This window comes from Phycodurus eques, chromosome 10, assembly GCF_024500275.1.
Source record: "Phycodurus eques isolate BA_2022a chromosome 10, UOR_Pequ_1.1, whole genome shotgun sequence".
In the NCBI taxonomy this organism is placed as follows: domain Eukaryota; kingdom Metazoa; phylum Chordata; class Actinopteri; order Syngnathiformes; family Syngnathidae; genus Phycodurus; species Phycodurus eques.
This window is the reverse complement of record NC_084534.1, coordinates 16116987-16219204: the sequence shown is the minus strand read 5'-3', so window position 1 is coordinate 16219204 and position 102218 is coordinate 16116987. Positions and strand designations below refer to the sequence as shown.

The 102218-nt window shown below is 40.7% G+C and overlaps 7 protein-coding genes and 2 long non-coding RNA genes across 18 annotated transcripts; 4 read left to right on the top strand and 5 right to left on the bottom strand.

Annotated features, from left to right (window-relative positions):
• Positions 1 to 3172: 3172 nt before the first annotated feature.
• On the bottom strand, positions 3173 to 21480 carry os9 (OS9 endoplasmic reticulum lectin). Of its 4 annotated transcripts, XM_061687863.1 has the most exons (16): positions 21244 to 21323; positions 20990 to 21047; positions 19731 to 19913; positions 17000 to 17063; positions 16851 to 16927; positions 16668 to 16766; positions 15605 to 15806; positions 12865 to 13020; positions 12645 to 12760; positions 10456 to 10519; positions 10257 to 10339; positions 9976 to 10173; positions 7777 to 7975; positions 5682 to 5849; positions 4469 to 4578; positions 3173 to 4277 (listed from the first exon to the last, which is right to left on the bottom strand). In XM_061687863.1, the coding sequence occupies exons 2-16, from the start codon at positions 21029 to 21031 to the stop codon at positions 4143 to 4145; spliced, it is 1896 nt and encodes a 631-aa protein (XP_061543847.1). In that variant the 5' UTR covers positions 21032 to 21047; positions 21244 to 21323; the 3' UTR covers positions 3173 to 4142. The 4 variants fall into 4 exon arrangements, with proteins under 4 accessions (XP_061543847.1, XP_061543849.1, XP_061543850.1 ...); XM_061687865.1 differs by lacking the exon at positions 20990 to 21047 and having other exon boundaries at positions 21244 to 21480; XM_061687866.1 differs by lacking the exon at positions 20990 to 21047 and having other exon boundaries at positions 10456 to 10516; positions 21244 to 21479.
• A 772-nt stretch (positions 21481 to 22252) lies between these two features.
• b4galnt1b (beta-1,4-N-acetyl-galactosaminyl transferase 1b) lies at positions 22253 to 34807 on the top strand. Of its 3 annotated transcripts, none has more exons than XM_061688720.1 (11): positions 22253 to 22399; positions 25430 to 25652; positions 25726 to 25896; positions 26518 to 26624; positions 27178 to 27215; positions 27295 to 27475; positions 28890 to 28982; positions 29081 to 29268; positions 30237 to 30377; positions 30752 to 30989; positions 33694 to 34807. In XM_061688720.1, exons 2-11 carry the CDS (start codon positions 25438 to 25440, stop codon positions 33912 to 33914), a joined length of 1593 nt encoding a protein of 530 aa, XP_061544704.1. In that variant the 5' UTR covers positions 22253 to 22399; positions 25430 to 25437; the 3' UTR covers positions 33915 to 34807. The 3 variants fall into 3 exon arrangements, with proteins under 3 accessions (XP_061544704.1, XP_061544706.1, XP_061544707.1); XM_061688722.1 differs by having other exon boundaries at positions 25422 to 25652; XM_061688723.1 differs by lacking the exon at positions 22253 to 22399 and adding an exon at positions 22953 to 23985.
• A 180-nt stretch (positions 34808 to 34987) lies between these two features.
• Positions 34988 to 57416, bottom strand: arhgef25b (Rho guanine nucleotide exchange factor (GEF) 25b). 3 transcript variants are annotated; one of them, XM_061688770.1, is made up of 16 exons: positions 57076 to 57416; positions 49175 to 49488; positions 48992 to 49096; positions 43777 to 43907; positions 42450 to 42516; positions 41225 to 41328; positions 41048 to 41117; positions 40694 to 40783; positions 40518 to 40610; positions 40364 to 40414; positions 40197 to 40274; positions 39924 to 40115; positions 38748 to 38928; positions 38477 to 38670; positions 38253 to 38393; positions 34988 to 36398 (listed from the first exon to the last, which is right to left on the bottom strand). In XM_061688770.1, the coding sequence occupies exons 1-16, from the start codon at positions 57173 to 57175 to the stop codon at positions 36348 to 36350; spliced, it is 1962 nt and encodes a 653-aa protein (XP_061544754.1). In that variant the 5' UTR covers positions 57176 to 57416; the 3' UTR covers positions 34988 to 36347. The 3 variants fall into 3 exon arrangements, with proteins under 3 accessions (XP_061544754.1, XP_061544757.1, XP_061544755.1); XM_061688773.1 differs by lacking the exons at positions 48992 to 49096; positions 49175 to 49488 and adding an exon at positions 54658 to 54875 and having other exon boundaries at positions 57076 to 57118; XM_061688771.1 differs by lacking the exons at positions 42450 to 42516; positions 43777 to 43907.
• Positions 57417 to 69141: 11725 nt separating this feature from the next.
• On the top strand, positions 69142 to 74554 carry ankrd33ab (ankyrin repeat domain 33Ab). Its single transcript, XM_061688761.1, is given in 5 exon segments — positions 69142 to 69567; positions 70466 to 70595; positions 70739 to 70879; positions 72284 to 72453; positions 72455 to 74554. Coding segments are annotated over 5 exon segments (1317 nt in total). The 5' UTR covers positions 69142 to 69312; the 3' UTR covers positions 73076 to 74554.
• A 373-nt stretch (positions 74555 to 74927) lies between these two features.
• On the top strand, positions 74928 to 85124 carry LOC133409145 (activin receptor type-1B-like). Of its 2 annotated transcripts, XM_061688759.1 has the most exons (9): positions 74928 to 75199; positions 78498 to 78743; positions 79211 to 79477; positions 79569 to 79799; positions 80589 to 80756; positions 81511 to 81667; positions 81743 to 81867; positions 81955 to 82085; positions 84013 to 85122. In XM_061688759.1, exons 1-9 carry the CDS (start codon positions 75136 to 75138, stop codon positions 84136 to 84138), a joined length of 1515 nt encoding a protein of 504 aa, XP_061544743.1. In that variant the 5' UTR covers positions 74928 to 75135; the 3' UTR covers positions 84139 to 85122. The 2 variants fall into 2 exon arrangements, with proteins under 2 accessions (XP_061544743.1, XP_061544742.1); XM_061688758.1 differs by having other exon boundaries at positions 81743 to 82085; positions 84013 to 85124.
• Positions 78390 to 83203, bottom strand: LOC133409149 (uncharacterized). The gene is made up of 3 exons (XR_009769370.1): positions 83111 to 83203; positions 81930 to 82010; positions 78390 to 78740 (listed from the first exon to the last, which is right to left on the bottom strand). It is a non-coding gene; the product is annotated as an uncharacterized LOC133409149 (long non-coding RNA).
• A 290-nt stretch (positions 85125 to 85414) lies between the features above and the next one.
• On the bottom strand, positions 85415 to 88065 carry LOC133409148 (uncharacterized). Its single transcript, XR_009769369.1, has 2 exons — positions 86853 to 88065; positions 85415 to 86748 (listed from the first exon to the last, which is right to left on the bottom strand). It is a non-coding gene; the product is annotated as an uncharacterized LOC133409148 (long non-coding RNA).
• A 1522-nt stretch (positions 88066 to 89587) lies between these two features.
• On the bottom strand, positions 89588 to 99884 carry prkag1 (protein kinase, AMP-activated, gamma 1 non-catalytic subunit). 2 transcript variants are annotated; one of them, XM_061688762.1, is made up of 13 exons: positions 99727 to 99879; positions 98534 to 98585; positions 98364 to 98464; positions 98158 to 98239; positions 98012 to 98070; positions 97885 to 97930; positions 97751 to 97805; positions 96682 to 96808; positions 96107 to 96272; positions 95711 to 95748; positions 91008 to 91154; positions 90741 to 90840; positions 89588 to 90668 (listed from the first exon to the last, which is right to left on the bottom strand). In XM_061688762.1, exons 1-13 carry the CDS (start codon positions 99733 to 99735, stop codon positions 90658 to 90660), a joined length of 993 nt encoding a protein of 330 aa, XP_061544746.1. In that variant the 5' UTR covers positions 99736 to 99879; the 3' UTR covers positions 89588 to 90657. The 2 variants fall into 2 exon arrangements, with proteins under 2 accessions (XP_061544746.1, XP_061544747.1); XM_061688763.1 differs by lacking the exons at positions 89588 to 90668; positions 95711 to 95748 and having other exon boundaries at positions 90751 to 90840; positions 99727 to 99884.
• A 743-nt stretch (positions 99885 to 100627) lies between these two features.
• LOC133408478 (tumor necrosis factor ligand superfamily member 6-like) lies at positions 100628 to 101587 on the top strand. Its single transcript, XM_061687466.1, is given in 3 exon segments — positions 100628 to 100793; positions 100877 to 100948; positions 101157 to 101587. Coding segments are annotated over 3 exon segments (669 nt in total).
• The last annotated feature ends 631 nt before the right edge of the window (positions 101588 to 102218 follow it).

Here is a 102218-nt window from a genome sequence, read left to right as displayed (position 1 = left end):
TATATTGTGTTGTCTTGTGTAAATGTTTAATATGCATGTTTTTGGAATGCGGGAGGAGCACGCATCCAAAACCTCCGAACTGAGACAGACGTGCTAACCTCTCGTTCACCATGCTGCCTTAGCTTCATAACGAAAGATTTTAAAACCTGCCCCACATGACTCAAAGTGTGGTTTAAACCGAGTGAAATGGAAAAAGAGGACTACATTTATGAAGGCAACCTTTGCAGTTAGGAGGAACTTCACCCTCCCCTCACTGACACGCACGCGCGCGCACACACCACTTTATGACACGATGATGCGCTGCTAACGTTTAAAATTGTAATCCTGCAAAATAATCCCAATATTTATTATTTTGTCATGAATAAGTTTTCTTTAATGGAATAGTTACTTTTTTGGGGGGGGGGGGTAAAATGACATGAATACGAAATATATACCTGAGACTTTGGTCTTTCATCTGGTACACTATTTATTTATATATGATGTTGATTCCAAGAAAAAGATGAGTAAAAAGCCCCGGCCTCCCCTATTGTTTCTATTGACAACAGTTTTGCTGTTGTTGTTGTTGTGAAAGCTACTTGACAGCTACTGTGAATAGTGTGGTGATGACTTTTTTCTTCAGGCTTTTGTTATGGTAAAATGACAAAATATAGTTATGTCAAACTCCGTTTTCATTTCACTGATGAGTGCACTTCCCTTCTCTCATCCTGTCTTCAACCTCCCTTTTCTCTCAAGATAACTGTGTGAATAGATCCGTCTTCCTTCTTTCCTCATCTTCCTCCCATTTTTTTCTTTGGTTTAATAAGGCATTGTTTTTCCATTATGTCTCAGACGGCCAGAGCCGCGAAGCAACTTGTGACCTCGCTTGACTGTCTCTCTCTTTGCAAAGATATTAGTAAAACTACAAAAGACAAGATTGTTTCCTGATTTAATTTCCAGAACACTCATATAGAAATGAATAAATACAATGAAGTTGTCTATTTTGTATACCTGTCTTTAAATTCTGTCTCTATCTTTCTATGACAAATGTCAGTAAACAGCTGATCAAGGCTTTGAACTTACAAATTTCATTTGTTCAAAACGTGGAGTCTACGCTTTGTACATAGATCTTTTTTGTTTTACTTCGAATAAAAAGGCAAGTGTTTTCAGCGGGCGTGACACACTACAGTGAGAAGTCAGGCCAGTTTACAGCGGCATTGCAGTTAGTATTTCACCAAACTATCAGGGATTGGACAAACACTATCTTTTAAAAACACCTAGTCTGACTGAACAGGAATCAACACACACCTTATGTATAATCAACAGGCTGGGGGAGTCTCACTCAATGTTACACGTAAAGAAACGTATCCCCATGTACTTCGCAAATGAAATATCTACTGGCACATTTAGCACGAGCAAAAAGCACTTTTCTCCTCTAGTGACGGCAGGTGCTTGAGCACATCTAGGGGTCTCTCAGTGCATGTCAGTCTACTTATGTTGACATATGAAACAATAGATGTTTAAATTACACCGAAGCAAATTTAGCCACCACTCATACATATCCCACCACATTAAAGGGTGTTTTGTCACTTCTAACACAGACAGCAATAATTAAACATAAAATTGTTGAGTGAAGTCGACAGGACTTCAAAGGTACTTTTATTTGAAGACTTTCATACAAAGCAGTTCAGGTGGACCTAAGTTGTTTTTTTCTTCTGGCCTCTGAAGCCAAAAGGTGCAATACAGGGCAATGAATGCTACCAAAATATACACACCTTTCCGGCCTTCTCTTAGGTGGTCTATTATTTACTCCTATTGTATGACACTGAGTTGCATACAAGATTGCACTCATTAGTCAGGTTGAAGCAACTGCTAGGATTTGTGCTAACACACAACAAAAACAAAATTAGAACAACAAAATTACTCAAACTACACTATATTGCCCAAAGTATTTGGTCACCCATTCAAATAATCAGGTGTTACAATCACTTCCATGGCCCTAGGTGTATAATCTTAAGCACCTAGGCATGAATGGGTTGCTCTCAGGAGCTCAATGTATTCCAGCGTGGAACTGTGATAGGATGCCACCTGTGCAACAAGTCCAACCGTGAAATTTTCTCGCTCCTAAATATTCCACAGTCGATTGTCGGCTGTATTATAAGAACGTGTAAGCGTTTGGGAACGACAGCGACTCAGCCATGAAGCGGTAGGCCACATAAACTGACGGAGCGAGGTCAGTGGATGCTGAGGCGCATAGTGCGAAGAGGTCGCCAAGCTTCTGCCGAGTCAATTGCTACAGACCTCCAAATTTAATGTGGCCTTCAGATTAGCTCGAGAACAGCGCGCAGAGAGCTTCATGGAATGAATGGGTTTCCACGAATGAACAGCTGCATCCAAGCCATGCTTCGAGTACAATGCAAAGCGTCAGATGCAGTGGTATAAAGCACACCGACACTAGACTCCAGAACAGTGGAGAGCTATTCCCCTGGAGTGACAAATGACACTTCGCCATCTGGCAATCAGATGGATGAGTCTGGATTTGGCAGTTGCCAGGAGAACAGTACTTGTCTGACTACATGTGTAAAATTTGGTGGGGGGGATTATGGTATCGGGTTGTTTTTCAGGAGCTGGGCTTGGCCCCTTAATTCCAGTGAAAGGAACTCTAAATGCTTCAGCATATCAAGAGATTTTGGACAATTCCATGCTCCCAACTTTGTGGTACCAATCTGGAGCTTGGCCCTTCCTCTTCCAAAACGACTGTGCACCAGTGCACAAAGAAAGGTCCATTAAGACATGGATGACAGACTGGTGTGGATGAACTTGACTGGCCTGCTCAGTCATGACCTCAACCCGATAGAACACCTTTGGGATAAATTAGAGCGGAGACTGAGATCCAGGCCTTCTTGTCCAACATCAGTGTGTGACCTCACAAATACACTTCTGGAAGAATGGTTAAAAAAAATTCCCATAAACACACTCCTAAACATTGTGGACAGCCTTCCCAGAAGAGTTGAAGCTGTTATGGCTGAAAAGGATGGACCAATGACATATTAAACTTTATGGATTTGGAATGGGATGTCACTTACATTCATGTGAGTCAAGGTAGGTGAGTGAATACTTTTGGCAATATAGTGTATATACAGGCGGAGCCATAATTATTCACAAGTCCACAAATTCAACCCTTCAAATCCACCTCTGAAAGATCAGTAGACATTTTTATTCTTAAGGACTCCACAATAGTTTTGTTGGAAGACGTTTCCACTTATTGAAAAGGCTTCTTCAGTTCTAAATCTTAGGTCCCCTAAGTCCCTTGGGGGTGGTCACATGAGGGTTTTTGTTGCAAACTGTGCCTGGTGTATGACGTGTAGCTGTCATCTCATCAATAGGGGAACTCTACACCTTAGATTTTGAACTTAAATGCAAAACATTCTCTACAACCAAGAAGAGTCAAGTTGCTTTGATTAAACTTTTGCAGATTACCATGACCAGTCATGGTGACTACAACCTACTTTTCTTCTTCATTGTATCTTTCCTTGCTTTCAATTACTAAAGTAATACAATTTAAATAACTTTATTGACAGAACAAAGAAACCACAACACTGAATATTTACCATTCAGTTTCTCATATATGCCAACCCAAAGGGAAGATGGCGTTTGTCTAAAAATCCTAAAGTGCCACATCTTGTGTAATGTACACTTGTGTTTACTGACAGTTTCATCCCTTGTATCATCATTATACAGTCAAAGGTAAATGACCTGTGCAAGAACTGAGGTTGCACACAGTTGGGGACCTGCAAATAGCAACATAAGTGACCACGATGGAAAATAGGCAGCACGACTGATTTAAATATTCATAAAATGTTGGCATTGTCCATTTCCTGATTATTTTTTTTTTTCAGCCATCGAGAAAAAGGGGGAAAAATGCATAACTCATTCAAGTAGAGCTGACAGTGATTCTGTCGTACCACATAAATCTTTAAAGACGTATTGCAGACTCCGGACAAGCTTCAGGAAGGTGTAAACATGAGGTCATGTCACCATCTGGCTTTAATAGCAATAAATGAATCACTTCGTCAATTGGGGGCTGCGCTTCAGAGTCTCCCCGCCTCGCTGATCACCACCGGCGTACACCTTCACAATGGCGGCACTGAGCGTGTTGAATGGGCTCACAGATCTACGTCGTCCGAGTCATTGCTGGAAGACTGGGACTCCTCTTGGCCGTCACCCCACACAAATCTGTAGTTGTTCTCCAACTCTTGCTGTCGCTTTTGCTCTTTGTGAACTTCCTCTGTGCCTCCAGTCTTGGAAACCAAAAGAACAAAGCGTCACTGCTTCATCCTAATCAATGAGCGTATATTTACTCAAGAGCTAATGTTGGGTATAAAAACACACAAGCACAGCTGCGTTCAGGGTCACTCGGGTCAGAAGAAGAAAAACAAATAAATAAAAAAATAAAAATAAAAAATAAAGTGAAGCCTATAAAATATTTTACCAGCAGGTTTATGAGGAGCTCTCGGAATGACTTAGTGTCTTCTTCGGTCAACCACTGATCACCTGCCTCATCTGCATTCTTTCGTGTCAAGATCTTCACCTCAATTTTACCTAGAGAAGAAAACAGGAGGGGTGTGGGGTGCTTTTCTATTAAATTTGAGCAAGCCATCAACAAAATAAAGGGCATGCAAAGCAAAACGTATGTACAATGAATGGATGACAGCCAGAGCACACACGTGGATGAGTTTCATTTCAAGCCTCTGTAGAGAAGGCTTCCTCGTTTGAAGTCCAACTAATGCGATAACTTTTAGGTCTTAGTCTGATCGCCCATTTCACCAACTATCTTCCCAATACATGAGAGAAACATATGAGTCATATCACTGCTTATCTTTCATGATGGCCAAAGTACAACCCCAATTCCAATGAAGTTGAGACGTTGTGTTAAACATAAATAAAAACAGAATGCAATGATTTGCAAATCATGTTCAACCTATATTTAATTGAATACACTACAAAGACAAGATATTTAATGTTCAAACTGATAAACTTGACTGTTTTTAGCAAATAATCATTAACTTAGAATTTTATGGCTGCAACCCAAAAAAGCTGGGATAGGGTTATGTTTACCACTGTGTTACATCACCTTTTAACAACATTCAATAAACGTTTGGGAACTGAGGACACAAATTGTTGAAGTTTTGTAGGTGGAATTCTTTCCCATTCTTGCTTGATGTACAGCTTCAGCTGTTCAACAGTCCAGGGTCTCCATTGTCGTATTTTACGCTTCATAATGCGCCACACTTTTTCAATGGGAGACCGGTCTGGACTGAGGCAGGCCAGTCTAGTACCCGCACTCTTTTCTACGAAGCCATACTGTTGTAACACGTGCAGAATGCGGTTTGGCATTGCCTTGCTGAAATAAGCAGGGGCGTCCATGAAAAAGTCGTTGCTTGGATGGCAGCATGGTTAATGATTATTTGCTAAAAACTAAGGTTTATCAGTTTGAACATTAAATATCTTGTCTTTGTAGTGTCTTAAATTAAATATAGGTTGAACATGATTTGCAAATCATTGTATTCTGTTTTTATTTATGTTTAACACAACGTCCCAACTTCATTGGAATTGAGGTTGTTGGTTAAAGCAGCACAATGATTAGAGACAAGAGGGGGGGGGGAAACAGCCATAAAGTTTACGTTAACACTCCCCATTCATACCTTCAGCCTTCAGTCCTGCTTTCTCTAGCTGTTCTTTAACCACGTCCTTTATGTGCTGCCACTGGGGATCTCCTTTGCCCAACTCCTGTATTTTGAACTCCCCATCGGAGCTGCTGCCTGTCTTATACTTAGTTATTTTGATCTTAATATGGTCATCAGCATCTTGGTCTGGGGTGACGAGACAAAAGAGGGACAAACAACTGGCTGTCAGAGACATGAATCCTCACGTAGACGAGAGCACGAGAGGACAGTCGAAAGCAGTGTTAACATATCGATGATCGGGCCGGTTAAAGTCAGTAAAGGACATTGTCGGATGTCTCTAAAAGTTTATCATGGTGGTGTGGGGTGTGTTAAGACTGATTTTATTCCTGTTCAATCAGCTCAGACAATGGTTGCGCTTAAACTGTTCAATATTGAAGCAAACCCTTGTGTGTGGTCAACTGCGTTCTTTCAAGCCACAGCCAAGCCTCAGCTATTGTGACACGAGACAGATTGATAGCCAATCGGGAAGCGACCCGAGGCTCGCGCTGATGCCGGACACAAACAGAGGAGCAAAACTTATCCCACAAGTCAGTCACGACAATAAAAATGACAGAGGAGTTCCATCCACAATGTAGTTACCAGATAGGCACTAAAGGTTTACCTCGCAGCTTTATTTTATTCTTCTACTATTTTATGGATTTTTCAGCAGTCTGGCTGCCCTGTGACACCATGCTGTCCTCACACAGGTCAGTCCTGCTACTACGACAGAAATCCATTTTAGGGGAAGAGATTTATGATTGTCGATGGAGTTCAATTTCATCCCTGCTGACTGCCAGAATGCGGTGCTGAAAGCACTGAATATTCCCTTCGCGCATGCGCAGTTCGAGTACGCATACCCAAAAAGTCCCCCTGGTGACCTGTAATGGGTATAACTTTCAGTGCCACACAGGGCTCAGTTCCTCTTTTCTTCTTGCGTACCTTTTCGCATTATGCTGGATACAGCAACTGGAGAAAAATAGAAATTGTCTATCGGACATAATTTCCCTGTCGCTGGTAGTCTTGTGACTGTTAAGTCGGAGCTGCGACGCTTCCCCCTCCAAAGGCTGCGACGATGATTTGGTTTGTATTGAGAAATTGTTTGGCCACAGTGGTGTCTTCTTTCTTTGAGACCCGGTGTGGTAGAATGACTCTCTAACCTCTCCCAATGAAACTAAGGAAAGGTTGTTGACGCTATTTGTTGTGCGGCAAAAATATCTGTTGTCCGATTTAGCCTGGTGTTGGCGCCCAGGCTACTCTGCTCTGCTTCGTATTTTGTTCTTTAACCTCCTTTTCTCTGGAAAAGGCGGCATTCGCATCCCCTATCCCAGCTTATGGCGTTGCGATTTCTTGAACCGAGGGGGTCCCAGCTGTGCTGGGTTTATAACTTTGAACGGTGACCTTTGCTGGTGACTAGCGTTCATGCCCCCACTCCCAGCATTGGTCGTTGCGGCTTCTCATTGTGAGCCGGTTGTAGTACATAGTTGCCACGTGTGGCGCAACGTAACTGTTGTTTGCCGTGACGTAACTGTTGCATCCAAGCTGCTCGACTCTGACTGGTTTTGTTAGTCCCGCCTCCACTCGTTTTGTGTTGGTCATCTCAAGTGCACTACATAATGTCACTGTGTACATTTGTTCTCTCTTTGTGGAGAACATTGTAAAAATGTATTATTTAATATTTGTAATTAAAAAAAAACATCCTTTGCATTACAAATATTGGAAGTCTATTGAAGATGTTATTTGTTAATATTCCAATTGTATTCCAAAAGAAAAAAAAAATTGTCAAAAGAAAAAAAAATGCATTTTCACTAAGCACACACTTGTCGATTTTTACATTGTCATATGTGTAGTCTTTCCTATTAAATAAAATTTAAAAAAAGGTTAATATGTCCAATCGGTGTGTGTAACCCACGTAACATTAGCTTTATGTGGCTTCATTCATTCTCTGCATCAAATCCATGTGTGTGCCGATTCTGGGATGGAATATTACAACCACATTTGACGTGCACATGGGAGGAAGGTGACAAAGATGGACACAGGGAAAAAGAGTGGCGTCAGAATAGGACAGTCAGGTTACCGGGCTGCTTTGGAGCCAAGCTGGGGCTTCCCCTGGTCGGGTCGTTGGCTCTTTGAGCTCCTGTTTGCTGCTCGGGGGCCAGCTCGTCTTTCTCCTCCAAATGGTCAAGAAGCTTGTCAAGTGTCGTCTCCAGTGCCTGCGTAGCCTGCGTGCGATCAAACTCTCCTTTCAGCCCTTCTGTCTCCAATTCTTGCTGCGCCTATACAACCAAAAGCAAAAACGTTAGTCCTCTTGGTGGTGACCTGCGCTTTATCAACTTCACAACCATGGAATTGAAACGTTTCAAGGTCACAAAACTTGATATTTGACTAATATTTTCGGTAAAAATGAATTAAGTATCAGTGTTCAAAACACCGGCATGCATGAGATTGTACAAGAAAACAAAAAGCAAATTGCTGGCATGGATCCAGTTTTTCTTTTTTCAGCACAGCAAATAATATACAGTGGAAGTTATGTGACGTAAACACTCGAACTCATATTTAAAAAAGTCTTCCATTTGTTAATAATAATAAACTTTATTATTAACAGTGGTTAACTTGTTTTTACAGTTGAGAACCAAGTAAGAATGTAAAAAAAAATGAGATGGGTGAAATCACCTTTGCATTACACCATCATTAAAGGGGAGTTGGTATGTTTTTTTTTTTTTTTTTTTTTTTTTTTTTTTTTTTTTTTTTTTTAAAAAGAAACTGCTGCGCCCAAGAAAGAACAACCTATTCGAGACAGATGAGATGTCAATCATTTGCAGTGCACTAACGGGCTGACTCGCAGCCGGACACCAGCACGTCTCCACAGCCTCACGCTGACCTGTTAGCTTGGCCTTCAGGAGCCATGCTGAAACTATTTTGGAATATCCACCTTAAAAAAAAAATCCCATCCTTTGTTTGCTAACAACTGGACAAGACTATCAAACAGAGCCAAGAGACTTCACGCAGCTGAGAAGATTTAGAAGTGGCATGGAATCATCAACATTTCTGCTCGAGCAATATCTTTATTACCTCTTTTTGTGTTTTAATTGATAGGTCATTCCCAAAAAATAAAACTTCAAACCGATAAATATATTGTTACAGTAAGACTATTATGAATTATCAGACATGCTACCAATGTAGTAGTTTGGATAACACTGGCTTGTTTACAATGCTAATGCTAGCTTACTACTGATAGCACTAAAGTGGAACCAAGATAAAACAGACCCCGATATAACGGATATTGGATAAAACGGACTGTCGGGACTGACCAATATGTCCAAAACTAATTTCCATTTGTCACTTAAACTGTAGTTGACAAAGTCTTTTAGTTCCAGAATTGGGCACTGTTGTTTACTGGCGTTGTGGCGCAATGCAGGCAGAAAATGGGACTGACTTATTTCTGGGTCACAGATTTAGAATATGACTAGATCAAATTCCAAAAGATATGCCTCCCGTGCCTACGTGGTGGCCATGTCTAATGTGGGGCACTGACGTGGCGGCCATGTAATGCTGGTTATATCTATTGTCTATTGTGCATAAAACGCTGTGCAGAGAGAGAGCGGCATGGTGGCAGTGTTAACTCTGAGGGATACAACACCCCAGTCTCTGGAGTCTGGAACATGCTATTTTTGGTACAGTAACACTTTTTTGTCAAGTCGTTCACCACTGGCAACAGATTTGGGACTAGGAAGCACACTAATTCCTCACGGCTCATGAAAGCGACTCGCCTATGATGAGTACTGTACGTCAACGTCACCATGAGCAAACACGCCGGCGTGGTAAGTTTGGATAAAATGTGAAACTCAAACATTTTCAAGCTTTTTTTCTTTTTATATTTAGTCATCACAACTTTGTACTGTATTGGGTGTTTTAGGCCACGGAAAAACAAATTGTACTGTATAGAAATATGGGGGCATATGGCCTCAAAAAAAAAAGTGCTTCAATGTAACAGACAAACGGCTATATCGGACGACCCCCCCGACCCCGCTCCTATTAGTACGTTATATCGAGGTTCCACTGTATTTTGTTGAAGCTGGACAGCATTCCCTGTGACATTCCCTGTTACAGTTAAGGTTTAGTCAACAGTTTGACACTTGAACGCGATATTTCCATTTCCATTGTTTCGTATGGAATTTTTTTTTTTTAATTTAAACAAATTAGAACACCTAAGCAAGACTGTGTACGTCCATAGAGTTTCCAGTTTATTTGTGTTTTTAATTTAATTTTGACTCACCTCATTTATGATGTTGTCAAACTCTTTTTGCATCGTTTCCTTTATCTTCTCAGTCTTATCAGCCGGCACAGAGACGTCTGCCATCTCATCCTCAAACTCCTGAAGCAGCCGTTCATCTTCATCATCCTCTCTGTCGTCTTTGCTGTGCTTCACGGATCCCCTTTTACCCGCTTGTTCCTTTGCTCGGTTTTGTGCTTTCTGCATAGGAACAAATGCACTGAAATGGAATACAAAGGCACTGCAAAGACGGATGCTGTGTTGATGTGTAAGAAAGCACCAACCTTTTTATTACTCTCCTTGAGATGCTGTACAAATTTCATCAGGTCTGATGGGTCAGTGATGATTTTAAAGTTGAAATTTTCAACTGAAACATTAAAAAAAATATTATTTGTATACTTTTCTAACCAGTGCAGATTTTCCAAAGACGTCAATACAATAAACAGCTGCAAGATTGTATCAGTAGTGAAATGTAAAATTTACCTTCATTTCCATCATCAATGATTTCATTGTCTGTGATTGAGTTGAAGCCATCATCAACTGCCTGCTGAGAGAACAATCTGGTCAGAGGAGTATAGTTAAGTTACACCCTTTAGTGGTGTATCAACATTCATTCATTCATTCATTTTGAATAGTGCTTGTCCTCATTGGGGCAAAGGTACACCCTGAAGTGGGCACAAGCCAATCGCAGGGTAAACATTCACGCTCACATCCACACCTGAAGACAATTTAGAGTCTTCAATGAAGTTAGCATGCATGTTTTTTGGAATGTTGGAGGAAGCTTGAGTACCTGGAGAAAACCCATGCATTCAAACTCCACTCAGGAAAGCCAAAGCCAAGATTAGAATTCAGGGGCCTCATCTACAAAAGGATGCATACGCACAAAAACGTGGCGTATGTTCTTTTTCACGCCAAAGTTCAGATGCATCAAGAGTGAAATAACTGTGGAAATGTGCGGTGCCTCACGCCGACTTCATGGCTGACGTACAAATGTTTCTACAGCTGTTGGTCCTTTGGCGACACTTAGAGGTGATGCTGGGGAACTGTTATAATAAATAAGTCTATTCCCCCGCACATGTAGCATGTGGCTGCGACTGAGTGTCCTCTCCTGTGTATTAAAATAATTGAGTACGGTAATCAAACATGAGTCAGTTTTTGATATTCTCTTTGATATGCTGACATACTTCTATTTGAATTTAAAATATTTATTACAAACTAAATACCATACATACAACATTTATGAATGACCCTTTATCTCATAGGGCTGAGTGAAGGTTGTTTGTTGTGAGTTATGAAAATACATTGTATTTACGATGGGGGTAATCAGAGTCACCCACGTCCTCCCACCACCCCTGAGAGAGCAGCATCAACCATGATTGCAGCGACTCTCTCCTCAAATGGGGTGAGGCCCTGCGTGCCGGTTCCTCTGCCTGTTTTGGCCACACTTTGCTGTCTTCCGCATCCCATCCACCTTTATGTCTGACCACTGCTTTTTTAGTTCAGCGTTTGTGCGCTATTCTGACCCCACAGCATTGCGAGCCACACACACGCAGTCCTTTGTTTTGTTGGCAGTGTGTATTGAGTCGTCTTGTTGCATGATGAAGCTTCTCCGATGAGTTTGGATGCATTTGTTTTCTAAATTGCCAGATAAAATGGTTTTGTAGACTTCAGAATTCATTCTTCTGCTCCCATCATGAGTTACATCATCAATAAAGACTAGTGAGCCTGTTACAGAAGCATCCATGCAAGGCCAAGCCACGACATTAACTCAACCATGCTTCACAGATGAACTCATGTTTTGAACCATAAGCAGATCGTGTCTTTCTCCATACTTTGGGCTTTCCATAACTTTGTCTTTGTCTCATCATTCCATTAAACTTTTTTCCAAAACGTTTGTGGGTCATCTCTTTCCTTCTTTGGAAAATCCAATCTGGCCTTCCAATTCTTTTTGCCGATGAGTGTTTTATATCTTGTGGTATGGCCTGTATGTTTCTTATCTCAAAGTCAAACAGTGGCTTGTGATACCTTCACCCCTGCCCTGAGGAGGTTGGCAGTGATGTCACTGGCTGTTGACTTTTGGTGTTTCTTCACAGCTCTCACAATGTTTCTGTTATCAACTGCTGTTGATACCCTTGCCCGACCTGTTCAATGTCTGTTGCTCAGTACACTAATAGTTTCTCTCTTTTTCAGGACATTCCAAATTGTTTTAATTGGCTATGCCCAATATCTCTGATCAAGGTTCCCTCTTCTCTCAGCTTCAAAATGGTTTGCTTTTCTCCCATAGACAAGTCTCTGGTTTTCATCTTTGCTTAACAGTAAATGCAGTTTTCACAGGTGAAATCCAAAGCCAAAAACAAGCACTAGCTAATGTTTAAGTAATCAATCTAAGAGGCAACACCTGAGCAACTGGAAACAATCCATCAGTCACATGTTCCAATACTTTTGCTCACTTTAAAAGTGGGTGGCTTCAAACAAAAAGGTGCGATGTCCTGAAACAATAAAAGCTGGAATTCTGAACTTTTGTCTCATATTCATCTTTTGATCTGAAACCCAAATGTCTTCAGTATACAACAAAAACAAAGGAATTGAGCTTGCCGTTCCAATACTTTTGGAGGGGACTGTATATATTTATTATATAAATAATGTGAAATTGTACAAAAGAAAATGTGTACCTCACTCTTCTCATGAGAAGAGCTTGTTTTTGAACTTCCTGGTTTTGTAATTCCCTCCCAAAACTGAGAATCCTCTGGGTCTTCTGACTCTGCATCCTCAGACATGTCAGCAGAAACTGTTAAAAAACACATTCATACCAGACAAGAAACAAATTAAAGAGATTAAAAAAAAAAAACAATACAATATCAGTAATTTGCTCTTTGAAGGATCGATATGCACCTTTTCGGTCAGACTGGTCCTGGGCATCGCTGGGTTCTGGTGATGCTTCTTCTGCCCTTACAGCCACCGGTGACTCCGCCTCCTCGTTACTGGCCAACATCTCATCAAGACTCCTCAGCTCCTCAGAGATTTGTTCCACTTTACGCTTTGTGTCGACTGGGAATTAAAAAAAAAAAAGAGGAGCAAATCACAGAGCCTTCTCAAACAGAATACAAATAATTTCAGAAAATATGCCACATAGCTACCCATAAATAAAACAAGCATTTTTTATTTTTTTTATAGTCACTTCAACTGAGCATCAAACAGGGATGAAGAAGTGATGGATAAGTTCTGCATCCAGGAAAGGAACTTGGAGGGACAGACTGGTAGACTTTGCAAAAAGGATGGAAATGGCTGTCGTGAACAATTTCTTCCAGAAGAGGCAGGAACATTGGATGACCTACAAGAGCGGAGGGAGAAGCACGCAGGTGGATTACATTTTGTGTAGACGATGTAATCTGAAGGGGGTTACTGACTGTAAGGTTGTGGTAGGGGAGAGTGTGGCTCAACAGCATAGGACGGTGGAGTGTAAAATGACTCTGGTGGTGGGTAGGAAGATTACGAACACAAAGGCAGAGCAGAGAACCATGTGGTGAAACCTGAGAAAGGAAGAGTGTTGCACGGCTTTTCGTGACGAGGTGGACAGGAGGAGCTTCCAGAAGACTGGATCACTACAGCCAAGGTGATCAGAGAGACAGGCAGGAGAGAACTTGGTGTAGCTTCTGGCAGGAAAAGGAGACTTCGTGGTGGGACAGGAAATCATACATGGGAGAAGTGGGACAGAGAGGACTAAGGAGAGGAGAAAAGAATACATGGAGATGCAACGTAGGGTGAAGGTAGATGCGGCAAAGGCCAAACGAGGCATACGATGACATGTATGCCAGGATGGACACTAAAGAAAGAGAAAAAGATCTATACAGGTTGGCCAGACAAGAGGGATAGCGATGGAAAGGATGTGGAGCAGGTTAGGGTGATTAAGGATAGAGATGGAAATGTGTTGACTGGTGAAAGTTGTCTGCTGGATAGATGGAAAAAATACTTTGAGAAGTTGATGAATGAGGAAAATGAGAGAGAAAGAAGAGTAGAAAAGGCAAGTGTGGTGGACCAGGAAGTAGCAATGATTAGCAAGGGGGAAGCTAGAAAGGCATTAAAGAGGATGAAAAATGGAAAGGCAGTTGGTCCTGATGACATACCAGTGGGGGTATGGAAGCATCTCGGAGAGGTGGCTGGGTGAGAAGATGTCTGAGGAATGGAGGAAAAGTGTGCTGGTGCCCATTTTTAAGAACAATGGTGATGTGCAGAGCTGTGGGAACGGAGGAATAAAGTTGATGAGCCACACAATGAAGTTATGGGAAAGAGTAGTGGAGGCTAGACTCATGAGAGAAGTAAGTATTTGCGAGCAACAGTATGGTTTCATGCCTAGAAAGAGTACCATAGATGCATTATTTGCCTTGAGGATGTTGATGGAAAAGTACAGAGAAGGTCAAAAGGAGCTACATTGTGCCTTTGTAGATCTAGAGAAAGCCTATGACAGAATACCCAGAGAGGAACTGTGTTACTGCATGCGGAAGTCTGGAGTGGAACAATAGTTTGGCTTCATGCCGAGAATGAGTATCACAGATGCATTATTTTCCTTGACGGTATTGATGGAAAAGTACAGAGAAGTACATTGTGTCTTTGTAGATCTAGAGAAAGCCTATCACAGAGAACCTAAAGAGGAACTGTGGTACTGCATGCGGATGTCTGGAGGGGCAGAGAAGTATGTTAGAATAGTGCAGGACATGTATGAGGGCAGCAGAACGGCGGTGAGGTGTGCTGTAGGTGTTTCAGAGGAGTTTAAGGTGGAGGTGGGACTGCATCAGTTTCAGCCCTGAGCCCCTTCCTGTTTGCAATGGTGATGGATAGACTGACACATGAGGTTAGACAGGAATCTCCAGAGGATGTTCGCAGATGACATTGTGATCTGCAGTGAATGCAGGGAGCAGGTGGAGGAACAGAAAGGTGAAGCCATGTACTGGAAAGGAGGGGAATGACGATTATCTGAAGTAAGTCAGAATACTTGGGGTCAACAATCCATTGCAATGGTGAGTGTGGTAAGGAAGTGAAGAAACAGGTCCAAGCAGGCTGGAACGACTTTAAAACTTTATAAGACAGTGGTGAGGCCAGCCATGATTTAGGGATTAGAGACAGTGCCACTGAAGAGACAACAGAAAGCAAAGCTGAAGGTGCCAGAAATGAAGATGCTGAGGTTCTCTCTAGGAGTCACCAGGTTGGATAGGATTAAAAATGAGCTCATCAGAGGGGCGACGAAGGTTAGATGACAAAGTTAGAGACGGCAGATTTCGATGGTTTGGACACGTCCGGACAAGAGACAGTGAGTATATTGGGAGAAGGATGATGAGGATGAACTACCAGGCAAGAGAGCTCGAGAAAGACCAAAGACAAGTTTGATAGCGGTAGCGAGAGAAGACATGAGGGCAGTTTGTGTTAGAGAAGAGGATGCAGGAGATAGGCTTACATAGAAAAGGATGACACGTTGTGGCGACCCCTAACGGGACAAGCCGAAAAGAAAAGAAGACTTCAACTGAGCATCATCTTGGATTTTAGTAATACACCAGGCCCCCCACTGCTTCAGTGAGAAATTAAGCAAGATGCTCTCTCAGTGCTGCATCACTGTGACTTAAGAGGTTTGGTAACTCACAGACTTGAGCTTTGACATAGTCCATGTACTGTTGTGCGCTTAGTGCCGGCTGGCATGTGATCCCCTGGGGCTTGGCAGTGGACGGAGGCCGCAGTAATGGATGCTGGCATGTACGACTGGTATGAATGGTCAGCACGTAGCGGCATGACTGCGGCTCGTCCACTCGGGCGATGTAGTCACCCGAACCGTCTTCACACACAAACTGAGGGGGAGAAAAAATATTCACTCATTGTCGTTATCATTAGGTACATTGTACTGTCAATCCATCCATCTTGTAAAGCACTTGTTCTCATTAGGACCATCCCAGCTGAATGGGTGAGAGGCGGGGTACACCTTGAATTGGTGGCCAGCCACAAATCGACAAACAACCACACACACACCAATGGATAATTCAGTCAACAATATCTAATTATGAATGTTTTTGTTTGTTTTTTTGCCTTTCATTTCCTGTCTTGTCTTATTTAATGTACCACACACTATATCAGACCCTCTTTGATGAGAAATAGATTTTAGAGTTTAAAATCTTCCAAAAAGGCCTGGTGTAGGACACAGACAAGAAGTTCACACGTATCTACTGCAAGCGGCAAGCTGCATTTACCCCCATCCCTAAAATTTACTTAGCAATTTTCCTGCTTCAAAGGTCATATCAGAACTGAACCGTAACAGAGGCTGAATGCATTCTGTGTTTAAAAGCGTTCCATAAAAAACAGGGTGTGAGACTCAATTCTCCCCTTCCCACCTGGCACTGGTGTTGTCACGCATCTAATAATCTGATTGTGTAGCTGTGTGAAAGAAAAACAGTTACAGCAATATCCTGCTTTGCTGTGTTCTGCGTAAAAGGCATAGGTGAATAAATGTCAGATCTATTGTTTTGGCTTTACGTGGCAATTCTGTGGGATCTCTGTGTGAAAGAGCTCTACAGTCTACATGAGGGTAGTTCCAAACCAATGCAAAATACAAACATCATATAAACATACTGTTTGTTTTGGATCTCATTAGATTGTGCAGTTAAGATTGTGCTGCTCCTAATGAATTCTCTGCTGAAAGTTTATTCAAGTCTCACCCGGACTTCAGCCTCCCTGTGATTCCCGTTGATGTCACACTTAGAGCCGTTCACATACGTCTGACTGTGAAAGCGTTTCAGTCTGTGCTGTTTGGAGGCCTGTAACAACACATTATAATACATGATTTTAAAAGTAACTGCTCTGTATTTTCATCAGTCAGGAAGAGAAATCTAAGGAATTACCTTTGCACTTTCATTTCTCCAGTCAAATTCAGACTCAAAGTAGCCCAGGAAGAGAATGTCCCCTTTGATTTCTGAGTCTGAGAAGTGAAAAAAACCTGCCTAAGAAACAGCCTTGACAAAAAAATGCCTAAAGCAAAGATAGCTCTTACCTTCAAGATGGTACTGTCTGATATGCTGACCATGGCAGAACTCGTATGTCCACCAGTCTTTTGTCTGAGGGAATAATAAAGAGCAAATGTTTTAAGATAAACAAACAACATTCATTGTTATATTGTACTTGTTTAATAACTTCCATTTTTTTAAATCAGTAAATGTCAAATTATAAGCCAATGTACTGCATTAGAACTGCTTCTCTGGAGCAATGCATTGAAAGTGAATGAACCACACGTTTGTTTGATCAAAGAGAACCATGACACTGTGGATTTGGTCTTTTTTTTTTTTTTTAAATGATTGCATGACAGGACAAAGTCCACAAGGGCCTGCATAGACTACTGTATTACTTTGCCTACATTCACATTAGAGACAAACACATGCAAAACACTGGCTAATTAGAAAAATAGCAGCAAAATCTGTGAGTAACAAAAATATCATCCCAACGAGGAGTATAATATTTATATATATAGAGAGGAGGCATTGTATTCACTAGTGAGCAGTAGTGATACAGGGTAGATGATGGGATGAAACAGTTAATATGAAGTACAAACACTGCAACATGATCAGTCAATATTGTTGACATTCAGTACAATACTACGCTTTCAAGCTTTGTTGCATTAATGACCTTTTCCAAAGATTTGTGACAGTAAAACAGTTACTAATTTAGTAGAAGAGAGCTTCCTCCCACTTTCCCAAAAACATATCCATTTATCCATCCAACCATTTTAAGAGCATTTGTCCTCATTAGGGTCACTGGCCAGCTGGAGTCTATCCCAACTGACTTTGTGCAAGAGGCAGTGTACGCCCCCAGGACTGGTCACCAACCGACCGCAGGGCTCATATAAAGATAATTATTAGCACACATTCACAAGTACAGTGGATATAAAATGCCTACTCAAATGCCAGGTTTTTGCAATATATAAAAATTAGACCGAAAACAAATTTTATAACTTGTTCGACCATTAATGTGACCTATAACATGCTAAACTCAATTTAAATCTTTTAGTGATGGCAAGTTCAACCAAACGAGATAATGTGGTTGCACAAGTGTGCACACACTCATAACTAGCGATGTGGCTGTGTTAAGAATTAACCAATCACATTCAAACTCGTGTTAAACAGGAGTCAGCGCGCACTTACCACCATTTAAAGTGCCTCTGATTAACCCCAAATAAAGTTCAAATTCTAACAGGCTTTTCCTGACATTTTTGCAGTCACATCTTACAGCACAAACCATGGCCCGCAGAGTACTTCCAGAGCAACAGAGGTTATAGGTATAGGTATAGGTGTTTATAGGTAGCAGTAAGGAAAAGGGTACAAAAATTATTTCCAAGGCATTAAATAGGCTATACAATGGAACACAGTGAAGACAGTCTTCATCCGGGGGAGAAAATATGGCACAATGGTGACATGACCAAGCATCCTGAGCATCCCTCCAAAATTTATAAAGACGAGAAGAAAACTGGTCAGGGAGGCTGCCAAGAGGTGACAGCAACACTGAAGGAACTGGAGGAATTTCTGGCCAGTACTGTCTGTTTAGTACATGACAACAATCTCCCGTCATCTTCATATGTCTCGGAAATGCGGTAGGGTAGCCAGATGGAAGCCTTATCTTTCAAAGGAAAACATCCAAGCCCGGCTACATTTTGAGAAAATACACTTGAAATCACCCAAACACGTGAGAAAATGTGTTATAGTCTGAGGATGAACCTTTTGGGCATAATTCTAAAAGGTATGTTTGGCACAAACACAAACTGCTCATCACCAAAAGAGCACCTTACCACAGTGAAGCATGGTGATGGCAGTTGGGAATGCTTTCGGGCTGTTTTCCTTCAGCAAGAACTGGGGCTTAAATCAAGGTAGAGGGAATTATGAGCAGTTCCAATTCAAATACAAAATCAGTGTTAGCACAAAACCTTCAGGATTCTGCTTGAAACCAAAACAATGTCAGGAAAAGACGACTAGAACATCCGAATACGTCATCACTGCGCCTCACTTGCCAGGCATGACTAATCGATTTACGCTTAATCCAACTGTTAAACAAGTCAAGCATATGCTACTGGCAGGAGCAACCAGGTAGCCTCCAGGCCCGCGGGAGTGTGAGCAGGTGGGCGAGCGCGTCGGCGGCGGCGGTGGACGTGACTCAGTGAGTCCCATGGAGGCCCGGGATCCTCGGCTGCGGCTTTGTGACTGGAGTGTGGCTGGCTTGGCCGAAGCACAGTAGAGCAGAGCGAGAGACGGGGTGAGATAAAACACGGTGGTTACCGGATGGCCCCACTGCCATAAATTGCAGGTTTCATCATCCATTTTGCAGAGCAGAAAATGGATGGATGGATGGATGGTTTCTACATACCTTTGTCAAGGGGAGAGAACATGGGCCAAGGAAGGTCCCATAAAAAGATGAGTCACCACTTGAATCAACCCAAAATAATTATAATGGCACGACCAATCTGTTCACCACCCTGCATGAACCAGGAACTAGCCTGCTAACAAACAGCTGCACAAACAATTGTTTTGTTTATATTTTAGCCTTGGTGGAGGTCCGTTCTCTACCGAATCACATTTGGTTACATACGGTCAATAAAACAAGTCTCATGTTGGCCTTGAGATTTTGCACAGTATTGCATATTTCTGGGTGAGCAAAATTTTATTTTAAGATGCTGTTGTCCTTCATATCAATATACTTTTAGATCGATTTCTGAGCATTATAAGACAATGTGCACCAACCAACACTAGACAGGGGGGCTCCCGCATGGGGCTGAGTAGATCAGGGATGTCCGGCCCTGTGTACCCTTGTGAGTCAGGATCTGACACCGGGTCCTGATGAAAGCGGACCGCCTGAGCTGGAAGGCGACACTCATACAGCTGTTTGAACTTGCTGGACACCATCATGACCTCATCTGTCTTGGTCTAGGGGGAAACACAGTGATACAACTTAACATTGATCCATGAGACATTTAATTTATAGGGACACTGCAGTGCTTAGTGTTTATAATGTGACGTTTACAATTGTACTGATTTTAGGAATGTGTAACTCCATCTCTGACTGAGCGTCGGAAGTGGTCGCTCAACGAGCTACACGCTTGTGCGCGTAATTTGAGAAGCAATGTAACTGCTGTTTTACATGTTTCACTCATTTGCGTTATTCACCTTACCACTATACACAATGACGTAGAACATGTGTCCTAGTTGTAATCACGACTTCGGAATTTCGCCAAATAAAGTACACGCGGTTGGATGGACAACATTTCACAGATGTATAATTAACAAACCCCCTTCAAAAACTTCTAGGTAAGATCTTTTTTATAATCCACAATCGCATTTTTATTATATATTTTTTCATGCTTCTGCCAAATGTGATGTCAACTGGTCGAGCCGTGCACACATTTTTTGGGACCCATCACTGGCCAGGTCCCTTGTGATGTTCTTCAGACCCGCAACGATGGGTCAGATTTTTCGTCGCTTCCAAAGCCATGAATTCTATCAATTACAAATTTATATCCATGTGCTATTTATATCCCTTTCTATGTATTTGAACAACTTAAGGAGTGTTTGTTCATTCTAAACTCTTAATTTTTTTTCTCTCTGCATGTTTGAGTGCCAAATTAAACCTCATATCACCTGACTGCCATCTCCAAAAGCTGCCTATTATTTTGTAAACTTTGGCTTTCTATAATTATTTAAAGTTCATCGGTTCATCATTATTATTTCTGTTTCTGTGTTTGGCAACCTTTCCAATGACACAAACCTTTTTGAAAAAAAAGATACAAATTAAGAATGTTATTTAAGTTGGATGCTTAAAATCTCGACCCCTATTGACATTGTATTAAGATGTTCATCAGAGAATGGTGCATTTTCAGAAAGTCACAATCAGTATTGTCAGACGAAAATGATATGCCACTGCAATCATCTTTAAAAGACCCGTCTAGCAATGCGGGTTTTCATGTAAATCGATTAATCTGTGATAGCTTTACACACATACGTACCATAACAAGTTTAATGGAAATGAGGATGTTTTGTTGTGACATCTGTCAATTGCAGCTGCTGCGTGGGAAAGTTTTAAAGCACGTCATGCAAAAACAAGTATTTGCACAACACACAAATAGAGGCACAGCAAAGGAAATAAGTCTAAGCAAGCGTAGCTCAAGCTTCTGTTTTCTATAGGCCATGTTAGTGGAAGCAACAGTCGTTATGAAAGGTACAAGCTAACTATTAGCTCCATTTAAATCCCCTCACTCACCTGCCCCATAATGACAGGATCGGGAAGAATCTGAATCTCATATTTCATCTCGTTCAGTTCTTCCAAGTTTAAAAACGCCGAGACACAAATGGGGCATAACAATAAGAAAAGGTGTAATCTATTTCGCCTCCGTACTATGTGAGCAGCCATGATTGACTCGCGCCGTCCTCCACCCCTTTCTTCCTCTTCCAGTTCTTCCACCGTCTCTTCTTCTTCGTCGCCCTGTTCTTCTTCTACGCAACTAATGCGACAGTTTGGTTGAAACGAATTCAGGCGGTTATTAGTGTTTTACTGTCAGCCGGATATGTAAAAATGATTTTAACTACATGTCTCAAACGGGTCAAATGTGTACACAGACAAAAATTGTGTTTAGATGGCATAAATTATGTAGGATGTCTTCAACGCTATGTGGATGAGTTGGAATCGTGGGTTTGGCTGTGTTATTGTAACTAATTAGATGAAGGTGTACGGCGTATGTGAATGTTTTGACCTGTTTGTGTTATTTCTCGGCGAAAAGGCAACTTTAGATGAAATCAAGCGTTTTATTTATTCTCCTCAGCGGGAGGTGGGGAGAGAGCGAGAACGAGAGAGAGAGCGAGCGAGCGAGAGAGAGAGAGAGAGAGAGAGAGAGAGAGAGAGAGAGAGATGCAATTTTCTGACAGCAGATTGGTCAGGAGGGAGGATAAGATCTTCTGCGATTGGCTGACTCCCCTGTCAGTCTACACGTGTTCTGTTAATACATTTCGAGGTGTGTTTGGCTAAGTGGCATGGATCACAAAAATGTTTAAAGATGATTGGGCTTCATTTAAAATCAATTAAATGTGCTTTGTGTTTTCAAATGTGCGCCCCCCCCCCCCCCCATCATTCATGCCACCATTGTTTTAATGCACACGTGCATACATTAATAAGCCGCCTTTGGATTTGATTAGTTGTAAGGATGCTCGCACAGTTTACTATCTATGGTTAAAATGCTCCAACACTTGATTTGTGCACCGCGGAGGTCCGGCAGTACGCAGCCTCATGAGCGCACGCACCGCTCCTCGGCCTCCGCATCCATCTACAGGAGCACTGAGGAGGAGGAGGCTCCATTTAAGAGGGGGGACCTCCTTGCAGACAGCCTACAGGGGAACCGATTGCGATGGGCCTTTGAATTGAGGTGAGCTTTTTAATATAAAGAGAAGCGGCCATATATGCTCCTTCTTGACCGCATGGTTTGAAACACCCTAACGTGTGAATGAGTGTGTGTCATGATTATTTTTTTTTTTTTTTTTTTGTTTTTTTAACCCTCTGCGTTATCTTGTTGATGACAGCAAAAAAAAAAAAAAAGGCCTGGTGCGGTCGATCCTAGTGTTCACTTGTCACATAATGACATGGCATGTGAGATATAAAAGACTACGTACCAATTTAATATTTCATAATCTAACGATGCGCATCTCCATGCGGTCTCTATTGTGTCCATAAATGGACAGCTCTGCCCACTGCCTGTTCCTCCTCCATGTTCGCCTGCCTAATTACAACAGTTACCGTTATACACGCAGAATCATTGTTTATGATTGGGCCATCTTGTCTAGCGAATCTCTCAGCTTCCTATGAGCATGAGCATGCATATTGTAACATCTTATTATGATCTACTGTCTTTACAAAGCTAACCATCTCTCAGTATGGACATGTTAGAAACACCTCAGCATGATGTACTGCTGCAAACTGAAGCCACAATAATAAACGTTTTGTCAAGTTAATACATCAATGGCATCACAGTGTCGAATGGTTAACAAGTCTGCCTCACGGTTTTGAGGTTATGGGTTCAAATCTCGGCTGAGGCCTTAGTATTTACATGTTATCCCCGCGCTTGTTTAGCTTTTCTGCGGGAACGCCAGCTTCCTCCCACATTTCCAAAACATGCATTTAAGGTTTATTGAAAAGTACGAATTGCCCATAGGTATGAAAGTGAATGAGAATGGTTGTTTGCCTAAATGTGCCCAGTGATTGGCTGGCGACAGTCCAGGGTGTAGCCCGCCTCTCGTCCCAAGTCAGCTGGGATGGGTTCCAGCTCACATGCGACCTTAATGAGGACAAGCAATAGGGGAATACATAAAAGCTGTTATCTAAGAATACCCAGGAAGAATCGCTTACAGATGATGCTTAAGCTAATGGAGATCCAAATAAAACAAACAAACACCAGACACCAAGGTGGCCAACTACAGGGTGATCAAACTGTTTGATGTTGAAGTTAAAGTGTTGGACTTTTTCATGAGATTCTGCAGGTGTACCTAAATGTCATGGCCAGTGAGTGCCCAGAGGAGTATAGGGGTTCATGCATAAGCTCAACAAGGTGTGTCTAATTATTTAAAATATATAATGGGTTTTTATATGTTTTGCTCTATTGTCTGACTATTATTTCCCCCCTCCATCTTCTGTGATGTGTTACAGTACATTTGTTCCTATTCGTTGTGTCAGCACTAATAACAGGAAGTGGAAGTCACTTACTGTTGAATATTGTGTAGATTTTTATAACACCGGAGCTCTCAGCCCTTGCAAGATTTACCCTGGGCGTAGTAGAACATTCCAGGCATCTGCAAGTTCTAATTTGATGCAAGAGCATTTAACACCTCAAGAAATATGCATGTTTTGTGACAAATTCCATCTTTTCCCGAGAAGTGGAAGACACTTGCGCCACGCTTTCTGGTGATGCACACTACAATAGCGAAAGTCCTTGTCCTGACTGGATAGACAGATTGTCAGGTATGACCTGCGTGCACTTGTGGCCTCAGCGTGAAGGTGTAGCATAAATAGTGTTGCCAGAGATGGCAGTTTGGTTTTAGGACATTGTGATGACTCATCTGTCATTCTAGTTACACAGGTCATATTTTACTACTTTATTGCATCGTGGAGTCCCCACGGCACATATTTCTTACAGCGGGAATATGTTTCTGGGGTTTTCACGGCTGGAAGGTAAGTGGGAAAGCCTGACTGAATGCTCTTCTTGCATGGAAAACATCTGACCCTAATTAAGGAAATTAAGGAATTAAGCAGTGAAAATGTGAAGAAAATGAGTTCTAAATACTTGTTGCCTTTTATAATGCGGACATTCACTGACTTCTTGTTTATTTAAAAATTGAAATCCAGCTCGCTGTTTCCGAACTTAACCCAGCATTCTCGAAGAAACCCACTCGTGGCTCATTCTCGGCTGCATGAACATTTGTTTGTCTGCTTAATCGATCTGGTCAAAGCCACACAATTACCACAGTTCCACAGTATTTCTGGTTCCTCTGGCAGTATATTGCTCTGAGCCTTGGAAAATTTTACAGGAAGATTTTACACGGTTCAGAGGAATAACTTTCTGATTCTAAGCAGTTGATTTCACATCTGTAAATATTTGTATGAGGTTAATTAACTTTAAAAAGGATTTGTCAAACGTAGCTGTATTGCAGATAATAAAGGTCCCTTATTTGGGCTATTTAGACCTCCATAGAGTGACCCTCTAACATGTACTTAGTATAAAAGTGTCAATGTCATTTCAAAAAACACCTTGGTTCTGTCATACGGGTATCCAGAAAAGGCCCCCCTGACAGTTACTTCTGTTTGACCCAGTTTTGTATCCGCTTCATCCATATTTGGCGAAGACCGCCCCCTTTCCTCTGATTGGTTGCCTCCGTGTGGAAGACCCACTTGTGAGAGCACCTGTTTGTTGTGTAAACAGCGCTGGCTTGGGAGCGGAGAGTTAGGCGGAGATCTTTACTAGTGACATAGATAAGCTTGAGAAATTCAAATGACTTGATTTCAAGCCTCTCAGCAGAAAAGTGTGTGGAACTCAGGAATGCGTGGATAATTTTTATTCATATTTCACATGTTTACTGAGGCACCATAGAGACAATATGCATCCATCCATTTTCAACACCGCTTATACAGTAAATATACATACCTATATAGCCGTTCAGATTATATATTGTTGATACCTTTTTATCTAATTGTAATGGTAAGGCTTTGATTATTCATTCATTGTCGGATGTGTACCACATCTGTGGAAGTAATAGAGCTTGCGCCATTGCGGTAATTTTGATTAATGCTACTAAACTGAACTGTCTAATGATATCAAGTGTTCTTATGGATTCATTGAGATTGAAGTACCAGTAATTGGAACCCGCAGTTTTTAAGATCAAATTGAAATTGGTCTTGAGCTCATCAGGTGTTAGGATGCGCTCCCTGAGGAAGACGGTGGTGTTCGGCATCCTGGTGTCAGTGGTTCTGGTACTGGCTCTCATGCACACGTGGCCCACCCGGGCCTACACCACAATAGAGGTCTGGCAGCGACCAGGCCTCCTGGCAGAGAGAAATCTGGATGACCGTCTCCTGGAACCTGATCCCCAGTTGAGCACCATCCCCTTTCGTGTGCGCGAGAGTGTGGCAGGGTAAGGCTTACCCACTCCCCCCTCCCAAACCACTCATATCGACTCATCTGAATCTGTGTACTGACTTTGACAGCTTGTTGGCACACAATGGATGCGTTTGCGAGAGCAAAGGGGTGAATCTTCCCTTCTTCCAAATCTTATCGTCACGGGTGTTAGCTCTCCCGCTGCACACGGCCTTCAAGGCCACCGAGCTGGAGGAGGTGAAGAGGAGACGGGACAAGGAGTTCAAGAGTCTCCAGAAAAGGTGAGAAGCCGTCCGATGAAAAAGAGCGGAAAATGGAATCTGTGTTTATTATAAAGGGTTGTCTAGTGTTCTGTACAAGAAGAGTTGGTTCATATAGGTTAAAATAGTGCTTACAGAGGACAAAACACCCACGGTGTGTTCTGGCAATCGGTTCTCTCAATTTAGTAGGGAATTGTACAAAACGTTAGATACAATGTCCATAACTGAGGCTATTTCTCAGAAACTTGCGTATTACCCAGCGGTGACCCATTGTACAAAAATGGTGAGCTGGCCCAGAAAACGTGGACATGTTCCATTGAAAAATGTTATAATTACTGACACAAAATGTAATTGAAAAGGGGTGGAATTTAAAAAGTAAAATACAATTTATACTTTGTTGAAGGCCATTTTGCTTTAATGGCATAAATGATGTCGTGTTTTTTGGTAGGAGTCTTATCAGGAAAGCACATTGTTGTGACAATATTTAACCACTCTCCCTGACAAAAAGCACTCCATTGATAAAATAAAAATGTATCAAGGCGCCTATATACTTCTGTCTTTGCTCTCAATACCATTTTAAGCAGTGTTTTGAAGATAATTACAGTTGTATGTTGTTTGTTGTGTGTCGGCTATGCCCCTCAGGTTACAGACATCAGCAGATATGCTCATTATTGCAGAGGCAAACAACCCGTTACAGTATCCAACACAGGGGGTGGAGGTACGGCCCCTAAAAACAATCATCATCCCAGGTATGTATCCTTATTAAAAAAACATTACCAAAAAAAACATGTTTTTTCGGGGGAGGCTATTTATATATTAGGGGAAAGATAATTTGAGATACAAGTGTTTTGAGTTTCGAACGTGGTCACGGAATGACTTCAACTCATATGTCGAGACACCACAGTAGTTTTAGTTGTTTTAGTTAATCTAAACTATCTATCTATCCGTGCCTGATCTGAACACTATAAAAGAAGATACATCAGTTCTATAAGATTAACTTCAGTTTTTGGACTTTGTAAAGCTTTTTTGACTCTACTTTGCTGAACTCCAGCATTTTCTTCTGAACCTTGAGATTCTTCTGAAAGTACTTTTTTATTTATTTTAATTTTTTTTTAACACCAAAAGACAGTTTCTTAACACTGAACAGCTTCGGCTGAAAAGTCTAAGTAGAAAAGTACTGTGTTTTTAGAAGAGGGTGAGACATCAAAGTGGTACTTCACTGGATTTTGCCTGTCTAATTTTAATCCACATCAGTTTGTTGAAAGTTGACTGGAAGTATCTAAAGTCACATGATTATTTCAGGATTGGCGTTACAGGACCTTCCCAAAGACCACCACTCAGTCAGTATTTAAGTGTCTTTTATTTTTTCTTTCTTTAAATCAAATTTGAGACATTTTCTCATGATTACTTTTGCTGAAGATAAATCTCACTGCCACGCTGGGGACGTTGAATGTTGCCGCGGAGGTGGACGGGGTTAAAATCCAAGGCGATGGCGAGATGTGCATGACGTTGTCAAGCACCCTCCTGACGAAGCTGAACCGACAGCTGCAGTTTGTCACGTACACGAACACACTGTTCCACCCCAACACAGCAGACACAGGTGAGGCTTTGGCCAGACATCTGTCTATACAGGAAGTTTGGTTTTCATCGTTTGCCGACTTGTACCCTGTCATCAATGTTTGTTTTTTTGCAGTTGGTAGGTATTCCATTAAAATACTGTAAAACATAAGAAATATAATTTGTTATAATGGGCAACAGAACAAAATGCCTTCTCAGATGTTATATTTACATTTGCTCAGAATAAGATAACAGATATAATGAGGTCATACAAATTTAATCTGCATTTGATCAATGTTGAGCATTTGGCAGCCATTTGATTTACTTTATCTGTATGTTTATTTTGATCCCCTGTGATTGGCTGGCACCCAGTTCAGTGTGTACCCTGCCTCTCGCCCAGAGTTAGCTGGGATCGGCCCCAGCACACCCGCGACCCTAGTTGAGGATAAGCGGTACAGAAAATGAATGAATGTTTATTTTGAACATGAATACAAAAAAAAATCAACAATTAGCTTTTCATGTTCAAAAAGAAGCAGGAAGAACAGTCGAGACTTAAGAAATCCTACCCTTTCTCCATGTTTTGCCAATGTATACCTTTTTATCTATTCTGCTTTTTTTTTTAACATGAAATAATCAAATACAAGATTTTTTTTTTTTACAATGGGCAACAGTAAAAAAAAACAAAGAACCTTTATGTCAAATCAAGTTTAATCTGATCTGGATCTGGAATATCAATTTGAAATGGTTTCTCTCAAAAGATGTATCAAATAATTACATGATGTCATTGACATTTGTTCAAGGTCAGAAACCCTTATCTACAACCAAGTTTTATCGAGAAACCATAACTGATATGAAACTGTGGTGCGAAATCTGGATTTGACCCAGACTGAACATTTGGCAGAAAATCATATTAAAAGGAAGACAAAAAACATTATTTTTGTAATCGGCTTGGTTTCTCAATTTAATGACATTGGCTAAGTGCCAGAAACATGTCAAACAATCTGGATCTGGTACAGATTGACCATATATTGGTCAAATTTAACATTAGAATATGTTGCATAGTCCACTTAACCTTATTTAACAAGCACTTTAAAAACAGCCACAGCTGCACGCAAAGTGCTGTGCATGATGCACAGTGCAGTGATGCAAATGATGATGTAAAAATCAAACATAAGAAAAAAAAAACAATGCCCAAATGTTTACAAAAATAAACAATACAAAAGATTTTCTGAGAAAATCTATTTAACATCTATCAAATCTCATCAGATCAGTGTGTCATTTGTTGAGTTTATGAAACTAAAATTCAGTTCATTTCAAGATTCATCCATTTTGCAGGTGACAGATGTTTTATTTGCTCGTGCAAAGGCAAAGTGATGCTGAATATCCATGGAAAACAAGTCAGAGGTGTGAGAGAAGGTGAAAGACTATTCAAATGTGCTTTGTGTTGTGTTTTTCAGTGCGCTTTGAGACAGAGGGCCATCAAACCCACTTCATCATCAAGATCCGTCACAGTGTAACACCAAAACTGTACAACACAGGAACCGAAGGAGGTATGGCTCAGAATTATGCTTTTTTTTTTTTTTTTTTTTTTTTTTTTTTTTCATACGACAAACATATTTCATTTTCCTGCGATTTTCCTTCTCTTCAGAGCACAACATCAGTGCTCTGGTTACCATAGCGACAAAGACGTTCCTGCGCTACGACAAGCTTCAAAACCTCATCGACAGCGTGAGGAAATACTATCCAACCGTCACTATTGTCATTGCTGATGATAGTCAAAATCCCCAAAGCATCTCTGGGCCTTACATTGAACATTACATCATGCCTTTTGGAAAGGTAAGGAAGTGGGATGGAATATTCTCCAATGATACATAAAGAGGTGCCATCAGATATGAGTTTTTTTTTTCATTGTGTGAGCACGCGCCGTAACACTTGTATGTCAAATCATCTTTCAACATTGAAATGAATTGAAATGCCATTCATCCGTTCTACCCCCCCCCCCACCACCCCCCTTAGAAAAACAACAACATAAATGTTTGTCATGTTTTTTAATGAGAAAAAAACCACTATAATATTGTACTCTATAAAAAAAACATACAGTAATGACATAATTACACAGGAGAAAGAATTAAATAGTTTATGTCACACTTTTTACTTCAGTTAAATGGTCATTGTGCCACTCCTGTTGTGTGCGCCTTGGCCCCCTAGGGGCAGTACAATATTGATCTACAGATATACATAGAGCCTCCACATTCCTCAGTGAGCCTCACTATTAGTCGTGCTTCGCAGAGAATAAAACACAACTGCCTGTGAGTATTATTTTATCTGTCTATGTGTGTTGCTTCACAGTTTGTGTTCAGATATCTGTTGCTTAAAGGGTTATAACATCGACACACAGATGCTACATGCTATTCGTTAGCCTGTCTACGGGGTTTCCTATCATGTGTTAGCATTAAGCTAGCGAAGGCTATGTGGTTGTTTTAAATACAGGTGTAATTCTCTATGTTTTATGTTTAGTTTGACAGTAAAGGTCAACTGGGAGTGGCAGTAAATATCTTGAAGCCCCTTTTTCTAGGAACGGCTCACGAATTCTATCTCCCAAAATGGTGCTTGTCGTGAGTTCAGTCACTGCCACCATACAATGCTCGTATCTCAAGTTTGCGCTCGCAAGTCAAAGCAAAAAAATAATAATAAAAAAATTCGTATCTCAAAAACCTTGTACGTCGGGTCTCTCGTTTCTCAAGGCACCGCTTTACCTGAAGTTTGATGTCTGGATCTCAAGCTTGGTGCGGTGTGTCCTCTAGGGCTGGTTTGCTGGTCGGAACCTGGCCATTTCGCAGGTGACCACCAAGTATGTGCTTTGGGTGGATGATGACTTCATCTTCACCAGCAAGACCAAGGTGGAGAAGCTTGTGGATGTTTTAGAGAGGACCACTTTGGACCTGGTGAGGCATACGCAAGCATAGACATCATATACTGTATACATAGACCCTGCTTTGAGCGCTGAATCGTACAGTGATGTCGCCTCCAAAGTGACACGATGGTTGAAAATAGAATACAATATAACTTTATTGTCACTGTCACAGGAATCATGAAAATCAGTTAGGCATCTCACAATTGGGTGAATGAGAGGCATTCTCATACTTTGAATGTTACCACTTTATGAAGTTCACTATATTTACTTGCATTAGTTTATGGGTAGATCTGTCACACTGATGTATAGCAGCAACCAGCTAAACACACAATCACTTAGTGGAATTTACTGACCTTTACCAGTGTTCCTGGTGGCTTACTTGAGAGAGTGTGTTTGTGTGTCCAGGTGGGCGGTGCAGTGCGGGAGGCCACAGGGTACACCACCACCTACAGGCAGACCATATCCACTGAGCCCGGGGAGGAGGATGGGGACTGTTTGCACTTGAGGCGAGGGTTCCATCACGTCATCCAAGGCTTCCCCAACTGCGTGGTGACTGACGGGGTGGTTAACTTTTTCCTGGCTCGGACTGACAAAGTCCAGCAGGTTGGCTTTGACCCGCGCCTCAACAGGGTAGCTCACCTGGGTGAGTAAAAAAAACATAACGCTTACGTTAGTAAAATAGGCACCAGGATAGTTTGGGGTGGCATATATCGTCCACCGTGCCGCCGATATATATATATATATATATATATATATATATATATATATATATATATATATATCCAATTCGGCACGGTGGACAACTGGTTTGCACATCTGCCTCACAGTTCCTCACACACACATTAATCTGGCGGAACCTGTGGGTGAGAAGGATAAATCAAGTGGATGTCGTAAATAGCTGTACAGAGAAGATGGCAAGACTGGTGGGTGGCAACCACAAATGCAATGTATGGGGAAAGAGAATGCACCATAGACCATTTCAGTAGATTATTCACTAGCGTATGCCTTTGAAGATTTTTATACAAATTCGAGCACTAATGAAGATGCTATCACAAACCCTGATAAGATTATCAGTGAAACCAATGAAATGTGCTTATCAGAACAATCCATCCAGTGTTAACGTGCTGCAATAATTCAACATTCAGCATTTATGTTTCATAAGATTCTAATTATGCTCCAGCCCCTTTAAAAATAATTAGAATTTACAGTCTAAATTCATTACAAATTACTTTAACATCATTAGAATTTACACTTTAAAATCATTAGAATTTACACTCACCTGCAACATCATTAGGTACTTATTAGTACTTATTAGGTAGGTATTAAGTACTTTCTAAAGGCATCAAATGCCTGGATCAGACTACAAGACGTCTTTTACGATTGGACTATGTCAGACCACTGCCATAAAATCTTGCCGTATCTCGGTAGGACAGTGGCAACATTACACCACATGTATTCCGATACCACCGTTTTACGAACACTGTGCTTTATCTGGTCAAATCAAACACTATCGGAGAGACGGAACCAGAAAATGTGTCACCGGTCAACGCGGATACACCCATTACCATGGCAATGTCAACAACAATAGAGCGTGCCAATATATTGGGGGGGGGGGAGAACAAAATGAGGAAAAACGTGTGGTGGTGGTCAACGGTGCTTGGGAGAGGACGTTCATTCAAGGATCGCTTGAGGTATGTTCACGTACTTTTAATACGATACAGCTCGCAAGCAGGCAACAAAACGTCATGTTTGTCGTACATAAACATGCCGGCGTTCTGTCGAATCTTCGGTAAACATCGGTTTGTGGACGTGAATAAATGTTGACAAAGGCGACCAAGTATGTTGACAACAGCAGGCACGGGAGGCAAAGCTCCGGTCACAATACGCAAACCTATTGGTCGATGTCAAGGTGCGCCGTCGGAGAGTTGTTGTTGATCCATGATGTCACACTACACGGAAGATATCAAAAAAATCAAACATGCTTGACTTTTCATTGTGGCATCGTAGGGCCAAATTGTTGGTCGTGAATTCATTCACGACAAGACATTTTGTCCTGCGTGACAAAATATGCCGGGCCCGATCTGGGAAATTGCCCACGATAGCTAATCGGGCCAACATCCGGGCTAAAATCCTGTAGTCTGATCTAGCTAGGCATAATCAAAGAGCTAAAAAATTCTGTCGTTCTGTCAGTTTTGACTTTACACTATGTAAGGGTTGTAAATTATTCATTTGAGCATGTTCATGCTTGAGTCTACAAATGAGTATTTGGCCCACACTGAAAAGAATAAAATTCCATAATGAGTAAATCATGATTGATAATATAAACTGTAATATTATTATATGCATACTGTATATGTAAGATGTTAGTATCACATCGTGATATTATGAGAATTAATGCATAATTCTACAAGAATATAGTGAACTTGACTGCTGGAAACTGTTGTGTTTAGGTCATGTAAAAATTGTGGTATTTACTCATTGAAATTGTGTCTTTTAATTCAGTTTTTCTGAAAAATATGATTCTTGTAATAGGTTATTACATGTTTCTTTGTCTTTTCTTTTTTTTTTAAATAAAAACATGATGGCTCTCTTAAAATTATGCTTTTTTTCCACGTAAAAATATTCCATTACTCTATATTGTGAGATCCGTCAGCAAGGCTCTAATACTCGTATCTTTACCTGAAATGTTATCAAATGCAAAATCTTTTTTTTTTTTTTTTAACCATAGGTTAGCAATCTGCTTTTCAGATATTTAAGTCTTGTAATAATAATACGAGCTAAGTGTCTTAGTGCCTGAAATGCTATTACACATACAGTATCTTTAATACAACAACATTATTTGTAAGGGCAAACTTTTGGCTACAGTTATGTGATAATAATATATGGCGTTGCACTTATAAAATGCATTCTGTGATAAATCTAAACATTTGTGGCTGTAACAAGTTTTCCTCTGACCAACCAATCAGAGGAAGGAAAAATGTTGCTGTCGTCGAGGGCCCAGTGAGGTGAATTTGAAATCTGATTGGTTAAAGAAACAGTCCCATTGCTAATATAGTTTGTTACATCGGCCAGCACCACTGTTTTTGAAACAACTGAACAGATTAGATTGACATAGCAACACAAAGAGGCTAAAATCGGATTGGAAAATTTTGTTTTACCTCCGCATACGTGTAATGGAAACAGTGCAGCAAAGAGAAACATTACAAAATTAAGAGAATAGATTGTTGGGAATACTGTAAATTAACACAATTTCACGGAACAAGTTGTTGGTATTAACTGTAGGTCAGTGCTTCTCAGGGTAACCACTATTAGGTTTCAAATAGTTTTAGATGTGTGTTTGTTTGCAGAGTTTTTCATCGATGGCCTGGGATCCGTCCATGTGGGCTCTTGTGACGACGTCATCGTCAGTCACGCCAGCAAAATAAAGTTCCCCTGGGCCAGCCAATCAGAAAGCGACAAGGCCTACGCCAAGTTTCGTTACCCGCCGGCCTCCTCTGATGCTTCGCAAAGCAAACTTGGCCTCCTTTTTTTCAAGAACAGATTTCAGTGTTTGACTCGTGGTGATTAGTTCACGTTCTCCGTACATCCTGACTTGCCAAAGAGGACGTGAGTTTGACAAGGATGCTTTTGCCGTTATCTTTTTTTAAATTTGGTTTGGGTGCCATGGAACGTGTATTTACCTACACAGTACAAACCAAACAGTATAAAGAGTCTTTTTGTTTACAAAAACCAAGGTGTGTTTTGGCCATTTGTGAACTTCAACTCAAAATCCAGTCCACATTATCGTTGTGGCTGGTCAAAGGGGAGGCCTCCCACAAAGTGACAATTCTGTAAATACACAGCGCAGAGGGAGGCTTCCTGTCTATAAGGCCACACGAGGGACACATTGCAAACATGTAGCACCTAATATTGTGACCGGTTTGGCTTTTAAGTATTTTGATTGTTTTGCTAACCTTCATAATGCTGAATTCTTGTTCGAGAAAAGTTTCTAAAGGAGGAGAAGCTTTTGTCCATCATCACTCCTGCCTGAAAATGTGGGCAACCTGATCTGGGAGTGTGTGTGTGTGTGTGTGTGTGTGTTCAAATTACCAGGGGCCATCAGAGACAATTCAGCACACACCTTGATGAAATGTACGCATACACACAATTGAAAATTATTTTGCTCATGTACACAAGTGCAATGTTTTTATGGGTCATTTTCATATAAATTGGTCAACAACAGAAAAGGCACTTGTAAAAAAAAAAAAAAAAAAAAATTTAAAAAATAAATAAATAAAAACATTCTAATTAAGCAATGTTCTTATGCCTCCTTGGTTTTATATTTGTAAATGTCTCCCATGCTGAAACAGCCATGCGTAAAGTCCCTAATTTCAAAACATTATTGATTTAAAATTTTAGGCATTTGTAGTAATGGCAATAGTAATAAAAGCCATGCAATATTTCTGACAATTCACAAATTTGGACCAAAAACATTCAAATTTTAAGAGAAGATATATATATATATATATATATATATATATATCTTCTCTTAAAATTTTCTCTTAAAATTTAAAATAAAATTTGAATATATATATATATATATATATAATTTAAAAAATGCAATATTACATGATATTACATGATCTTTTTTCACCAGAATGATTGGAAATATTTTCAATTGTTACATGTGACTGTGTTTTTGTAATTCTCAAAACCCGACGACTTCAATCTTGCAACATTGCTACTTTTTTTTACTATTAATTAATAATCCTTTGTACCACACAAACGAGGTCATTATGAATATTTTTGTTTCCAATTGCTGATGTATAACAATGCGTTCAGAAATAAAATCAGTATTAAAACATTTGAGAAGAGTAAAACGTTTGGTCAACATTTTTGCTAAATGTCTATCCGAAGTGTAATTTAAAGAAATTTTTATTTTATTTTAACATTTTAACATTTTGTAATACATATTTCTCCCCACTAGAGGGCAATATATACTTGGAGTAAAGATCTTGTCATTAAATTACAGTGACACCTTCAATATGGAGGGCTAGGAACTACAGAATTATAAATAAAAGTTACACACTGATAGCCTAAAATGACTCACCCTTTGATGACAAATGGCAGAAATAACATTTAATTGGGGAGGTGGTCACCCTTTTTAGTAGGTTAATTATTGTAGTTAAACTAAATAAAACTACTCACCATTTAATGGCCAGACATACTGTTGAGAGAGGGGCTGCTGAAAGTGAATGCATATACTGGAGAGGTGAGTCTCTTCACATAAACACCAAATACAACCGATTGTAGTGTGCATCCGTTTTTTTTAATTATTAATGTCGACTTATTGCAGCCAGGACAGATATTTGAGTAGCTGTTTTCCACTTTGCAGGGAGTAAATGCTGGATTATTTGGAGAAATTTTTCCTTTTAATGATGAATTTTTTTACTTACAGCATAAAGAAAGCAACACAGAATTGCATTTATAACTCTGAGCTAGCCACGATACAGCAGAGTCGTGGGTGATGAGCGCGCCTTTCTCCATTCCCTCTCTCGTCGTTCTGCTCGGTGACACAAGCACAAATGTGTTTGGTTCAGATAGCAACCTAACAATAGCTGCACTGAAACAGCCCAGCAAAGTGTAAACACAGCTATTATGCTAAATTGCAAGGTACAAATAAACAGTTTATTCATTTGAGGAAGGGGACTTGAGGTGTCAATTCATTGGAGGAATAAAGTAGAATTGGTCCCTTGTAAGAAATTATGCATTCCAAAAATAACAAAAGAGGAAATTTCCATGGAAATCTGCCATGGTTCAAATACCAGTTCTCATCTAAACACCCCATGTATGCAGCCATGTATATAGGAAACCGATTTGTCTTTGAATGCCATTCAAAAGGTAGTAGTACTACATGGCGTGATAACAAAGACTCTGTGAGCTTTCCATTGCGCTCTCAACATGCTCTCCATCCAGAAGTACTCATAAGATGCCAGCACTCTAGTGTTTTTGGCTGATGCGCTCAAGTTTCACTGTCATGAAGAGTGGTCGCCTGGAAAGCGGCAGACACAACCTAAAAGAAAGAGAACATTTTGAATTGAACACAGAACAAAACAAGGGGAAAATACACAACACGAATTGAGTCGAATCTCCCTAGTCAAATGCCCCAGAAGTGGTACAATTTGGAGGAACATGCGCCTGGGAAAATATTTCTATATACAGTACTGTATATTCCAGAAGTCTCAAGGTCAAGTGGGTGACAACGTGAGATTTCAGCCACTGCTTTCAACACAAAAGTGAGTCTCACGTGTTAAACAGGTGGAATAGAGACATCAAAAAATGTTGCCTTTAACAGGCTGTGTAAAGAGGGCTTTTGTCTCCTCCTGTGGGCTGCAGTCATTGCAGTGGATATAAAAAGTCTACACACCCCTGTCAGTTTTCGTGATATTAAAAAAATGAGGCAAACATGTTGTCATTCATTTAGAAAAATGTTCCCATCATTAATGTGACCTGTAACCCGTAGAACTCAACTGAACTTTTGAAAAAACATTTACCAATGCGGGAGTCAAAATAAACGGAGATGTGGTTGCATAAGTGTGCACACCTCTTATAAATGGGGATGCGGTTGTGTTCTGAATTAACCAATCATATTCAAACTCAGGTTAAATGGAAGTCAACACACACCTGCCACCATTTAACGTGCCTCTGATTAACCCCAAATAAATTTCAGATGTTTAGGTTTTTTTTTCTTCTCAATTGTCTATTTTTACTCTCTCTCTTGAAAAGATTGAAACCATTTGTTTTTTCAATTTATTTGTACAGCACAGATTATAGATTACATTAATGGTGTTTTTTTTTTTAATTTAAATGATTTATCTTGGTCGATTTTTTTAATTGCACAAAAAACTGGTATTTTAACAGGAGTGTCTAGTCTTTAAGTTTTTACAGCCACTGTATATTTGGGGCAGCATTCACAACTGGCAGAAGAAATAAAATACAAACCTAAATTTCTGTGGATCATTTTTACTCACAAATGAAAGTGTAAGCAATGATCCAAGAACGGGAAAATGCCAGTGGCTCAAGGGATTCCTGCACATATAGTATAAGTATTCAAGTCACTTTGAAAGTCAGAGTGAATGTGATAAATTGATAAGGCAGGCGGCTTGCCACAAAAAGAAGGACTGTATGACAAGGTTTGGAGTCAACGAGAGGATATTTGACCAAGGCAAGCAGAGTGTAATTTCCTGTGTGGTGCAATGATCACAAAAACAATATCAGCAGCCTGACTGAAGCCAGACAGACAACATCTCCAACAGTCTATTTACTGGATGTCACCTTTTCACAATACATGCCAATGATCAACATGAGCAATGTAGCATATCGCAAAATATTTGGATAGATTTACAATTAATCCATATTCAACCCAAGAATTACAATATTTCAACATCCTTATAGTTTGAAGGAGACACATACTGTAATGCATTATTTTCATAATTTAAAACTGTTCTGAGGTGTCTGTTGCTTTCATAAAAAATGAGGAGGAAAGATAAGGAAAGATATTTCATCACACTTTACGCCCCCTATTTTTGCTGAAATTAGTGCTGTTTCACGCAAATGAGCCACTGCTCAATGCGTTTTCGTGACCATGATGACACGGGGCAGAGCTAGGGTGTCGTGACATGAGATTCCCCATTAAGACGAAGTTCTACTGTATTTTCACTCATGAATGCAGCACTTTATCACCACACCCCTGCATTACATTTATCAATTAACGTACGGATCTGTGTATGTGGCACATGCAGCAGACATTTTGGGGTATGTGCCGGCTATCAGAACCTCACCAGTGGAGGGAAAGTTAATTTTCTATGCAAATAGGTCAAAGTTCAGTTCACGACAAAAAAAACACAACATAGTGGGGGCAGTGTACCTGCATGCTGTGCTGGCTGCAGGGTGGCAGAGAAATGGTCGTCCCGTGGCTTCCTGTCGCTTTTGGACTCAGAGTGAGCTGCGGCTGTGACGAGATCTGAAGGTGGGCCACTTGATGCGTCATGGCACACGGATTAGAAACCTGACAGTTAAGAAAGATAGATAGAATATTATAGTCTATGTTTCTGATTAGAGACAAAAGCGATCAATTCTGAACCCCCTTACTGCTTTTGCAGCTGGGCTGTGGTGGGGCGGATGCAGCGATGGAAGGGAGGTGTTGTAAGACAGCAGGCCGAGCTGCTGGTAGCGGTCCATAGATGCTGACGAGTAAGGCTGCAGGCCACTTGGAGACTTCATGTTCCTGCCCAGGCTGTTTGATTTGCTCTCCCTTCGTTGGTACTCAATAGGAGACTGAAGGGCTGAAATGAGGACCGGAAATCATATTAAACGGTGCTCTTTTGATAGTTTAATCGTCAAAAAAACAAAGCGCTGGTACCATTGAGGAAGTTCCTTTGAGTCTCTAAAATCTGCACCACGTCACTGAGCCAAGCTTGTTGTATTTCCGGAGTAGACGCATGCATCATAAATCGAGTCACATTGCCGTTTGTCCCACGAGACGTCAGGACGAGAGAGCTCGGGCCCTCCCTGGAATTCTGCTCCACGCCTAAGCAGCTGACCTGCAGCACACGGCCCTCGTGTTGACACAAATCCGTTAATGTATATGAAAAGAACACTGCAAAAAAGGCAGGGAGTGCAGCGCCGGGCCAGTTTGCATATACACTACTCACAAAAAGTTAACGATATTGGGCCTTCAGGTGGAATTTGAGGGCGAACCTAAAATGCACTATAACCTTAATAGGGCAAGTTGACGTGACCTCTTCTAAACTTTGAAATGCATGTTCTCTAACAAGGAGCTGTATGGGAAAATTCCCTACAGATGCTTGATACATGTATCGACAAAATTTGGCTTTTGTGTGTGTGTGTGTTTTTTTTTTTTTTTAACGACATAAAATAAATAAAACTAACATAAGAAAAAGAAAATACACATAACATACTATATGTGACATGAGCAGACTCACATTCAAAGCTCTTAGACTCCAACGTTATCATATGGGGCATCATTCGTTATCACAATTTAGGCACAGTGTTTTCTTGTTTTTATATTTTGTCGTGGTTAACCTTGGTTTTTTTTTTAACGCTGAGTAAAAAGAGTGGGTAAAGTACGTCTCCAATGCAAATTACTTTAAAATTTCCCCTTCGTCATTAAAGTTAAAACTAAATGTTTTGGATTGGATTTTTTAAATATCAGCAGTGGTTAACTTGTTGTTACACTTGTATGACAATTAACAATATTCAGTTATTTAAAATGTTCCCTATACATATTGCGTAACATATTTAAAGGTTTTATGATGGCAAGTGTATGGATTCCTAGTTACATTATTTAATATAGGAAAATAATTGCAAAATTCGAACAAATCGAAGTCGACCAGCATCAGTTGTAAATGTTTTATAATGAATAACGAATGATTTGTGTAGTCTGCTATTTGTAATATTGTAGCAAAAGTGGAATTTAGAAAAGCACATCAGACAACAAGAGACATAATTTTCCTGGTGTGTAGCATGCTTATGTATAAAAACTGAGTGGATATAATAATACCTATCCAATACTTACCTTTATGCTGTTTTTAAAATTATAGCCTGGTAAAGAAAACCCCTTTTTCTTATCGATTGGCTCGCTGAAGATGACCAGCTGCTCAAACAGGAAGACCCTCCTCTCCTTAGGTCTGGACAGGAAGCAACCTTCCTGCTCGCTCACAGAGAAGGTGTCCTGCTGGAGGAGCTTCCCCTGAGCCGTGATTTTCCCCTGAAACAAGTACATCCATCACAACCTTTGCCATAATGTGCACATCCAGCGCCTCTATGGGAGGATGCAGGTTTATCTTACCTCAAAGCCTTGCAGCCTGCCCACGTTCATCATGTCGTTGCATCGTTTAGGCACAAAACATGTCACCTCCACTGCCCTCTGGGAGGAAAAAATAAAATAGATGAACCTTAGCAATTGTTGCACAGATACATACAGACAAAAAGATGACTCAATGATTACAATAATACCTGGAGTTGCGCTACATCCCGTCCTGCTTTGCTGTAATACTTTAGGAAGTCCTGAAGATGGCAAACAGGATTGTTTTAGGATCGTTTTACCTTTGTATGCATATGAGAGACATAAAACATGAAGGTACAGTGAGTTGGGGTGGGGGAAGCAGACCTTCAGCAGAAGCTGATACTTCATGATCCGTTGGACAGGTTTGATCAGCAGGTCATTGAGCTGCAGCCTGTGACCCAACTGCTGCCTGAGATCCTGTCAGGTGACACACGAAAGTGGTGACTATGCAACGGCGTGCTATGTTGTGTGACTCACTCGTGATTAATTTAAGTTCTCACCTCAAAGAAGGTCTCAATGTACTCAGAGACAACGTGCTCTGATTTGGGCTTGTTCTGACAATAAACCACATACATGTGAAGACGACGTTCCTGGAATAGACAGAGATAGATAAAACTCAGGGTTAACTCACGCAGATGCATCAAAAGCACAATTTATCTGTATACACTAGTATCTTCCTTAAAAAAAAAGAAATTGTGCAATGTGTTTGTTATTATTGTGGTTATAGTTTGCAGTGGTACGGAACTGTACTGCATCATAAAGACAAGTGTTGGATGGATGACCCCAAGGTTGTGAGACACCTCCAACAATCAGACAAACTCAAAACAGAAAAGGTTGAGAAAGCACAGCCTCACATGCTTGATGAAGAGCTGGGCCAACGTGTCCGGATCAGCTATACATTTTTCCAGCTCGCCCAGGAAATAACTGAGGAACACGACACAGGCAAAGGTCAGACAAGGCAACAACGTGACACAAACCCAAAATATAGGTAAAAACTGGTGGAGATGTAAGGGAATGTTGAAATAGGACACCTCTTATGCCAGTCATATATCTGATGGACGTTTCCAAACACAATCCTGTCTTTCCCTTTAAGGTCTTCTGGAACACCCTGATTGGTCATGGTCGCCATGTAGCCCTACACGCATAAACATAAATACGCACACAGTCATCTTATGAGGGGACACAAATTTCCAAGTCCTAGTTGTTTGGAAGTAGGGGTTAAACGACTAAACATTTTTTGCAGTTGACTAATGTGATCAAAGTCGAGTCTAAGTCAATTAATCAATGACATCATTGATATTTTTTTCAGCATAGTACAGCGGTCGCCATCCTTTATTTATTTAGTCATTTCTAAACCCACAGACCAGTTTCATGTGAAATCAGATTTTGACAGACCAGCAGAGAAACAAATAAAAACAAATAATTAAATACTGTATACAACTCACCATTACATGGAATGTATTTGTTGTAATTAGTGGGAGCCCTGCACATTTCTCTTCAACGAGCCGGCTGCTCTCATTTTGGTTTCCATAGCATAGCATGTTCTAAGACAGGACATTGTAGACAGGCTCCCAAGAAAATTAAGCATTTCTCTGTTTCACTGTTTCTATTTAACTTGTGCTTTTATTCTACTTTGAAGATAGAGTTTCATATGTTGCAAGTGACCGTGCTACCGGCCTAATTTTTTGTTGAAAGATTTCCACACGCTTGTAGCATAGTAGAGCCGTATGCGGCAAGTGTTAAGACACTTTACAAATAGACAAGTGTAATGAATTTGGTGCATGTTGCGAATGTGATATGAATAAAGTTCTCGTTGGCCCACAGCTGTTGACCGTCCATTACCGGGCATAATATTTGGGTGACAAAGATGGAGCTTCAATTCGCGCCAGTGCCCTTGTTCCATTCCTTTTCCCATGAATATTTTAAGACTAGCAGCAATCACAAGAGCTGAAGCTAGTTATGTGAAGCTAAGCGGGTTGTTCTTCCACAACCACCTTATTTTCGTACTGCTGGACCCATGCAGAATGGCTATATGAAGACTGCGTCGCCATGTTGGACGGCTATTGCGCTGCTTCACAGAGCGTTACAGTCTGCAAATGAGCTAAAGTTGTTTGTACATTGGCCGATTGGAAGACGAGATGCCAAAAACGTCTTTAGCAATTAGTCGACTTCAAGTTTTAAACATCAATGCTGATAGTAAAGTAGACTCGTCGACTAATCAGTTCAACCCCTATTTGGAAGTAAGATACAGTATACCTGCACAATGAGCCCAAGATCTTCCACATACAACCTCTCAGTCTCTATCAGCTCTGTCAGCACATATCTAAGAGAAAAAGACATTTTGGTTCAATTGAATTTAACAAATGTGCACGCGTTTATAAACATATTGACAATCATTTGTGAAGTTTGAAAAGATAAAACACAACCACTTAAATCCATTACTGTATATAAGCCACATGCAGAAGAAGGTTAGTTTAGCTAAGCATTAAGCCTCACGGTCAAAATCATCAGCACCTAATAATTGTAATTGTTACTGGGTTGTTTTGCTCTAAGGCTACAAATATAGTTGTGAAATAATGTACTTTTAATCCACTGTGTTAAAAGCCAAATCAAGCAATAAAAATGCAATCATCAAACAATGTCATAAGAAGCTAAATAAAAGCTAACACAAAACATGTTGTCTTGAAATAAACATTGCTCTTTTTAGCATGCTTCAAAGTTTGTTTGAGCAGTGAGGCTCCTGCTAACACAATATGAGACGTGTCTTGGCTGGACCAAAAAAAGTACTACTAATTATAAAGATCACTCAAGCAAATGACAGAATCACCATGGGAACAAGGAAGGCTGTATTCTCATCTAAATAGTGTTGAAGCTAAAATGATTCCATATTGTTGCTTCAAAAGCAAAGGTTTACAGTAGTTCAGGGTTTTGACAATTTATTTATTTTTTTGCAGTTGCTCTGAGGATTTTATTTGTTTTTACTGGAGAATTGCATTGTGGGCCAGATCAAATGCTCGTTGGCCCGCAGGCTCCAGGACTACCATTTGGTTCTGATGACCCTGAATGTGGCACCTCCCTTGCAGGAAAAATTAAATATGTGATGTTTTTTTCTCTTCAGTCTTTGTATGGTCCATCCATCCATCCATTTTCTGAGCCGCTTCTCCTCACTAGGGTCGCAGGCGTGCTGGAGCCTATCCCAGCTGTCATCGGGCAGGAGGCAGGGTACACCCTGAACTGGTTGCCAGCCAATCGCAGGGCACATAGGAACAAACAGCCATTCGCACTCACAGTCATGCCTACGGGCAATTTAGAGTCTCCAATTAATGCTTGTTTTTGGGATGTGGGAGGAAACCGGAGTGCCCGGAGAAAACCCACGCAGGCACGGGGAGAACATGCAAACTCCACACAGGCGGGGCCGGGGCTTGAACCCAGGTCCTCAGAACTGTGAGGCTGACGCTCTAACCAGTCGTCCACCGTGCCGCCTCTTTGTATGGTCAAATAAATGTACCATACTGCTTCCACATAGCTTGCAGAAAAACGGATTTTTTCCCAAATGCCCATTGAAGTGTGTGGAGACTCTTACAAGCTCTTCTCAAAGGCAATGCTCCTCTCTTCCTCGCTGTCCACTGCAATAGACCACTGGCTACCAGCATCCTCGGTCACATTGCAGCTGTTGTCCTCACCTTGGAGAGTGTTGACACTGGATGTGTGGCTCTAAAATGAAAATGTACATATTTTGGTCAGCATTATGGTAACATACACAACTCACAAAAAGTGAGTTGTGTATGTCAATACTTTTTGCAAAACTTGCTGTTCTCTAACAAGGAGCTGAACAGCAAAATTCACAGCAGTTGTTTGATCCATGAACATTTTCAAGGCTCTCCACAGTCTATGCTTTCTGTGACTTTTCCAATCTCTCTGTATCTCTGTTGCAACCTGCTGTGAGTAGTGTACTATCATGCACATATGAAAGGAAACAATATAGTATCTCATTCTGTCTCTTCTGTCCTATACCTCTCTCGATGACCTTCTTTTGGTTGTTTTTTTAAGAGTGTGACAATGTCTTCCATCAGTGATAAAATGCTAACTAAACGTGTGTAAGTATTAGGAGATTCTGCAAACGTGTCCTAAACCATCATCAGAGCTGCACTTTTGCTGATCCTTTTTTGGAAAGTCATGACCAAATCCCAAGAAGCCTGAGAGTATTAAGCACTTTCTGATGGCTCTAACAGCTGTTAGGCGAGATTTGTAGCTGTAACAGAAGTAGAAAAGTAGCATGGGGTCTGATGGATGGCGGTGATTTGTCAAAGAGGATGGGGTGTAGAGGGGGGTGGGGGTAACTGCATGGAGAGCTGTTATATAACAAACGGCCCTCCTCACCTAAAAGCAGTCTAATCTAATGTGAATTTGGCTGTAATCCTCTTGACATACTGCAGTCTCACTACATTCTGTTCTCTATCCCTGAACACCGCTTCATAATCCCTCTGTTAAGTCACCATGTAGGTCAAATTTGCACTTTGACGTTTGAGCTGGCGGCACGGTGAGCGACTGGTTAGAGCGTCTGCCTCACAGTTCTGAGGACCTGGGTTCAATCCCCGGCCCTGCCTGTGTGGAGTTTGCATATTCTCCCCGTGCCTGCGTGGGTTTTCTCCAGGCACTGCGGTTTCCTCCCACATCCCAAAAACATGCGTGGTAGGTTACTTGACGACTCTAAATTGTCCGTAGGTGTGGATGTGAGTGCGAATGGTTGTTTATTTGTATGTGCTCTGCGATTGGGTGACAACCAGTTCAGGGTGTACCCCGCCTCCTGCCCGATGATAGCTGGGATAGGCTCCAGCACGCCTGTGACCCTAGTGAGGAGAAGCGGCTCAGAAAATGGATGGACGTTTGAGCTCCCGCCTTCCCGTCCTCTCCCAAAAGACATTTTGACATCTAAACTGCAGAATTGAGCTAGACTATCCTTCTAAATGCTGTTATCTCAACAACAATAGGGCTTTTGGCCGCTCTTACTGTCGATTTACGAGAGACCAGACCAAGAAGTTTTTCGAGATACAAGCAGTTGCTTGGCCGTTTTTTGTGTGTCTTGAGTAGCGAGGAACATTTTGAGATACGAGCACCAGTTATGGTGGCAGTGAACTTCACAATAAATTGCAGTTTGGGAGATAGTGAACAATTCTTCAAAAAAGAACCCACAGGCTCACTTCAAGCGGTTTATTGCCACTCCCAGTTGCACTTCACTTTAAAACTAAACAGATAGCAGAAATATACACATTGGCTATTTAACCAAACCAATCCTAACACACAGTGCAAAAGGCCAGAGATGGGTTAACAAAACTAGCATCGATGCTGCGGTAATTAGGAATCTTTAAACTACTTATATTTGAACACAATTGATAGCAAATCTTGGAGACAGCAGAGCATACAACAATACTCACAGGCATATATTCTTTATCCTCTGTGAAAAACGACTAACATTATTGAAGTTTAGATGCGACTGTCTTCTGTGTTTTATCATCAAATCTGCGTGTAGTATGTCTGTATGAATTCTACTGCCCCCTGGTCACCAAGGCACATACACACCAGAATGAGTAGCACAATGCCCATTGAATTATCATGAAGAATTATACTGTCGAGTACTATTATTTTTAATTGAAAACTCATTACAAACAATTTCGTATGTGGTTTTCTGGGTGTTGGCAGTTGTAACAGTTTGGGGAAGGCCTTTTTCTGTTCCAGCTTGCCTGTTCCCCAATGGACATACTGTAGTAAGTTCCTAAAAGGATCGTTTGGATGCATTTGGTGTGGAAAGCCCTGACTTAGAATCCCATCAAACACCACTGGAACGAGCTAGAATAGATATTGTGAGTGACCCCTGATCTCACAAATGTCTGTTTTTCTGAGTGGATAGCTGCAAAAGGGTAGACAAACTCCACAAACATCCATAGGCCTGCATCTCACCTTGCCTCTAGGCTCTAACTCTGACTTAAATTACTTGACCCCCCTACCCAACACTGACTCTGTTCTACTGGCCGCTTGATTACATCCAGATGCTGTCGAGAAAAGCCTGCAGGATTGATCTGGCTCCCATAAACCTCTCAGTAAAGTTTTGGGTTACCAGACAGTGGTGAAATGTGCATTTGGCACAATTAGTGAAAATGTAATTGTGTGTGTGAATACGAAGCCGTTCACATGCAAACGCTGAACTGCATTTGCATGTTTTGTGATTCATAGCCTGAGGGCTTTTGTTATTTACTTGTATATATCATCATTAGGACATGAAACCTGAATAACTAAGGGATTTGACTGCTGGGAAGGTTAAACATTTGTGGTAAAAGTCATCTGAAACATTCCGATTTGTCAACAAATGTGTACTTTGCAACAGTCTAGGTTTACAGGATATTGTATACAGTATAGCATTATAAGATGCTATAATTACCATATACAGTGAACCCATGCTTTTTCGCTATTCATGAATTCACGGTTTTTGTGCTCTTTCTGCAACACCCTTTATTAAGAGGCCACAAGATGCCATCAAACCCTTGGCTAATAGGAAAGTAGTAATTGGTGTCAAGGAAGTGTAGTATGTTGAAATGATACAGCTTGACTACTCTAAGGTCTATGTCGAGGAAGAATTACCGGTAAGTTTAGCTGGGGTTGTTAACGTAAGTTACGGAGAGTTTTTGCCGCATGGGTATTTATTTGCTCTGCTGAGTGGCTATCAAAAAGCTCAAGCTACCAAATGACGCAAATATCATTATTGTTTGACAAATGGTATTCTTACGGGTTGCTAAGGCGTTACATGCACACTTCCGGTGCTGCTTCTTCTTTTCGGCTTGTCCCGTTAGGGGGTCGCCACAGCGTGTCATCCTTTTCCATGTAAGCCTATCTCCTGAATCCTCCTCTCTAACACCAACTGCCCTCACGTCTTCCCTCACAACATCCATCAACCTTCTCTTTGGTCTTCCTCTAGCTCTCTTGCCTGGCAGCTCCATCCTCATCATCTTTCTACCAATATCCCTCACTATCTGTCCTCTGGTCGTGTCCAAAGCATCGCAATCTGCTCTCGCTGACTTTATCTCCAAAACTTCTAACCTTGGCTGTCCTTCTGAAGAGCTCATTTCTAATTTTATCCAACCTGGTCACTCCTAGAGAGAACCTCAACATCTTCATTTCCGCTGCCTCCAGCTCTGCTTCCTGTTGTCTCGTCAGTGCCACTGTCTCTAATCCGTACATCATGGCTGGTCTCACCACTGTCTTATAAACTTTGCCCTTCATCCTAGCAGAGACTCTTCTGTCACATAACACACCTGACACCTTCCTCCACCACCATGATATTAAAGTGTTTGGGGAGCAGAGTTTGTGGTATATTTATGGTTGAAACTATTAATATCGGCAATTATAATTCAATTCAATTACAAAATATTTTGCTGTCCACGACAAATAGCAAGGCTTTGCTGTAGAACTATAAGGTTGTTAACAAAAGTTTGTTTGTGCATCTGTTAGTAAGTCAGGCAACCTCCTGGTTCATAGTGACTCAAATTGTAAGTTACTATGCCCCTAATACCCTCACTTATAGCAAAACTATGCGCCACCCCTCTCCATAGTTTTGTGGAAATCTTTTTTGGTACTTCTTGCATAATCTTGTTTAAAAATGTTTACTTCGTCAAAATGTGTCCTGGGAAAAGAATACTTTTCTTTGGTGATTTGAGGTATTTTTTTACTTCGTATGATTATGGTGGTGTTAGGGGTTGAACCAACTAGTCGACTTTATCACTCCGCAATGCCAGTTATAGCTTGAAGTGGATTAATCTCAAATCCATGTGGCTAAAACACAACACATGCCTCACTGAAATTAAAATGTGGTGGGTTGCCTCAAACGGTGCCTCAAGCGTGTGGAAATATTTGACTAAAAATGAGATCGGTAGTCTATCCTCAAATATAATAACTGCACACCCATCTGAAAAGCCACCCGCTTACGTTAGCTGACAAACAGCGTTAAATCCTCATATCAGCAGTCAGCGAATTCACCAAACAGCAAAAAGACAGACAGTACACTGTAGCATCTGGTTCGACGATGAAATGATAACAAACAGTAGACATCAATAAACTCCTTGCATCGGCCCCACCCCCAACTCACTCATCCAATCACAAATCACGGACACCTTAATGGTCTTGGAGAAAGTTGGATCTTATAAAACTCTTCTAACAATCAATGTAACACAACTGCATGTTTGCTACAATACATTATTGCAATGCATTCCCTCCTCCTGAAGTTTTTTTTATTGTAGAGTGGACCCCCGCTATTTGCGGGGGATAGGGACCGGGCCGGCCCACGAATGGGGAAAATCTGCGGATAATTGACGCCCATTATGATTGCATTGAAAAAAAAGGTAAGCCCAAAGAAATTGCTGAATAAGATAATAAACCATTGATAAGCGTTTTTGGGGTTGGTTTTCCCCATAAAAGAAAAAAGAAAAATTTAAAAATAAATACAAATTGGCAAAAACATTGAAAAAAAATTGGAAAAATGTGAAAAACATTTGGAAAATAAATAAATAAAAATCAGCGGATAAGTGAATCTGCAGGTGCCAAACTGCGAGTATGTGGGGGTCCACCGTATTTTATAATTTCCAACGGTCTGTGAGACAGTGAATGTATCCGAACCTGAACGGCTGAGTCAGTGTCTGAATGTGATTGGCTGAGCAAGTCAAACATCAAAGCGTTCAATCCTAAAGTAGTATCAAATTGTATATTTGTGTCATATGTAATTTTATGTAATGTTATAATAGAGACATTACAAGACTTTGTGCATCTCCTTCTTGCAGGAGGTCCGATAAGTCTCCCTGTTGGGAAGGCTGCAAAGGAGACGAAGCTTCGCAACTCAACAGGCCATCTTTCCACACCTGTGCAAGAAAATGCAAACATTATCATCAAATGTTTCATCTGAATAAATAAAAGTATTAATTGATTTAAAACCCTACCAAATCTGCAGAGGGGAGGATTGTGTAGTCGCTATCATGCAGGTCCAAAGGCCTTGGCTGAGCTCTGCTGTGGGAATGGAGCGATGGCTGCTGTATCCCGTCTGACCTGCACATTTGCTTCTCGACCCGCCCCACTCCCCCTCTGGCGTCGGAGCTTAGCTTGCGGACCGGAGTGGTGAGCCACTGCTTCAAGGCGCTGACGGGGTGCCGTGATACTCCAGAGCCGGGGCTGGAGCTCCCTGAGGCCTGGTGGGACACCGGGCTCAGCGCCGGGTTAATTGTACCATCGACGGTCGCCACAGAGTACGACTCTGCTGCAGGGAGCAGAGCGCATAATTGTGGGAGTGTGTCCTCTCGGGTCACAAGCTGCAGACAGATTTCTACGCAAATTTTCAATTTCCTGTGCTGAGCCCTAACCGAAACTTACAGTAAGTCACTGCAACTGCTGCACCCAGTGGTACAAATTTCTAATTACTTATACAGAGTTGCTCTCATGAGGAATGTCTCCAAATCGCAGGCAGAAATTCTATACGTTATTTTGACTGTACATATTTGTTATAGAAGGTGAAAAGATCACACGTTAAAAATATTCAGAAAGCGTTCCTTTTTCTTCTCCTGTTCCTGATACTGTAATGCTGGAAAGTAGCTGTTTGAGATGCATAATAGACCTAGTTGTAGTTCAACCTCAAATAACACTGGGGAACACAATTTTTGTTGAGTTAGGTCTGACAGCTCTTTTTAACTAATTTTTGGGTACGTAATACAAAACTGATCTCAGTTTTTCTCTATCACGTCAAGTTTTTTAACTATAGGATCCCCGATTTCTTAAAATAATATGAAAAATGCATGTTTCTATGTAAATAAAACACTAAGAAGGAACAGTTACAAGCTTTGAAAACTAAAAAAACTGCATAAAACTAACTCGAACTTACAACGGTATGTCCATGGTTACAAGGTTAAGAGAAACGTCAGCACAAATTCTCTTCATTCCTACAATACTAGCTTTCTGTAAGCAGCTATTGATAGTACTGACCTGTTGGGAGATGCACACACCTCTCACCGCACTGTCTCAATTGTGACTGCACAAACAAGTTGCCACATAGCTGGAGATGAGTCCAATCGTAATCAACTGTCATGTTTTACTCCAGCTAATCAGTGGAATTTTGCTTATCTGGAGGGTAAACTTTACGTGCTAGAAAAAAACTGACTGCAATTTTGAAATCAGAATGCCAATTTAAGTTTAAATCAGCATAAAAATCGAACTCAACAGAATGTTTTTTTCAAATTGTTCCCCAGTAATGTATCTTTAAGTAATCCATTTGAATTTTTAGTTTATAGTATGTTTTGCAAAGCAAGTGGCGGGGGAGGGGGAGTGGACTACACAAAAAATGAACTCATAAAAGTGGTTATAGTTAGGTAAATAAAAAAATACTGTAATATCATGAATCCTGCACATGTATCCTGTTCAGGGTAATGAATGGCCGACTCCAAAGAATAGCCGACTCCGGTCAGTTGCAGGTCACATATAGACACAGGCAACCATTTGCACTCACATTCACACAGTCACTAAGTGGGAAGCGAACCCACCCACCAGTGACCGATATTAAAACAGTAAGATGAAATGAAACGTATTTGGACAAGTAGCAAAATGGCAATGAAACTAAGAATTTAAAGTTATTGGCATCCTCCTTTTTAATGTAAGTTTGCTACTATCTAATGACTGCAACATTAATCCAAAGGACACTCAAGTAAAAGTATAAACCTCAAGACAGTCAGACCTCAACTCATTATGTTCATTAATCAAGACTTCAATATGTGATCCCGTCATGCCCCAGCTGGATTTTCTTTTCCATTTTCTAGCTTACATTTTGTGTCATAAAATCTTCACACAGTTTCCATCAAGAAACCTAACATTAACATGTCATCCATTCATTTTAGTTGTCCAGGACTATATTGTCATAAGCCATTACTCACTGCCAGCACATTCATGTAAGCTTTAATCACAATGACAAGCCTCCAAGAAGCTAGCGAAAATATAGCCCGGGCATTTGTCTAAACTGCCATACAGGCATTGAAAAAGACACGGTACATAACAGGAAAGTAAAAATCCAGATGGTCAGGCATTAACCTGCAATATCCCATTGCACAAATATCCCATTAGCTGGTGAAAATATTATAGCAAAAAAGTTGTTGTCCACCTTTGAAAAACGACTTAAGTAATGTAATAAACCTTGATTTAGAGAAGTTTTAGTGAAGCTCTGCAAGTTTTTGTTCGAAACCTTCATCTGAACATCAAGCAACTGTGGTCCTTTAAAGCCGTGTGAATTCACCTTCAAGATTAATAACAACAAATTCTTTCACTGGGGTTTTTTTGATAGTATCAGTTATTCTCCAACTGGATCTCATAAAAAATAAGCCTGACCAGAACAAATAGATCTTGGTTCCTTTCATTATCTCAGTCAGTCAGTTGACTTCATTCTTACACTCTTGTATACATAGACAAAATTGTTGGTATTTTTCTGTTAAAGAACAAAAAAGCCACAGTTGTCACTGAGTGATTTGAATCTGAAAAAAATGAATTATATATAAAAATATAACGAAACAATTTGTGAACCTTTCAATGAGCACCTGCCGACGAGTATTTTCTCCCAAGGAAAACACACACACACACACACACACGCACGTGCACACGCACACACACACACACACACACGCGCGTGCACACAACACACCCAAAGAAACTGCTCTAGCTAGCTCAGGTTGCCTTCTCTGATGCCAGACTGCATGTTTCAGCTCCTTCCATAGATCTCCAATAGGATTTAGATCAGGGCTCATTGAACTCAACTTCAGAATAGTCCAATGTTTTGTTTTTAGCCATTCTTGGGTGTTTTTAGGTGTGTGTTTTGGGTCTTTATCCTGTTGGAAGATATATGACCCGTGGCTGAGATCAAGCTTTATGACACTGGGAAGCACATTTTGCTCCAGAATGCCGTGATTGTCTTGAGATTTTGTTGCTGGATAGAGCAAAGCAGCCCCAGAATATAACTGAGGCTCCTTCATGTTTCACAGTTGGTACAGAGCCCTTCATTGCTGATGTGACTTGCCAAAATCCTCCAGTTTAGCCTCTTCTGTTCCAAAGGAGATCCTTCCTGAAGCTTTGGGCTTGTTAATATGCATTTTGGAAAGTTCCAGTAGCATTAGTCTCAAATTATAGTGTTTTTCCTTTCTTCAACGGAAGGGTACCAACAATTTTGTTCACCTATATCAATGATTTTCTCATCGAATGCACAAAAATACAGCTAATAAAACTACTGTTAAAATCCATCACCTTCTGGCCAACCGGTCTACCTTTTTGGTGCTGAAGTGGAAGCTTTGCCCCCAGAAGCATCAACAATGACGCTAAATCTGGTGTGTCCAAAATAAGAGCCCGGGGGCCATTTGCGGCCCGCCGCCCGTTATTTAGTAGCCCACGGCAGCCATTTTCAGCACTTTTGATTGGTCAATGATTTCTCGATATAACAGACCCACATGGTGACTGACCAATAGCATAGATTTATGGAAAAATATTCAATTGACCAAATTTGGACATAGGTTTCTGCCCAACAGTGACCAGATATAATACTACAATATATATTTGCGCAGCATATCTTTGCCTACACTGATGAATGGGTTTTAGCATGTTATATAAATTAAAGGTAAAAAAACACCCTTGCACCCTTTAATTTTTCTGTATATTCGACCCTTGGAAGAAACTTTTGGACACATCGCCAAAATGGTGTGTGACGGTCACTGCGATGTCCAAATTGCTACTGAGGTGCAACTTAGTGTTTGTTTGAGGAGCTTATGTAAGGGGTCATTTTCCCACAGAGCAACAGCTGGATGTCCATCCGGACCCGAGGGTGTCATCAGACCATGCAGGGGCCAACACTGGGATTTCAACCTTGCATGCAGGCTGTACAGCATAGGCAGCACCAGTAATATTATGAATGCTTTACCACAGCAAACTAAAGCTGATTTGTGAGAGTTGTCAGGGGCTCTAGTCAGTTGATACCTGTCGTGTTGCCAGGTGGATTAAAGGTGGCTGAGGGTGATTGAAAAAGACAATGGGGCTAAAACATTAGCAAGGACTCAAATTCACTGATAGAAGTCTCTGTGAATTTGACATCCGTTGTTTTGTTTCTAGTTCTGTGTCCACTGTATTGCTGCTAACTCTTTGTGTTGGACAATTTCAAGGAGTTCAGCATGTATAACTATATTACATGTCAGTAAAGTAGTAGTACTAAGTTTACTCATGCATGGAAATCTGAGAATGCGTCTCTCACTTCACAATTTATCAGGCTCTGATGAGAGAAACCTATCAGATTCTGTGACCTATTTACATCATCAAAATCTTTTAGTTAAATATTTAGTTCTAGTAACACTCCATTACAAATAAGTCTTGCGACCAATGTAGCAGCCATGGCTAACGTCGAATTGTTTAGAACGCTAGCGCTGCTATTTTGTTGAAGCTGGATGTGGATTCTCTGTGACTTTTTAATCACGACTACACACTTTCATCATCACTTGCCATTATGAATGTCCATGTTTGAGAATCGCACTCGTGCATTTTAGTTAGGGCCGTCCGTGGCTTCGGTCCGGTCCGGGGGGGATTCGTCAAGTGAAGCTACATTCAATTCTTGCTAGCAGTTTCACTGTAACACTGCAAACTCCCCATTTAACACTGTGCTGGACTTGAAAAGAGTTAAAAGCACTCTAACATTATGCACAGTTTGAACATTAACATGAAATATTTCTAAAAGATTAAATACAACTGCATTGTACTCAAACATTTAATACAACTGAGTAGTACTTAAATGTACTGTACCGGAATAAAATTTAAGTATTAAGCCACTGTAACAGTATATGTATGCACAGTTTGAATGTCTAATTCAGTGATTCTTTACATACCACTAGAGGGAGCCCACATGCCACTGTAAATAATCCATCCATCCATTTCACCCATTTTCTACACCTAACTACAGGTTAGAGGCAGGATACACCCTGAACTGGTTGCCAGCCAATTGCAGGGCACATATAAACAAACAACCATTCACACTCACATTCATACCTACAGGAAATGTAGAGTCTTCAATTAACCTACGTGCATGTTTTTGGGATGTCGGAGGAAACCGGAATACCCGCAAAAAAAAAAAAACACACACAGGCACAGGGAGAACATGCAAACTCCACACAGCCGAGGCCAGATTTGAACCTGGGTCCTCAGAACTGTGAGGCTGATGTGCTAACCAGTTGCCTACCATGCCGCCCCACTGTAAATAATACAGAGGAAACTACATGTACAAACTGTGGCACATGAACGGACGGGGGCAGTTCCCCACCAGAGTTTTGCAGATGATACTGTAGTGAAAAAAAGCAGTGATTTAAATGTGATATTATCATGTAACTTGTCACATTCTCCTTATAGCACTGTTTGTAGTAATTACCCCAATGTTTCTTTGTCCCTGCCGCCTCTCCCCGTCCCGTCCATTCATAGTTATGGCAAGCAGTCCTGTTTGACTGCAGTAATGTGCGTTCTTCGACAGGGGCAGCAGATAGCAGTAAAGGTATCTTTTATCTGCGATTGGCTGGTAACCAGTTCAGGGTGTAGCCCACCACCTCCTGCCCGATGACAGCTGGTATAGGCTCCAACACGCCCGCGACCCTAGTGAGGAGAAGCGGCTCAGAAAATGGATGGATGGATGGTATATTTTATTTGAGCCCTTCTAACAAGCATAAATAAATACATCTCATATGATAGACCACATAGACCTACAGTATGTGTGCAACACAAACATTGTAATTAAACTACAATAATGCAACACAAAAATAAACTATGGCTGTAAATCAATTTATTAAATCAGATTAATCCCACTTTTGAATTTTGATTCATCTGGATTAATCACAGGTGCCAAATATACCACACATAGTACCACATTTTGCTTTGAGGTGCTATTTTAAAATTGTTGTGCTTCAACGAAAATGGAATTCAGCTCTGCATTATATGCAAATTACTTTTTTTTTTTAAGTCCCAACGGGGTGACTTTCGAAGCAAAATTTGCTGCCAAACACCCCAGGCGGAGTGACCTGATCAATGAACTTATAGCAACCTGCACCGCATTTCAGATATCCATCCGTGGTTAAGGTAAAGGAGTGTGGTCAAAACAAATTGTGTGATTAATCCGAGATAATACATGATTAATGTGATAATTTTTTGTGATTAATCATAAATTAATGCTCTAACTTTGACGGTACTAAAATAAACCCAATAACACTTATCATTTACATTTCCACTATTTGCATACTGTTAATGAGTGGCAACGCGACAATAGTAAACTTGATAAGCAAAAGGCAATTTTTTGTTGTTATTATACCTTAAATGAGGTTGCTCTCAAACACGGCATGACCGAATAAAAGAATCCTCGTAAAAGTTTATCCTTGTTGCTGTAGCGACTAACTAATATTTTATTGTACTTGTGAAGTTGAATAAATAATTTTAAGACTATTTGATTTATGCTTTCTCTTGTAAAGTGTCATTGGAATATTTATTTATTTATTTTAAAGCATTGCAACAGTAAAAGAATGTACCAAACCTTCCTGGCGTATATAGTCTCCTGAGTGGTTGGTGCCCCACCAATTTATTTCCCATAAAAACTCTTCAGCAAGACTTCATTTTCACGTCACATTAATTCTCAGCATCCATCCGCATAGAGCGGCTCTGTAATCACTCTGTGAACAACTGGAACAACACAGGATTTAAAGGTCAAGGCAGTGATCGCACATAAAGTGTGTGCGTGTGTCTGTGTGCATGCACATCTTTGTGTGCATCTGTGTGTTTAGTTGCTTTGGCTCCAAACCAGTGCTACAATATCAGGAGTATTCATTTTGGTATTTACCCAGTACCACACACACAGTGCATACAAAATTACCAATGTTATACAGCAGAGCAAAACAAAATTTATACTAATGCGACGACCAAGTATTGATGTTGCACTCATAATTAAAGGCATGCTTATACATACAGTATAGTATACAAATATTGGCCCCCTTAGGTTCTAAAAAATATAATTCTCTCACTTTTCTGGCATTTAGCAGAAATAAATAATTTTGGTAATCTTAATTGACCTAATACAGGAAAAGCTTAGTCTGATTTCATGTCAGTCAAGACAAAAAAAAGCATGTCTTTTTATACAGTCACAGCTAAAAATATTGGCACCCCAGGGCTGCCAATATTTTTTAGCACGACGGTGTACAGTAAAGCTTGCTGTAGTAAATATAACCTTTTGTATAGGAATATTTGATAGTTTTTGTTCACCTCTTACATACCAGTGTTTCCCAACCTTTATTGAGCCAAGGCACATATTTTATATTCTGGAAAAATATTACGGCACATCACCAAAGAAATATGTCACAAAAAGTAGATACATAGCTATGTATCATCAGTGGAAGAGCATTGTTTTGCTTGTCACTATACTTCACTGGCATAAATACAGGAACAAATATACATTATTTGGAGCAAATAATTTTCGGACCAATTACATGAAATTGGACAATTTCCCAGGGCACACATGATGATCTCTTACGGCACACTAATGTGCCACTGCACACGACTGTGTACAGGATGTATAAAATAAAATTAAATTTTTCTAACCTGATCTCCAGATTTTCCATTTACTATGAAGCCCATAAGTGATAGACATCTATTTTTTCCAAATACCACATTTTAAAGCTGGTAGGTAAGGAACAAATGTAAAGTAGGAATAGGTGAAAATTTTAAAACGTAGATAAAATAAATCTGACAATGTAGGAGCACAGTAAGGACAACACACAGAAAGTTTTTTTAGGCAAGCATCCACGCACTGTACCTCTGACTTGGACAAAGCAGCACCCACATTTACGGAGCAGTTTGCTAAACAGGTGTTGACACCCGCATCCCCGTTGCTGGTGACCCCCTCTCATGACCATCCTTTGCCACTGGCACACTCAAGAGTCACATCGGATGCAAGCATAGTGCTGGACAAAGACTGACACATGCAAACGCACTATTCCGGTGGTAATCTCCAGAGGAAAAGAAAAACTTTTTCCCTTAGTCATTTTCCAAAAAGAAAAGAGACAAAAATGGTCTAAACACTCTATCTCACTCTATCTGTGGTCAGATAGTAGGCAATGAGCGTATGGGAGAAACCATAAGTAGTTGAGGGGCTGATAGAGACAAAAGGGGGGTGGCGAGATATGTGATGAGGGTGGGATAACACGCTCACATGGCTCAGCCAGCGTTGACATCCTGGCCCCGCCTCCTCTCACCCTCTTGCCTCCCCTTGATCACCCTCCTTTGATTCCCCACTATGATTTTACACGCTGCTTCAGTTTTGGTAAGCAGCTTATTTAATAATGGAAACTGTATTCACCAAGATGAAAGAGAATAAGAACTGATACTGAAATGGGACAACAATACAACTATGGCATTGCTATCGTTAACTAATCAAAATGTGAAACACTTGACCCCATAACCACAATTATAAACATGCAGTGGTGACTTGAAATTCTAAAAGTGACCTGATTTACGAGTTTTTGGAGATATTAGCCATCATTCGGCCAATTATGTTTTGGGGAATTGCAACCAAAAATAAATAAATAACTAACACTGAATGGGCAGTGAACTCAGCTTAAATCACTCGACAAGCAGCAATTTGGGAGAGAGAACAATTCTTCAAAAAAAGAAAACTTCAAGCTGTTTAATGCCACTCCGAGTTGAAGTTTCCTGTGAAACTAAACTGAAAAACAAAGGGAATTACATGTGTATTTAAAACGATCACTCAACTTTGTCTTCTGCTAGCTAAATGCTAACACACGATGCAAAATGACATAGACGGGCTACCGGCTAGCAGCGATAGTCGCGGTGTTATAATCCTTCAAGCAACGAATATTTGAAGACAAACGGTGCATCAACCCATGTAGACAGACAATATAACAATATTCACAGTCATATTTTATTTATTCTCTGTGAATAATGACTAATGTTATTGCAGAATACTGTATTTTGTCTTTGTGTCTTCATAACTGTAAAATACTGCCATCCAGTGGCCAAATCGCACACCCCAGAAGGAGTTGCAATTAATTAATCATGACGCACAAAGTTCTGTACATTCTATTAAATTATCGTATTACTTTGTTTTATAAAGTAAATATTATAAAGTGCTGTTTTCCTTTGTGGCGGCACGGTGGACGACTGGTTAGAGCGTCAGCCTCACAGTTCTGAGGACCCAGGTTCAATCCCCGGTCCTGCCTGTGTGGAGTTTGCATGTTCTCCCCTTGTCTGCGTGGGTTTTCTCCGGGCACTCCGGTTTCCTCCCACATCCCAAAAACATGCATTAATTGGAGACTCTAAATTGCCCGTAGGTGTGAATGTGAGTGCGAATGGTTGTTTGTTTGTATGTGCCCTGCGATTGCCTGGCAACCAGTTCAGGGTGTACCCCGCCTCCTGCCCGATGACAGCTGGGATAGGCTCCAGCACGCCCGCGACCCTAGTGAGGAGAAGCGGCTCAGAAAATGGATGGATGTTTTCCTTTGTTTAAAAACACAGCAAAAACAATTTTTGTGGGGGGGGGGGGGGGAAGGCTGGAACGGATTAATGCATCTTCATTCATTTCAAAGATGATTTGAGACGCGAGTGCTTTGAGTTAAGAGCGTGGTCACGGAATGAATCAGTTTATTGCTAAAACAATACCCTATGACAAAAATGCTCAAAACCTAGCATTATTATTAACTCTTTTACTGATTTTACTCAACTGTGCAGGTGAACCTAATGCTGTGGCCACTGAGTCTATGTTCCTCAGCCATGTCTAAACTACATGCCCAGACAACAAAGCCCACTCTTTACTTGCCTTTGTGACCACAGGTAGCAAAAAATCTGTGGTGGAAAAAGGTACAAGTGGAAATATCAGCAGTGATATGAGCTGGCAGGATGGTGGCCCGCAGAGTTAATATCAAAACCAAGATTAAGTATTCATGACTAGATGATCTTCTGAGTACAGCTGTCAAGTCGTGTGGCAGCCAGTAGTGTGATGCAAATGCACATAAACTCGCACGAACCAGAAAAAGGAAATAGTCAGGGAAGGAAAAGATTAAGATTTTGATTCATCAGTTGATTATGTAACACATGTTCATTATTGTTTACGCTTGACCAGCACAACTTGAATGTTACTCAAATGTGCTGGGTTCTTTTCCATGAGATAACATTTGAATGACTATAACCACTCAATATTTAATCATTAGGTCAAAGTTGAGAGTTGTTCAATTTTTTTTTGCTAAACTCCTAACTTGATGATAAAATGACCTTTGTATCTTGAATTTTCTTTGCAGTGTAAAAATAATGGAAGTGCTCGCTTCACTTTGTGTGTTATCTAATCATGTCTTAAGACTATCTTTTCTTTCATACCCCAAAATTGTGATTTAGAAGTTAAATATTAGATAGGTTGTCTTTTAACTTTTGCAACCACATTATTTTTTTGTGAATCACAAAAGAAAATCAAGTGTCTACTCCTGTCAAAGTTAGGATGGTTAAAATAGACAAAAGGCACCGTGGAGAAATGGAGACTCAGTCAGGGCACAGAAACAGGAGTGCCGGAGAGCCAAGCGGAAATGGTGTATGTCAAATCTCCATGTTGATTATAAGATTTACAAAGAAAGGTTATGCGTGTTCAACCTGACTTTGTGTAGAACAAGGGAAAGGTATTTTTCTGAAATCATCACAAGATGCAGCAACAACTCTTGTCTCCTGTTTGCCACAGTAAACAGATTAACAAACCCTCCAGTTTCACTGCCCTTAGAACTCACTTCTACATTTACAATATTCTTTAACGACAAAGTTCAAGGTATTAAAAATGCAATAATCCCTACCACACAAATGACAACACTTCAGTCACCTAGAACTGACACATTTCACACCTGTCACTGTCTTGATGAGTTACCAATCAGATTTCTAAAGTTGGTGCTGAGCAGTTTATTATTTAGTTATCTTATTTCAGACTGAAACATTTCCAAAAGCCTTGAAAACTTCTGTCATTAAGCCTCTCCTAAAGAAGAGAAGTCTTGATGCAACAGTACTGAGCAATATCAAATCTGGCATTTTTAGGCAAGTTCCTAGAAAAAGTCGTTTTCCATCAGCTCACGGAATTTCTCCTGTGTAACAATGTTTTTGACCCTTTCCGAGTCTGGTTTTAGACCCCACCACAGCACGGAGACAGCTTTGATCCATCTGAACACAGAGGCAGGAAAAGTCTCAGTCTTAGTTCTGCTGGACCTGAGCACGGCCTTTGACACAGTGGATCATGGGATCTCATTACAGAGGTTGGAAAACCGGGTGGGAATATCTGGTGTTGCTCTAAAGTGGTTCAAGTCCTATCTGAAGAACAGCACATACTTTGTCGATATTGCTAACTGTCTCTCTGAAAAAATGGTCGTGATCTGTAGGGTTCCCCAGGGCTTGATCCTGGGCCCCATTTGTTCAATCTGTACATGCTTCCATTGGGTCGACTAATACAGCAAGAAATGTGTCCTACCACAACTATGACACTCAGATCTATGTGTCACTGAAGGCAGGTAAACATAGGCCTGTAGATTCACTCTGTCATTGCCTCAATCAGATCAGTGCATGGATGCAAAACAGCTTTCTCCTGCTGAACTTAGACAAAAATTAAATCATTGTCTTTGATTCACAGAAACCAAGAGAAAGTGTCATCAGTCACCTTCAGTCCCTCTCTCTAAAACCAAAAAATCAGATTAGAAATCAGACCTAAACTTTAACTGCCACATTAAGTCAATAACATCCACAGCTTTTTACCATCTCAAAAACATTGCCAGAATCAAAGGTATAGTGTCGAAATCAGACTTAGAGAGACTAATTCATGTGTTGGTCTCCAGCAGGTTAGACTACTGTAACGGCCTACTTACAGGCCTTTCTATACGAGCTGTTCAACAGCTGCGGTACATTGAATATTCGGTCCTGACCAGTACCAGAAAATTATGAGCACATTAGTCCAGTGCTCAGGTCTCCGCACTGGCTTCCTGTCACGCAGAGAATAGACTTTAAAACGGCACTGCTTGTGTGCAAGTCTCTCCATAGTACATCTCGGACATGTTAGTGCTATATGAATCATCTCAGGCTCTGAGAACCTCAGGGAGAGGTTTCCTGTGGGTCCCCAGACTCAGGACTAAAATCTTTTTAAATTAAAATAAAAAATAACAGGTGATTATACATTTACATAATTTTGTCATAATGGCCATCTAAGGCAGTTCGGTTTCGGTTTGCAAACGGTCTTGGTATGCATGAACATTAGGCTCTATGTTGTGCTTCCACTCGCGCTGCGTGATGATTGTGTGCATAACACTTGGCTGTAAGCTGAAAACTAGTCTGCTCTGCAGGCTAAGGCGGAAATCTGTTCTCGGCGAAAGTTCTACCTCTACATCCTCTATCATCCAATCACAAATCTAATAGTGTTTGTGATTGATGTAAAAAAAGTCAGGAAATCATTTTATTTTTGTCAAAAAATACCATTTACAGTATGTATGTTATTTATTGAATTGTAGCGTCTCTAAAACTGTAAATGTTGGCGTAATCATGTCAAAATAGCTCTGAGGCTTTTGCTCGGCGGACGTTCAACCTATACGCACATTCAGCAGATCAGACGCGACCAACCGCCGCCACTGTCACATTTGGGGTTTTTGAAGGCAAGGCAAAAATGGAGAGATGACCCAAGTGCAGGGAAACAACGCAGTAGTATTTAATAACACTTGAGTAAACCCAAAACATGACAAGTGAACTAACCGAGCGACAACTGGCAACTATGACGTGACACAGAGAGACAATGGCACCTGACAATGAACTGAAAGAAACCAGGAAACTAAATACAAACAGATGGACGAGACATTGAGGAACACCTGGTCAAGACACGAGTGGCTGGAGGGATCTGATTGCTCGACACAAGGTAGAAGGTTGGCGAGAACAGGTGGACACAAAAACTAAATGAGCACACAAGACATGAAAAACATGTAACACAGGAAAAGATAAAACAAAATCAAACACAACCCAAACCAAATCACAGATCATGACAGCCACATTATGAAAGGAAGTGCGCTATCGTCACACGGAACTTTTTCTAAAAAGTAAACAAAAGGCTAAACAGTCAGAATGACACCCAAAGGGAAACTGCTAAAGATAGTGTTTGGAAGCACTTTTTATAAATAAGCAGAAAGATCTGTGCGTTGTGCAACTGTCATTGACTGCACGGCATGCAATGCAACTAAGGTAGGCACTGTATATTTGTTATGTTTTTGCTCTTTATTAGACCGACAAAAATGAGAAACCGCTCACTGGTGATAGCATGAGCGAGGCAATAAAAAAAATGATCAAAAGAAATTGGCCAACAGAGCAATTAATCTTTTAAATGACAATGTGACCTCCCAGTTTGATGTTTTTTTATGAACAGAAAAAGAAAAGTTTCCCTGGATCAGTTTGTTGTGCCAAAGTTAGCCACTAAAAAAAGAAGAAAAAAAACATCACCACCAATCAGAATTTCCCCGTGTTATTATTTGAATCTGAATCTGAATCATCTTTATTTGCCAAGTATGTCCAAAAAACACAAGGAATTTGTCTCCGGTAGTTGGAGCCGCTCTAGTACGACAACAGACAGTCAATTTACAGAACACTTGGAGACAGAAAGACATTGACAAAAAAAAAAAAATAGTCACTGAGCAGTAAAGGGTTGCTAGTTACCTGGTAATGCCGGTACATTTTTTTTTTTTTGACAATTGTGCAAAAAGATGCAGAGTCCTCTAGCACTTAGAGCAGTTCGAATGACTAATATTGCAATAGTCCGGTGCAATGACCATTTTGCAAAGGGCGCTGAAACTTCAAGGAGTGTATGCGGTTTAAAGTGACGAGTAGTGCGATAATCTGGGACAATGTTGGTTGTGCAAATGTTACAGATACTCCTCAATCAGTGTGAAAATGGAGCAGATGCTACTCTGGCACGAGTGGCCAGTATATGCAAATAGTGCAGCATGGCGAGACAACTACAGTGAGTGCACGAGTAATACATAATTGGCCCCACAGAAATGTGACAACGAACTCAAGTCAAAAAATTGCCAGCATGTTGTAATGGAATTGTAGGTCAGGTGTTTAAGAAGTTGATCGCATGAGGGAAGAAGCTGTTGGAAAGTCTACTAGTTCTAGTTTGCATTGATCGGTAGTGCCTACGGAAGAAGGTCCTTCTTCAAGGAGGAGCTGTCCTCCTCCCCTTTCCCCTCCTTAGTTAAAGTTAATGAGTAACAGACTGTTATCATATTTATTTCGTGTTTTATTTATTTAAAGTAGTTTGTTTTCACTTATTTCTATATTTATTTTTAACCACACGCTGATAAAAAAGTAATTAAAGTAATAATTCGTAACTCAAGGTGCCACTGTAGGTATTAATGCTTGTATTCTACTTCCCCCTGGTGGCCAAGGCGCACACACCAGGAGGAGCTGCACAATGAATGCATGAAATAATGATCTGAAGTTCTTTACATTCTATTTAATTATGTTATTACTTAGTTTTTATGAAACGCAATACTGCAGAGTGGTATTTTTATTATTAAAACCATGTTACAACATTTTTTGTTGGCATTTTATGGGGGTGGAACCGATGAATGGCATTCGATTTATTTCAATGGGGAAAGATTATTTGAGATGCGAGTTTCTTGAGTTACGCGCATCGTCACAACGAATTAAATCCAGAAGTCAAGGCACCACTGTAAAGTGTCACATATTGACATTGATGTTTCCTTCTTTTTAAATCCTTCCATCCATCCATTTTCTGAGCCGCTTATCCACACTAGGGTCACGGGTGTGCTAGTGCTGATCCCAGCTGACTCCGGGCGAGGGGCAGGGTACACCCTGCACTGGTCGCCAGTCAATCACAGGGCACCATAGACAAACAACCATTCACACTCACCTTCACACCTACGGACAATTTAGAGTCTTCAATGAACCTACCATGCACGTTTTTGGGATGTGGGAAGAAAATGGAGTCCCCGGAAAAAACCCACGCAGGTATGGGGAGAACATGCAAACTCCCCACAGGTGCGACCAGATTTGAACCCGGGACCTCAGAACTGTGAGGCAATACGTGCTACCCAGACACCCACCGTGCCTCCTTGTTAAATCATTGTTGATCATTATTTTGAGAAATCATTAACATGATCGGTGTTTTTACAAACAGTATATGACTATAAAATACGAATAACATATAATCAAAGGTAATTTGAACAAATTTGTTATGTCAGAAGTGTGCACCAAACTGGTAGCCCTTCACATTAATCAGTACCAAAGAAGAAAAAGGTGGGTGACCCATGCTCTAAGAGAAAACATAACTACAATGTGGCCCACAATGAAAATGAGTTTGACACCCTGGCATGTAAAGTTTCCCTGATTTAAAAGGAGCCTGTGAATTAAATGTTTATACTATTGTTATAATTTATATTATTAACAATTAATACACACTGTATTATAGTTTTTATTATTATTATTACCATTGCATCCTGCAGCCACATTGGACCTCCTGGCCGACTTGAACTCCATATTGGTGTGTTGATTGTTGTCATCAGTCAACAGTTTCTCCTTGCTGCAGCCTGAAATCCTTCACAAAGTGTGTGTGTTAACAAATTAAGTTGAGTGGTTTCTTATCAGCAGAAATTTTCAGACAGCACTACACTTAACAGCACAACAATTAGAAAAGCAAAAATGTATGCTTTTCAAAACAACAAAAAACAGAGACGCCAACAAGTTACTTTTGAATTGAAAGTATGAATATTAGAATATTATAAAGAATAGAATATTATACAATATTATAAAATCTTTGAATTCAATTCATTCTACACAGACAAGCACAACTAATATAATATAGTAATAAAATGAGCATAACTTAAATTATACTGAAGTTGATGGAGGGTTAGATTTGCTAACCCAAACTTCTCAAGTATAAACATGAATGCATGCGCAGCAGTAAGCTTTTTGAAAATTAATGTTTTAAATTTCACCTAATTTCTATGACAATGGCACACTCACTTTGTCAACGTTGTATCCCTTAAGTTGTTGAGTCCTCCTTTGTACTTTTGCCAAAGTCTTCATTGTTCATCTCTTGCTCTTCCTTGTGAATCAAAGCTCTTCCTTCATCTCCAGATCTCCCTCACTCTTCTCTATGGAGCGTATCCTTGTCTGTGGATAGACAGTGGAAGAGGAAGGAAAACATGTCAGTCAGTCAGTGTGTTTGGCTTTCACTCCAGGAGAACAAAAGAAGAGAATGTTTCTTCTTCTGAGCACATGAGGAGAGCTGGTCAGATGCAGAGGGATCCCTCCTCAGGCCACTCTAGTGAGGAGGAAAGGGAGTGAGTTCAATGTGTCCAGACAGGCCCACAGCCACGTCCCACAAGTCCCACGGGCTCATTCCCACAGCAGCCCTTTGAACTGTCTCAGAAAACTTGAATAACTATCATCATGAGCATTGATTGTAAATGTTGTTAAGATTACAGTTTAGACATTTACATCTCCCTGAGTGATTTCACAAGTTTCTCATGTTTCAATTGTCCTCTTCAAACAAACACGCGTACTGTGTGTATAAACCAAAAACGTATTATCCATCCATCCATTTTCTGTACCGCTTATCCTCATTAGGGTCGCAGGCATGCTGGAGCCTATCCCAGCTGGTCCTAAAAAGAAACTTTTGATTTTAACTAATTTGGAACATTAACATTTGAGTAGTATATGCTGTAAAACGACTCAACGGTGTTGGTGTCACCCATTTAACAGGAACAGGGCAAGAAAGGAGGATAAAAGGTTCAGGTAACTCTTTGTAAAACTCAGAGGTCAAATGTGGCAATGACATGAGTGCATTCTATTTTTTTTTTGTTTCAAAGAAAGAAAGAAATGGCAAGGACCCATGTGCAACCTCTGACTCAGATTTCACTACAAATGTTCCCATAGGAAATAATGGAAATAGAAATAATCCATTCCAGGGACCAATTGTCATCTTTATCGTTGTTAACTGTACTGATTTTACGTAACATTTTAACATTCCTAAATGTCATACATCCAATCAATCAATTAGAAACACTGTCTTTATTATTTATCAGTTACCCTTGCTCGGCACGTTTTTTTTTTTTTTTTAAACATGACAGTACTAACAAGTGTAAAAATAAATGGCAAAAAAACAAAACAAAACACAACCTTCACTGGTTGATTTATAAAAGAAACAACAATTTTCTGACTTTGACTGAGAGTCCATAACTTTTTCTTTTCTCGTGTTCTTCTACTCTTTACAGCCCATGTTGAGGCTGGTCCATACTGGAAGCATGTTTGTCATATTTCTTTGTAAAATTCAAAATTTTACATCCGCAAAAGCATTCCACTAGTTATAAGTGTATTTATTACACCCCCCGCACCCATCTGCCTTTTTAGCAGTGATATAACTAACCATGATAGGCTGCCGTTGTTTGTTTGCACTTGAGTGCTTGAAAACAGTCCCATCTGTTGGGAGAACGCTGGTTCTCACTGAAGAAATGAATAGTGTGCGTGAGAGTCAATTCATGAGATTCCTCTGGGCTACGTCATCTTACGTCATATATCATCCATGTACCTCCAAATTGCTGAATCATTCATATGCTCTTTACAATAAAAGACAAAATATATTGTACATGTACTGTACATGTTTCGGGGGATACATTTTTTACATACATTATCATCAATCAGCAATAGTTTTAGGCCACTTTTTCACAGTAATTCATTTATGGCAAAGAATAAATGGTACATTTACTTTTGGTTCATTATCGTGTTGCAAGATCTCCGACTGAGACCAAGCTTTCTCACACTGGGCAGCACATTTCTCTCTAGAATACTTTGATATTCTTGAGATTTCATTGTACCATGTAAAGATTCAAGACACCGTGTGATTTAGCAAAACAGCCCCTGAACATGACAGATCCTCCGCCATGTTTCACAGTAGGGACAGTGTTCTTTTCTTCATATGCTTCATTTTTGTCTGAGCTGATGTGCCTTGCCAAAAAGTTCCACTTTTGTCTCGTCTGTCCATAGAACATTCTCCCAGAAATTTTGTGGCTAATCAACATGCAGTTTGGCAAATTCCAGTCTCGCTTTTTTATAATTATTTTCTACTGTGGTGTCCTCCTCGGTCAACTCCCATGAAGTCCACTTTGCCTCAAACAATGACAGATCAGGCCTGTTTCATGAGTCTTTTTTTTTTTTTTAATAATTCTGATGAACCACAATTCAAAAGCAATCTATGATTTTGATTGGTTAATTTTGATTACATTTTTATTATTACTTTTGTCAGATTCAAGTTGTATCTGTGACCACTGTTGGTTTTTCTTACATTAACAGAGGGGTACCAACAATTTTGTCCACCTGTGAATGTGTTTTTGCCCTAATCGTATGAATTTTAATATAATAAGATGATTGGTAACTTTGTTATTATGAACCGTTTGATTACCTTGTATATCATGCAAGTATACTTATGTGTGTGTAAGAGGTCATTTTACATGCTTGCCATGTTAGTGTTTTATAATGTATTTCTTTTTTGGTATTTTTTATAAATGTATTTTGATAAAGACACTGACTGAATGTTATACTGTACATGGTAAGCAAGTAAAGTAGCGATACAAAGAAAAGACTCACAAAGTGTTCACAATTTAAAAGTGGAATATATACAGTCCACTAGATAATAATAAAGAAATTACTGGACCGAAACACACGGTAAAATCTGAAAAGTAATGACAAAAACAAACATTTTAGCGTTCCTAAAATCTAATGATGGACTCAGTTTTTACCACAGTGTTGTACTTGTTACAGTCCATCCGACAAAGAAGAACTCTCATTGTGGGAAATATAAAAACAAATAATGACAAAAGTGTCACACAACAGAGTAGGAATTCTAAATGGCTAAGTCAAGCTGTAGAAATCTGAGCAGTTTTTCCACCACCAGTGTTGCGTTTATAGACAAAAAAATGGCCATAGCAGCAAGTAATCCTCCCTGCAAAGGTTTAAGTGGGATGAGCGGAGAACAATACTTAGACAGACTGTGCATTCGACTGTGATGACTCCTCCTCTCAGTTTCATGTCACCATGACATCCATCCATCCATCCATTTTCTGAGCCGCTTATCCACACAAGGATCATCGGGCAGGAGGCGGGGTACACCCTGAACTGGTTGCCAGCCAATCGCAGGGCACACATAAACAAACAACCATTCACACCTAGGGGCAATTTAGAGACTTCAATTAACCTACCATGGATGTTTTTGGGATGTGGGAGGAAACCGGAGTGCCCGGAAAAAACCCACGCAGGCAATGGGAGAACATGCAAACTCCACACAGGCGGGGCCGGGGATTGAACCCTAGTCCTCAGAACTGTGAAGCAGACGCTCTAACCAGTTGTACACAGTGCCGCCGTCACTACGACATGTGGGATGGAAATGAGTAAAATAAATCCATTCAGAGGCACCGCAGGGAACTAACGTCTCAGCTGCTCGGCGGGAGTACCAGAAGAAGTTGGAAGTCGTCCAAAAGCAGAAGTTACACAGGGCGTGATCTGCATGCAGATATCTTTTGGCTTACACTTGCTGTTTCATTACACATTATAGTAAGTTTGATATCTCTTTGTGAATGTATTTATGTGATGTTGTGATTAGATAGATGCTGCTGACGGACGCCAGCCATGCTTGAGGTTATTCTGAGGTGCAGGGTTAGTCCCTATTTAGCAGGCATGTGCACTTAGCAAGGCTTTTAATTCCTGATCCAGTTACTTAACTGTGAGGGCCCTCACATGGCTACATGAAGTCCATGACAGTCAGGTAATTCAGCCATAATCCCTGACAGGTGGACTCTCGCTACCATTGATCACGTTGTCCGTAAACAAACCAGTGTATGAGTGTTTTAGGCCTTATTGTCGGATTGTAATGATTGTCTTCACCTCTGATGCATTATACTATCCTGTTCCTGGTAGATGTAGCCAGAGGATAGAGCATCATCTCACTTGACTCTGCTGCTGGAAGATGGCCACTGCAGCAGAGGACCCTCACTTGGGTGCAGGCCCTGACGAGGAGGACGGGTCTCCATCGGGGTGGGACTCGGAAAGCATCCTGTCAGACGACTCTGTGCTGCCAGACTACACCCCAGAGACATCTGATGGGCGAACGGCATCCACACTGTACCAAGCATGCGCCCGCAATGACCTGGCCTCACTGCGGAGGATTCTGGAAAGAGGAGTGACAAGAGAGGAGGTCATGGACTTGGACATCAATAACTGGGTAAGAGTACATGATTTAGAAGATGTGTGACACAGATTTTGCCTGCTGAGATTTAATTCCATTCAATTGTTTAGTTTAAACTCCTGGTTCATAGAAGACACACAGTTAAAGTTAAGAAAGGAAATACAAATCTCTTAGGTTGAGAGTGTAAAATATCACCAAGAACTATACAACCGTGTCTTATAAATGAAGATGTAAAATAGCATGACAAAAAACACATTCACTAGACTATTGCAAGGGATTCCTAAAAAAATACAAAATGAATAAATCATCAGAAAAACATCCCAGTGGTGCTACAAAAAGTGCAAAGATTTGCTAAAACAACTACCTTCATATGTACTAGAGGGGAAACAATTAATCGATTAATTGGCAACTAATCGGGTATCAAATTAATCGACAACTATTTTGATCGATTAATCCTTTAGAGACCTTGTTTAACTTAAAATTCTCTGATCTTCAGTCTCTCAACAACAGTAAATATTCTCAGATTTCTGTAGTCCTCCATGAAAGCAGATGCATTCTTTGTGTTTAATCAAAATAAGACATTTGCAAACATCTGCTTTTACTTTGAAAAACAACGACCATTTCTGCCTAATTTCTAACAGATGTAACCAAACCAGGAATTGAATCATAATAAATTATCTTTGTGTATTTTCTTCACTGTCAATTATAAATGATATGCTGTTTTCAAATAAAGGGATGGAAAGAAATAATCGTTAGTTGCAGTCCAAATATGTACATAGCTTTCTTAAAACATGACAATACTGTAGGTGAGAAGAATACAGTTGTTTGAAAAAAAAAAGACATTTGAACTTTAATGGATTTAGAGCACCATCTAAATTTGCTAACCGCATGTCCATTATTTTAATTCATCCAAACTGTGAACTACTCCCTACAGAATGGCTTGATGGTGGCTTGCTGCAAAGGATTCATTGACATTGTATATTGGCTTAACACCTGCCCCTATATAAACATCAATCATCAGGACAATGAAGGCAACACAGCACTGATGATTGCGTCCCAAGCAGGTAGGTCAGAACTACACACAGATAGGTAGGTCAGAACTAAACGCTGCAATACATAGCAATTTGTCATCCAAACGACTTCTGGGTATAACATGTATATTCAAATATTATTTACATGCTTTCTATTGATGCTTTTTAATCCCCAGGTCATGTCAACACGGTCATGTACCTCCTAAATTATTATCCTGGAATAGACACAGAAATAAAGGACTGCCGAGGCTTCACAGCCCTCATCAAAGCTGCCATGACGGGCCGTGATGACGTGGTTGCTGCGCTTGTTATGGCCGGTAAGTAAGATAATTTGATGAAAAATGCACCTTTCTTGATTTTCATATCCAGTCATCACTTGCAAGGACACTCTTGCACAGGAGTTGCTCTACTATGACACAGATCTTTTTTTGAAAGCTGGACGTTATCCAATTAACCTCCAAACGTACAGTTCCAGAATAGCTAGCCAGGACATTGAGCTGTCCGTATTTTAAGCCAGATAACGTTGTCCATCAGAGTATGACGCCAGGCCGGTTTAAAGGATCATTCTGAACATATTATCACACTAAAAACATCCCATTGTAATGACTGATTTTCTAATCCGGAACCTTGTAGATTAGCTACCGTAAGTGAATATGCTGCACATGTTTGTATATGATATCAAATTGGATCCAATCCAAGATCTTTAGCAAAATGTCTGCCTTTGCAAAGATAATCAAACTCAGTTTTTATTGACAGTGTCAGAGATGTATTATTTTTACAAGAAGTTTATTATTGTGATTGTGATAATTTGCAGCGTAATCTGCACTGGATCATAATGAGAGCTTTGTTAATTCGTTTATTTTAGCTACATACATTATTGTCTTGGTAAAGGCAATCATTTTGATACAAGCCTATTCCAGCTCACTCTGGGGAGGAGGTGTGGTAAACCCTAAATTGGTCGCCAGCCAATCGCAGGGCACAAATGGACAAACAACCATTCAGACTCACATTTTCACCTATGAACAATTTAGAGTCCTCAATTAACCTCACATGCATGTTCTTGGAATGTGGGAGGAAAATAGAGTACCTGGAGAAAACCAACGTGGTGCCAAGTGTGGGGAGAAAATGCAAACTCCAGGAAAGCCGGAACCCGGATTCAAACCCATGACCTCAGAACTGTGGGGCTCCTCTTCCTTAAAATAAGCAAAGTTAGCGCTTTCTTTTCCAACAATGACAAACACATATTGCCAAATTGCACTCCACTCAGCGGGGAAAGTCTCCCGACTTCCTTCTAGGCTGGGATGTGGGACATGGGATGGCCGCACTCCCGTTCCTGTGCTGTTGTGCTTTGGCCTTTCACACTGAGCAAGTGCAGTGTGAAAAGGCCTTAGGAGTTTAATTTAGAAGCTGATATCTAGCCATTTTCCATGGTTTTCTTGATAATAACCAAAATCACTGGGAATACAATTACGCTTAAGAATGTCAAACAGGACAAAGTGTCATGGAATCAGATGCATTTTGTCATGTTCATTGTATTCTTTAGGTAAAACACCTTTAGTGGTACAGACAATAAAATTAACAGGAAATTGGAGAAATAAGGGTGGTCTCATAATTTTTGCCATGAGTCTATATGCTCATTATAGCTAAAACTAAGTCTAATTGTGCTTAAGACTTTTGAATGCTATGTATTTCATTCGTCTTCTGCTCATCTTTCTGTGTAGGGGCTGACATCCATGCGACAGACACCACAAGAGGAAAGTGCGCTCAGGACTGGGCGCTAAAAACAGGTCGCTATGAGACGCTGCATCGTCTGTGCCGCCTCAAAATAAGGCCAAAAGCTGAGCAATTTTGTGAAAGTTACATCCCAGAGTGGCCAGAACTCAAGGAGAGAGGTCGCAAAGGCCATAGCGGAAAAAAGCACCCGGGAAAAAATCACCCATCACATTAAGAACACGTTTGGATTCCGGCTTCCTCATGACCCAGAGGACAATGGGGTTTTAGACCATATGGTGCGTATCACCACCAGTATCCACAGCCCCCTCATTTCAACCGGGTGTCGTCCACTGTGCCCCACCAGTCCCCCTGAGCTGGGCAAGAGACGCCTCGCTGTACCAGAGCTGATGAAGAAACACTCTGAGAGGGAACTGGAGGAAAGTTCCGTGTGCCATAGTAACGGCTCCGTGTCACACATCATTCCCTCCATCGACTCGGCAGAGTCCATCGCTACAACCTGCTGCGCTGACACCGAGAGGAGGGGCAGCATCCTCTCACTGGCCTCCACCAAGGTCGCCTCCAAGTTCATCCCCCGAAGTATGGCCAGGAGGAACAGCGTGTTCCCCTCGGGATGTATCCCCCAGATCAATATCAACAGATCCACAGAGGCCACGCCAAAGAAAGAAAAGAAGAAGAAGGCAGAGAAAGGCTACCTGGAACCACCAAAGTGGAGATATAAAGAGATTAAGGAAGAGAAGAAAGAGAAAAAAGAGCGGGAGCGCACAAAGGCCAAAAAATAACATTTCCTAAATCTTTTTAAACCACCTAAAGCATTTTTAAACCAAAGTTGTTGTTTTTTTTTATAATCACCACTCAGGGCTTCAAAATATTTAAACCAAAGATCTTGGTACGTATTATTGATTAATGGTAACCTCAAAAAAGAGCTGCAACTACAGTGGACCCCTCCGCTATTTGCGGGAGACAGGGACCGGGCCGGAACGTGAATCATGAAAATCTGCAGATAATTGACGCCCATTATAGTTGCATTGAGATTTTTTTTTTTTTTAAACCCCAAAAAAATTATTGAATAAGCGGTGATAAACTGCCAATGAGCATTTGCAGGGTTAATCCCCCCGCCACCCCCCAAAAAAAAACATTGAGGAAAAACAATTTAATTGGAAAGAATTTAAAAAAAATCTACAAATAGGTGAATCCGTGGGCACTGAACCGCAAGTATGCGGGTGTGCACTCTTCTAACATTGTTTGAGTTTAACATGATACAAGGGAACCTCGGTTTTTGTATGCCCTAGTTTTCGTACAATTCGTTTTTTGAGGATTTTTTTTTCAGACAAAATTTTGGCCCAGTTTCCATGCATCGCTTGGTTTTAGTACAGTTCAAAATGGTTTGAGCCAAACTCATCCATCTGCCCGCATTACTCAGCCACTCATTTCCTGGAATCTAGCACCCACACAAAGCATCTCATGTGCATGCGTAACTGAGTGTTTTCTTGTTGCGTAAACATCACCCCACACATTCATTGGAATCACTTAGAAAGTTTTGGGTGCTTATTTATTGAGTGTAATTTTTCAATAAACAACACTGGGTGTGCCGGCCCTTTGATGAAGAAGACAAGAAACAGCTTAAAATTAAAGAAAGAAATTGTAGCCAAGTATGGAAATGGCAGATAGCGCTTCGAAACAATAACCTCTCATCATCCCTCTCCCCTCTTCAATGTCAAGATTCTTTAGTAAAGGAAAAAGTTATCTTAAATGTTACTTTATCCCTTTCATTAGTCATTTATATTTATTTCACATTGTCTTCTGAATGTTAAACTATAGTTATTCTCCATAAAACTTCTTTGTGTTAATATTTCTGGGTATCTGGAACAGATTAATTGGATGAACATTATTTTCTAGGGGAAATATTTGCTTCAGTTTTCATACAATTGGTTTTTAGTCAGTTTTTTGTTATGGTTTAGTCACAAAACCGAGGTTCCACTGTAAATCATTTAAATCCCGTCTATGTTAGAGAACATGACGGTATATTTTTTTTCTTTTTCAGGGCTTTGAAACAAACCATAAAACTCATGCGATTACTACTTCAGTTTCACAGGTGCTTGTCATCTGTCCACCTCTTGAGTGAAATGGGTGGGCAAAGTATGGTTCAATAAAATGTATTTATTCATTTTTTGATTCATTTACCTAATTAAATAATTAGTTCATTCGTGAATTATAAATAATGAAATAAAATTTAAAAAGTCAAAAAATACATATTTACTAAACACGTTTTTATATATTTTTTATTCAATAATTGGCTAAATAATTATGCGAATTAAATGAATTATAAGAAATAAAATTGAAAACGAAAATGAATTATTATTTAACTATACACATTTTACCTTTTGTTTTGTCTATTTTTATTTTATTTTTTTTTACCTCATCCACGGTTGACCCCCTCCATCTGTCCGTTTAAAAATTTCAATCTGGCCTATGGACACCAAAATTTTCCCATCAAGTTCATATAGACGTACATAATATGAATCTGTATCATTATGTACATTTCATTTATTGGCGGTTTTGCATTTTTTTTTTTTTTATGATGCAAAACATGTAAATACTGTATTGTAAATATGTGGCAAACTTACATTAAAACTGAGGATGCCAGTAATCCTGCCCAATGTAGATAGATAGATAGATAAAGTGATTTGTTGATGTGCTCATCAACAATCAATGTGTTGTACTGCATCAGGAGGAGGATTTCATGTCATGTGTCCTAGCCTCATCTCACGTTAGCTCACTAACTTAGTTAGCAAAACGTGCTACGATGTAGCGGAACGCAGGGCTGTTTTTTTAAGCTATCATGGCGAATTTAGGAATTCCACTAGTGTTGGTCAATTGCCTGGCCGTGTACAGAAGCTGTGAAGGTGAGTCGCTTCTTGTTTTTGTTCACTTCGGAACCAACAAGGGGAACCATCGTGGCGCTCGCCGCTAGCAGCAATATGCTATGAGCTAGCTTTGTCACAAGATTGGAATAGTGCTCTGTCTCGTTCTTTTGTTTTACATTGTATTAAGTCCATGCCTGTAACTCACCTCGGTAGTGCATTCTTTCTGCCAAAGGAGAGTTGTTTCAATATTTGTGACATTTGGCAACATCGTTCGTTGGATGGGTTATAACGTTATCTTAGGGCAACAAGAGTTCGGAGTTTGTTTCAGCAAATATATATTTTTTTTACTACCGTTCAACCTCATACTCACGTGGAATTTATCGCACTTGCCGATTAAACGTCATGACAGCTTCTTTACTGTAAAGCTCTCATATAAAATCACCTCCTTTTTGTTGAATGTGTTCGAGTCTGAGGTGAACTGTGCCCAATATTTTGTCAAGCCTAAACCATTATTAGAAAATAGCTTTGTATAAGTTTAGAATTGGGGGGGGGGGGGGGAGCAGAGACTTAAGAAACCCTGTGGTACAATTTGACAGAGATGGGATCAAGTCACGTGCAACTCTCAGGTAAGCCTCACTCTTGACCTTAAAGGTCCCCTTCCATCAGGGTCCAATTGTTTATTTGTTTTGTTTTTTTACTGTTTTATGCATAACATAGGTCAAAATGAGTCTGTGACCTGCTTTCAGTTTGACATCAATGCGGTTTGTCGATTAAATGCAAAAGACGATAAACGCATAAGGCTTGCAAAACGACGAGATCAAATTACTGTTTATTTGTGACAGTTATCTTAAAGTAAATTATTCAAGTACCTGCCCACTTTGTGGTTGCTGCACGCCCACTCATCTTGGGAAAAATTGCTAAGTGGCAACACTGCTGCGTTATGTGCAAAGCTTAAACTTTGCGTCACCTGACAAACTTAGAGGAGTTGAGAAATAAATATATCATAAATGACAATACACTATATAAAACCATACGTGTTGTGTTTCAAAGCAATACTTAACTATATTTATAATGTTGAATGTAACTGCGGTCACTGTCGCCAAAATGTGCATAACAGCTGAACGCTGCACTAGTGATGGGCATGGCAGTTCTTTTGAGTGTACTGAATCACGAGAATCATTCATTCATTAATCTTCCGGACCGCTTATCCTCACTAGGGTTGCCGCCGTGCTGGAGCTTATCCCAGCTATCTTTGGGCGAGAGGCGGGGAAACACCCCGAGCTGGTCCCCAGGCAATCGCAGGGCACATATAAACAAACAACATTCACACCTACGGGCAATTTAGAGTCTTCAATTAACCTACCGTGCATGTTTTTAGGATGTGGGAGGAAACCGGAGTACCTGGAGAAACCCCACGCAGGCACGGGGAGAACATGCAAATTCCACACAGGCAAGGCCGGATTTGAACCCTGGATCCCCAGAACTGTGATGCAAATGTGCTAACCAGTAGTTCACCGTGCCGCCTTCACTAGAATCAGTTTAGGTCAAAAGATTAGTTTACCGAATCGTTCAGTTCTTTTTCAAAGAATCATTCAAGTCCTTCCTCATTCAATTCATAATTAAGCCCTGAGGTTCATGTTCACTCAATACGTTCACCGAAGGACGATGCATTGTTGTTGTCACGTATTGTAAACTAGGAAGCTAAGTTATCACCTACCCATCACTCTCCCAACACCTGGCTGCAGTTGTGACCCGTGAACATCCGTGCGGCGGGCTCAGCTACCGTACATATCCTTCCGCGTCCCCTCGACAGCTACACAGTCTCCCGCCGGCAGGAAAGACTTGTCTGGATTCCACCACGGTGGACGGCGTCATTGACACCAGCACCCGTGCTTCCTGTTCAGCCACCTTACTGTTATTTTCATCTCATCAGTGTAAAGTGTCTTTGAGTGACTGGAGAAGTGCTACATAAGTATAATGTATTATTATTATTGTTATTATTATTTAATAAAAAGCTTTAATAATTGCATTAGAGACAAAGATGGGATTATATATATGTGCACATATATACATTTTATTAATTTACATTTATTTTCTATATGTGTCCTTGTTTTCATGTGCTTGATTGGCTTAGCATTAGCCGTTAGCCTGGAGAAGCAGATGCTAGTGAACGCTATCCCCTTGAGGACGAACGGTAAAAATCACTCATGTGTACGTTCACTGCATAATATGTTGATCACTCATTGTACTCTTTCGCAGTGAACATCCGCATGAGTCACTCTTGGCAGGACAGTTCATACATACTAGTACATCTCTCCTTGACGGATCGCGAACAAAAAAAGTTTAACAAATGAATCACTCATGGCTGCTGCTGCCGCTTCAGCTTGCCTTGTACTGGTGAATCTAACTTTCATGTCAGTCTCCTGTCCTCTCATGACTTTATGCGTAGTCTGTTAAGATTATGGAGACACCGTCAGACCAACGTCTGCTTGTTTTCGTGTGCTTGACTGATTCAACATTAGCCGTTAGCTTTAAGAAACACGTGTCAGTGAAACCTATCCTGCGAGGATGGCAGGATGAACGGTTAAAATCGGTGTTGCTGGATTCTGGCTGCTCATTGGTCATTCGCCGAAGTGAGTGACAACGCTGGCGAATCGCAAGTCCCACTCCCACCTGCACGCTGGTTGCGCATTAGTCATTTGTTAAAGATTCAGAAGTGAGTGACAGAAGGCTGCAGCAATTCCCTTTCTACTCCCAGCCGGCTCGCTCACGGCGGGGGCCAAGCTCAAAAAACGAATCATTTCATAAACTGATTCAGTTCAGTATGTTCACTAAAAAGAGTTGTTGTTTTGAACGAAACGTTCGCGAATAAAACAACGCTAGTACACCAGTTACATTATAGTGATTGAATGGGACCCATTTTTAAAAAATCCTCTCTTTTACCTCACCCACCTGACACATCTCTCCCCTCTTCTGTGGGGTTGTGAATAGTGGGCAGACAATCCAACGCTTGGTAAATTCTGTTTCATGGTGATTTAAAAAAACAAAACAAATAATAATTCCCATGGTATTTAGGCCAATACATGCTGGCATTAAATGTTTGAGACCCCCTTCTGTAAAAGATGGCAGTTTTCCTTTCTCTTCGCCATCACTGATACACTTCGGTGTTGGTATCATAAATATGGAAGTCGCCAGTCTCATGAGACTTGCTGACGTCTCTTGTGTCGTCACACATAATGATGGTTTGAATTCCAAAGTTTTGTTTGACTTTTCAGGCATATCTTGTGACTCTCTTGGGCGCTTCAGCCTTTAATCATGCCTCCATCTTTCTACATAGCTCTTCTGTGTAACTGTACCACTGCGCAATGTGAGAGAAGGGGCTTTTGGTGTGAGACGGACGGAGCTTGCATGGCCTCCATGTCCCTCATCGATGGTCAAGAGCAGCACGTTCGTACTTGCATCACCAGAGACCAACTTGAACCTCCTGGACACCCCTTCTACTGTCTCAGTGCGGAGGGCCTTGTCAACATCCACTGCTGCTACACTGACTACTGCAACAGCATCGACCTCAAATTGCCATCTGGTGAGAATAAAAAAACAAAACAGTTTATCACAGGGGGTATGTTCCAGACCCACCTGCAATTTGTGAAAATATACGATATAAAAATACCTTCAAACACTTTTTGAAATAGTTTTACCCCTTCCACATGCTTTAAATACATTTAATTATTAAAACAGAGTTAAATTTATTTTTAAAAAAAAACACTTTTTAAAGTATTTCTTAGCACCTGTTCTCAGTCTGGTGCTCGCACAGTTCACCAAATAAGAGCAAAGTCACTCCCAGTTAATGTTTACTGTAAAACTGACACTTGAAACAAAAAAAAGAATTAAACATTGTATATAGACTTTACACCGATGTGATCGCCTTGATCAGTATCGGCCGATAAGGGGACAAATGTATGACATCCCTTAGGGGAGGTCCGCGTTGTTTCAACTTGCTGAGCAATAAGGACGAATGTTAGGTGAGTTTTTGCATTCCATATTACTCAGTGACCACCCAGTCAGGCCCCAAAGAAGGTTTATGGCCAGGTGGGACGTGGGGATTGGTGGAAGTGGTCGCTGTGATAGCAGGGCCGCTGCTCCTGCTTTGTCTGCTGCTGCTGGTGGGTGTGTTCGTGTGTCAGCATCAGCGGAGGGCCTGCAGCCACAGACAGAGGCTAGAGGTGGAAGACCCCTCCTGCGACCACCTTTACATGCCGAACGACAGGAGCCTGCAGGACTTCATTTACGATCTGTCAACATCTGGTTCTGGCTCAGGTCAGGACAAAATCTAATTACTGAACTGCATGCCAACTTTCATGTGCGCTGTTCACACTTTTTCTTTTTTTGTGGGCTTTGTTCTGTTCAGGCCTGCCTCTGTTTGTCCAAAGGACCGTAGCCAGAACAATTGTTCTCCAAGAAGTCATCGGAAAGGGGCGCTTTGGAGAGGTGTGGCGAGGACGTTGGCGGGGGGGTGACGTGGCGGTGAAAATCTTCTCCTCCAGAGAAGAGCGCTCCTGGTTCCGTGAGGCTGAAATCTATCAGACCATCATGATACGCCACGAGAATATCCTGGGCTTCATAGCAGCTGACAACAAAGGTGCACATCTCTCCTACCACGTGTTTAGAAAGAGGATGTTGTATTTATTTATGTCCTGTATAGTCGAACGTCTCAAAGGTTGTACAATTTGGAAACCAAACAAAATTTGCACCTAACTGACTTTTCAGTTAAACGACAATCCAAAATATTTTGGGGGGTTCTTCTTTAGCTTTTAGTGGCTTTTTTTCTCTACACTTATTCCAAAAGGAGTGCTACTGAAGTGTGTGTTATTTTTTTTATGTTACATTAGTGGTTAATGTGTGAGGCGCATCTGTGACCTGACTTTTACACCCTCCTCGGGGGTCCTTATAAAAAAGTATTTGTACAGAAATTATAATGTGAGGTGGTAGTGGAAGAGAATTTAATTGTTCTGCATGTGACTACACCAGCTGGAATTAATAGATGAACAAACATGGACATTATTTGTCGTAAATAAAACATTTTCAGACCAATCAAGTGCAATAGGATAATTTCCCACAGCACACCTGATCTCTCACGGCACACTGGATAGGAATTGTTGGACTAGTGGTTAGCACGTCTGCGTCACGCCTCTGAAGTTTGTGGTTCGATTCCTGACGCTAGCTTTCCTGTGTAAAGTTTGCATGTTCTCCCTGTGCTTGAACACTATTAAAAAAATGGATGGATGGATCCAATTACTAATAAATGGGGTAAACTAAAATCGATTTATTGATCGAATACATTGTGTTCAACTTTGAAGGTTCTACTGTACTTCCCAGCAAGACAAATTAATGACATTCGGCTAATCAGTTATTGTCTCTCTTGATGTAGACAATGGAACATGGACGCAGCTGTGGTTGGTGTCAGACCACCATGAGTACGGCTCCCTGTTTGACTACCTGAACCGCTTCTCTGTCACAGCTGAAGGGATGATCAAACTGGCCGTGACCGCTGCCAGCGGCCTGGCACATCTGCATATGGAGATACTCGGAACGCAAGGTGCACACTCCTTTTCTTCATGTGGTGAAAATAATCACGGACTGTTGTAGATCACTAGGGGGAAGTAATGCGTCAAGCCTAAGTTGCAAGTATAGTGAACCCAGACCCACCTGTAATAGCTGAAAATCTGCAATATAGAAAGACCATGTAAAAAAACATTCAAGAAATAGTTTCATCCCTCCCGCACGCATTAAAACACACTTTTTAAACCCATTGTAAACTTGAACACAAAAAAATTGCAAGCATAAAATCTGTAGAAGTGCTCTGTGCTGGGAATACCCCTAGATGGCAGTAATGTCTAAGGTATGGCGTTCCATAGGTTGTGATTGAGAGAGGATAAATAATAAATAAAGCATTCTCAATACAACAGCCGCGTTATCGCCCTCCTTCCCGAAGCATATCTGGGAATTTTATTCTTTCCTGAATAGTCAGGATCTTCCTCAGGCGCTTACAACCAGAAGTCTTTGAAGATGCAGGACGCTTGGAGCCACAACAATGAAAATTTATCATGGAACGATAACCTATCCCACTCTACCTGATTGTCTAGCACCAAGGATTCATACTTTCGATTCGCTTTGTGTGGACGCTCTTCACCAACACACACACACACACACAGACATACGTAGCGCGTGTCTTAAACCATGAATCTACGGACCCAGAATAAATATGCTTCACGCGTCCCTGCTCATTTTTGTGCATCTCAGACGTGGGACGCACATCAAACGAGATCCCTGTTCATGTATCAACTTTGTAGGAAAACCGGGCATCGCCCACCGAGACCTAAAGTCCAAGAACATCCTTGTGAAGAAGAACTGCACCTGTGCCATTGCTGATCTGGGTTTAGCTGTCCGTCACGACTCCGTCACAGACACCATCGACATCGCTCCGAACCAAAGAGTAGGAACCAAGAGGTGGGTCAACCCGAGAAAATGCTTTAACTTTGACTTCTGACCATCGCTAAAAATTATTTTCTTTTTTCCTCACAGATACATGGCTCCAGAGGTCCTGGACGACACAATCAACATGAGGCACTTTGACTCATTCAAATGTGCTGATATCTACGCTTTGGGGCTGGTCTACTGGGAGATTGCGCGCCGCTGTAACAGTGGAGGTCTTACAGGATGTCTTTTCTCTCAGGTTATTCAACCTCTGTACTCACAGCGCTGTTCTTACCTCAACTGTTGTCCTGTGCTAACAGGTATCCTTGAAGAATATCAGCTGCCCTACTACGACCTGGTGCCCTCTGACCCTTCACTGGAAGACATGAAAAAGGTGGTGTGTGACCAAAAGACACGGCCCAACATATCAAACTGGTGGCAGAGCCATGAGGTAATGATAAGCGCTCTGCAGAATGTTTGTCTTCCAAAATTTTAATTCAGACAGGTTCAGATATATACTACACTACTGTACATAAAAAGATGTGCTTTTTTTTCCTCACTGTCTGACATGAAATCAGACTAAACATTTCCTATTTTAGGTCAATTAAGGTTACCAAAATTATTTATATTTTGCTAAATGCCAGAATAATTACAGGATTTTGGGGGCAATTTTTCATGACTTTCTTCAAAGTCAGACGTTTACGTACTCTTCATTAGTATTTGGTACTATTGCCTTTAAACTGTATGATTTTGGGTCAAATGTTTTGGATATCCTTCCACAAGCCTCTCACAATAGTTGGCAGGAATTTTGGCCCATTCCTATTGACAGAACTGAGCCAAGTTTGTATGCCACCTTGCTCGCACATGCCCTTTTTCAGTTCTGCCCTTAAATTTTCAATAGGATTGAGATCAGGGTTTTGTGATGGCCACTCCAAAACATGGAATTTGTCATCCTCCTCAATCTAAAATGACCGGATTATTTACAATTCACTCAAGGCACACCGAAGATTTCGATGAATGCATTGAGTCGTATCATTAAAGCAAATTCACCCACATCAATACTAGAGTTCAATATGGACCGATCGTTTAATGCGTCGCTAGCAAAGCTATTAATGTTAGCTCACTAGAGCCCACTCATTCTTTGGTCAAAACTACGAGATGACACAATCATTGATATTTTACTAATGTTTTTTAGCAAAGCAAACTACATCAACACAACATTATCTTGTTTTTCCTCCTCTCGTGGTGATTTTAAGTAGAAAGTCGTTTATCTGTGAGGCCGGCCACTTATTTAGGGAGAGCGATCAAGACGGCAGCCGGCACACTAAACCTTCTGAACTCGTATCGCGTATTTAAAAGAGGGTTTTACGCTTTGTCAGTGAAAGCCTTACAAATGTATTTATGAAGAACGTAAATAAATAGAAAACTGATTATTTGGGAGAAGCTAGCAACTGCAAGATTCATTGTTTTATTTACCTCGAGGATACAGCAGTAGCAATCCCATGTGCCCATCCTGCGTAAGATTGCGTTTAAAACTTGGAACTTTACGTACATCCGTAAAAGCACAGAGATCCAGAATTGAAAGGAGTTATGTCATACATGACTTCATAGCGTGGCTGCACTCTTTGTGAGTGACTAGCTCCAAATCAGCCTTTGATCATCCACAAGCTCCAAAATAAAATAGGCAATGAATATTTTTTGTTGGCATAATGTTTACACTGATTGGAAAAGTTCTCCCAATCGCTCTTCATTTTGCCCTATGCTTCGGTCAGTGGTGTCGTGTGCAGTGCAGCTGCCATTGTCACAGGCTAACACTGTAGAAGCGTCACACATTCAAAAAAAAAAAAAAAAAAAAAGACAAAGGCACACATCAATGATCGACAGCAGTGCTTTTTGTTTGGTGAAACTTAGCTGAATCGTTTCATTTTACTTTGCGAGCATGGCGTAACATTGACTGGCAGATAGTGCTCACAAAAATCTAACCCTGACACCAAGGCGACTGTGTGCCCCAAAAATATTTGCGGTGGCAGAAATCTTTTGCAGTAAGTCCCGCCCCGTCCGTGGCATAAACCCCATTAGTCCCAACTCCCAAGTGTTGCGAATCACTATTGAAGGTACAGAAACACACTGAAATAAGTTGAAACTATAAAATTGTACATTACGGGCACAGGATGGGGTCAGAGACAGCTGATTTTATTCACAAATCATATTTATCATGCGCTACTGTCAAGTCATAATCAGTGTTTAACAAACACAGTAACATTTTCAAATTGCAAACTCCCCTTTTTAAGGTCCTGATTGATTTCAAATACATGGTATAGCATTGTCCACCAAGTTATCTCCTTATTTAATGGAATCTGCTCTTCCTTCTGTTCCAGGCTTTGCGAGTTATGGGCAAAATAATGAGGGAGTGTTGGTATACCAATGGCGCTGCCCGCTTGACTGCCCTGCGCGTCAAAAAGAGCTTGGCCCATCTTAGTGTCAAAGAAGACATTAAAGTCTGATCTTATAGCACCCAAATGCGAGGAAAGAGCTCTATGGAAGTTTCACCTCCTGAAGTTAGCCTTCCTAAGATGCACAAAGAATATGTGACACTCTCTTAACAATGACTGTATAAACAGTAGCTTTGCAAACTTTTCAAGGCACTTGATTCCTGACAAACCCTACCTCACCTACCCAGAACCTGCCTGGTTCCGCATCTCCACACCACTACATGTATCCCGGGACTTGGCCTGCTCTCGAAAGCAGTCAATGACAGTGAATGTATTACAATTTTAAAAAAATTCTGTTTTCAAGGAGTCATAACAGAAGGTGATAGGTGGTTTCACAGTGTTGCTCAGAGGCAAAAAACTCATCTGGTTCCACTACACCGGTGATGTGTAAATGCAACCTGAAAAGGATTGGCTTGATAAGGATGGACTGTTGTAGTGTATACACTGCCCACAGCATCACACAACATGACGACATTTAAAAAAAATAGCCCACGGGCCACAAGTTCCCCACCCTTGGTACAGTGTAGTTGATCAGTGTTTTTTTTTTTTTTTTGTGAGCCTATTTATGTGGAATGCTACTTTCAAGACTCAAATTCTCAGAAACGTGTTTTTGTTTCAGGGAACAGATGCACTTTTGTCTTTTGCTGTACTAATGTTTTCTGTTATTTATATTTGTCTACTATGGAACAACCCCAAAGGCCTCATGTGCATTACTACTGACCTCGTGCATGGCTCACAATCATCTGTAACCAATGTTTATTTGAAACCTTGTGCATCCCTAACGTTGTATGTATGTTGAAGGTCCTTAGCCATAAAATTGAAAGAGTCTTAAGTGTCATAAGTCATACATGAGTATTTCTTTACTTTCAACTCCTCAAAATTTTCAGCAGCTTTATACCCATCCATCGATATAGTTTTTAATAATTTGTTTGATCTTTGATGCCCTTTTTCTCAAATAAAATCAGTATTGTGTTATGAGAAAAACTATGCAATATTTTCCCCCCAAAAATTTCAGAGTGGAATATTTGATATGAGATAATTAGAGCCTAATAAGACAGAACACTGATTTTGATGCATTATCATTTTTGGAGCTATGAGTTTTTTTGTGGGTTTTTTTAACCCCCCAAAAAAATCCCTACTTTCTTAAGCCATAAAATTGACGGGCTCTTAAGTGTTGTAAGTCATACAGTCCCCGCCAATAGTATTGGAATGGCAAGGTCAATTCATTTGTTTTTGTTGTATACTGAAGACATTTGGGTTTCAGATCAATAGATGAATGAGACAAAAGTTCAGAATTCCATCTTTTATTTCATGGTATTTACATCTAGATGTGTTAAACAACTCAGGACAGAGCACCTTTTGTTTGAAGCCTCCCACTTTTCAAGTGTGCAAAATTATTGGAACAGACAAATTAACTTAAATTGAATAACATTTAATATTTGGTGGCATAACCCTTACTTGCAATAACTGCATCGAGCCTGCAACCCATTGACTCCACCAGACTGTTGCATTCTTCATTTGAAATGCTTTTCCAGGCCTTTACTGCAGCCTCTTTCAGTTCTTGTTTGTAGGGGTTTGTCCCTTCAGTCTCCTCTTCGGGAGGTAAAATGCATGCTCTATTGGGTTAAGGTCTGGTGACTTGGCCAGTCTACGACCTTCCACTTTTTCACCCGATGAAGTAATTTGTTGTGTTGTCAGTGTGTTTTGGATGATTGTCTGGTTGCATGATGAATCTTCTCCTGATTAGTTTGGATGCATTTTTCTTTAAATTGCCAGACAAAATGGGCTTGTAGGTTTCCGAATTCATTCTGCTTCTACCGTCATGAGTTACATCGTCAGTAAAGACTAGTGAGCCCATTCCAGAAGCAGCCATGCAAGCCCAAGCCATGACATTACTTCCACCATGCTTCACAAGATGAACTTGTGTGTTTTGGATCATTAGCAGTCACTATCAATTTGGTAGGGGTTAACCTTGGTCTCATCAGTCCATAAAAAGTTTTTTTCCAAAACAATTGTGGCTCATCGCTGAACTTCTTTGCAAAATCCAACCTGGCCTTCCAATTCTTTTTGCTGGTTTGCATCTTGTATAGCCTATATATTTTTTCTCTCGAAGTCTTCTTCAAACAGTGGATTATGATACCTTCGCCCCTGCCCTGTGGAGGTTGGCAGTGATATCACTGACTGTTGTCTTTGGGTTTTCTTTCTCACAATGTTTCTGTCAACTGCTGTTGATACCCTTGGCCAACCTGTTCAATGTCTGTTGCTCAGTACACCAATAGTTTATTTATTTTTCAGGACATTCCAAATTGTTGTGTTGCCTATGCCCAATGTCATCGTTCTGTTAATCCTCCACTTCCTCCTACTGATGGCGAGCTTGCTGGACCAGACAAGAGTCTCTTGTCTGGGGAGATACTTTCTGTTTGCCATAGCAGGCGTGATCAGAGCTCTCCCGATCTCATCCAAAAAGAGTCGTTGCCTGAACTTGCTTGCTCTGGTTCCATCCAGGGTCTACTTAGGTGAAGAGTACGTAGGCATTGTAGCAGGAGACGTCAATAAAATGATAAAAAAAAGGCACATATACCACTTGCATGACCGCCGGCGGCAGGAGTAGGTGCAACAAACCTGCAAAAAAGAAAAATAATCTTATGACATGAGATTGCAACTACTCAAAGACAAAAGCTGTGTGATTCCTTCCTAAATAACAATAACAAAATAATTGGGTTTACCTGGTCCAAGTGGTCTACAGCACCTTTACAGGCATTATAATCCAGGAGGATTTTTGGCTTCTTCCCAGTCTTCTCGACCTCTGATTCTTGTGCAGTCATTTCGCTCCATGGCCGCTAGTTCCATACGCACTCGGAAGTCGGAATTTCCGAATTCCTAGTCGTAAATTTCGAGTTGATAGATACACGCCCATTTTTAGCCCCGAGCCGACGGCGACGCTGAGCGAGGGAGCTCAAAGTCAGCACATTCCATACGTGTGGGCGACAAGATAACCAAAAGACCAAGGATGCCCGTACAGTGTGCTTGCATACGGTTGCGTAAAAGTTGTACAACGTTGTACTATTACGACGAGGAAACTGGGAGTCCCTTTCACATGTAAAAATTTTCCCTTTTTTCCCCAAATGTTGTGTAGTGATCGAATACGCTTTGGCCCAAAAAAAATAACTCTAATGAAAAATCGGTGGAGAAATGAGCAAATTACAAATTGAATTTCAGTGTACATGCATTGCCTTCTACGGGAACGTCGACCTCCCCAATATGGCCGCCAAGTAGGCACGTTGATCAGCCCATCTGCTAGAGCGCGCTGGCGTAAAGGCCGTCTGAAGTCGGCTTTCCCACTCGGAAGATTTCTCACGACCCCGAGTTAGCTTTCTAAAATGGCTGCCCCAACTGTCAACATTAAGTACACGCTCCTGGAACAATCAGTTTCTTAACTTCTGAATAGTTTTTGTCACACTAAATACTGCCGCCTAGCGGATGGAGGAACGGACCTTCCCACACGTGAACATTCTCAACTTGTGTGTGTGTACGTGTATGTGTGTGAATATCTTGAAAACTACGTTACGTCCATCCATCCATCCATTTTCTTCTGCTTATCGGAGGTCGGGTCGCAGGGGCAGTAGCTTTAGCAGGGAAGCCCAGACTTCCCTCTCCCCAGTCGCTTCATCCAGCTCTTCTGGGGGGATCCCGAGGTGTTCCCGGGCCAGCCGGGAGACATAGTCTCTCCAGCGTGTCCTGGGTCGTCACCGGGGTCTCCTCCCGATGGGACGTGCCCAGAACACCTCACCGGGGAGGCATCCTAATCAGATGCCTGAGCCACCTCATGTGGCTCATCCCGGGACTGACGTCATTTCCAACTCCGACTCCCGAGGTAAATGGAACGGAGCATTCATATCTATGGCATTTCCCACTTGGAACGTCTTTCAAAATGCGTTATTAGGAAGGACACGCCCCACTGGAACATGATTGGCTCCTGCATCAGGAAGGGCAGTTTACGCAGATGTAACGAGATGACCACCTGCCCAGCCAAACAGTGCAGCGGCGCATGTCCTGAAGCCAGTAATATTGGAGCAGGGCGTGTCCTGCCTGGAAACTATGTGGGAATCCTAATAATGCTTCAAAGATGGCTGCCCCAAGTGTAAACAATAAGTACAAACTCCTGTAATAATGTTTATCACAGTTTTTGTTACACTAAAGCGGCTGTATACAGAGTATTGTTGTTGTATTCATGGGAAAAGCATTATAACACATCACGTCTACAGTATATTGAAAAATATTTATAATAGGAATCGATGTCAAAAAACAGACAAGGGATACTAGTGTATAGTCAATGTTTATTTCCTATTTCTAATTACTTAGAAATTGCTCCATGCTGGCATTTTAAAGTTTAACTTGTTAAAAACTGCGTGGCCAAATTTCAGCCCTCTAACCTTTGAAATTCACTGATTTATCTTTGTTGGAAAACACAAAAGTCTATCCATCCATCCATTTTCTTACCACTTATCCTCACTAGGGTCGCGGGCTGCGAGAGCCTATCCCAGCTATCTTCGGGCGGGAGGCAGGGTACACCCTGAACCGGTCGCCAGCCAATCGCAGGGCATAGAAACAAACAACCATAAGCACTCACATTCACACCTATGGGCAATTTAGAGTCCTCAATCAACCTACCACGCATGTTTTTGGGATGTGGAAGGGAACAGGAAACAGGAGTACCTGGAGAAAACTCACGCAGGGACGGGGAGAACATGCAAACTCTACACAGGCGGGGCCGGAATTTGAACCCCGGTCCCCAGAACTGTGAGGCAGGCGTGCTAACCAGTCGGTCACCGTGCCGGCCACAAAAGTCTTTTAAAAAAAAAAAAAAAAAAAAAAAACAGATACAAACTGAAACAGACTTTTTTTCCTTTTGGCTTGTCCCCCATAATTTGAACCCTGCTCCTAAACTAACCTTACTACCTTTCCACCTGCTCTCCTGGACACGTAATATAACAACCTTTCTCCTAATCATCATGTCAACCAACTCCTGAGCTTTTCCTGTCATAGTCCCAACATTCAAAGTCCCCCAGATTCAGAACTAGGCTCTCTCTCTTTCTGCCTAAGAACCCGCTTTCTACCTCTCCTTTGTCTTCGACCCACACCGCCACTAGCGGACATTGTTAACCCAGGCCATGACTGATCCGGTATGTAATTATTTGGATGAACGCTCATATTTGTTTGGCAAAGTTTTAAGACGGATGCCCTTCCTGACGCAACCCTCTGCATTTATCCACGCTTGTCAGGTTATGCATTTGGAGATTAACGGCAATAATGAAAGACAAGGTGTTTTGTCCAATTGTATTTGCCGGATTTCATATAAATGTTTTCCCGCCTTGAGAGCGCTATCACGTGAGCCAAAAGAATAGTTGATGAAAATGTAGTTTTGTGATTTGTTTCTTCACCACAAGGAACAGACAACACACGCATTCTCAAAGAACATTTATTGCTCTTTACATAACAATTGACTGCTGCTTAACACAAAAAACTAAATTTCCATACATGTTCAAAACAGGAAATGTGACTCATTCTTTGCTTATCCCCAGAAGGAAGAAAAATGTTTTACACAGTATATTAAATGCAACATAAATAAAACCACAAATATTTTTTTTGTCTGCAAATCACAAATACCAAAGAAATAATGGATAACTTTGACCATTCCTACTTAAGTGTTGGACCATTGTCTAAAGAGAGCCATTTAACAGCGCCTTCAAGAGTAATACAAATCCATTTAATATAGTATGTGTAACAAAACAGATAATAGATATAGTCTTGGAATTTTGATGTAAAATCTTTTAAAAACTGTGATACATAACACCACAAAATGTTTCTCATAATCATCATAAATCCGTGGAACCAGGATGCGCAGTTAGTAGTTATGCCTGCAGATTGTAAGGTTCTTCGTTTGCTACTTAACGCATCACAACCTGAGCCTGTCAGTTCAATTCAGACAGACTACATAAAATCTCATCTTTTGGGTGATGACACAAATTCAATTTAACATGCCTTTCGTGTATTTGTATAACAGACGGGGACATGTATGAAATCAACCTAGATGGCAATCAAATTATATTGTACACATGACATGCCAGCACATCAAGAAACAATAATGTGCTAAGTGTCCTTGGATGGGTTGATTGCCCCACCACAAATAAGAAATATTTCCAATACAAGATCTTGTCTCCCTTTAGCTAGTAGCCGACTATTGTTTAATTTTAAAATGAGCATCCTTGTGCTGTTGTTGCATCTTTTTTGGCTCCCTGATGTTATGGAATTTGGCTCAACTGACAGGAAATATGATGCTTCCTGTACTACCATAATGTTGCATTGCTCACGTCATAAAACGCACTGAACTTGAAAGTATTTTTGCACTGATGAAAAAATATGTAAAGGAAATATAGGATGGCAATCACTCATTTTCCTATAAAAATTCTCCCTCCTCCACTTTTTTCTCCATTTGCTCCGGCCTCACCTCTGGTATTGATACCGTTCGCCTCATGCAGTGCCTAGGGGCAGAAAAATCAAACGATTACTTCGAGTTGACCGTAAGTTACTGTGTGGTGAAACACTTGGCTTACCCTCATCTCTATCAGTGAGCACAAGTGCCTGGAGGATATCCGAGAGGGAGACGATACCCTTCACTACATCCTGCTCATCTACAACCACCAACCTGTGCACCTTGGTGACACACAAACATTATCAGTCTACTTGCACTGCACCATTTTGACTCACAGACGTCAGCGAAAAAACAACATCATTTGTAGGCAGTGTTCCCCCGCTACACTGCAGATTGTTTTGTAAAATGTATCAACTTTTCTATCAAGGAAATCCCTCCCTGACCTTACCTCAGCCTCCACCAGTCTGTTGATGATGGCCTCCAGGGTTTCGTGGCGATTGCAGGTCAGCACCCCTTCGAAGTATTGAGAGCGGTGCTGCAAGGCTTTGGTCACAGTCAAGTCCAGGTTGTTGTAGGTCTTCTCCGCTGCCAGGTTCTGAAAAGGAACAATTCGATCATCAGCACTTGAAGTTGACTCATGGTCTGATGTAATATGAACACAAAGCAGTATGTTTTTATGAGTCAAACAAATGTTAATACTTTGACCTGTGAGTGACTTGACAAGATACGAGTGGTTGCTCGGTATATTTTTTGCTTTATGATAAAAAAAATTGAGATAGTAACACTAGGATGGTGGCAGCGACCTTGACTCATTTACAACAAGCAGTATTTCAGTAGTGAACAATAAAAAAATAAAATAAAAATACAATAAAAAAAAAGAGGCTTCAGTTTGTTTATTGGCACTCCAAGTTTACTGTCAAACTGAACATAAAACAACCACATAACTTTGTCTAACGAAAGCCCACTACCTTAATGCTAACACACACACACAATGCAAAACCCCCAAAACTGGCTAACAAAACTAACATGGATGTGGTCTTCTAAGCCTTTCAGCAAGTTATCTCAGCATAAACAGAGCAGCCACACATGTAGACAGATAATGTCAACAGTGAGTGGCATTTCTTCTTAATCCTCTGTGAAAAATTACTCATATTAATGAAGCTAGCTGAGTCAGTTATGGAAAAATCTTCACGTCTGTATGTCTAAATTATACTTCCCCCTGGTGGCCATGGCGCGTTGATTTGAGACACAAGTGTTTTGAGTTATGAACATGGTCACGGAACAGATTAAACTCATCAATCAAGGCACCACGGTATTATGTAGCACAATGGAATACAAGCGTAAATAGTGGAATTAGTCATATCCATCCACCACAACGACAGTAGGGTTCTTTCCACAAGGTCCCTAATCCCTTTGTTGCTTCCACAAATAAAGGAATCGAAAAAATTTTTGATAATTCTTAATAATTAGTATTTTTAAATCTGTGCTCTACAAAATTATAGGTAAATTCTGATTAACCTGGGACAGATTAACATTGCTTGGGGGAAACACCAAAATAGCCATTGTGATAAATTGACCTAATAAATTGGAGGAAGTACAGTGCCGCGAAAAAGTATTGGCCCCCTTCTCAAATTCTTGTGTTTTTGCAGTTTCCCCGCTTTGTTTAAAATCATCAAACAAATGTAAATAGACAAATATAACCCAAGTGAAATTAAAATGCTGTTTTGAAATGGTGAGCTCATTTAAGGAAAAAAAAAATACTCCGTTACCTGGCCCTGTGTGAAAAAGTAATTACCCCCTTGTTAAATCATGAATTAGATTTAGATCTAGATTAGATCTTTAGATTTACAGAGTAATTATCCTCACATGGAGAAAACATTGAACAGTGGTGAACCTTCCCAGGAGTGACCGCCCTAAAAGTCTACCCCAAGAGAGCAGCAATGACTCATCCAGGAGGCCACAAAGGAACTCAGAACGACTTCTAAAGAACTGCAGTTCTCCATTGCCTCAGTTAAGGTCAGTTTTCATGACACAACAATAAGGAAGCGATTGGACAAAAATGGCATCCATGGCAGAGTTCCAAGGCGAAAACCACTGCTGACCAAACAAACAGAGCAAAAAAAGGCGTATCCTTCTTTTGCCAAAAACTAAAAATATGAATGATTCCCAAGACGTTTGGGAGAATATTATATGGACTGACGAGATGAAAGTTGAGCTTTTTGGAAAGTATGTGTCTCGTTATATCTGCCGTAAATGTAGCACAGCATTTCAGAAAAATATCATCATATCAACAGTCAAACATAGTGGAGGTAGTGTGATGGTCTTGGGGTGCTTTGCCCCTTCAGGAGCTGGTTAACTTGCTGTGACTGAAGAAACCATGAATTCTGCTCTTGAACAGAAAATCCTGAAGGAGAATACTCAGCCATCAGTTTGTGACCTCAAGCTGAACCACACTTGGGTTCTGCAGCAGTATAACAATTCAAAACACAAAAGCAAGTCAAATTCTGAATTACTTAAAAAAACAAAATGAAGATTTTGGAGGGGCCTAGTCAAAGACATGCAGTGGCATGGCCTCAAAAAGGCTGATTATGCTAAAAAAACCATAAATCTGAATTCTAATAATTCTGCAAGGAAGAGTGGGCCAAAATATATCCACAAAGATGTGAAAGACATATTTCCAGTTATAGAAAACGCTTGATTTGCTGAGGATTGCCCAACCAGTTATTATGTTCAGGCAGCCATGACTTTTTCCGCATCAGGCCAGGTAACTTTGAATAGTTTTCTTTCCTTAATAAATGAAATAATTTAAAAACAGCATTTTAAGTTCACTTGGGTTCTATTTGTCTGATATTTACATTTGTTTGATGATCTTAAAGTGGGGAAACTATACAAAAATTTACGAATTTGTACCGTACCCATTACTTGGTAATATACACCACAGATTACAGAATGACATCAACATGAACCGGTAACTTAAATATTAGTGTAGTTAAAGCAACATTAAATAAACTACTTAGTGCAGACTTGACAAGGAAAATACAGCAAGTAGCTAAACATGTAAACAAGCACACCATTCTCAAGTTAGATGGGCAGATAGGTAGCTACAGCGGCTGAAATAAATATTTAAAGTCACTATTTTTCTTATAAATATATTTCCCAAGGTGCTATTGACATGAAAATTTCACTAGATTTTGGGACCAACCCAAGCAATCCATACATACAAAGAAAGTAGAACAAATAAGGTCAGAAATTCAGTTGTGTGTAAAAATGTGAAATGACACAGGGAAAAAGTATTGAACACGCCAATAAGTACTTATTTAATACTTTGTACAAAAGCCTTTGTTTGCAATGACAGGTTGAAGACGCCTCCTGAAACTAGTCGAATGCATTGCTCTAGTGTGATTTTGGCCCATTCTTCCACACAAGCAGTCTTCAAATCTTGAAGGTTCCGTGGGCTTCTTTTATGGATCTTGAGTTTCATTTCTTTTCAAAGATTTTCAATTGGATTCAAGTCAGGTGATTGGCTGGGCCATTCTAGCAGCTTTATTTTGTTTCTTTGAAACCAATTTAGTTTCCTTGGAAGTATCTTTTGGATCATTATCCTGATGAAATGTCCACCCTTGTTTCATTTTCATCATCCTCATAGACGGCAGCAGATTTTTGTCAAGAATGTCTGTACATTTGCCCATTCATCCGTCCTTCAAAAATGTGAAGTTTACCAGTACCATTTGCTGAAAAGCAGCTCCACACCCATTATGGTCTCACCTCCGAACTTCACTGCTGGTATGGTGTTTTTAGGGTGATGTGCAGTGCCATTTCTCCTCCAAACGTGGTGTGCATTATGGCACCAAAAGACTTCAATTTTGCTCTCATCAAACCAGACTACATTCTCCTAGTATTTAATTGGCTTGTCCAAATGTTCAAACTTTAAACGAGCTTTGACATGTTTTTCTTTTTTTAACCAGCAATGGGGTCTTGCGTGGTGAGGGTGCATACAGGCCATGGCGACGGAGTGCATTACTCACCATTTCCTTGTGAAAACAGTACCTACAAATTCCAAGTCTTTTTGAGGCTCACCACAGGTGGTCCTTGGACAACTCTTCTGATTATTCTTTGTGCTCCTCTGTCAGAAATCTTGCGAGGAGCACCTGATCGAGGCAAATTTATGGTGGTATGATTGGCTTTCCACTTACGTATTATGGCCCCAAACGTGCTCACTGGAACATTCAGAAGCTTAGATATACGCCTGTAACCAATGCCATTGTTATGTTTTGCAACAGTTGGTTTGCGATGGTCTTGAGTCAGCTCTTTGCTCTTACCCATTTTTACACACAACTTAATTTCTGATCTTATTTGTTCTACTTTCTTTGACGATTTGGATTACATGTGTTGTTCCCAACATCTCGTGAAATTTTCAGGTCAATAGGACCTTTGGAAGTATATTTTGTGAGAAAAATGGTGACGTGTTAAATACTTATGTCAGCCACTGTAGATAGATTAGATTAGATTAGATAGATAGATAGATATATAGATAGATCGACATAGACAGATAGATCGATACACTGTAGCAACCCTGCATATTGTTCGAGTTCTGTGGTTTCCGAGTGTGTGGGGGTCAATGAAGGTGTGTGTACATAAACGTGAGAGAGTGGCGGTTCGATGTTGGGCTTGGGGGAAACAGACAGGACTGCACTTAATGTTGTTTTAAAAGCGTGATTGCATCCAACAGTACTCATTTTATTTGCATTATAGAGTTGTTGGTAGTTTTTCCTGATTCCGTCCCCCAACACACACACACACTTGCTCCCACCATCATAATTTTGATGCGAAGAGCGAGAAAACCTTTTTGTTCCCCATGACAAGTTTACGCACCTGTTTAACTAGCAAGCTGTGGGTGATTGACGGGGGGAGAAGAATTTATGTGAACGTCAGCAGTGCAGCGCATTAAACCAGCTCAAGAGCCGTCTTGATTCCAGACAAAGTTGAAAGCTCTCACTTTTCATTGTATATATTATTTAAGCCCCTCAGTGAGTCAGTCCAAATCATCAATGCTCAACAACTACATAATAGAACATAAGACAACTATCGATTTTATGTTACATCAAGTCGGGAAAAAAAAGTAAATATAAACATGGACTGCGATACACTTACAATGACATCAAATTTGGAGTAAATGTCCACCACTCGACCTGCACAAGAGAGAATGTGTCAGTCAATATAACAGGTGTACTTGGCCCTGTATCAATTTATGCATGTTGGTGGTGAGAGATAAGGATATTATTTTTAGGAGTTGGTGTCAATGCTGTAAGGTCAACTCAGCTGTGTAGATGCCAGGAAGGGGTGACAAAAGATGACTAATTGAAATCAAGAAGCGGTAAAAATAAAAAACTCATGGCTTGTAAATGCAGTGGAACCTTTTAAGTTGAATACAGTTCATTCCATTAGGTTACCAATACCATGTTAATAAGTGCCAAGTTTGCTAAGTGACGAAGTCCTGCTTGGCACTGCAGGCCCTCTGACACAATGTTTTTCAAGCAGCCCACCAACCTTTGTCGTCCACCACAGGGAGCGCAGACACTCGCTGCTCTACAAAAATACCCAGCGCTGTGTACAGAGGCGTATCTGTGCGCACCACTGCTATGTTCCGGAATGTCCCTATGTTCAGCTCCTCCAAAGTTTGACCCAGGAATGTCGGTTTTGGCATCTCCGATATCTAAAAACAATAACAGATTGCCATTCTCACGTAGGTATAATTGCACAAGCGCTTCTTGTAAATCAGTAATTGATGACAATGTTTCAGCAGAATATAACAGTGAATGGCGGATAGATCCACAACAGCAGAACCACCAAAGTTGAACACAAGCCATTTTGTGATGCTGGTTGAGTTCCAAGTTGTTGCATTCATTCATTCATTCCTTTTCCGTACTGCTTAACTTCGCTATGGTCGCGGCGTGCTGGACCCTATCCCAGCTATCTTTGGGCGATAGACCGGGTACTCCCTAAACTGGTCGCCAGCCAATCACAGGGCACATATAAACAAACAACCATTCGCACTCACATTCAATTAAGTTCTGTAAGGTTCTGTATTTAGTACAGCAGAAGAAAAGCCAAAAGGGACGTACAAAGAGCTTCAAGAATTTGAGGATCCGCTTGTGTGTGAGAATGTAGAGAGTGTTTCCCGTCAGGGGGTCGATTACTGGCAGTCTGTGGATCTTGTTCTTGAGGAGCGAAGATACTGCATCATACAAGCTGCAACACAACAGGGATGAAAGAACATGTTTGGAACTTACAATAAAAATAGTTAAAGTCCCTGTAAAGTGAAAATAAGTCTTCTAAATTTGACATACCACAAACAAGAGTGTTGTTAACAACCCTGCCAAATTTGAATGATTAAATAATCGGAAAGTATCTAAAATGAATTTCAAAATTATTGAAATTTTTCAAAAACTTTTTATTTAAGCCGTTGTCTCCGCTCTCGAACATGCACGAGCTCACGGCCAACATCGAGGCACTCTTAAGAGGCCACGCCAGCTGACTATCCAAAGGTAAGATGTATTTTCAGGGTGTAGGAAACAGACATGCAAACACCGAAGGGATGAAAAAGGTGAAAACAAAAAAACAACCTTTTTAGGGGAGGTCTGGGGGGGATCCCCGAGTCCCCGCAGAGAATTTGATTGATTTTAACTTAAATTAAGCAATCTGGACGACTCTAAAGAGTACCATAAGGCAAAAAATAAAAATAAAAAATTATTTACGCAGATAAACTCATTTACACCGCTCAAGTCCATGTTGATGTACAAATTTAAGATTCAGATTAAATTTGCCTCATTTCTTTGCTTTTGTGTTCTGGCCTCCAACTTGAGCCAGCTCCATCTCCACCTGCGCCTGATGCCTGCTTCAAGCCGTGCCACATGAATAGCATCCTCCTCTTTAAGCACTCTGATTCTGGAAAAGGAAACTCATGCCGTGGCTTAAGTGTGTCACTGGGACCCGTTTTTGACACGTCCCCAAAATTACAAGAATTAAAATGGTTGAAACACTTTAACCTCACAATTGACATATTTCTCAGCACATTTTTTTCAGCAATTATCTTCAAACGTGTAATGTATTATCGAAGCAAATCGCTGAATTCACTTTACAGGGTCTTTCAGAGGCTAGATTCAATCAAAGAAAGATTTAAAAAAAACAAACCTGGCATTTGGTGATATGCTAACCAAGGGCTTGAAAGAGTCTTGAAGATACAGCTCTGTTGAAACGTAAAAACGTGACAATTAACTTAAGATTTTAAATAATTAAAACACATTAAGGTCAGTTAAATCTCTCACCTCTCCATGTTTCTATTTTGTGTTCCTCCAACTCATAAATCTGAACCTGAAAATCAATTCACAACAATAGAATTATACGATTAAACATTAGTTATAAAACACCACACCCTTTTATCTACGATCTTACCAGTGGAGATTTATAGTATCGATGAAGGATGTTAATGAAGTCTGTAATTGTTAGCATGCCTGTAGAGAGCATCAAGTATTTTGTCTTTGTTTTTAAACTAATTGAAAGTATGTGAATAGTGATACATTAAAAAAAATATATCTTACCAACAAAGCACTGCTTGTTACTGTCCCAAAGGGGAGCCGCTCTCACCCCATTGGAAACAAGTGCAAAAAATGCCTTCTTAACCTGTGAAATGAAGAGACAGACAGATACCGTAGTTCTTCAGTCTGTGACATTCTTTTATCAAAATAGCCCAATGTCCCTTTTAAGGTGAGATACATGACTTTGAGAGTGAAAGATGGTATCTGACCTGGAGGGACGTGTCAAATACAACCAATTTGGAGCTTGTGGGTACAAGGTCATAACAGCGATGGGACTTCATGAACCTGGTGTACACATTGTGCTCGGGGTCTGATGGGAAGAGTGACAGAGGTGTGAGAAGTGTTTTAAATGTCATCATTATGTATTTTAGCCTCTTACCCTCAATAAGTGGATCCTTTTTCCTCTCAAGATCCTCAAGAGTTGCCGGAATCTGAAAGAAAAACGTTTGTCAAGGCAAGTTTTAAATGACAGGCTAATTATAAATAGGCTAATTATAAAACGGCTTAGTAAACAGTTCCTCTAATAATGTCGCTTTTAACCCAAATCTGTTTATTTAGACCTGCAACCATAAGTAACCTCCATACCAATGAACTGTACAGCTTATTATCAGTTATATATTGCACGCTTCGTGTGCACACTCATTCCCAGGGAATCCTACTCCAGTTTAACCCCCCCCCCCCAAAAAAAAAAAAAAAAAAAAAACTAATTCATGTGTACCCAAACTTCTCCTTTAAAGTCATGCTTCAATTTCACTGTACCCAATTAAGACATTTCTTATTCTTATTTTTACATTGCTTTATAGAGTCACTGTTTTCATTGCAGGCCACATTGTAGCTATGGTCCCTCGGAGATTATAACGGTACTGCAAAAATCGCTGTTCGATTATATACTTTGGGTTTACGGCCACGGTTCAGTTCGCATTGGGTACACTCAACAAGCAAAATACAAAACAACCTGCTTATGCCTTGTGTTAGCAGGAACTGATTTAATTACATTTAAAACAGATATTGCTTAATTTATTTCATTTTCGGAAATTTAAACAACAGATTATCTTCTTTTTAGGAAATGAAGCAAGTGCATTTGTAACAGTTTGAACAGTGTTAATTTTTGTTATAAAAACACCGATTATAGCATTTGGTTAAGCTTTGGATCCATCTGAAGCACAGGAGAGGCTGTTTAAATGTATGTGGAAGTGGTGTTTGTCCGATTCGGGAAATGACACTAGTTTCTACAAGTTGCTTTACTGTGTATCCTGCTTCGAACTCCAAGCTAATGACGTTAGCATTGACCAGGCAAACCCCCGTGACAATCAATCATCCTTACCACTGGAGGTGACGTCTTTCGTCAAACAAAACTAAAGAGACATTTGGGTCACTCTCTAAACTCTCAAATGTTAGCAAAATACACAACAGAGACGTCATAATAATGCCACACTTATCGAGCCACTTCGCAACGTATTAGTTAGCATCGTTGCTACTGTTAGCATGTTTTCAGACTGCCGCGCGAGATAAGGTCGGACAAAGTATTTAGTAGTTCAGCTGGGAAAGACAAAAGTTAGTCGGTGGACTTACACACTCCATATTCCATTCGCGGTGTCACGTCCCCTCCACAGCCGGTCGGGTCGTTTGACAAACAGCCAAGGGGGCTCGCAAATCCGGCGTATGCGCTACGAGCCCAACCAGAGCATCCTGAATGTCCGGGAGGTCATTACCGTAATACGCATACAGTCAGCGCAGTGAAAATAGCCAGTCGGTCGAAAGGTCAAAAGCGGTTGACCTGGAGGTCATGACGCGGAGCTTTACGTGTGGTTGGCTCCACGCCCCGCCCCCCCCCCCCCCAAAAAAAAAAAGAAAAACAAACTGTACATATTTGTATGCCAACTTGTTCCACACAATTAGATTTTTGTTAGATGAACATTCATTTAAAATGAATGGTAAAAAAATACAGTGGAACCTAAAGACAACTAGGGAGCTCCAGCAAAGATGAAACGGTGTGAGACGTCACATAATACGTCAGCACATGTCCATGAGACTATAACTGTAAAGTGAAACTAAATTGTACCTGGCAATCAACTTGTATTAACAATTTAAAACCAATGAAAATCTAACAAAAAACGAAGTGTTTCGAGTTTGGCAGGAATGATCCTCGCGTTAGTGGGGGGAAAAAAGTACATCATGTGCAAAGATTTAGGCATTTGACTATACAAAAATATAAAATTGCAGGTTGCAGAGTTATTGCCTAGTGTAAATAAAATAAAGTTTCAATAATTAAACAATACAAAAATTAAAATAATCAGTTTGACGAGTAACCAATTATGTCACAAGGTTAATTTTGGTGATGTCTTAGCTCTTTCATCTTTTTCATGTCAGGTGATTAAAGAGCTATATCTGTCCAATCAGTTTCATTTCTGACGCCGAGTTGGTTATACCGTGCAACCCTTACTGCACATTATCTTGCATTCGGAGCGACACCATGACTTGTAACCAGAGCCATCCCTTCCAATACTTGTTATCCATGGACGGAGATCAGCAGCAGCGGCAGCAATATTACCCTGGACGACTACCCATCACCCTTGTTTCTCTCAGATGTCACAAGAATTCAAGCAAGCACTGGAGTTGGGCAGAGCTAATGCAAATCTGTAAGTTGTTAAGTTGTGACATGAAAACAATCCATTCGCCACAATGTTCTCACAAACTAATGTTAGAATGTGATGCTTTCAAGGTTTGGATGAAGCTGGAGGAAACAAAGAGGACAAGAAAGAGAGCGAATAAAAGGCTGCAGCACATGTCATAGGTAATGCTTTAATTCCCATTTCCGACAAAAATATTGAGACAAACCCCCCCACCCCCTCCCCACACACACACACTTGATGATTGGATTTGTAACGTAAAGGTGTACCACCCCGTGTGATAAATATGTTTTAAAATTTGGTCAAAAATAATTGGCATTTTGTTAATAATAATATTAACATGAAACTTATTTGAGGCAATTTCTGTCACAGGGCGAATTGAAAAAGGCGTCTTCAGCAAAACGCTTCGCTGGGAGCCGGATGTGGGTGCTGCGTTCACCAGTGGCGGCGTGGCCTACCAGGTGGTGGACGGTGCCTTGCGTGTCAACCAGAGCGGACTGTACCAAATCTACTCGCGGGTGGAGCTCATCTTCAAGCAGTGCTCGCCCACGTCCTCCTTTTTCCACATGGTGTTTTTGAGGAGGTCCTCTGGGTACCCCGACGTGGCCCTGATGGAGGCCCTCAAGGCCGGGTTCTGCTCCCAGCGGAATGAGCTAAAGCAGCAACACGCTTGGACTGCCGACAGTTACCTGGCGTCGGCTCTGTGGCTGTGCCAGAACGACAGGGTCCTGGTCAACGTGTCGCACCCCCAATATCTCAGTCACTCAAATCATGGCAACTTCTTTGGTCTCTACAAGATCTGATTGGGACACTTCAAGTTCAAGGTCTCAGGACACCACATGGGTGGATCACAGACTTTCACAGTGAAGAAAAATCCCTCCATTGATGCCCAACTAATGTGATGTGTGTAACATCGTATGTACTTATTCACTGTGTTAAACACAACCTTTTAATGAGTGTATATATAATGATGGATTTTTTCTGTATTAAAGCAGGGGTGGGGAAACCGTTTTTCCTACCAGGCGTCATTCAAGTTTTGTTTTGATTTTGTTGTTTTGTTTTTGCCATTGTACAATAAACTAAACTAAAGTAAAACCAATCACCTCTTGAAGACTCATGACACTGAGAACCCTCATTTAATATTTTGCAATAATTTTGCTAAAAACATTTCATGTTTTTTACATTTACAAAAAAAAGTCTTAGATTTTGTAAACTCAATATACAGTTACATACTATCTACAGTGGGTACAGAAAGTATTCAGACCCCCTTATATTTTTCACTCGTTATATTGCAGCCATTTGCTAAAATCATTGAAGTTAATTTTTTTTGTTCATTAATGTACACACAGCAACCCATATTGACAGAAAAAAAACAGAATTGTTGAAAATTTTGTAGTAGTAAGTATTCCAACCCCTTGCTCAGTATTTAGTAGA

Coding starts and splice junctions, on each gene's coding strand:
- os9 (XM_061687865.1), bottom strand. CDS start 21,393: ATGGCTGCTCACATAGTACGGAGGCGAAATAGATTACACCTTTTCTTA. Junction 17,064..19,730: donor AGCCCCCCTGTCTAGTGTTG/GTTGGTGCACAT, acceptor TTATTCCCTCAG/ACAAAAGACTGGTGGACATA. Junction 7,976..9,975: donor TTGACAACATCATAAATGAG/GTGAGTCAAAAT, acceptor TTGGTTGTATAG/GCGCAGCAAGAATTGGAGAC.
- b4galnt1b (XM_061688720.1), top strand. CDS start 25,438: ATGCGCTCCCTGAGGAAGACGGTGGTGTTCGGCATCCTGGTGTCAGTG. Junction 25,653..25,725: donor GTGCGCGAGAGTGTGGCAGG/GTAAGGCTTACC, acceptor TGACTTTGACAG/CTTGTTGGCACACAATGGAT. Junction 30,990..33,693: donor CAACAGGGTAGCTCACCTGG/GTGAGTAAAAAA, acceptor GTTTGTTTGCAG/AGTTTTTCATCGATGGCCTG.
- arhgef25b (XM_061688770.1), bottom strand. CDS start 57,175: ATGGTCATGAGAGGGGGTCACCAGCAACGGGGATGCGGGTGTCAACAC. Junction 49,489..57,075: donor CTGCTTTGTCCAAGTCAGAG/GTACAGTGCGTG, acceptor TGCTCCCTGCAG/CAGAGTCGTACTCTGTGGCG. Junction 36,399..38,252: donor GCAGCCAGCACAGCATGCAG/GTACACTGCCCC, acceptor TCTTTCTTTTAG/GTTGTGTCTGCCGCTTTCCA.
- LOC133409145 (XM_061688758.1), top strand. CDS start 75,136: ATGGCGAATTTAGGAATTCCACTAGTGTTGGTCAATTGCCTGGCCGTG. Junction 80,757..81,510: donor GGAGATACTCGGAACGCAAG/GTGCACACTCCT, acceptor TCAACTTTGTAG/GAAAACCGGGCATCGCCCAC. Junction 81,668..81,742: donor CAAAGAGTAGGAACCAAGAG/GTGGGTCAACCC, acceptor TTTTCCTCACAG/ATACATGGCTCCAGAGGTCC.
- prkag1 (XM_061688762.1), bottom strand. Junction 97,806..97,884: donor CAAAATAGAAACATGGAGAG/GTGAGAGATTTA, acceptor ACGTTTCAACAG/AGCTGTATCTTCAAGACTCT. Junction 95,749..96,106: donor CCCTGTGGTGGACGACAAAG/GTTGGTGGGCTG, acceptor TCTCTTGTGCAG/GTCGAGTGGTGGACATTTAC.